This window comes from Artibeus jamaicensis, unplaced genomic scaffold (genome assembly GCF_021234435.1).
Source record: "Artibeus jamaicensis isolate MK-2021 breed Jamaican fruit bat unplaced genomic scaffold, CSHL_Jam_final scaffold_614, whole genome shotgun sequence".
NCBI classification, from domain to species: Eukaryota; Metazoa; Chordata; class Mammalia; order Chiroptera; family Phyllostomidae; genus Artibeus; species Artibeus jamaicensis.
The window spans coordinates 7336759-7480937 of record NW_026522050.1 but is presented as its reverse complement, the minus strand read 5'-3'; the positions used below and the strand labels follow the sequence as shown (position 1 = coordinate 7480937).

Genomic DNA, 144179 nt, shown 5'->3' with positions numbered 1-144179 from the left:
AAGCAGCAAGAGCTAAGGGGACAGTCACCTACAAAGGAGTCCCCATCAGACTGTCAGCGGATTTCTCAAAAGACACCTTACAGGCAAGAAGGGGCTGGAAAGAGGTATTCCAAGTCATGAAATCCAAAGACCTACAACCAAGATTGCTCTATCCAGCAAAACTTTCATTTAAAATGGAAGGACAGATAAGGTGCTTCTCAGATAAGATCAAATTCAAGGAGTTCATCATCACCAAGCCCTTATTATATGAAATGTTAAAGGGACTTATCTAAGAAAAAGAAATTAAAGAAACATGAACAGTGAAAGGACAACAAACTCACAGTTATTAACAACCACACCTAAAACGAAAGCAAACTAAAAGGACAGTTAGATCATGAGTGGAAACATAGAAATGAAGATCTCAAGGAGGGTTAGCAACAGGGGAGTGGGAGGAGGAGAAGGGGGGAGAAGATACAGAAAATAAGTAGCATAGACAGTAGATAGAAAATAGATGGGGGGGCAAGAATAGCATGGGAAATATAGAATCTAAAGGACTTGAGACACATGGTCATAAACTAAAGGGGGGTAATGGTGGGGATGAGGGGTAGGGTGGAAGTGAATAAAGGGGGAATAGAACAACTGTAATAGCATAATCAATAAAAAAATAAAAAATCTTAAAATAAAAGAAATATATTGACAGCAACACAATTATAGTAGGGGATTTGAACACCCCACTATCAAAAATGGACAGATCTTCCAAACAAAATATCAACAAATATATTGTGGCATTAAACAACACCCTAGATGAAATGGACTTACCTGATATATATATAGAGAGAGCCCTTCACCCCAAAGAAGCTGAATGCACATTCTTTTCAAATGCACATGGAACATTCTCAAAGATAGACCACATGATAGGACACAAAACGAGCCTCAAAAAATTCAAGAAAATTGAAATCATACCAAGCATTTTCTCTGACCACAAGGGACTGAAATTGAAAACCAACCCCAAAGGAAAAAACCCAAAGCACCCAAAATCATGGAGACTGAATGGCATGCTATTAAACAACTAATGGGTGAAGAATGAAATTAGGGAAGAAACCAAAACGTTTCTGGAAACAAATGAAAATGAACTCACAACAACCCAAAACTTATGGGACACAGTGAAGGCAGTCCTGAGAGGGAAGTTTATAGCAATACAGGCCCACCTAAAGAAAATAGAAACATTTCAAACAAACAAACTAGCCCTACGCCTGCAAGAACTCAAGGAGCAACAATAAAGACATCTCAGAGCAAGTAGAAGGAAAGAAATAACCAAGATTAGAGCAGAATTAAATGACATAGAAACTAAAAGCACAATTCTAAGGTTAAATGAATCCAGGAGTTGGTTCTTTGAGGAGATAAACAAAAGAGACAAGCCTTTAAGTAGGCTCATCAAGAAAAGAAGAGAGAGGACACAAATAAACACAATCAGAAATGAAAGAGGAGAGATTACAACTGATACCACAGAAATAGAAGGGATTGTAAGAAATTACTATGAAGAACTGTATGCCAAGAAATTTGAAAACCTAGGGGAAATGGACACATTTCTAGAAAAATACAATCTTCCAAAACCCAATGAAAAAGAAGCAGAAAATCTAAACACACTAATAACAGCAAAAACAATAATTGAAGCAGTAATAAAAAACTCCCTTCACATGAAAGCCCAGGTCCAGATGGTTTCACAGGAGAATTCTACAAAGCATTTAAGGAAGAGCTAACCCCTATTCTCCACAGACTATTCCAAAAAATCCAGAAGGATGAAAAACTCCCAAATTCTTTTATGAAGCCAGCATCATTCTAATTCCAAAACCAGACAGAGACACAACAAAGAAAGAAAACTTCAGGCCAATATCGCTGATGAACATAGATGCTAAAATCCTCAACAAAATATTGGTAAATTGCATACAGCAATATGTCAAAAAGATCATACACCATGACCAAGTGGGATTCATCCCAGGGATGCATGGATGGTTCAATATTTGCAAATCAGTAAATGTAATACATCACATAAAAAAAGCAAAGACAAAAACCACATGATCATATCAATAGATGTAGAAAAAGCTTTGGATAAGGTACAAATCCCATTTATGATAAAAATGCTCAGCAAAGTGGGAATACAAGGAGCATTCCTCAATATAATAAAGGCCACATATGAGAGACCTACAGCCAACATCATACTCAATGGGCAAAAACTAAAAGCTTTTCCACTAAAATCAGGAACAAGACAAGAGTGTCCAGTTTCACCACTTCTATTCAATATAGTATTGGAAGTTTTAGCCACAGCAATGAGGCAAGAAAAGGAAATAAAAGGCATCCAAATAGGAAAGGAGGAGGCAAAACTGTCACTGTTTGCAGATGACATGATAGTGTACATGGAAAATCCTATAGACTCTACCCAAAAACTGCTCAAACTAATTAATGAGTTTGGCAAAACAGCTGGTTACAAAGTCAATATCCAAAAATCAAAGGCATTTTTGTATACCAACAGTGAATCAGCAGAAGCAGAAATAAAGAAAAAAAATCCCATTTGATATAGCAAAAACAATAATAAAATATCTGGGAATAAACCTAACTAAGGAGGTAAAAAACCTGTATGCAGAAAACTACACAGCCCTGAAGAACGAAATCAAGGAAGACACAAACAAATGGAAACGTATACCTTGTTCATGGATTGGAAGAATTAACATCATCAAAATATCCATACTACCCAAAGCAATATACAGATTCAATGCAATACCTATTAAAGTACCAATGGCATATTTCACAGACATAGAACAAACACTTCGAAAATTTATATGGAACCATAAACGACTACGAATAGAAGCTGCACTTTTGAGAAAGAAGAAAAAAGTAGGAGAGATCATAATATCTGATACCAAACTGTATTACAAGGCCACTGTAATCAAAACAGCCTGGTACTGGCATAAAAACAGGCACATAGACCAATGAAACAGAACAGAGAGCCCAGAAATCAACCCAACTCTCAACAGTCAATTAATATTCAACAAAGTGAGCAGTAACATAAAATGGAGTGAAGATAGCCTCTTCAACAAATGGTGCTGGGAGAACTGGACAGCAACGTGCAAAAAAATGAAACTTGAGCACCAACTCACACCATATACCCAAATAAATTCAAGATGGATAAAAGACTTAAATATAAGCCGTGACACCATTAAAGTTCTAGAAAAGAACATTGGCAAGAAAATCTCAGATATTTCACACAGCAACTTTTTTACTGATATGTCCCCTAGAGCAAGGAATATAAAGGAAAAAATAAACAAATGGGATCTCATCAAAATAAAAAGCTTCTGCATGGCTAAAGAAAACAGTATTAAATTAGAAAGACAACCAACTGTATGAGAAAATATATTTGAAAATGATACCTCAGCCAAAGGTTTAATCTCCAAAATATACAAAGAACTTACACGACTCCACTCTAAGAAGACACCCAACCCAATTAAAAAATGGGAAAAGGACTTGAAAAGACACTTCTCCAAGGAGGACATACAGAACATTCAGAGACACATGAAGAGATGCTCAATATCGTTAGCTATCAGAGAGATGCAAATTAAAACCACAATGAGATACTACTTTACACCAGTCAGAATGGCTATCATAAACAAAGCTGCAAACAACAAATGTTGGAGAGGTTGTGGGAAAAAGGGGTCCTTAGTTCACTGTTGGTGGGAGTGCAGACTGGTACAACCATTATGAAAAACAGTATGGAATTTTCTCAGAAAAATAAAAATCGACCTGCCTTTTGACCCAGCAATTCCACTGCTAGGATTATATCCTAAGAATCCTAAAACATCAATTTCAAAGAACCTATGTACCACAATGTTCATAGCAGCACAATTTACAATAGCCAAGAGTTGGAAGCAACCTAGGTGCCCATCAGTAAATGAGTGGATCAAAAAAATTGTGGTACATATATCCAATGAAATTCTATGCAGGAGAGAGAAAGAAGGAGCTACTACTCTTTGCAACAACATGGATGGAACTGGAAAGCATTATGCTGAGTGAAATAGGCTAGGTGTTGAAAGACAAGTACCATATGATCTCACCTCTAACGGAAAGCTAAACCACAAAACAAACAAGCAAGCAGAATAAAAACAAAGACACTGAAATAGAGAACAAGGGGACAGTGACCAGAGGGGAGAAGGAAGGGAATTTAAGGGGAAAAAGAGGATGGGATTTGGAGGAACAAATAGGAAGGACACAGGGACAAGAACTAAGGGGGGTGGAAATGGGAGGGAGGTGGGGAGCAAGGGGCGGGGGAGGCTGGGGTGGGAGAAATAGACAAAAAACTGTACTTGAAAAATAACTAAATAAAATTTTAAAAAACAAGTTTTTATTTTGTTACTTATTTATATTTGTCTCTTTTTAAATTAGCTAATAAAATTTTAGAGCAGAAACTTTTATAATTATTGACCAAGTTCATAGAACAGTGGCTGCCATATTGTAAATGCTGAATAAATAGTTGTGAATAAATAAGTAAATAAATATATTTTATTTTTGTTTTAAATTTTATTTCAAACTTAAATTATATTTTAATATTATGGAGGAAAGTGGGGAGCACAGGGGGTGGGTTGAGATGGGAATAAAAGACAGAAAACTGTACTTGAACAATAATTAAATAAAATAAAAATAAATAAAGTAAAGATCTATGTCAGTTTTAGAAATTATATGTTTTCTGGTTCATCGCTCCTTAGATTGTAAATATTTTTACATATATCATTTATTTAGAGATTGACCTTAGGATATCTGTATATTATTCTAAAAATGTTATTTCAGTTAATAAAGCAAATGCATGTAAGAAATTGTAAATAAGAATGTAGAATAAATAAGTTCTTTATAAATTATTTTGCTGAAATACACAAATGTGTTGCTTTTTTTACTGAAGAATGAAAAATATGTTGATTAATTAAATATCTATAGTGCCTATTGATTTCCCTTGAGATTCAATAAGAAATAACATTATTAAGAAATATTGATGCTAAGCCCTGTATTTTACCCAACATAAAAGTAAGAATTTACCATTTTCATGGGGATTTGTTACAGTAAAACAGCTATTTTCCATCTTTTTTATCTCATGGTGATACAGGGTGAAGCCAGGTTCCCCCCCCCAAGAAAAAAATTTGGAATGGTGTCCAGAATTCAAAGTGTATAGGAGTATTGGAGAGACATATAAGATGTCGTCACCCCTTCTCCCCTACAGGTGTGAGCTGGGGAAAGGAACAAATGGAGCAGGGCCATTGAGAACTGTGTTACATAGCAACAGTTTTGCAGCTAACCTCTAGAATGGTCATTTAACATATCTGTAACCTTTAATTGGTTTCATACATATGTTAAATATCTGTGGCCAAGTTTTGAGCCAGGGAGAAGGGAGTGGCTTCTACCTAGGATGTAACTAGGGGCAGGTCCCCTGAGTTACAACACCTGTGTGGGAGGTTGGAGAAGATCGGCTCTAGGACATGAGGCAATAACTGCCCAAACTAATGATGGCAGCCCAGTAAACTTGTAATAATACTTGTAATAATACAGAAATACTGTCAGGTGTAACTGATCATGGGAGGAGTCGGAAATAAGGGTACAGAGGAAGATTGGTGCGAGGGTTTAAAAGACGACTTGGCAGCCATTAGAGGGAGAACCATGCGGTTTTGGGCAAAGTAAGGGTCCCCTCTTGGTGAGGTGAAAGAGGGAGCCATGGGGTTTTGGCAGAGTGTAGACCCCCTCTTTCTCAGGTGAAAGGGAAAACCATGCAGCTTTTCCAGAATGGAGATCCCTGCAGCCAGGCGAAGAAGAAAGCCACATGCTTTTGGTGGAGTGCAAACCCCTGCATCTTTGGTAGAAGAGGCCCACGTGGCTTTGGGATGCTTCCTTTGGCTGCGAGGCCTGGAAAGCAGGAGAGACTTTGACTGGAACTGGGTACAAAGAACTCTTGCCAGTGGACCATGAGAGGGTACCACAGTACTTTGGATTAACTAGAGATCCTGCCTGACACAACTGACGATACCAGCGGCCTGAAACACAGACGTGTGCTCTTTTCCTGATTTACGGTACCCGGAGTTGGGACAATGGGAGAAGGGAGCTGTGTGGGTGTAGGTGTATACCCTAAAGGACTTTGATATTTTAGTGGAGGCGTTAAGCCTAAATAGCATTAAATAAACATTTACTTTCCTTTTCACAAATCTCTGGCATTGAGAGATGTCTTTCCAATTGGCGGCAGACAAAAGAGCCCAGTAGATATTAGTATTCTGTCCTTGGGAGGAGGCCCTGTTCTGTAGCAGTTTTTGGCATCCCTAAGCGGGCCAAATATTGCCCCCCCTGGACCTCTTGTTCGGTAACAATGGCATACATAAACTGATTACTAAACTTCTGTGGCACACCAAAAAATATACTTGTCACTGATCTGACAAAAAATAGATATAATTTCCATTCATTCGCACTGGATGGGAGTTTTGTATTGGCTGTCGTCATGTTTTTTTAGCAAACCTTTTTAAAAATGATTTTAAATTTATTCTTATCTAGAGGGGAAACGAGGGAGAAAAAGAGGGAGAGAAACATCAGTGTGTGGTTTCTACTTGCCTGCCCCCTGCTGGAGATGTGGTCAGCAATCCACACATGTGCCCTGATTGAGAAGAACCTGCAACCCTTTGCTTCGCAGTGGGACTCTCAATACACTCAGCTGTGTCACCCAGGGCTGTTGTCATGTTTTTTTTTATTTGACAATATAAAGGAAAATAAGCCAGTGCCCCTGACTAAATAGTCAGGTACTGCATGTTTTAAAATTCTTGTGGCACACTGGTTGAAAATTGCTGCACAAACATGAGGCGGAATCCTCATGTCTTTATCACATTTCACCAATTTTCCTTCTTTCAAGGTTATTATTATTTATGGTACTTATCCCTTCTTAATTATTGCTCTATATTCTCTTAATTTAAGCTAAATAATTCAAAATTCTTTTATTAAAGTTGTTTATTGGGTATTCACTTTCAAAGGAGTTTCTGTCTCATAAAATGGCATCATTAGCATTACAAATTTGTTTATTAGCAAGTAAATCAAAAATAGTGAACAATCACCTTTAATTTTTGGTCTTTTGCTATTAAAGGTTGAAGTTTATCACCTAGTTACTTGAATTTGTGTTCCAAAAATTTATCGTTGCAAATGCTTTTTTTCCCCTATTTTTCTCTATGTCAATATTGGTACAAGTAAACCAGATAAATTTCATTCTGAGTCTCAAAGGTAATTTCAATTACATTTAAGATTGATAAATATTAGTGATATTTACTTTGAGATATGCAAAAGGCAATGATGTCTCGTGTTGCCATTTTAGGTAAAAATTCATTGGAAGATGCAGCTAGAAGAAACAAAATAAAGTTTAAAGGCATAAGGAATAAACTCATGTAAAGAAGTTGCCCTAGCTGGTGTAGCTCAGTGGATTCAGCGCGGGCCTGAGAACCAGAGTATAACGGTTTCATTCCCACTCAGGGCACATGCCTGGGTTGCAGGCCAGTTCCCAGCAGGGGACGCATGAGAGGCAACCATACACTGATATTTCTCTCCCTGTCTCCTTCACTTCCCCTCTAAAGATAAATAAAATCTTTTTAAAAAGTGATGTGAAAAATATGAGAATTAATAAAATAGCTTGTCTGGGCTGCTAAATATAGGAACAATGTTAAATCTAAAAATTAGTTGCATTTTCTTATCATTGCAGAATATATTTAGAATTCAAGTTTTAAAGGTAACATAAATAATATACTAAGTCATCAGGAAAATCAGTCTAGCAATAGATACTCATAACATATAGAGATGGCAAAACATCATTAAAATACTTTAAATAAATAATACGAGTAGTGACACCATGTTTATGAAAATGACTCAGTATTTTTTCTTTCTCTTTTGCTGTTGTTCAGTTACAGCTGTCACACCTTTTCCCCCATTGCTCTCTCCTGCACCCTAACTATCTCAGCCAGTCACAGTCCTTCTCTCTGTGCCCAAGAAACCTGTATTTGTGTTCCTTGACTTGCCCCTTCCCCTTCTTTCCTCTGTTATCCCCTCCCCCATCACTCTAGTCGCTATCAATTTGTTCTTTTTTTCAATGTCTCTGATTTTATTTTGCTTATTTGTGTGTCTCTTGATTAGGTTCCACTTATAAGTGAGATCATATGGTATTTGTCTTTCACCACCTGGCTTATTTCATTTAGCATAATTCTCTCCTGTTTAATCCATGCTACCAGGACCAGTAGGAGTTCTTTCTTTTCTTCTCCTATGTAGTATTCCATGTGTAAATGTACCACAGTTTTTGTTTTCTTATTTTTTAATTTTTAAAAATATTTTTATTGTTGTTTAAGTATGGTTGTCTCCTTTTCCCCTCCTACCACTCCACCCAACCCCAGTAGTGCCCACTTCCCACCCTTGATCCTATCCCTTTTTGGTTTTGTCCACCTGTCCTTTATAGATGTTCCTAAAAACCCTTCCCCACAGATTATTGATCTATTAATTTACTCCTGGGAAAGACTGTTTCCAGCACTTCACTATTGTAAATTGTGCTGCTATGAACATTGGGGTGCATAGGTTCTTTTGAATTGGTGACTCAGGATTCTTAGGGAATAATCTCAGCACTGGGATAGTGGGATCAAAAGACAGTTGCATCTTTAGTTTTTTGAGGAAATTCCACAGTTTTCCATAGTGGCAACACCAGTCTGCATTCCCACCAACAGTGCACTACAGCTCCTTTTTCTCTAGAACCTCTCCAGCACTTGCTGTTTGTTGATTTGTTTATGATAGCCATTCTGACAGGTGTGCAGTGGTATCTCATTGTGGTTTTAATTTGCATCTCCCTAATGGCTAGTTATATTAAACATTTTTATGTCAGTATTTTAAAGACATGTTTTAAAAATTGATCTACAAATTAAAAATGATTATAAGTAATGCTTTATTAAGGTTCCAAGAATAAAAAATAACTGTAACAGTTTTGTGGAAGTGTTGCTATGTGCCTTTGGGTCACCTCTGACACCTGGTGACCCTATGAGTGATATGAGTGATATCCACACTGCCCTGTCCTCAACAGCCCTGCTCAGCAAAAGGAGACTCATGCCTAGGGCTCCCTTGCTGGGCTCCAGCCATGTCACTTTGGTCTTCTTCTTTTCCAGCTGCCTTCTACATCTTCCAGCACTATTTTCTTCTTCTAAGAACCCTGCTTTCCCATGATGTGCCTACACCAGGATGGCCTCACGTTTGTTTATTTTGTCTCCAGGACATTTCAAGTTTCATTGTTCTAGGACCCACAACTTTTTCTGTGGGCCCAGGCTAGCCATAGAGCTCTCCTACAGTGTCATATTGCAAATGAACCTACTTTTTCTCACCAGCCTTTTTCAATGTACAACTTTCATATCTGTGTGTACCAGTTGGGAATTAAGAGGCTTAACACAGAAGAAATTTACCAAGCCCTCTCTGAAGAAATATGTACAAGTTACTAATGCCCTTCTGTGAAGGCAAGGTCAGTAATAAAGGAAGTCTGACACTGACTGATGAATTCAGTCTAGAGAGGTCTACACATTCATGAAAATTTAATATATTTATTAAGTGTCATTCAAGAAAAACACATATGGGCCTATGTTCAAATTTAAACAGTGAGGAAAAATTGGCTATATTCATTCAGTAAAGAAAATGTAATACAATGGAAATCATAGTCTTAAATGTATGCTGAAGGGTTATTTATCTGTCACACTTACTGTATGGGAAAAGAAAGATAAATGTCTGACTCTAGCAAGTGTTGGTAAGGGTATGGAAACTGAGGTCTTATGTGCTATTGTTGACAGTATAAATATATATAAGAAATTTAGAAAATGGTTTGTTATATTTAAAAAATGAAAATTTACATATACCTTATATGTAAGTGGTGCCACATCCAGAGTTATACCTGTATGAATCCTCTACCTGTGCAGTGAGTAACATGTAACTCAACATTCCTATCGTCACTGGTCACAAGAGAAGGGAAAGGACAATTTAACCAGGATGTACTGAAGAGAAAGAATACCACACAAGTGTGAAATTAAATGGTGCAGGAATGCACATCAACACGGTAGAATGTTTGAAACAACACTGAAGGAAAACAAGCAACAAAGAAGAAATACTGTATGATATTACATTGGTAATATAAAACAGATTTTCTAATAGTACAGTTATAGGAATAGAGATGAATTTATTTTTACAAGTAAAAGCTAGGGAATCATGAGAAACACAGAATGTGGTTGTCACTTTGAAGGAAGCAGGGTGATGGGAGGGGTCCCAGAGACTTCCATTATGGCAATGCAAGGCTTTGAGTGTTTTCTCTACTGGGGGAGGAGAGTTTACAAGTGCTCATTTAAATTATTTCCTAATTTACAAATTCATTTTATTTTAGAATGAACTGAAATTGTATATTTTACATAATACAATAATAAAGATTTTAAAAAACAAAGAGAGAACTTGAGAAAAGTTTTTGAACTTACTGCTTGATTCTGAGGTTCCCAAGACCACCATCAAGTTCAATGATCCATAGGACTCATAAAAGTCAGAAGAACGTTTACATTGTACTTATGCTTATGGTTTATTACACTAAAGAGCCAGATTAAAGTAGCCCAGGAAAAAGGTATGCAGGGCCACGTCCAGGAGAAACCAAGCCAGAGCTTCCACGTGTCACCTCACAGCAGAATCACACAGGTAGCACCTTAAGCTCCAGCTATGCTGTCTGACAGCTCACATGAAGTGCCACCAACCAGAAATGCTTCACCAAGTTCTGGTGTCCAGTGTCTCACTGAGGGTCAGTACATAGAAATGGAGGGCTCACATCAATGTCCATGATTACTTAGTCTCCAGCTGCCCCAGCCTGATTTCAAACTGAGGCAGCCCAGCCCAAAGCTGAAGGTGTACAAACACTGGCATTCACTATGACTCTCACCGTTAGCATTTACTGTTCAGTGTGGGCTCAGAATACAAAGATGCTCTTATCAGGTGGGACAAGCCAAGGTTTCAGTGATTTCCTCTTGGATGCCAGTCAAGGTCCAGTCCTGAAAACCATAGGAATAGGCAGATTTGCTTATCTCAAAAATTTTGAGATAAGGAAAATCTTGATTGCAAATCTGTATATTTATATAATGCAATAAGATTAATCTTTGCAGTGGAATACAATACTGGAAGAATTTGAGAAACAGAAAGTAAAAGAGATAGTGTAACAAATAGGCAAAACAATTCACATTCACAAAACATGGTTAAAAAATATTCTAAGGATATAAAGGAAAGCATGGTAAAACCTCCATTGACATAATTAGAATAATTAAAAACTAAAATGATTTCTCAATTTAAGTTTGATATATGTGTGTATAACAATTTTTACAAATCGTAAATGTTGAATAATGGTTAATAGGGGAAAACTACACTTGCAAGTATTTTCTATAGCTAATTTCAAGTGAAATCACATTTTTTTTGTTGCTAAACAGTCTATACCTCTTTTTCTGAGGCAAGATATTAGAACAAACAAACCTGATTTGGGAAAGATGGACTGCAGATAAAAGATGATTAGGGGAGGTTCCATGGTCCTATATATGTTTGGTAATTGACCTTATGCTTAGAGGAATTTAAGGTACCTTTCTTTATACTTTACTATTACAGAATGTGATTTCTTAAGGATATTCTTTTTTTTCTGTTCTTGATGTTATTTTTTTATTGATTATGCCATTACATTTGCTCTATTCCCCCCTCCCTTCCCCTCCACCCTGCATACCCCTCCCCCACCATTTCCCCCTTTAGTTCATGAACATGTGTCTCAAATTCTTTAGATTCTGTATTTCCTCTACTATTCTTACCCTCTCCCCTATCTATTTTCTATCTACTGTCTATACTACTTATTTTCTGTACCTTCTCCCCCCTTCCCCTCCTCCCACTCCCCTGTTGCTAACCCTCCATGAGATCTTCATTTCTATGGTTCTGCTCCTGATCTAGCTATCCTCTTAGTTTGCTTTTGTTTTAGGTGTGGTTCTTAATAACTGTGAGTTTGCTGTCCTTTCACTGTTCATCTTTTTTATCTTCTTTTTCTTAGGTAAGTCCCTTTAACATTTCATATAGTAAGGGCTTGGTGATGATGAACTCCTTGAATTTGGTCTTATCTGAGAAGCACTTTATCTGTCCTTCCATTCTAAATGAAAGTTTTGCTGGGTAGAGCAATCTTGGTTGTAGATCTTTGGTTTTCATGACTTGGAATACCTCTGTCCAGCCCCTTCTTGCCTGTAAGGTCTCTGAAGTACTGTAGCTATGAATCAGCCTTAAACAATCTCAAGAAAGAAGGTATCCTTTTCCTTGTAATTACGTTCCATAAAGCTTTTTTTACATCCTTATTCCTGAAGCTGTAGATCAGAGGGTTTAACATGGGGATCACCATTGTGTAGAAGACAGAAGCCACTTCGTCCTGACCCAGGGAGTAGCTGGAAGTAGGTCTCAGATAAGTATAGATGGCAGTGGAGTAGAATAGAGTTACAGCTGCCAGGTGAGAGGCACAGGTTGAGAAAGCTTTGTGCCGACCCTCCCCAGAATGCATACGAAAGATGGAGAGGAGAATGTAGGAGTAGGATCCGAGGATGATCAGCAGATTCCCGACCATATTCACTCCAGCAAATGTGGAAATGATGCTTTCATTCAGGTGTGTGTCAGAGCATGAGAGCTTAAACAGTGGAGGGCTGTCACAGAAGAAGTGGTGGATGACATTGGAACCACAGAATGGCAGCCTGCTCACATAGCTTGTGTTCACCATGGAGTTCAGCAGTCCTGCTGTGAAAGCTCCTGCTGCCATTTTCAGGCAGGTTGTCCTGGACATGACCACGGGGTAAAGCAGAGGGTTGCATATGGCCACATAACGGTCGTAGGCCATCAGCCCAAAGAGGAGGCATTCAGTTGTGCCCAAGGCAATGAAGAAGTACATCTGCAGAAAGCAGCCAGCAAAGGAGATGGTTTTCTTCTCTGACAATAAATCCACCAGCATCTTTGGGGTGATGGTGGAGGAATAACACATGTCCACAAAGGACAGGTTAGCCAGGAAGAAATACATGGGTGTGTGAAGTCGGGAATCACTCCTGATTAAGAGGATCATCCCCAAATTCCCCCAAACTGTCAGTGTGTAAATCACAGAAAAGAGCAAGAAGAGGAAAACCTGTAGCTCCAGAGTGTCTGCCAATCCCAACAGGACAAACTCAGTGACCAAAGTGTAATTTGTTCTGGTCATGTATTACAAATACAGTTTAGTCTAATTCATATAGGTGTGTGGATATTTTCCTCTCTAAAAGTTACAAAAAATAATAGGAATGTTAATGAGCTCATTCACATGTAGAAAAAAACAACTTCGTCTTTTAGTATATAATGGTATATAGAATGATTGAGGAGAGACGAGAATTAATGGATGCTTGGAGAATCTTTGAATTTATGATGTAATTGACCTTATACAACCTGGTTGCAGGCCCCTCAAATTGCTGGTGTGAATACCCACACTCCACTTACTTCTCTGCATATGCAATATATGTTCTTCTCTACCAGCCTACAACCAAGATGCAAACAAAGGATGCACATATTCCTGCTGTAGTCTTTCCCCGACTCTGAAAGGTATGAAATTTAACACAGATCCATTGTATATTTTTCAAGATCATGCTGTTTATTGTTCAACTTCATATTTCTTGCACTGTCTCCCAGAAGTTCCTCCTGTGCTCCAGAAAAGTAAAAATAGTGACCATTTCAAATAATCATATTACGACATATGTCATATCTTAGAGAGTTATTTTATATTGTTGAAACATGAACCAAATAAACATTCCTGTTACATAGGACACTATGAAATTAACATTATGTACCTGTCCAGTGCAGGAAAGCACAGCATCAAAACTTTGTGTACCTTTTTCCCGGTTTCTCATTCATGTAGACTAGTTTTTCTTTTTATAAGTGGTTCCCAGTGGGAGATTAAAATTAATAAGATTTCAATTTATAAATGAAATAAAATGAATGAATATTTGAAGTATCTATTGGTAAAAATGTGAGACTCTTTCTGAATAAATACCTGTTGCTGCCTTTTTATTATGTTTTCCTGGAAGAAAATTGAGTAACTGCAGAGACCAGATTATAGGGTTTAATTGTGCAGCCAATCCTCTGAGGGCAGAAACTCCCAGTCTCAAAATAAAATTAAATATAGTCACATGCAGTTGCATGGAATCAAACATTGCATCATAAAATTGTTCCTGATCTCTGTATACCTTAAAGTCACTTGCTGATGTAAAAGAAAATTAATTGGCTACATGCATTGCCTCTCTCTTTGTATTTTTGGCCTATTTCCAATGAGTCATAGCTCACTACTGGATTAATACTTTTTCCTTTCCCCAGGTATGTGTGGTTTGGGGGCAGCAATGCGGGATTAGTTTCTTCCTTTTACTCACTTTAAATTTCATTGCAACGTTGTTCTCGAGTGAAATTCATAAGAAGGATGAACTTACTAAAAGCATTGTACACTCTTTTAATTAATGGTATCCTGATCAAATAGAACAAGGAATACGGAAATTGAATGTCTTTTTTGGCTTAAAGAATTGTGTTGGCTTGTTGAAAGTATTGCCTATGATTCTTATGCTGGAAAGGAATGATACCATGACTTTGTGAGCCTAACTACACAATAAAACAGGGTTGAATACAACATACTTGGTGTCCATATGCTCAGAGTCTATTTGCAGAGTTAGCTCATAATGCACTGAGTTCTGTGATATACTTCTCCACTTAAATTTTCAATTAATTTTGTACATCAGTGTTTGAGGGAGGCATTACTAGTTTACACACTTTGCAGATGAAGAAAGCAAGTATTTCAAGCTATAAATGACTTCCCAGTGGACAAAGTCTTGAGAAGAAGAATGGACTTGAGCACATACTTTCACAGGAAGCTTTGCCATGGCTGGTGTGGCTCATTGGATTGAATGCTGGCCTGGGAACCCAGTGGTGACTGGATTGATTCCCTGTTGGGACACATGCTGAATTGTGGGCCAGTTGCCCTGTGGGTGATTCCCAAGAAGCTACCACATGTTGATGTTTCTCTCCCTCTCTTTGTTCCTCCTTATCCTTACTCTTCTCTCTAAAAACTAGTAAATAAAATCTTTGAAAAAAACAAACATCCCCCCAAGAAATTATGAATTCCCAGCTACCAACTTTTCCTGTCTAGTTTCATTTGATCAGTGTCTTAGATCGTATATATAGAATATGTGTAATATGTTTATACACACACGCGTAGGCCCAAACATATATGCATATATTCTGTATCTTTTCATAAATCCAATCTTCCAAGCATCAGAGCAGGTGGAGATTTTGTGCTTCTTAAGAAAGATCTGTAACATCATGAATGGTATTGGTTGGGAATGGTAAGGGCTTGGTAGGGGGTCGTTGTAGAGGGTGAAGGGATCAACAGTGATGGAATAAGACTTGACTTGGAATGATGAACACACTACAATAGACAGGTGATATGTTGTAGTACTGCACCTGAAACCTATATAATTTTATTAAACAATGCTACTCCAATTAATTCAATACAAATATTTGACATAAAGATTCCATCAGAATGCCATTAGAAATATCTCCTGAGTACATCTGTGCAAATTTCTTCTATTTATTTACTTATACTTTATTTACTTATTGTACTTTTCTTCTGATTATCCTATACATAATCAATGTATACTGATATTGGCATTCACAGAAAGTGCATAAGAAATAAACTCTAGTGTTCTGACGATTACAGTCTCCTGAGTGGGTATAAATATGCTATTGGATCAAAGGGAAATTACAGTTTATGATATATAAAGTATGTTCTGTATTTTCACATGTCCCTTACTGTTGTAGACAGCTCTGCCTGATTTTAGGAATTATATCTTTACCCCTCCTGGCTAAGGGCGAGAGAGGACCTTTGGAATGCCAGCCACAGGAGACAAATCTTGTCTCAGGTAGCAAAGGCTGCCTCAATTCCTCTCCCTGCCCCCAAAGCTTGGTGGGAAGTCAATGGCAGGTAAGACCCTTCACAGCAGGGGGCAACCTAAGCCAGACTGGATCACTTGGGAGGCCTTCACGGAAGGACTCGGGGGGAGGGCTGCAACAAAGAGCAATGGACTCCCCCCCCCCGCCGGCTTTGACAAAGCCTGAGTCCCCATGTTCTCCGGGAGAAGCTCTTCCTGGCTCTAATACCCTTAAACCTATGTACCTCATGGGGAGAGGTGCCTTGCCTTGCTAGAGCATGTCCTGGAGAAAAATCTGGCATCACAAAGACTTGCTGATAAATCTGTGAAATCTGCTCTGCTAAGAGTGCTTTCATTCATATGATAAGGGTCCGAGAGGAAATGAGTATGTCTCCCATATTTTCTGCAGCTCTCTTTGTAATGTTATCTACTGTTTGATCCTTGTTGCCCTGTATTTCTGTGTATTACAACCCAAGAAAAGGCTATGGAAGAGGCGGCCCGAGGCCTTTTTCTCCTGGAAGAAACTGGTCTCTGCTGGCCTTTGTCTCCCCTGAGAAACTGGACACAGCCCACTCCTCCATCCCCAAACAGATCCAGCATCTCTCAACCATATTTACTCACTCATGCATGTCCGTGGAACCTGGGAGACTCGCAAAAGAAGTCGCCCCCACACCTTATTCCACTATTACTGAAAGAATCTCTATGTACAATGGAGTCAGAGACCATAGTTTTTAATGAATTAAACATATTTGTTAATCAACTTACCTGATATAGATACTCATTCTCTTGTTCATTCAGATGTCCACATGTCTTGATCTTATTAGGCTTTAAGTTTGGTTTATAGGTTGTAATTAAAAAAAAATTAAAGTCCACAATGAGAAGTGTAGAATGAAACATGTAATTATATAATCAACTCAGTCCTATTAGTAGGACGTATTAATAATGACTTGTCATTTTCTTATTTATTTTTTTCACTTTTCAAATTATCTAATAAAATTTTAGAGCAGAAATGTTTGCAATTATTGACCAAGTTAATAAAATAGGGCCTGGCATATTACAAGCATTTAATAAATATTTGTGGGTAAGTAAATGAACAAATATATTTTATTTTTAAGTTTTATTTCAAAATATAAATTATATTTAAATGATATTTTAAATTTAAAAGCAAAAATCTTTCTCATTTAAAAAATTATATGGTTTATTATTCATCACTTCTTAGACTGCTAATATTTGCATGCATATTGCTTATTTAAAGATTGACATCAGGATGTTTATATTTTACTCTAATAATTTTATTCCAGTTAATAAAGCAAGCGCATGTAAGATATTGTAAATAAGAGTGTAGAGTAAATTTTTCTTTATTTTAAACACCAAATGAACAGTGACCAGAGGGTGGGATGATGGATTGTAGGGGAGAAAAGAGGAAGGGGCAAGCAACAGAACAGTAATAGTGTTCTCATGGGCACAGACAATGGTGGGGGGATTGACTGTGGGAGTGGGAAGGTAATTTAGGGGTGACAATGGAGGAAAACTGTAACTGAAAAACAATAAATGAATGAATAAAAAAGTAAGTAAATAAAATTCTTTATTTTATCACTTATTTTGCTAAAATAGACATATGGGTTTTTCACACTGAAGAAGAAAACATGTTCAGTAATCAATACCTATAATGTCTATTGCTTTCTCTTGAGATTCGATAAGAAATAACATACTTAAGGAGTATTCTGAGGCTGACTTATATATTTTCTCCAACAGAAAAAGTAAGAATTTGCCATTTTCAAAGGTCTTTGTTACACTCAAACAGCCATTTTCAAGCTTTTCCACCACGTGGCACACATGAGGTAATTACTAAGTTTCTGTGTCACACCAAAAATCTTACTGCTGTTCACAGAACATTCAGAGACACATGAAGAGATGCTCAATATAGTTAGCTATCAGAGAGATGCAAATTAAAACCACAATGAGATACCACTTTACACCAGTCAGGATGGCTATCATAAACAAAGCAACAAACAACAAATGTTGGAGAGGTTGTGGGGAAAAGGGGTCCTTAGTTCACTGTTGGTGGGAGTGAAGACTGGTACAACCATTATGGAAAACAGTATGGAATTTTCTCAGAAAAATAAAAATCGACCTGCCTTTTGACCCAGCAATTCCACTGCTAGGATTATATCCTAAGAATCCTAAAACATCAATATCAAAGAACCTATGCACCACAATGTTCATAGCAGCACAATTTACAATAGCCAAGAGTTGGAAGCAACCTAGGTGCCCGTCAGTAAATGAATGGATCAAAAAATTGTGGTACATATACACAATGGAATTCTATGCTGCAGAGAGAAAGAAGGAGCTACTACTCTTTGCAACAACATGGATGGAACTGGAAAGCATTATGCTGAGTGAAATAGGCCAGGTGCTGAAAGACAAATACCATATGATCTCACCTTTAACAGGAAGCTAAACAACAAAAGAAACAAGCAAGCAGAAAAAAAAAAACCAAAAAACAAAGACACTGAAATAGAGAACAAGGGGATAGTGACCAGAGGGGAGAGAGAAGGGAAGTTAAGGGGAAAAAGGGGGAGGAATTTGGAGGAACAAATAGGAAGGACACAGGGACGAGAACTAAGGGGGGTGGAAATGGGAGGGAGGTGGGGAGCAAGGGGCGGGGGAGGCTGGGATGGGAAAAATAGACAAAAAACTGTACTTGAAAAATAACTAAATAAAATTTAAATAAATAAATAAAAGGAATAGAATAATAAAAGCTAACCCATACTAGGTCCTTACTAAAAATATATATATATATATATATATATATATATATATATATATATATATTATTGCTGTTCTGAGAGAAAAATAAATATAATTTTGATTCATTTTTACTAGACAGCTAGTGTTGTGTTGGCTGTTGCCATTTTCCTTTCTTTATTTGATAATATAAAGGAAAATAGGCCAGTGTCCCTGACTCAATAGTCAGATACCACATGCTTTGAAATTCTTGTGGCCCACTGGTTGAAAATCACTGCACTAATATGGGGAGGAATCCTCATATCGTCATTACATAATCATCAAGTTTCTCTTTCAAGATAATCATTATTTATGGTACTTATCACTTTATTAATTATTTCTCCATATTCTCTTTCCATTTAGGTTAAAAAATTGCTGATAATTTTTGATAACCAGAATTATTGGGTATTCACTTTCAATGGAGTTTCTGTCTAATAAAATGGTAGACTTAGCATTACAATTTGTCAATTATCAAGTAAAATAAAGAATAGTGAATATTCATTTTTTATGTTTGGTCTTCTTCAGTTTAATGATTTAAGTTTATGATGAAGTTGCTTGAATGCCTTCCAAAAATTTATTATTGCAAATTATATATTTTCCCTATCTTCCTCTATGTCCGTAATGGAGCCAGGTAAAAGACACATTTCATTTGGAGGCTTAAAAGTAATTTCACTCACAATTTAACACTGAAAAAGTTTAGTGCTATTTAGTTTAAAACATGTAAAGGACAATGATGTCTAATTCACCCATTTTAGGTAACAATTCATTGGAGACTGTAGCCAGCAGAGCAAAGAAAAAACAAAAAAGCCAAAGAAAACTTTCAAAGTAGAAGGAATAAACTATGGAAAGAAGTGAAATGAAAAATTATAAGAATTAGTAATATAGTTTGCTTGGGCTGTGAAATGGAGGACTGATATTTAGTCCAAAAGTCAGTTGTATTTCTTTACATCACTGTAGAAAATGTTTATAATTCAAGTTTCTGATGTACCAGGTCTTCAGGAAAATCAATCTAGCAATAGATACTCATAACATATGGAGATTACAAAATATAATTAAAATATTTAAAATAAATAATTTTAATAGTGATAACATGCTTGTAAAGATGACTCAATATTTTAAAGATATTGTTTTATAAAATTGATCTACAAATAAAACACAATTGTAAACAAACTTTTATTAATGAACAAAACAAACAAATGAGTAAAATACAACCAGACACTTGGAAATAAGGAACAAACTGACAGGGGCCAGAGGGTTGGGGGAGAAGAACAACAGGGGAAAGAGGGGAAGGTCTACTCAAGCAACATGTATAAAGGACACACAGACGAGGACAAAGGATGGGGACTACTGAGGGAGGCCAGGGCAGGGCAGCAGAAAGCAAGAGGGGGAAAATTGGGATAACTATAACTGAAGAATTTTAAAAATAAATAAAAATTACAGAGTAACTGTAACACTTTTGTGGAATTGTTGGGCTATATGCCCTTGGGTCAGCTCTGACTCCTGTTGACCCTATGGATGAGTGGTGTCCATACTGTTCTGTCCTCAACAGCCCTGCTCAGTAAAAGGAGACTCATGCCTAGGTCTCCCTTGCTGGGCTCCAACCATGTCACTTTGGTCTTGTTTTTTTTCCCAGCTGCCTTCTATACCTTCCAGCACTCTTTTCTTCTTCTAAGAACCCTGCCTTCTCATGATGTGCCTGAACCAGGACAGCCTCAGTTGTGTCTATTTTGTCTTCGGGATATTTTAGGCATCATTGATCTAGGACCCACACCTCTTCTGTGGACCCAGGGTAAACATAGAGCTCTCCTCCAATGTCGTATTGCAAATGAATCCACTTTTTCTCACCAGCCTTTTTCAACGTACAACTTTCACATCCTATGTACCAATTGGGAGTTAAGAGGCTTACCAGAGAACAAAATTACCTAGCCCTTTCTGAAGAAATAGGTAAGAGTTACTAATGCCCTTCTGTGAAGGAAAGCTTAGTAATGAAGCAAGTCTGACACTGACTCATGAATAGAGTCTAGAGAGGTCTATACATTCATAAAAATTTAACATATTTATTAAGTGTCATTCAAGAAAACACATATGGGCATATGTTCAAAATTAAACAGTGGGTGAAAATAGGCTATCTTCATTCAGAAAAGGAAATGTGTCTACCTAATACAAGGAAAATAATAGTCTCATATGTGTCCTAAAAGGTTATTTATCTGTCACACTTACTGTATTGAAAAAAGAAGATAAATGTCTGACTCTAGCAAGTGTTGAAAGGGTATGAAACTGAGGACTTACGTGCTATTGTTGTTGACAGTATAATATAAACAAAAAATTGTGAAAACGGTTTGTTATATTTTAAAAATGAACATGTACATACACCTTATATGTAAGTGGCGCCACATCCAGAGTTATACTTGTATGAATCCTCTACCTGTTCAGTGAGTGACATGTAAGTTAACATTCCTATCGCCACTGGTCACAAGAGAAGGGAAAGGACAATTTAACCAGGATGTACTGAAGAGAAAGAATACCATACAAGTGTGAAATTAAATGGTGCAGGAATACACACGAACATGGTAGAATGTCCGAAACAATACTGAAGGAAAACAAGCAACAGAGAAGACACACTGTATGATATTACATTGATAATATAAAAACAGGTTTTCTAAAAGTACACTTATAGGAATAGAGCTGAATTCATTTTTAAAAGTAAAAGCTAGGGAATCACGAGAAACACAGAATATGGTTGTCACTTTGAAGGGAGAAGGGTGATGGGAGGGGTCCCTGAGGCTTTCATTATGGCAATGCCAGGCTTTGAGTGTTTTCTCTACAGGGGGAGGAGAGTTTACAAGTGCTCATTTGCTTTGTTCTCTAATTTACAAATTCATTTTATTTTAGAATAAACTGAAATTGTATATTTTCCATAATATAATAATGAAGATGTAAAGAGACAAAAAGACAGAACTTGAAAAAAGTTTTTGAACTTAGTGCTTGATTCTGAGTTACCCAAGACCACCATCAGGTTCAATGATCGATTGGACACACAAAAGTTGTATGTTTACATTGTATTTATGCTTATGGCTTATTACAGCTAAAGAACCAGATTAAAGTAACCCAGGAAAAAGTATGCAGGGCTGTGACCAGGAGAAACCAGGCCTGAGATTCCACCTGTCACCTCACAGCAGAATCACACAGGCAACACCTTAAGCTCCAGCTATGCTGTTTGGCAGCTCAGAGGAAGTGTCACCAACCAGAAATGCTTCACCAAGTTCTGGTGTTCAGTGTTTCACTGTGGGTAGGTATATAGATATGGAGGGCTCACATCAATGTCCATGGTTACCTAGTCTCCAGCTGCCCCAGCCTGATTTTCAACTGAGGCGGCTTAGTCCAAAGCTGCAGGGGTACAAAAACAGGCATTCACTATGACTCTCATTGTTAGCATATACTGTTCAGTGTGGGCCTAGGATACAAAGATGCCCTTATCAGGCAGGACATACCAAGCTGTCAGAGGTTTTCTCTTTGGTGCCAGTCAAGGATCAGTCCTGAAGACCTAAAAATATTCAAATTTGGGCCGACCAGGCTGAGTGACATGACCCTTTCCTGCACAGTGCCCGCTCAGGCAGATGTTTGAAGCAGGTCTCCAGCTACTAATAACATCATACTTTATTAGATATTTACTAGTTTCAATGCAGTTCTTGAATAGAGAGCTTTACACTTCTTTCATATGTTGCCTGACAGTTCCAACTTTGTGACATTCACAGGCTTTTAGTTAGTCTCTCTTTGTTCATGTTTAATTACTAAAGAAAATATGGACCAGAATGCATTTTAAAGGCTTACATTTCAAATTTTTCACTAATTTTAATAAGTAAATTTCTCAAAAATTGAATAAAACAGAACATTGATTGATATTTGCTTATTTAAGGAATGTGTTAATGTTAATCATTCAAGTAAAATAAAACACTAGAAGAATTAGAAAAACAAAAAGCTATTGAGACAGTGTAACACAAGGCAAAAATTTGACATTCCCAGGGGAGGGTTTAATAAATATTCTAAGGATCTAACTAGAGAAAAGTATTATAAAATGTCAACCAATATAATCATTAAGTCTCAATAGTTTTCAAATTAAGTCTGATATATGTGACATATAACAATATTGGCAAATCATAAATGGTGAATAATAATGCATTGGGGAAAAACATATCAATAACCATAAGTATTGCCAATGGCTAGTTTTGTATCAGATTTTGACTTTTGTTGCTAAATGTCTATAGTTTTCTTTTCCAAGGCAAGATATTACTACAAACAGACCTCATCTGGGGGGAAGCACTGAAGATACAGACTGGTTTGGGTAAGGGGCATGGTCGTATATAAGTTTGGTAATTTATAGTTGGGTAAATTTAAGGTAGTTTTTCTATACATATACATATAACTATTATACAATGTGATTACTTAAAAATCCTCTAATAAAGTACTGTAGCTTTGAATCAGCTTAGGAAATGCATTAAATAGTCTGAAAGGTTTAGAAAATTAACAGAACAATCACAGGAATGAAGAGGTCCTTTTCCTTGTAATTACATCCCATAAAGCTTTCTTTACATCCTTATTCCGGAGGCTGTAGATCAGAGGATTTAACATGGGGATCACCACTGTGTAGAAGACAGAAGCCACTTCGTCCTGACCCAGGGAGTAGCTGGAAGTAGGTCTCAGATAAGTATAGATGGCAGTGGAGTAGAACAGAGTTACAGCTGCCAGGTGAGAGGCACAGGTTGAGAAAGCTTTGTGCCGCCCCTCCCCAGAATGCATACGAAAGATGGAGAAGAGAATGTAGGAGTAGGAACCAAGGATAATTAGCAGACTCCCGACTATACTCACTCCAGCAAAAGTGGAAAAGATGCTTTCATTCAGGTGTGTGTCAGAGCATGAGAGCTTAAAGAGTGGAGGGCTGTCACAGAAGAAGTGGTGGATGACATTGGAAGCACAGAATGGCAGCCTGCTCACATAGCTTGTGTTCACCATGGAGTTCAGCAGTCCCGCTGTGAAAGCTCCTGCTGCCATTTTCAGGCAGACTGTCCTGGACATGACCACGGGGTAAAGCAGAGGGTTGCATATGGCCACATAACGGTCATAGGCCATCAGCCCAAAGAGGAGGCATTCAGTTGTGCCCAAGGCAATAAAGAAGTACATCTGCAGAAAGCAGCCAGCAAAGGAGATGGTTTTCTTCTCTGACAATAAATCCACCAGCATCTTTGGGGTGATGGTGGAGGAATAACACATGTCCACAAAGGACAGGTTAGCCAGGAAGAAATACATGGGTGTGTGAAGTCGGGAATCACTCCTGATTAAGAGGATCATCCCCAAATTCCCCCCAAACTGTCAGTGTGTAAATCACAGAAAAGAGCAAGAAGAGGAAAACCTGTAGCTCCAGTGTGTCTGCCAATCCCAGCAGGATGAACTCAGTCACCAAAGTGTAATTTGTTCTGGTCATGTATTACAAATAGAGTTTACTTCAATTCATAGAGTTGTGTAGATATTTTCCTCTCTAAAAGTTACAAAAATAATGGAATGTCAATGAGGTTATTAACACATGGGAAAAACAACTGCCTCCATTAATGTATCATAGGATATAGAATGATTGAAGATAGAGGAGAATTGGGGTATGCATGGAGAAGCCTTTGAATTTATGATGCACTTGACCTTATACAACCTGGTTGAAGGCCCCTCAAAGTACTGGTGTCAGTCCCCACACTCCACTTACTTCTATGAAAATGCAATATTGCTGTTCTCCACCAGCCTACATCCAAGATGCAAATGCTGCACATATTCCAGCTGTAGTCTTTCCCAGACTCTGAAAGGTATGAAATTTAACACAGATCCATTGTATATGTCTCAAGACCATGGTGTTTATTGTTCAACTTCATATTTCTTGCACTGTCTCCCAGACGTTCCTCATGTACCCCAAGAAGCAAAAATAGTGACCATTTCAAATAACCATATTATGACATATATCATATTTTAGAGAGTTATTTTATAGTATTTAAACATCAACCAAATAAACATTCCTGATACATAGGACACTATGAAATTAACATCATGTACCTGTCCAGTGCAGGAAAGCACAGCATCAAAACTTTGTGTACTTTTTTCCCAGTTTCTTGTTCATGTAGACTAGTTTTTCTTTTTATAAGTGGTTCCCAGTTGGAGATTAAAATTAATAAAATTTCACTTTATAAATAAAATAAAATGCATGAATATTTGAAGTACCTATTGGTAAAAATCTGAGACTTCTTCTGCATAAATACAGGTTACTGTCCTTTCATTATGTTTTCCTGGAAGAAAATTGAGTAACCAGGGAAACCAGATTATAGGGTTTATTAGTGCAGTCAATCCTCAGAGGGCAGAAACTCCCAGTCTCGAAATAAAATAAAATATAGTCACATGCAGTTGCATGGAATCAAACATTGCATCATGAAATTGTCCCTGATCTCTGCATAACTTAAAGTCATTTGCTGATGTAAAAGAAAATTAATTGGCTATATGCATTGCCTCTCTCTTTGTATTTTTGGCCTGTTTCCAATGGGTCATAGCTCACTACTGGATTATTATTTTTCTCTTTCCAAGTATGTGTTTTTTGGGGGCAGCCACAGGAGGATAGCTCCTTTCTTTGATTCACTTTAAATTTCATTGCAAAGTTGTTCTCCAGTGAAATTAATAAGAAGGATGAACTTACCAAAAGCATTGTACACTCTTTTAATTAATGGTACCCTGATCAAATAGAACAAGGAATACAGAAATTGAATGTCTTTTTTGATTAAATAGTTGTGTTGGCTTGTTGAAAGTATTGTCTGTGATTCTTATGCTAGAAGGGGATGATAGCAGGACTCTGTGGGCCTAACTACACAGTAAAACAGGGTTGAGTACAACACACTTGGTGTCCATATGCTCAGAGTCTATTTGCAGAGGTAGCTCATAATGCACTGAGTTCTGTGATATACTTCTCCACTTAAATTTTCAATTAATTTTGTATATCAGTCTTTGAGGGAGGCATTATTAGTTTACACACTTTGCAGATGAAGAAAGCAAGTATTTTAAGGTATAAATGACTTTTCAGTGGACAAAGTCTTAAGAAGGAGAAAAATGGACTTGACCACATACTTTAACAAGAAACTTTGTCCCGGCTGGTGTGGTTCATTGGATTGAAACCTGGCCTGGGAACCCAAGGGTTGCAGGATCTATTCTGAGTTGGGACACATGCTGAACTGTGGGCCAGTTACCCTGTGGGTGATTTGCAAGAGGCTACTACATGTTAATTTTTCTCTCCCTCTGGTGGTTCCTCCTTAACCCTACCCTTCTTTCTAAAAACTAGTAAATAAAATCTTTGATAAAAACAAGCAAAAAAAAACTTCCAGAAATTATGAATTCCCAGCTACCGACTTTTCCTGTCTAGTTTCATTTGATCAGTGTCTTAGATTGTATGTATAGAATATGTGTAACATATTTATACACACATGCATATGCCCAAACATATATGTATATATTCTGTATTTGTTCGTAAATCCAATCTTCCAAGCATCAGAGCAGGTGGATATTTTATGCTTCCTAAGAAAGATCTATAACATCATGAATATTATACGTTAGGGATGTTAGAGGGTTGGTAGCATGTGGTTGTAGAGGGTGAAGGAATAAACAGTGATGAAAGAAGACTTGACTTGGGATGATGAACATACTCAATATACAGGTGATATATTGTAGTACTGCACCTGAAACCTATAAAATTTTATTAAATAATGCTACTCCAATTAATTCAATACAAATATTTGACATAAAGATTCCATCAGAATGCCATTAGAAATGTCTCCTGAGTACATCTGTGCAAATTTCTTCTATTTATTTACTTATACTTTATTTACTTATAGTACTTTTCTCTGATTATCCTATACATCATCAAGGTATACAGATATTGACGTTCACAGAAAATGCATAAGAAATAAACTCTAGTATTCTGACAATTATGGTCTCTTGAGTGGGTATAAATATGCTATTGGATCAAAGGGAAATTACAGTTTATGATACATAAAGTGTGTTCTGTATTTTCACATGTCCCTTACTCCACTATTACCAAAAGAATCTCTATGTAAAGTGCAGTCAGAGAGCCTAGTTTTAAATGAATTAGACATATTTGTTAATCAGCTTACCTGACATAGATACTCATTCTCTTGTTCATTCAGATTTTCACATGTCTTGATCTTATTTGGCTTTAAGTTTGGTTTATAGTCTGTAATTTTTAAAAAATTTAAATGCCACAATGAGAAGTGTAGAATGAAACATGTAATTATAAAATCAACTCAATCGTATTAGTAGGACACATTAATAATGACTTGTCATTTTCTTACTTATTTCTTTTTTTCACTTTTCAAATTATCTAATAAAATTTTAGAGCAGAAATGTTTGCAATTATTGACCAAGTTAATAAAATAGGGCCTGGCATATCACAAGCATTTAATAAATATTTGTGGGTAAGTAAATGAACAAATATATTTTATTTTTATTTTAAATTTTATTTCAAAATGTAAATTGTATTTTAAATGATATTTTAAAATTTAAAAGCAAAAATCTTTCTCATTTAAAAAATTGTATGGTTTATGATTCATCACTTCTTAGACCGCGAATATTTGTATGTATATCACTTATTTAAGGATTGACATTACGATGTTTATATTTTACTCTAATAATTTTATTCCAGTTAATAAAGCAAGCGCATGTAAGATATTGTAAATAAGAGTGTAGAGTAAATTTTTTCTTTATTTTAAACACCAAATGCACAGTGTGACCAGAGGGTGGGATGATGGATAGTAGGGGAGAAAAGAGGAAGAGGCAAGCAAAAGAACAGTAATAGTGTTCTCATGGGCACAGACAATGGTGGGGTGATTGACTGTGGGAGTGGGAAGGTAATTTAGGGGTGACAATGGAGGAAAACTGTAACTGAAAAACAATAAATGAATGAATAAAAAAGTAAGTAAAGAAAATTCTTTATTTTATCACTTATTTTGCTAAAATAGACATATGGGTTTTTCACACTGAAGAAGAAAACATATGTTCAGTAATCAATACCTATAATGTCTATTGATTTCTCTTGAGATTCAATAAGAAATAACATACTTAAGGAGTATTCTGAGGCTGAGCTCTATATTTTCTCCAACAGAAAAAGTAAGAATTTGCCATTTTCAAAGGTCTTTGTTACACTCAAACAGCCATTTTCAAGCTTTTCCACCACGTGGCACACATGAGGTAATTACTAAGCTTCTGTGGCACACCAAAAAAGAGATTTATTGCTGATCTGAGAGAAAAATAAATATAATTTTGATTTATTTGTACTAGACAGCTAGTGTTGTGTTGGCTGTTGCTATTTTCCTTTTTTTATTTAACATATGAAGGAAATTAAGCCAGTGTCCCTGACTCAATAGTCAGATGCCACATGTTTTAAAATTCTTGTGGCCCACTGGTTGAAAATCATGGCAGTATAATGGGGAGGAATTCTCATATCTTCATCAGACAATCACCAAGTCTCTCTTTCAAGATAATCATTATTTAATGTACTTATCACTTCATTAATTATTTCTCCATGTTCTTTTTTCATTTAGGCTAAAAATTTGCCAATGATTTTTGATAACCAGAATTATTGGGTATTCACTATCAGTGGAGTTTCTGTCTAAGAAAATGGTAGACTTACTTGCATTACAATTTGTCGATTATCAAGTAAAATAAAGAATAGTGAATATTCATTTTTTATGTTTGGTCTTCTTCAGTTTAATGATTTAAGTTTATGATGAAGTTGCTTGAATGCCTTCTAAAACTTTATTATTGCAAATTATATATTTTCCCTATCTTCCTCTATGTCAGTAATGGAGCCAGGTAAAAGACACATTTCATTTGGAGGCTTAAAAGTAATTTCACTCACAATTTAACACTGAAAAAGTTTAGTGCTATTTAGTTTAAAACATGTAAAGGACAATGATGTCTAATTCACCCATTTTAGGTAACAATTCATTGGAGACTGTAGCCAGCAGAGCAAAGAAAAAACAAAAAGCAAAGAAAACTTTCAAAGTAGAAGGAATAAACTATGGAAAGAAGTGAAATGAAAAATTATAAGAATTAGTAACATAGTTTGCTTGGGCTGTGAAATGGAGGACTGATATTTAGTCCAAAAGTCAGTTGTAGTTGTTTACATCACTGTAGAAAATGTTTATAATTCAAGTTTCTGATGTACCAGGCCTTCAGGAAAATCAATCTAGCAATAGATACTCATAACATATGGAGATTACAAAATATAATTAAAATATTTAAAATAAATAATTCTAATAGTGATAACATGCTTGTAAAGATGACTCAATATTTTAAAAATACTGTTCTTCAAACCTGATCTACAAATAAAACACAATTATAAACAAACTTTTATTAATGAACAAAACAAACAAATGAGTAAAATACAACCAGACACTTGGAAATAAGGAACAAACTGACAGGGGCCAGGGGGTTGGGGGGGAATAGAACAACAGGGGAAAGAGAGGAAAGGTCTACTCAAGCAACATGTATAAAGGACACACAGACGAGGACAAAAGGATGGGGACTACTGAGGGAGGCCAGGGCAGGGCAGCAGAAAGTAAGAGGGGGAAAATTGGGATAACTATAACTGAAGAACTTTAAAAATAAATAAAAATGACAGAGTAACTGTAACACTTTTGTGGAATTGTTGGGCTATATGCCCATGGGTCAGCTCTGACTCCTGGTTACCCTATGGATGAGTGGTGTCCACACTGTTCTGTCTTCAACAGCCCTGCTCAGTAAAAGAAGACGCATGCCTAGGGCTCCCTTGGTGGGCTCCAACCATGTAACTCTGGTCTTCTTCTTTTCCAACTGCCTTCTACATCTTCCAGCACTATTTTCTTCTTCTAAGAACCCTGCCCTCCCATGATGTGCCTACACCAGGAGGGACTCAGTTGTGTCTATTTTGTCTCCTGGATATTTCAGGCTTTATTGATCCAGGACCCACACCTCTTCTGTGGACCCAGGGTAAACATAGAGCTTTCCTCCAATGTCATATTGCAAATGAACCCACTTTTTCTCACCAGCCTTTTTCAACGTACAACTTTCACATCCTGTGTACCAATTGGGAGTTAAGAGGCTTACCAGAGAGCAAAATTACCAAGCCCTTTCTGAAGAAATAGGCAAGAGTTACTAATGCCCTTCTGTGAAGGAAAGCTTAGTAATGAAGCAAGTCTGACACTGACTCATGAATAGAGTTTAGAGAGGTCTACACATTCATGAAAATTTAACATATTTTTAGTATCATTCCAGAACCACAGGGCATATGTTCAAAATTAAAGAGTGGGGGAAAATGAGCTATCTTCATTCAGAAAAGGAAATGTGTCTACCTAATACAAGGGAAATAATGGTCTCATATGTGTCCTAAAAGGTTATTTATCTGTCACACTTACAGTATTGCAAAAAGAAGATAAATGTCTGAGTCTAGAAAGTGTTGGAAAGGGTATGAAACTGAGGTCTCATTTGCTATTGTTGTTGACAGCATAAATATAAACAAGAAATTGAGAAAACGGTTTGTTATATTTTAAAAATGAACATGTACATACACCTTATATGTAAGTGGTGCCACATCCAGAGTTATACCTGTATGAATCCTCTACCTGTGCAGTGAGTAACATGTAAGTCAACATTCCTACCGCCACTGGTCACAAGAGAAGGGAAAGGACAATTTAACCAGATGTACTGAAGAGAAAGAATACCATGCAAGTGTGAAATTAAATGGTGCAGGAATACACACGAACACGGTAGAATGTCAGAAACAATACTGAAGGAAGAAAACAAGCAAGAGAGAAGCACACTGTATGATATTACATGGATAATATAAAAACAGGTTTTCTAAAAGTACAGTTATAGGAATAGAGCTGAATTCATTTTTACAAGTAAAACTAGGGAATCATGAGAACCACTGAATGTGGTTGTCACTGTGAAGGGAGAAGGGTAATGGGAGGGGTCTCTGAGGCTTCCATTATGGCAATGCCAGGCTTTGAGTGTTTTCTCTACAGGGGGAGGAGAGTTTACAAGTTCTCATTTGCTTTGTTCTCTAATTTACAAATTCATTTTATTTTAGAATAAACTGAAATTGTATATTTTACATAATATAATAATGAAGACGTAAAGAGACAAAAAGACAGAACTTGAGAAAAGTTTTTGAATTTAGTGCTTGATTCTGAGTTTCCCAAGACCACCATCAGGTTCGATGATCGATTGGACACACAAAAGTCAGAAGTATGTTTACATTGTATTTATGCTTATGGTTTATTACAGCTAAAGAGCCAGATTAAAGTAGCCCAGGAAAAAGTATGCACGGCTGTGTCCAGGAGAAACCAGGCCTGAGCTTCCACATGTCACCTCACAGCAGAATCACACAGGCAGCACTTTAAACTCCAGCCATGCTGTGTGACAGCTCAGATGAAGTGTCACCAACCAGAAATGTTTCACCAAGTTCTAGTGTCCAGTGTTTCACTGAGGGTCAGTACATAGACATGGGGGGCTCACATCAATGTCCATGGTTACCTAGTCTCCAGCTGCCCCAGCCTGATTTCCAATTGAGGCAGCATAGCCCAAAGCTGCAGATGTACAAAAACAGGCATTCACTATGACTCTCACTGTTAGCATATACTGTTCAGTGTGGGCCCAGGATACAAAGATGCTCTTATCAGACAGGACTAGCCAAGGTTTCAGAGGTTTCCTCTTGGATGCCAGTCAAGGTCCAGTCCTGAAGACCTAAGAATATTCAAAGTTGGGCCAACCAGGCTGAGTGACATGACCCTTTCCTGCACAGTGCCGGCTCACCCAGATGTTTGATGCAGGACTCCTGCTACTAACAACATCATAGTTTATGAGGTATTTACTTGTGTCAATGCAATTCTTGAATAGAGAGCTTTACACTTCTTTCATATGTTGCCTGACTGTTCAAACTTTGTGACATTCACAGGCTTTAACTTACTCTCTCTTTGGTCATGTTTAGTCACTGAAGAAAATATTGACCAGAATGTACTTCAAAGGCATACATTTCAAATTTTCACTAATTTTAATAAGTAAATTTCTCAAAAATTGAATAAAACAGAACATTGATTGATATTTGCTTTTTTAAGGAATGTGTTAATCTTAATCATTCAAGTAAAATGAAACACTAAAAGAATTAGAAAAAGAAACAACTATTGAGATAGTGTACCAAAAAGGCAAAAAACTTTGACATTCCCAGTAGAGGGCTTAACAAATATTCTAAGACTCTAACTAAAGAAAAGCACTATAAAATTTCAATCAATACAATCATTAAGTCTCAATAGTTTTCAAATTAAGTCTGATATATGTGACATATAACAATATTGGCAAATCATAAATGGTGAATAATAATGCATTGGAGAAAAATATATCAATAACTACAAGTACTGCCAATGGCTAGTTTTGTATCAGATTTTGACTTTTGTTGCTATATGTCTAGAGTTTTCTTTTCCAAGGCAAGATATTACTACAAACAGATCACATTTGGGGGAAGCACTGAAGATACAGACTGGTTTGGGTAAGGGGCATGGTCATATATAAGTTTGGTAATTATATAATCTTACAGTTGGGTAAATTTAAGGTAATTTTTCTTTTATACATATACATATACTTACTATTATACAATGTGATTACTTAAAAATCCTCTAGTAAAGTACTGTAGCTTTGAATCAGCTTAGGAAATGCATTAAATAGTCTGAAAGGTTTAGAAAATTAACAGAACAATCACAGGAATGAAGAGGTCCTTTTCCTTGTAATTACATCCCATAAAGCTTTCTTTACATCCTTATTCCGGAAGCTGTAGATCAGAGGATTTATCATGGGTATCACCACTGTGTAGAAGACAGAAGCCACTTCGTCCTGACCCAGGGAGTAGCTGGAAGTAGGTCTCAGATAAGTATAGATGGTGGTGGAGTAGAATAGAGTTACAGCTGCCAGGTGAGAGGCACAGGTTGAGAAAGCTTTGTGTCGCCCCTCCCCAGAATGCATACGAAAGATGGAGAAGAGAATGTAGGAGTAGGATCCAAGGATGATCAGCAGATTCCCAACTATATTCACTCCAGCAAAAGTGGAAACAATGCTTTCATTCAAGTGTGTGTCAGAGCATGAGAGCTTAAAGAGTGGAGGGCTGTCACAGAAGAAGTGGTGGATGACATTGGAACCACAGAATGGCAGCCTGCTCACATAGCTTGTGTTCACCATGGAGTTCAGCAGTCCCGCTGTGAAAGCCCCTGCTGACATTTTCAGGCAAACTGTCCTGGACATGACCATGGGGTAAAGCAGAGGGTTGCATATGGCCACATAACGGTCATAGGCCATCAGCCCAAAGAGGAGGCATTCAGTTGTGCCCAAGGCAATGAAGAAGTACATCTGCAGAAAGCAGCCAGCAAAGGAGATGGTTTTCTTCTCTGACAATAAATCCACCAGCATCTTTGGGGTGATGGTGGAGGAATAACACATGTCCACAAAGGACAGGTTAGCCAGGAAGAAATACATGGGTGTGTGAAGTCGGGAATCACTCCTGATTAAGAGGATCATCCCCAAATTCCCCCAAACTGTCAGTGTGTAAATCACAGAAAAGAGCAAGAAGAGGAAAACCTGTAGCTCCAGTGTGTCTGCCAATCCCAGCAGGATGAACTCAGTCACCAAAGTGTAATTTGTTCTGGTCATGTATTACAAATAGAGTTTACTTCAATTCATAGAGTTGTGTAGATATTTTCCTCTCTAAAAGTTACAAAAATAATGGAATGTCAATGAGGTTATTAACACATGGGAAAAACAACTGCCTCCGTTAATGTATCATAGGATATAGAATGATTGAAGATAGAGGAGAATTGGGGTATGCATGGAGAAGCCTTTGAATTTATGATGCACTTGACCTTATACAACCTGGTTGAAGGCCCCTCAAAGTACTGGTGTCAGTCCCCACACTCCACTTACTTTTCTGCAAATGCAATATTTTTGTTCTCCACCAGCTTACATCCAAGATGCAAATGATGCACGTATTCCTGCTGTAGTCTTTCCCCGACTCTGAAAGGTATGAAATTTAACACAGATCCATTGTATATTTCTCAAGACCATGGTGTTTATTGTTCAACTTCATATTCCTTGCACTGTCTCCCAGACGTTCCTCATGTACCCCAAGAAGCAAAAATAGTGACCATTTCAAATAATCATATTGTGCCATATATCATATCTTAGAGAGTTATTTTATGTTGTTGAAACATGAACCAAATAAACATTCCTGATACATAGGACACTATGAAATTAACATCATGTACCTGTACAGCACAGGAAAGCACAGCATCAAAACTTTGCATACCTTTTTTCCCATTTTCTTATTTATGTAGACTAGTTTTTCTTTTTATAAGTGGTTCCCAGTTGGAGATTAAAATTAATAAAATTTCACTTTATAAGTGAAATAAAATTCATGAACATTTGAAGTGCCTATTGGTAAAAATCTGAGACTCCTTCTGCATAAATACCTGTTGCTGCCTTTTTATTGTGTTTTCCTGGAAGAAAATTGAGTAACCAGGGAAACCAGATTGTAGGGTTTATTGGTGCAGCCAATCCTCTGAGGGCAGAAACTCCCAGTCTCAAAATAAAATAAAATATAGTCATATGCAGGTGCATGGAATCAAGCATTGCATCATGAAATTGTTCCTGATCTCTGTATACCTTAAAGTCATTTGCTGATGTAAAAGAAAATTAATTGGCTATGTGCATTGCCTCTCTCTTTGTATTTTTGGCCTGTTTCCAATGGGTCATAACTCACTACTGGATTATTATTTTTCCCTTTCTCCAGGTATGTGTGGTTTGGGGGTAGCAATGGGAGGTTAGTTTCTTCCTTTGACTCACTTTAAATTTCATTGCAACGTTGTTCTCGAGTGAAATTAATAAGAAGGATGAACTTACTAAATTCATTGTACAGTGTTTTCGTTAATGGTATACTGATCAAATAGAGCAATGTATAAGGAAATTGAATGTCTTTTTTGGCTTAAAGAATTGTGTTGGCTTGTTGAAAGTATTGTCTGTGATTCTTATGCTAGAAAGGAATGATACCATGACTTTGTGAGCCTAACTACACAATAAAAGAGGGTTGAATACAACGTACTTGGTGTCCAAATGCTCAGAGTCTATTTGCAGAGTTAGCTCATAATGCACTGAGTTCTGTGTTATACTTCTCCACTTAAATTTTCAATTAATTTTGTACATCAGTCTTTGAGGGAAGCATTACTAGTTTACACACTTTGCAGATGAAGAAAGCAAGTATTTCAAGCTATAAATGACTTTCCATTGGACAAAGTCTTAATTAGGAGAATGGACTTGAGCACATACTTTTACAGGGAGCTTTGCCATGGCTGGTGTGGCTCATTGGATTGAATGCTGGCCTGGGAACCCAGTGGTGACTGGATTGATTCCCTGTTGGGACACATGCTGAATTGTGGGCCAGCTGCCCTATGGGTGATTCCCAAGAGGCTACCACATGTTGATGTTTCTCTCCCTCTCTTTGTTCCTCCTTATCCTTACTCTTCTCTCTAAAAACTAGTAAATAAAATCTTTGAGAAAAACAAGCAAAAAAAACTTCCAGAAATTAGGAATTCCCAGCTACCGACTTTTCCTGTCTAGTTTCATTTATCAGTGTCTTAGATTGTATGTATAGAATATGTGTAATATATGTATACACACATGCATATGCCCAAACATATATGCATATGTTCTGTATCTTTTCATAAGTCCAATCTTCCAAGCATCAAAGCAGGTGGAGATTTTGTGCTTCTTAAGAAAGATCTGTAACATCATGAATGGTATTGGTTGGGGATGGTAAGGGCTTGGTAGGGGGTAGTTGTAGAGGGTGAAGGGATCAACAGTGATGGAAGAAGACTTGACTTGGGATGATGAACACACTACAATAGACAGGTGATATGTTGTAGTACTGCACCTGAAACCTACATAATTTTATTAAACAATGCTACTCCAATTAATTCAATACAAATATTTGACATAAAGATTCCATCAGAATGCCATTAGAAATATCTCCTGAGTACATCTGTGCAAATTTCTTCTATTTATTTACTTATACTTAATTTACTTATTGTACTTTTCTTCTGATTATCCTATACATAATCAAGGTATACTGATATTGGCATTCACAGAAAGTGCATAAGAAATAAACTCTAGTGTTCTGATGATTATAGTCTCTTGAATGGGTATACATATGCTATTGGATCAAAGGGAAATTACAGTTTATGATATATAAAGTATGTTCTGTATTTTCACATGTCCCTTACTCCACTATTACTGAAAGAATCTCTATGTAAAATGGAATCAGAGACCATAGTTTTGAATGAATTAAACATATTTGTTAATCAGCTTACCTGACATAGATACTCATTCTCTTGTTCATTCAGATTTCCACATGTCTTGAGCTTATTAGGCTTTAAGTTTGTTTTCCAGCCTGTAATTTTTAAAAAATTTAAAGGCCACAATGAGAAATGTAGAATGAAACGTAATTATAAAATCAACTCAATTGTATTAGTAGGACACATTAGTAATGACTTGTCATTTTCTTACTTATTTCTTTTTTTCACTTTTCAAATTATCTAATAAAATTTTAGAGCAGAAATTTTTGCAATTATTGACCAAGTTAATGAAATAGGGCCTGGCATATCACAAGCAATTAATAAGTATCTCTGGGTAAGTAAATGAACAGATTTATTTTATTTTTATTTTAAGTTTTATTTCAAAATGTAAATTATATTTTAAATGATATTTTAAAATTTAAAGGCAAAGATTTTGTCATTTGAAAAATTATTTGGTTTATGATTCATCACTTCTTACACTGTGGATATTTGTATGTAAATCGCTTATTTAAAGATTGACATCAGGATGTTTATATTTTACTCTAATAAATGTTTTTAAATTATTTATTCATTTATTTATTTTTAGAGAGAGAGGAAGGTAGGGAGAAAGAGAGAGAGGAACATCAATGTGTGGTTGCCTCTCACGTGGCCCCCACTGGAGACCTGGCTGGCGACCCAGGCTTGTGCCCTGAATGGGAATCAAACTGGTGACCCTCTGCACTCAATCCACTGAGCTACACCAACCAGGGCTACTCTAGTAATTTTATTCCAGTTAATAAAGCAAGTGCATGTAACATATCATAAATAAGAGTCTCGAGTAATTTATTTCTTTATTTTAAAGAATAAATGAACAGTGACCAGAGGGTGGGATGAAGAAGATAATGGGGGGAAAAAGAGGAAGGGGCAAGCAACAGAACATTAATAGTGTTCTCATGGGCACAGACAATTGCAGGGGGGTTGACTGTGGGAGTGGGAAGGTAGTTTGGGGTGACAATGGGGAGATAGGCAGGAAAACTGTAACTAAAAAACAATAAATAAATAAATAGACCAATAGATAAATAAAGTTCTTTATTTTATCACTTATTTACCTAAAGTAGACATATGGGTTTTTTTACACTGGAGAAAGAAAAATATGTTCGGTAATCAATAGCTATAATGTCTATTGAGTTCTCTTGAGATTCAATAAGAAATAACATACTTAAGGAGTATTCTGAGGCTGAGCTCTATATTTTCTCCAATAGAAAAAGTAAGAATTTGCCATTTTCAAAGGTCTTTGTTACACTCAAACAGCCATTTTCAAGCTTTTCCACCACGTGGCACACATGAGGTAATTACTAAGCTTCTGTGGCACACCAAAAAATAGATTTATTGCTGATCTGAGAGGAAAATAAATATAATTTTGATTCATTTTTACTAGGACAGCTAGTGTTGTATTGGCTGTTGTCATTTTCCTTTTTTTATTTGACAATATAAAGGAAAATAAGCCAGTAATTCTTGTGGCCTACTGGTTGAAAATCACTGCACTAATATGGGGAGGAATCCTCATATCTTCATTATACAATCATCAAGTCTCTCTTTCTTTCAAGATAATCTTTTTTATGGTACTTATCCCTTCATTAATTATTGCTTCATATTCTCTTTTAATTTAGGCTAAAAAATACTCACCAAAGATTTCTGAGAACCAGGCTTATTAGTTATTCACTTTTAATGGACTTCCTGTCTAATAAAATGGTAGAATGAGCATTACAATTTGTCAATTATCAAGTAATATAAAATAGTGAACATTCACTTTTCTTTCTTTTTTTAAAATTTAGTTATTGTTCAAGTACAGTTATTTGTCTTTAACATTCATTTTTATTGTTTGGTCTTTTGCAGTTTAGTGGTTAAAGTTTATGACCTAGTTGCTTGAATGTCTTCCAAAAATTTATTATTGCAAATATTATACTTTGCCTATCTTTTTCTATGTCAGTAATGGTGCCATGTAAAAGATGTATTTCTGTAAACATTGGGGTGCATTTTGGATTGGTGCTTCAGGGTTCTTAGGATATAATCCTAGGAGTGGAATTGCTGGGTCATAATTCAGATCCATTTTTAGTTTTTTTAGAAAATGTCATACTATTTTCTTTTTATTTATTTATTTTATTTAGTTATTTTTCAAGTACAGTTGTTTGTCTATTTCTCCCTCTCCACACCCCTGCCCCATGCTCCCCACCTCCCTCACATTTCCACCCCCCTTAGTTCTCATCCCTGTGTCCTTCATACTTGTTCCTCCAACTCCCTCCCCTTTTATCCCTTACTATTTTCCATAGTGGTTGTACCAGTTTGCAATCCCACCATCAGTGGATTAGGGTCTCCTTTTCTCCACAACCTCTCCACTGTTTGTTCCTTTGATTATGATGGTCAAAGGACCTGTGCACCCCAGTGTTCATAGCAGCACAATTTACAATAGCCAAGGGATGGAAGCAACCTAGGTGCCCATCAGTAAATGAATGGATCCAAAAAATATGGTACATATACACACTGGAATTCTATGCAGCAGAAAGAAAGAAGGAGCTCCTACCCTTTGCAACAGCCTGGATGGAACTGGAAAGTATTATGCTGAGTGAAATAAGCCAGGTGGTGAAAGACAAATACCATATGATCTCACCTTTAACAAAAAGCTAGACAACAAAACAAACAAGCAAGTAAGATATAACCAAAGACACTGAAATAAAGAACAGGGGGATAGTAACCAGACAGGAGAGGGGAGGGAATTTCAGAGGAAAAGGGGAAGAAGGGTTTAGAGGAACTAGTATAAAGGACACATGGACAACAACTAAGGGGGGGGAATAAAAGTGAGGTGGGGGCTGGGATGGGAGTAAAAAACAGAAAACTGTACTTGAACAACAATTAAATAAATTTTAAAAATAGCCCTGATTGGTGTACCTCAATGGATTGAGCGTGGGCTGTGAATCAAAGGGTCGTGGTTTGATTCCCAGTCAGGACACAAGCCTGGGTTGTGGGCCAGGTCCTAAGTGGGGACCATGTGAGAGGCAACAACACATTGCTGTTTCTCTCCCTCTCTTTCTCCTTCCCTACCCCTCTCTCTAAAAATAAAATAAAATAAGAAATAAATTTAAAAATTTAAATATAAAAGACAAATTTTATTGGAGGCTTATAAGTAATTTCACTCACAATTTAAGATTGAAAAAGATTAGTGGTGTTTATTTTAAAACATGTAAAGGACAATGATGTCCAATGTCACCCATTTTAGGTAAAAATTCATTGGAGGCTATACCCAGCAGAGCAAAGAAAAAAAAACACAAAGAAAACTTAAAAAGTGAAGGAATAAACTATGTAAAGAAGTGAAATGAAAAATTATAAGAATTAGTATTACATTTTCTCTGGGCTGATATTTAATCCAAAAATTATTAGTATGTCCTTACATCGCTGTAGAAAATGTTTAAAATTCAAGTTTCTCATGTACCAAGCCTTCAAGATTATCGATCTAGCAATAGATACTCATAACACATGGAGATTACAAAATATAATTAAAATACTTAAAATAAATAATTCCAATAGTGATAACATGCTTGTAAAAATGACTCAATATTTTAAAGATATTGTTTTATAAAATTGATCTACAAATAAAACACAATTGTAAACAAACTTTTATTAATGAACAAAACAAACAAATGAGTAAAATACAACCAGACACTTGGAAATAAGGAACAAACTGACAGGGGCCAGAGGGTTGGGGGAATAGAATAACAGGGGAAAGAGAGGAAAGGTCTACTCAAGAAACAAGTATAAAGGACACACAGACAAGGACAAAAGGGTGGGGACTGACTGAGGGAGGCCAGGGCAGGGCAGCAGAAAGCAAGAGGGGGAAAATTGGGATAACTATAACTGAACAATTATAAAAAATTAATAAACATGACAGACTAACTGTAACACTTTGGTGGCATTGTTGGGCTATATGCCCTTGGGTCAGCTCTGGCTCCTGGTGACCCTATGGATGAGTGATGTCCACACTGTTCTGTCCTCAACAGCCCTGCTCAGGCAAAGGAGACTCATGCCTAGGTCTCTCTTGGTGGGGTCAAGCCATGTCACTTTGGTCTTCTTCTTCTTCCAGCTGCCTTCTATACCTTCCAGCACTATTTTCTTCTTCTAAGAACCCTGCCTTCTCATGATGTGCCTGAACCAGGACAGCCTCAGTTGTGTCTATTTTGTCTCCCGGATATTTCAAGCTTCATTGATCTAGGACCCACACCTCTTCTGTGGACCCCGGGTAAACATAGAGCTCATCCAACGTCATATTGCAAATGAACCCACTGTTTCTCACCAGCCATTTTCAATGTACAACTTTCACATCTGTGTGTACCAATTGGGAATTAAGAGGCTTACCAGAGAACAAAATTACCAAGCCCTTTCTGAAGAAATAGGTAAGAACTACTAATGCCCTTCTGTGAAGGAAAGCTTAGTAATGAAGTCTGACACTGACTGATGAATAGAGTCTAGAGAGGTCTACACATTCATGAAAATTTAACATATTTATTAAGTGTCATTCAAGAAGAAAATATATGGGCATATGTTCAAAATTAAACAGTGGGTGAAAATAGGCTATCTTCATTCAGAAAAGGAAATGTGTCTACCTAATACAAGGGAAATAATGGTCTCATATGTGTCCTAAAAGGTTATTTGTCTGTCACACTTACAGTATTGAAAAAAGAAGATAAATGTCTGATTCTAGCAAGTGTTGGTAAGGGTATGAAACTGAGGTCTTATGTGCTATTGTTGTTGACAGTATAAATATAAACAAGAAATTGAGAAAACGGTTTGTTATATTTAAAAAATGAACATGTACATACACCTTATATGTAAGTGGTGCCACATCCAGAGTTATACCTGTATGAATCCTCTACCTGTGCAGTGAGTGACATGTAAGTTAACATTCCTACAAACACTGGTCAGAAGAGAAGGTAAATAACAATTTAACCAGGACATACTGAAGAGAAAGAATACCCCACGAGTGTGAAATTAAATGGTGCAGGAATACACACGAACATGGTAGAATGTCCGAAACAATACTGAAGGAAAACAAGCAACAGAGAAGACACACTTTGTAATATTACACTGCTAATGTAAAACCAGGTTTTCTAAAAATATAGTATTAGAAATAGAGCTGAATATATTTTTACAAGTAAAAGCTAGGGAATCATGAGAAACACCGAATGTGGTTGTCACTGTGAAGGGAGAAGGGTGATGGGAGGGGTCTCTGAGGCTTCCATTATGGCAATGCAAGGCTCTGAGTGTTTTCTCTACAGGGGGAGGAGAGTTTACAAGTGCTCATTTACTTTGTTCTCTAATTTACAAATTCACTTTATTTTAGAATAAACTGAAATTGTATATTTTACATAATATAATAATGAAGACGTAAAGAGACAAAAAGACAGAACTTGAGAAAAGTTTTTGAATTTAGTGCTTGATTCTGAGTTTCCCAAGACCACCATCAGGTTTGATGATTGATATGACACACAAAAGTGGTATGTTTACATTGTACTTGTGCTTATGTTTTATTACAGCTAAAGAACCAGATTAAAGTAACCCAGGAAAAAGTATGCACGGCTGTGTCCAGGAGAAACCAGGCCTGAGATTCCACATGTCACCTCGTAGCACAATCGTTCAAGCAGCACTTAAAGCTCCAGCTGTGCTGTCTGACAGCTCAGATGGAGTGTCACCAACCAGAAATGCTTCACCAAGTTCTGGTGTCCAGTGTTTCACTGAGGGTCAGTACATGGACATGGGGGGCTCACATCAATGTCCATGGTTACCTAGTCTCCACTTGCCCCAGCCTGATTTTCAACTGAGGCAGCTTAGCCCAAAGCTGCAAAAATAGGCATTCACTATGACTCTCACTGTTAGTATATACTGTTCAGTGTGGGCCCAGGATACAAAGATGCCCTTATCAGGCAGGACTAGCCAAGGTTTCAGAGGTTTCCTGTTGGATGCCAGTCGAGGTCCAGTCCTGTAGACCTAAGAATATTCAAAGTCGGGCCAACCAGGCTGAGTGACATGACCCTTTCCTGCACAGTGCCGGCTCACGCAGATGTTTGAAGCAGGACTCCAGCTACTAACAACATCATATTAATAACATCATACTTTATGAGATATTTACTTGTGTCAATGCAATTCTTGAATAGAGAGCTTTACACTTCTTTCATATGTTGCCTGACAGTTCCAACTTTGTGACATTCACAGGCTTTCACTTACTCTCTTTTTGGTCATGTTTAGTCACTGAAGAAAATATTGACCAGAATATATTTCAAAGGCTTACATTTCAAATTTTCACTAATTTTAATATGTAAATTACTCAAAAATTGAATAAAACAGAACATTGATTGATATTTGCTTATTTAAGGAATGTGTTAATCTTAATCATTCAAGTAAAATAAAACACTAGAAGAATTAGAAAAACAAAAAGCTATTGAGACAGTGTAACACAAGGCAAAAATTTGACATTCCCAGGGGAGGGTTTAATAAATATTCTAAGACTTTAACTAAAGAAAAGCATTATAAAATGTCAACCAATATAATCATTAAGTCTCAATAGTTTTCAAATTAAGTCTGATATATGTGACACATAACAATATTGGCAAATCATAAATGGTGAATAATAATGCATTGGGGAAAAACATATCAATAACTACAAGTATTGCCAATGGCTAGTTTTGTATCAGATTTTGACTTTTGTTGCTAAATGTCTATAGTTTTCTTTTCCAAGGCAAGATATTACTACAAACAGACCTCATTTGGGGGGAAGCACTGAAGATACAGACTGGTTTGTGTAAGGGGCATCATCGTACATAAGTTTGGTAATTTATAGTTGGGTAAATTTAAGGTAGTTTTTCTCTCTCTGTGTATATATAACTATTATACAATGTGATTACTTAAAAATCCTCTAATAAAGTACTTAGCTTTGAATCAGCTTAGGAAATGCATTAAATAGTCTGAAAGGTTTAGAAAATTAACAGAACAATCACAGGAATGAAGAGGTCCTTTTCCTTGTAATTACATCCCATAAAGCTTTCTTTACATCCTTATTCCGGAGGCTGTAGATCAGAGGATTTAACATGGGGATCACCACTGTGTAGAAGACAGAAGCCACTTCGTCCTGACCCAGGGAGTAGCTGGAAGTAGGTCTCAGATAAGTGTAGATGGCAGTGGAGTAGAATAGAGTTACAGCTGCCAGGTGAGAGGCACAGGTTGAGAAAGCTTTGTACCGTCCCTCCCCGGAATGCATACGAAAGATGGAGAGGAGAATGTAGGAGTAGGATCCGAGGATGATCAGCAGATTCCCGACCATATTCACTCCAGCAAATGTGGAAATGATGCTTTCATTCAGGTGTGTGTCAGAGCATGAGAGCTTAAAGAGTGGAGGGCTGTCACAGAAGAAGTGGTGGATGACATTGGAACCACAGAATGGCAGCCTGCTCACATAGCTTGTGTTCACCATGGAGTTCAGCAGTCCCGCTGTGAAAGCCCCTGCTGCCATTTTCAGGCAGGTTGTCTTGGACATGACCACGGGGTAAAGCAGAGGGTTGCATATGGCCACATAACGGTCATAGGCCATCAGCCCAAAGAGGAGGCATTCAGTTGTGGCCAAGGCAATGAAGAAGTACATCTGCAGAAAGCAGCCAGCAAAGGAGATGGTTTTCTTCTCTGACAGTAAATCCACCAGCATCTTTGGGGTGATGGTGGAGGAATAACACATGTCCACAAAGGACAGGTTAGCCAGGAAGAAATACATGGGTGTGTGAAGTCGGGAATCACTCCTGATTAAGAGGATCATCCCCAAATTCCCCCAAACTGTCAGTGTGTAAATCACAGAAAAGAGCAAGAAGAGGAAAATCTGTAGCTCCAGTGTGTCTGCCAATCCCAGCAGGATGAACTCAGTCACCAAAGTATAATTTGTTCTCCTCATGTATTACAAAGACAATTTTGTTGTACTTACATTAGGTTAACTGTTGTGTCTTGCAAAAGTTAAAAGGAAAAATGGAAATCTTAATGGAGACACTTGCACATGGAAATAGAAACCTAGGATAATATAGCATAATAAATAAAGCTACTGATGGTAGGGGATAATTACTGGACAAATGGACCAGAATTTGAATTCACTCAGCAATTGTGTGAAATGAACCTGGTTTCACGCCTCTCACATTCCTGGTCAAGTGCACACTCTGCCCCTCAGTTTCTGCAGCAACCAACACATATTGTTCTCTTTTTATCTCCCAGCCTACATCCAAAGTGTAAAGGATAAAAACATGCTTGTTCAGGTACCACCTATTTTCCAAAGAGTATGTAGTTTTAACTCAAGTACAGGTTTTTCCTCAAGACCATTCTGTTTATTCTTCAACTCCCAAGTTCATTCATTGCCTTCTGAAAATAACATTCATGTACCCACATAGTAAAAATTGTGACCATTTCTAATAACTAATATTTATACACCCATCATATGCTGAAGAAGCTCTAGTTACAGTATTAAAATACTGCCTTGTGGCTGACAATACCTGTCCACTTTGGTGAATGATAGCTTCGAATCCTCACAGCTTTCTCCCTGGTGTCTTACCTGTACAGTCTATTTCTTTCTTTGTTTGTCAGCAGTTCTCAGTTGTAGCTAAAAGGTTTTAAAGTATTTTTATTTTAAAATGATATGAAATGCAGTGAACATTTGAATTACCTGTTTGTAAAAATTTGAGACATCTTGTGAGTAAATACACGTTGCTCCACTTTTATTTTGTTTTCCTAAAAGCAAATTGAGTAACCATAGGGACTGTATTATAGTGCTTCATTGTGGAACCAGACCTCCGGGGGCAGAAACTTCGTCTCAAGAGAAAATAAAATATAATCCCTTGCCTATTTGTGGAGTCAAACATTGCTTTATGAGTGGTTACTGATGACTATTTTACCTAAAGTCTTTGCCGAAGTAGAAAATAATTCAGTTGCCCATTATATGCCTCTCTTTTTGTATTTTAGCTTATTCCAAGTGAGCATAGCTCATTATCAAATTATTCTTCTTTTCCATATATGTGGTGTGTGTGCGTGTGTCTATGTGTGCCCCATCAATTTTCTTGGTAATTTTACCTCTAATCCAACTTGCTCCTGGAGTGAAATTAATGAGAGAAGAAAATTAATATCAATTGTACAATATTTAAGGCAAAACTATTCCATGGGCAAATAGGACATTGAATGAAAAATGAATTTCTTATTTATGATTTTAAAATTGAGGGCTTTTTGCAATTATCTATAGTTTGCCATGTATAATGCAAAGTTTTTGCCCAATTTTTTAGGGCAAAATAAGGATGCACATTATACATGGGTAGTATTAATTTTGTGTCTATATAAATGTTTTTAAATCTTTAACTTATGCTTATGCATTAAAAGTGTAACTCTAGAAAGTAATAATCATATCTGTACATTCAAAAACAAGTTTACGATACACAAAAACAAGTATCTAAGTATAAATAAATAATTGAATTAAAAATTAAAATGAAAGATTTTTTTCATGAAATTTTAGACTACAAATGTCAGTGAATGTTATACATGGGAGTGCAATATAGACAGCAGAATATGATATTACCTATAATTCTTATCCTACAAGATAGTGAAATTACAGATTTTTTAGATTCCACATCATAAAGTAAAACAAAATAAAATAAAGCCCAGAGAGTTTATTTGCCCAGAGAACTCATTATGCAGTTATGAAGTACTATTTCACAATTTTCCATTTGAATTTGCAATTAACCTCTACAGCAGTCTTTTAGATTGGTATTATTGTTTTACATATTTTGCAGATGTGGAAAGCAAGACTTAAAGGTATCATAGAATTCTACAATGAGCAAGGTGTAAGAAAGTGGGAGAGTTTACCTAAACCGAATTTCGTGCGAAAGAATGGATACCTAGCTATTTTCTTCCCCATTGTAGTTTCCTATAACATTTTATCTTACTCACTTAGGTTGTATATTTATATGTGTATCTTCTGGAAAATTCAGTCTGCCAAACTTCAATGCAGTTAAGGTATCTCCACATCTAAGGAAAAAGTCTGTAACATCATGTTGGATGCTGTTTAGAAATTTGATTTGCGTAAAACTATAGAACACTGAAGAAAGAAATTAAGGAAGACACAAATAAATGGAAACATACCATGTTCATGATATTGGGAGAATTAGCATTGTTCAAATGTCCATATTACCCAAAGACATTTATAGATTCAACACAATCTTTATCAAAATACCAATGACATATTTCACAGATACAGAAAAAAATATTTCAAAAATGTATATGGTACCATAACCTCAAAATTTTGGTACCATATACCTCAACAATTTTGAGAAAGAACAAAGCAGGAGGGATCACAATACCTGATATCCAACTATATTATAAGGCCACTGCAATCAAAACAGTCTGATACTGTCATAAGAACAGACACATAGATCAATGGAATAGAATGCAGAGACCAGAAATAAACCCATGTCAGTATGGTCCATTAATATTTGACAATGGGGAAAGGAAAATAAAATGGAGTAAAGATAACCTCTTCAATTAATAGTGTTGGGAGATTTGGACAACTACATGCAAAAAAAAATGGAACTAGACCACTGACTTACACCATCAACCAAAATAAACTTAAGATGGATAAAATACTTAAATAGAAGTCTTGAGCCATAAATGTCCTAGATGAAAACATAAACAGGAAAATTTCAGATATTCCATGTAGCAATATTTTTGCTGATACATCCCCTATGGTAAGGCTATAAAAGAAAGAATAAAGAAATGGGACCTCATCAAGCTAAAATCTTCATGACTAAAGAAAAAATCAACAAATTGGAAAGGGAACCAATTGTATGAGAAAACATACTTGCCAATGATATCTTGGACAAGGATTTGATCTCCAAATTATATAAAGAATTCACATGACTCCACACCAGGAAGACAATCAATCCAACTTAAAAAATGGACAAAGGACCTGAACAGACACTTCTCCCAGGAGAACACACAGAGGGCCCATAGACACATGAAAGAATGCTCAACATCACTAGCCATTAGAGACATTCATGTTAAAACCACAATGAGCTACCACTTCACCCTGTCAGAGTGGCCATCATAAGCCAATCAACAAACAACAAGTGCTGGCAAGATTGTAGCAAAAAGGGAACCCTAGTGCACTGTTGGTGGGGTTGTAGACTGGTACAGCCACTTTGGAAAACTGTAGGGAATTTCCTCAGAAAACTAAAAATGGAATTGCCATTTGATCCAACAATCCCATTGCTGGGATTATCCCCTAAGAATCTTGAATCACCAATTCAAATTGATCTATGAATCCTAATATTCATAGCGGCATTATTTACAATAACCAAGTGCTGGCAACAGTGTAAGTGCTCATCAGTAACTGAGTGGATCAGAAAACTATGGTACATTTACACAATGGAATACTGCACAGCAGAAAGAAAGAAGGAGCTCCTACCTTGCTTGATAGTATGTGTGGATCTGGAGGGCATTATGCTAAATGAAATAAGCCAGGCAGTGAAGGACAAATACCATAAAACTCACCTATAGGTGGAATCTAATCAACAAAACAAACAAATGAGCAAAATAGAACCAAAGACATGGAAATAAAGAGCAAACTGACAGTGACCAGAGTGAAGGGATGAGGGGGATAATCGGGGAAAGAAGAGGAAGAAGCACATCAAGAAAGATGAATGGAAGGCTCATGGGGATGGACAGTGGAAGGGGATTGACTGTGGGAGTGGTTTGGGGACAGGACAGGGGAGAGCAACATGGAAAAAGGTGTGATAACTGTAACTGAAAAACAACAAAAATTAGTTCAAAGAACCCCAAAATTGATTTGTAACATTCCCAACTTCAAGCCTTAAAAACTGCCCCAATTGACATCTATCAAATGCATATTTATTTACAGATGTATGGAACTTAACAATTTAAAATATAAAAATACTTTTAAATTATTTATAACTGAACTATCAGAAATGTGAGTTAAGAGAGATGGAAAGAGAATCAGTATAGTGAGTTATCATAAGAGGGAAAGGGAGAATGTTTTTAAAAAAGAAGAGATTATTATTACTAAACCATAAATCAAATAAACACTGAAAAAGAAGATTGAATTTACTGAACAAGATATTATAATTAAAAACCTTGAAAAAGAGTTTTTATCAGGAAGAAGCAAAAAGAATAATAAATAAAAAATATTTCAACTTAAAAATGATCACACAATGAGTTGCATACTCAGTGTTTTAGTCAGGTTTATTGTGCCATTAGTGCTTTACAGTAAATTATCACTCTTTTTACGTACCTATTTTGGTGACTTTTGACAAACCCCGACTGTCTTATAACCACCTCCCCCATCAAGATAGTATATTTCATCCAGCCTAACAAATTCCATGATGCCCTAACAGATAGCTCCCTTCCATCTACCAGCCTCTGACAACCACTGAGATGACATCGGTGTGATTTATGTCATACTTTTACCCTTCCCAGAATGTGATCATCTTGGGTAGAAGCAAACAGTTTGTAACCTTTTGAGTCTGGCTTCTGATCCTCATTGCAATGTTTTGAAATCCAATAACATGGTTTACCTTTACCAGTTTTTTCCTTTATTTTTTGAGTAGTAGGCCATTCTATAGATGATTCCATCAGTTGATGGCCATTCAGTGTTTTGCAGTTGAAAGCAATGATGCATGTGTATATCACATTGCTGTAATTTAACAAGAAAGCTAAAAGTCATCAAATGAGTAAAATCTGCTGAACAGGGGCTAAGTATTTACATGTGTTATCTCAACCATCACCAGAGGTGGTCAATTGTCCACCTCCATCTGGTGAGGTGGACAATTATTCACAACTTACTAATTAGTAAAAGTAGAAAGAAATAAGTAGCTCAACATCTCACAGTTGTGAAATGGCAAAAAGTGACATTAAAAAAAAGTGATATTCAAACCCAGTTGCCTGAGTCATGAGCTCTTACTTTTATGTCCATTCATTCAAGACATGGTTTATTTCAGTCATTCAGATAATTGAGCAACAAAGACAAATGGAGACAACTGTACTTCAACAACAATGAAAATAAAAATAAAATTAAATTAAAAAGAGGAACGATGTATTTAAGAAAGATTTTCAATAATATGAATTAAAATTTTAAAAAAGAAAATTATAGTGCCTAAGGATTTTTCTTAATAGTGTTGAGATTCTACTTAAGAATTTTCTTATACAACTAAATGCTTTAAAGTATCTTTAAGTATCTGACAGGCATCAAAATAAATAATTTTTGACTGGTATAATTTAAGGATGTGTTGTTTTTGCTGTTGTTATTCTTTTAATCAAAATCTCCTGGTGAAGGAAACATGTGTTATTTTGTAATGGCCACATTATAGTCAATTATGTTACTTCTTCATCTTTCTCATTTAAAATAAAGCATTCAAGCCACATCTCTGGAACAAAAGTAATTGTTTATCCAAAGTCCTCCTGGGGTTGGTAATTACCTTGAGGTAATGCACCACTTGTCACAGACTACATGATAAATACCCATTCCTTCTAAGATCTATTTGTAAAAACTGGGGAGAAAATGTTGTCAGTGTCTTGTATAAAATAAATTCCATAATTCAAAATTCTAGATGGTGCTGAGGTAAGTAGCTAATTTTCTTAAACATCAACAACATGTCTTGTGTGAATATCACAATGATAATGTTGCTTTTTATATCTTGTATCTTCACTGACTCCCTGTGGGCTGGAAGAGTGGGTAGGAGATGGTGAGGGCATCGTTCTAACCTTAGCTTAACCATGCCAGTTTCCAAAATTCACTGTCTGATTCACCATGTTCTTCATTGCTATGAGGTGGAAGCTGACTGTGCCTATTTTGGAATTTGGGAAAGCCCAATGGTCTATTTAAAATGAGCAAGCTCAATTAAGTAAGCTAAGCCTCATCCATAAGACAGACCTCAGTTTCTATGGATGAGTACACATAGTTACATACAGGATGTCTATTTTGCATCTGTTCCATGTTTTGTCTGAGGCAAATCTATATTCAGAGACAAATTGTCTTTACCAATAATTAGCACAGGTTCATTTCAGAAACTGTAATTTATAATAAAGAAAGTTCACAAGCCAATAACATGCAGGATAACATCTCTTAATGGGTCTACAAAGTAATAATGTAGCCCAAATTGATGATAGATTCACTACACTATTGTTACAGGCACAGAGGAGATAAAAGACATAAGGTCCAAATTTAGTTGAGGTGTACTTTTCTATGAGTTGGCCCTCAGAAGAATCAGCTTAGCCAAACAAGAGCTGATATCCAGTTGCCAGGGTTAATTGAAAGACCATTAGTGCTGGAGGATGATAAGAGAGGCTGATGTTGGCAGTCAAGATGACCTTCTTCCAGAGGCTAATGCACAGTTTTCACCACTGGCAGCAAACTAGGCTTCAAACAATAGGAGCTAATGTCCCAAGGTGTGTGGAGAGCTATTTAGATCATCAAAAAGCAGGCTTTGCCAGACTAAACCCTCTCAATACATCTATATAAATCTTTGGTATTTGAAGCTTTAAAGTTTAAAAGTGTTGATGATATCATCCTGACATGGCCTCCCCAAAGTAAACAAATTCACCTTACGATCAGAACAACTTCACTTAAGCCATAAACAAGTCAGCAGGTCCTCTAAAAACACCATTTTATTCAGTGCCATTTCATCCTAATTTTGATGTGATGCTGGAGGAACTTACCCTTGTTTATATCAATTAGTGTAGGGTAGAACTGGTTTTGTTATACCTCATTTTCAAAGATTCAAGAACTTATCTTAGATGTCAAGTGAGGACTCACTGGAGATCAAAACAGTGTTTCTTAAGCCATAAACAAGTAGGTCAAAATTACTTTGCTTAAGTTATAAACAAGTGTATTTGAAATCATAACAAACCAATATACAACATTTCTATAATTGTCAACTCTGAGAACTTATGAGTTTAAAATCAGATGTTAACATATCAATAATCATAAAGGTATTAATAGTAATAATAGATAATAATGGATACATTTTTATGCATCTATAATGTAATGAACTCCGTAGATAGTGCTATGTTATCTAGTATTACCCTGTTTTCAACCTTGTAGTATACTGTTAGGCAGATTAAACAAAACAGAGAAATTTAGGCATATAGAAGTTCAATGATTCACAGAACATTTGGATGTGGCATCTGGGATTAAACTCAATTTTGCCTGTTTTAAGTCCAATGTGTTTAGCTGCTATAGCACAATGCCATCGGTAAAGGAGAAAGAGAGCATATTCTACATTCATACTCCAAAAAGAGCAGCAAATAAAATCCCACTCATGGGCACCAACAACCACTTTGTTAGATGATGTTTCCTTGGAAATCAGTGGGCTCAACTTATTTTAGGAGATTATTCTGATCTCAGCTCAAAGTACTGTGACAGGAATCCTTCAAGAGAAGTGAAATTGTTCTGGGATTTTATTCTCTCATTCAACAAACCCTCTAAACAGGTTTCAGTCTTCTTGGGGACTCAAGGAAGGAAAGGCAGACTCTGATGCTATAACCTGCTTATGGATATAAAATACTGATTAACATCACTAGTGGATAGACATGTTATTTGTTGGATAGTCCTGTGAATGTGACTTAGTCACCCAATCTAAAACATAAAATGTAGATTAGATTGTTTATGTTCTTTCTAGCATTAACATCTGATATATAGGTAAGATATGATAACATTCTTTTTTATATATGATAACATTCTTACAGCAGTAGAAAATATTTCAAAATCACTATATGGCCATATTTCAATACCATAGTATTTTGGTTATGAAGTGATACCTGGATTTTGTCTATTTATAGCTAGGCAATTTAATTACATCTCTATACTTCAGTTTCAACATCTGTGAGGGCAGAAATAATAATATTCATCTCATGGTACACTTTAAGGATTAAACAAAATGATGCACTTCAAATGCTTAGAAAATATTGTGACCCACTCACAAAAAATGTTAGCTGTTACTGATTGCTTTCATCATGATCAGCAACAACAACAATGCAGATACCTGGGTATTATAACAGAATAGAAAAGGGCCTTAGTTCATAGAAACCTCAAGTGAAAACTACTCAAAGAATAAAATTATGGTTTGCCTTTGTTTTGGTAGTGCTGATGGTTATAATTCATTTCTCTTTGGTGAGAATTTGTCTAGTTTTTAATTTCTAGATCTATTCATTAGTTTGTTGTTTCCAGTGAGGAAATAAAACATGTTTTAATGAACTTGCTTGATTTTAAACATTTCTCTTAATAATATCTAAGCAAATATAAAAGTTTACTAAATGATTACAAAGCTCTAGAATATGCGTGGTCTCATTTTCCCACAATAAATGATGATTCCAAATGATAAACAGGGTAGGTCTGATTGTAGAAATCAGGATGTGATGACATAAAGATGACATGATTTTTAGTAGTAGAAGCCTTTTGGAGCCCAGGTCTCCAGACATTTACTTGCTCTGTTCATATTCCTTGTTATATTCACTTCTGTACCTATGATACCAAATCGAGCTTCATAGGCAGACAAACCAGGTGACCTGGAGGTCTCAGTGTAGATGTTGTTACTCTTGTAATAAAAGCCAAGGGTGATAGCAATACCTTCCTAGATAAAATCTTTGGGGACCAATGACATAGAATCTCCTAAATTTGGTATGCTTTTATTATTGATTGATTCTTAGAGAAAACATTTTTAATAATTATTGAATTATTAACCATTAAACATGTGAGAATTCCTTATATAAGTTTAATATGGAATGTATTACAGCAAATTAATTACATGTTTTTTAACCACTGAATTAATTTTTAAACACTATTTTAGAAATAAATCTTAAATGGCATTTGCATGGGAGGGACACATGAACTTTTTTTCTCTTTTATTTTAAGTGTGGATTCCTTCACTATAGTTTCAAACATCCACTTTTCATCTTTTTTCAGTCAAGTTCACTCTTTTTAAGATCTGGTTTCCAAAGTTGCACCTAGGTGCACCTTCTCAGTGCACCTAGAAGACTGCAGGTTATTTTGGGGGAGTAGGGGAAATTCTGACATTTACAGGCATGGCAGATAAAATAGAGATTCATTATTTATTGCCTTATTATTCACTAAAGTTTTGCTCACTGAAATCACTTCCAACTCTTGGAATATTTGCTGAATATTCCATCCTTCTATAATTTATTTCTTATTTGCACCTATTCTGTTTCTTTCTTGTTTATTTCTCCTGGCTATATAATATACATTTTCTCACACTGCACCAGTTTAGAAGTCTATTAGTAACTACAGATATAGTTGTTCTCAAAAATATTTCATGTTTCTGGGACCTCACACCAGACATTGTCATGCCGTGGAGATAGGAGAGAGACATAAACTACAGAGAGGAAGAAATATAAGCACATGTTAAAATATATTAATGCTAAGCACCGCATTTGCACACAACACATGAACAAAACCTCAAAGGCTTTTCTTTATAGGGGAGTCACATGTTGTATCTTCGATGCCAGAGAGTAGATAAAGTTTGAGAAAACAATCTTACTATGTTAAGCTACTGGATAAGTAATTAAAAAGAAATACCAAGGTCAATGTATTTGTTTAGATAAGTTTTATTTAACAAATGTCACATTAGCATTTATTATGTACCAGTTACATAAATGCTCTATAACTGTTTACTAATTTTTTCCTCTAACCATTACAGAGTTGTTAAATAACTTTATGGTCACATGATCAGTCAGTATCAAAGCTAAGATTTGAATCCAGTGAACTCTTCCATAACTACTGAGCTCTTAACTGGTATGCTAAACTATCTTCCAAGATCACAGATATTCTTCTGTAGAATTATCTAGTGTACAGGTGAGCTCTTTTTTTTCTAGGATTTTTCTCAACTCTACATTATTTTACATGGAAGAATATGACTAACTTGAGGTTTGCCTCTAAGGATTTTGCCAGTTCTCTTAATTCCAGCAGGTATTTTCAACAGAGCCACATTCATTTCCTTTCGAGTTGTTAAGGAAAAAAATCCACCTCTTGATGTGCACAGCTTCTGAAGTGTTACCACATCTCAAAATGCCACCTCTGAAAATTATCCTCAGGTATCAACAATAACCTCTGTAAAGAAAATGACAAAAAATGAAAACAAACCACGTAGGTCATGAAAAATGTCACTATGATTTTATTATCTTTATATTTGTTTCTTTAGAAGGGAGAATAAAGATATTCTTGGTTTATTGGTCACTCAAGTGAGCTCATGAATTCTGACACCATCTATTTTGGATGAGGAAAAGAAAGATGTTGGAAAGTAATTATACCATGCCAACTGAGTTCCTACTTGTTGGATTCACAGACTATCCACCTCTCAGAGTCACTTTATTTTTGATATTTCTCATAATATACACACTAACTTTGGTGGGAAATATGGGCTTAATAATCCTAGTTAACATCACTTCAAGCCTACAAACCCCCATGTATTATTTCCTCAGCAACTTGTCTTTCTTAGACATCAGCTATTCTACAGCCATTACTCCTAAAATGCTGGTGAATTTCTTAACACCCAGGAGAACCATCTCTCCGTCTGGCTGTGCACTACAGATGTTTTTCTTTGCTTGTTTTGCTGATGCTGAGTGCCTTATCCTGGCAGCCATGGCATACGACCGCTACGCAGCCATCTGTAAGCCACTGAGCTATCCCACACTTATGTCCAGGAGAGTCTGCACCTGCTTCATTGTGCTGGCGTACTTCAGTGGAAGTGTGACTTCAATGGTGCACGTCTGCCTCACCTTCACGCTGCCATTTTGTGGCTCTAATGTTGTCAACCATTTTTTCTGTGATATCCCACCTCTCCTGGCACTATCATGTGCAGACACCCATATCAATGAGCTTCTGCTCTTTGTCTTGTGTGGCTTCATCCAGACTAGCACTTTTGTGGTTATATTCATCTCTTACGTTTGTATCCTCATCACTGTATTGAGCATCAGGTCCTCGGGCGGTAGAAGTAGAACATTCTCCACCTGTGCTTCCCATCTCATGGCAGTCACCTTATTCTACGGATCACTTCTGTTTACCTACTTACGCCCCGCCACCAGCTACTCCCTAAACAGCGACAAGATAGTGGCAGTGTTTTATACGGTTGTTTTTCCCATGCTCAACCCAATAATCTACAGCTTCAGAAACAAGGATGTAAAAAACGCCCTCAAAAAGATGATTAGGACGAAACTGGATTTTCAGATGAATGAGAGTTTAAGTCACTGAACAAACTTTAAGCCACGGACTGCTCCTCCAGTTTCATTTTCAGTACTATGCCGATGTGTCAACTATTTTGAATTTATTTCCAACAATAAAGATAACTTTCCAACCTCACTCTTTTAAAATGCTTTTGTCCTCTCTTATGTTCCCTTTGAAGTTATTCTATCTGAAACATTCCTGAGCTAAAACAAATAATAATCTTTACTCTCCAGTTAGCTTTGCACCTAGTTTTTTATACTATTCTTTACCATGTTGTATTGAATGTATACGGTGACATGTCTGTCAACGCACTCATATTAAAAGTTCCTTGGTAGCAAGGGATGTATATGCAAGGGATGTATATTGGTTTATTTTTCAATACCTATATAACTGGTATATGGATTATTTTGAATTATTCTTTTATTTTATTGTACTCTATGTTTTATTTTTTATTTTTATTTTTTAAATTTTTATTTATTTATCTTTAGAAGGGAAGGAGAGAAATATCAATGTATGGTTGCTTTTGGTGCATCCCCTTCTGGGAACTGGCCTGCAACCCAGGCATGTGCCCTGACTGAGAATCGAACCGCGATTGTTTGGTTCACAGGCCCATGCTCAATGCACTGAGCTACACCAGCCAGGGCTATGTACTCTATGTTTTAAAAAAGTGAAGAGAATATTGTCAACTGAGCTGGATTTTAATAATTCTTTCATTGATTTAGGGGACATGAGTTTGCATGAAGAAGCACATCAGCTTTTTTAATAGGGACCTATTTAATCTGAGAGTTATTTTTCATTTTCCAAGATAAGTTAGTTTAAAATAAGTAAACCACGATGTATTTGTAAACTATAAGTTGTTATGAGTTTATCTACCTTTGGGTCTGTAAAAGCAGCAAAATTGACACTTTGAGCCAATACTTCTTTCTTTGGGGGTGAAGGGTCAGTGAAGAGAATCCCACCCTGTACATTTTAGGGTGTTTAGCATTATATCTCTTATCTCTACTCAGTAGCTGCTAGTAGCAGTCCACCTATTTATTACAACCAAAATGTATCCAAATGTTGCCAAAAGTCTCTTCAGAGGCAAGATTTTTCTTCTGATGGAATCACTAATCTTGCTCAACACTGTTTCTGTGACCATTAGGCAAATGCAGCCATTACAGTGAAGTTACTGCCTGAACATAAACTAGAATAATAATTTGGTAAGGACATCTCAGATGTGATTTTATTAATTTTGTTCTGTATTACACCCTAATTCCTATTTCAAAGATCTACTCTGATAATATCCACATACAGAGACAATTAACACATAATTTTAATAAAATAAATATAGAATTAAAGTTTAATATGTTTTATAAAATAAACAACACCTGAGAAGTTAGAATAAAGTAGGATATTTATAACAATTACATGTAATTAGATTTACTTCTATGCTTCTATGAGGAGACAGGTTGCTGAGAAGCTGTATTATGTTTCAATCATAAAAATAATACACACAAAAAAAATAATAAAAAATAATAATACACAAAGTTAAAATACTAAAACTGGTGTTTCCTTGCCCTAGCTGGTGTAGCTCAGTGGATGAGCGTGAGCTAAAAACCAAAGAGTTGCTGGTTCGATTCCCAGTCAGGGCATATACGTGGGTTGTGGGCCAGGTCCCCAGTGGGGGCCACATGAGAGGCAACCACACATTGATGTTTCTCTCCTTTTCTTTCTCCTTCCCTTCCCCCTCTTTGAAAATAAATAAATAAAATTTTTTAAATAAAATAAAACTAGTGTTTCCTTTATAAAATTATGTGCATTTAATTGAGGTCATGAATAAAGTCTATGGGAAAACTCTGCACATTTATTTCATTGACATTGAGAATTGGGGAAGGGGAAAGGAGTGAATGGAACGAGTTGAATAATACCAATTTTTCTAGTGAGAGCAGACAAATAATTTGCAGATCATATTTAAAGAATATTTATCTTCCAAGGAATACATTTATAAATTTTTCTCAGAAATAAAAATGTTTTCTTGACACAGATGAGATAATGTTCACCGCATTGATGCATAAAGGGAAAGATAGGAAGGAAGCATTCACTGAGAACCCAACTTTCTTTTGGCTGCAAACACTGTTAAGCGTGCTGGAGAAGTCACTCCATAACTTATAAGTGACACTTTGCTATTAGTTCTAATTAAGTTTTTTTATGATATGGTAATATCTCTCATTTTGTATCTAAAGACATGTTAATGTTTTATCAGTATCTTCACAACCATATAATAATATCATAATTCTTAAAGTTTTGTACAATATTTGGATTGACCCAAGGTTTCACACTTTATTTATCTGCTTATATTAATTATAACATATTCTCTATTATGCTAAAATACCTAAGACATGCTAATGAATTAGGAGCAGAACTGTACAAAGCCATCTACAACCCTTTCCAAACACACAATGTTTATATTATTTGCATGATTTAAAAGAGGTAAATATAAAATTACATAAAAACTAATACATCTATGTGAAATAGATGCAAAAATTCCACACTGTGCACAGATCTATGATGCCTGTGGAATTATTAGACAAGAGGAAAACATACATTTTATATGAATTCTCCAAAAGGAGAGTATACAATTTAATTAATTCTATGTGTGTGCATAATCATAGCACTTTAATGTAAATGATTGTTAAAATATTTGGGGTGTGATGTCACGCACAATTTACATGAATTTTGTAATGGATCAGTGAGGTAGCTAGAGTGTGCATGCATGCTCCCACTTTACAGCAAAGAACACAGCTTCACTTATTTCATCATCAGAACATCTAAACACTTGTCTGAGCAGCATGCATAGGATTGGAACACATTTCTTTAGTTTTTGCAATGGCATTTAGTCTCTCTATATCGTGCTTTACCTAAGGTGTTTGACTTTTAGAGAACATATTCATTTTTAAAATTGCTTGATTTATGAAAGGGGTACATTTTATTAAAGTGAAAGCAGAGCCATCTACTGAATAACTATTGAGAGAACCTGCTACTCTGATTAGCCCCAGTCCCAAGATAGCAGAGAAGATGCTAATGATCCAACCTGTGGACATCTGAGATTCCATCTACACCAAGAGACACAGGTTGTGTCACCAAAATAAAAGAAAGCAGACATAAAAATGTCTACCCTCAGTGATCAGCCCTTTAAAGAATCATGATAACGTGGTCTTCTCTAGATACTCTGCTTACTCTTGCCTTTTCTGAATTGTGAGTATGTTTAGGAAGTGATAATATGGGTCTATTTTGGCTTTTGATATTTCCTATTATCTCCACACTGCAAAAACCTATTACCAGCTATTATGATTTCACTACTGTTCCCAAAAAGCCAGAAAATTTCCTAACCTGAGGTTTATTTTTTCAAATGTTCTTATTTTGTGAAAAGAGCAAAATTTTCCATAATATCTCTATTTAATCTTTGTGTATGTGTGAATGTCTGCATTTTATGCATTTAATACTTGGTTTATATAGAGTCTAAAGCTACTCATATATTTATGGCAAATTTCAGATGGAAAATGGGATAGCTGAGAACTGTAATTCACTTTAGCATTTTACAAGGAAATTTTTTTCATTCCAATCTTACATAATAATAGCTCTTGGAAATCTTTTACATCTAGTTTTATTTTATGATTCCACTAGTTATATTTTAAGAATTATTTTCAATCCCCCCAACTGTCACTATGCCCTATTGCTAACAAACCTGTGTGTGCACATGGACACTCATTCTCTGAGCACAAGACTGTTTTTGCCACAACCAGCTGCCATTTCTTCCCACTACAACTCCGGTGTGCCTGAATAAAACAGCCTTCAAATCAGCATGCTTTGTTTTTAAGTCAAACTATCTAAGCTATGTAGTTTTGGATTTTTTGGTATGTCAAAGTTGTTGTTGATGGTGGGTTTTTAAATATTTTATCTGTGATTACTGTTTGCTCAATTTTCTGTTTGTCATTTGTTTTTCATTATGTAGACAATTTTAATAAAACTGTTCAGTATACATTATTTTAAAGTATAAGTTTATGTACTTATAAATTTACATACATGTAACATAGTTCATATAACAATCAGTTATATATTTATTTGTATATAATACTCTAAAATAACATGAGCAATACTATGAACATTAAAGGATATATGAATATTTAAAATAAATTCATTTATAAGTATTATGTTAACATAACGATATTTTGTGGGCCAAGCTGCATGACAGCATATAGCAAATTCAAGTCAGGTTAATGACTGTGCACCTACAGTATGGCAAGATCATTATATTGAAAATCATTAACTCTGTTGATAGGCATTAGGTTGTGTTCACTTTTCACTACAATGATAAATGCTATACACTTTATGATCTCTCCAACCAACATCCTTATCAGTAACTATGTCCTTGATCACTCATTATTCTGTATTTTCAAATGTCTCTTTGGAGTCATAAATCAAAAAAATTACTATAAATGAATTTTATATGTTTTAAACAAATACCTTTTTTCCATCCTGGCATTTTGAGATATTAAAGTGAAAGTTGGAAAAATTGCATTTGAGCATACTATTACACTACTAAAATGTGATTTAGGTATTTGTTTCCCTAAGAGAATTCTCATGCTTACTAGTCTTCTAAAGCAGCCTCTTAGTTTATCAGGAAGGTGACATTGAGGGGTATCAAAGCCCAGCATTTAGTAATAAAATGAATCTGTGTTCTAGCTGTAATTCTAACATTATAAGAGGAAATTATACCTTGATCCTTGGTAACACTTTTTCTATTTATAGTTTTCTATTATGAGCTTGATAAAGCTATTACTAGAAATTGTATTGCCAACTTTTTGAAGTCATATTTGTTTCTGATGCATCCTGCTGTTGCTGAGTCTTGTACATCAATATCATGTCAGTTCACATATATTATGTGAAATCTATGGTAGTTAAATTGAAGTTTAATTTTTTCCTTTTCTCTTTAAATGATCAATGGGAAAATTATATGAACTCTGTTGTGTTCATTTTTTAAATGATTTGTTGTAGATAAGCAAATATACAGCAGATCAAGAGCAGAATTATATTGGAACTCAATCCTGCCTAGTTCTACTATCCTCCCATGATGTGGTGTTCCCACTACATTAAGGAGCCTTGCAGAAGAAAAAGTGTGTCATTAAGAAACACACAAATTTCCCTTTACCTCCATTTTTTAAAATTGAGCATATTTCTGGGCTATGAAACTATGAATTTATATTTTTACACTCTGGTTTTATTAACAGGTTTCTTTACGGCATTAAAAATGTTTCCTTAAAAAAAAGTTCTTGCCACTTTCAATAAGTTTTTCCCTCTTTTCCTAGAATACAGTTAAATTTGGATTGTTGTGCTTCTCAAATCCACTGATCTAAAAAATAAACAGGATTATACATAAACTATATATATATGAATATATATATATAAATCTCAGTTTGTGAGGGGTAAGCTTATATACTTACAGAATAAAGATTTTGGTTTTGATTTAAAAGTACCCTGAAGACAACACCCCAAACTCACCCAAATGAAACCCCAATGAGGTCAGTCCACTGACCTCAGTGGACTTCTGTTTCCATGAGAGCACAACTCACATATCCTTTCTTGAGGTGTCTAATGTCTAACACAGTGCCTTGCATAAAAAGCATGGTTGCTATTTTAAGCCACTAATTTTTGATGATTTGTTATAATAGCAATAGTAAAGTAATACACTACATGGTGGAGTACCTACCATTTCTTACTATTTACCACCCTATTCTTTACTCTTCTTCACAGCACTTATCATCATTGTTGGCAGTACATCAATAAGGGTCTATTTTCTTGATAAAATATAAGCTCTTATATTTGCTTGAAAGCATGACATTCTTCTTATTCACTGCTTCATCTCTAGCAAACATAACATTTTTTTTGGCACGGAGTACTAAGCAATATATTTTGACTGAATGTATGAAATTATACATGAATGGATTTATTACTATTTAACCATAAATATTGTTGCATTAGTATTATGTCATATTAAAAAACAAGTGAAACTAACTTGAATCCTACCTTTTTGAAAGCAGAAAATATTTAATATAGTTATGTCATGATAGAGATAGTTCTGTTACCTCATAGTAACACGTTGCCTCTCTTCATTTGGTTTCAGGGTTTGTTGTTTTGATATTGATGAAAACCGAAGATGTGAGAGTGAAGTTACACAAGTAGAAAAAGGAATAATTTTCAAGTAAAATTACACTGCTATGTTTTGATTGGCCTTAATAGTAAATTGCAAATAAAAAAAATGTTCTGCCCCTTTTCCCTTCCTGTCTCAACTCTTTAGAGAGCAGAGTCATTGATCTTCTAAGCAGAAGGTGAAGCAAAAAAGTTTTGATGCTTGAGATTTAGAAAGGAGGGGGTTGGGTACTGTGAAAGTTGGTTTCATAAGTAAACTGGGTGTAAAAAATAGGAAGAATTTGAGCACAGAAAAACAAAAAATAAATGCTATCACAGAATGTCATTCAGTTTGTAGTTCATTTCATCAGAGGACTTGTAAATACCATAGAATGAGCCAGAGGCCTGGCACAAGGCATATCTGAGTAGGAATATCAGTTTCAACAATTAATACTTTTGTAATCTAAAAATTTCTTTATCCCAATTTTATGTTGTAGAAATGGAGAAACGAGGAATAAAATAACTGTAGTTCCAGTGGGGTTAATCATTATAGATGAGTTATCTAATACATATAAAGTCCACTGCTTGAAGTTAATTTATTTTCTTTATCTAACTACAGGGTAAACCCAAATGCTCCTTGCTATTATGGATACTGGATCATGGAGGAAGATGTCATTTATTTTTCATCTTAGTGATATTATTTTATTCTGCAACTAAAGAGCTGAATAAACCTGCAAGCATGGCAGGCTGGAATCACACAGGTGTCAAGGAATTCCTTCTGGTGGGTTTAACTGAAAATCCTAATTTGCAGATTCCTCTCTTTCTGCTTTTCACCCTTATTTATTTCATGACCCTGATGGGTAATTGGGGGATGATTGCCTTGATCAGGTTAAATGCCCAGCTTCATACTCCAATGTACTTCTTTCTTAGCAACCTCTCTTTTTGTGATATTTGCTACTCTACCATCTTTACCCCTAAGATGCTGGTCAATTTCTTATCAAAACGCAAGTCCAGCACATTTTCTGGCTGTGTTCTACAGAGTTTCTTTTTTGCCGTCTATGTAACCACAGAAGCCATCCTCCTGTCTATGATGGCTTATGACCGCTATGTAGCAATAGCTAATCCCTTGCTGTACACAGTCATTATGACCCAAAAAGTTTGTATTCAGATGGTCCTGGCATCTTACTTGGGTGGGTTGATTAATGCACTGACACAAACAATAGAGCTGCTCCAACTGGACTTCTGTGGTCCGAACATTGTGAATCATTATTTCTGTGACATCCCCCCTCTTCTGAAGCTCTCTTGCTCTGATGCACGTAACAATGAGATGCTGCTTTTGATCTTTTCTGGGGTCACTGCAGTGTTCACTTTCATCATCATCATGGTCTCCTATACCCGCATCATCATTGCCATCCAGAGAATTCGCTCAGCTGAGGGGAGGTGCAAAGCCTTCTCCACTTGTGCCTCCCACCTGACTGCTGTGACCTTATTCTATGGATCTGGAACATTTAGTTACATCCAGCCAAGCTCTCAGTATTCTCTGGAACAGGAGAAAGTCTCTGCTGTGTTTTATACTTTCGTGATCCCCTTGCTAAACCCACTGATTTATAGCCTAAGGAATAAGGATGTGAAAGATGCAGCAAGAAGGTCAATATGTGGAAAACAGCTTCAACTTCACTTGTTTTTGTCTATGACCTTTTCAGACATAATGTTAACCTGCAAATAGACACTTTCTTTAAATTTGTGTCAGAGACATAGGATCAAAACTGAACTATAATCAAGCTATCTACCTACCTAAAATGTGAGACATGAATGATAGTTATCTATTTTGAAATTTGTATTGTTCTTAAATCTCTTCTGTAAGTTTAAAATGTTTTTGCAAAAGCATACATGGAACTAGAAACTATTATGCTAAGTGAAATAAGCCAGTCAGTGAAAGACAAATACCATGTGATCTTATTTATAACCAGAGTCCAATGAACAAAATAAACTAGTGAGCAAAACAGAACCAGAGACACAGAAACGTGGTACAGACTGACCACTATGAGAGAGAAGAGGGGGATGGCAGAATAAAGAGGAAAGGATTAGTCAAAGAACATGTATTAATGATCCATGGGCATGGACAACAGAGTGGACACTGACTGAAGGAGTAAGTGGTAGGCTGAGTGGAGCAGAGCAAAGGGAAAAAATTAAGGCAACTGTAAAAACTAAACAATAAAAATATTTCAGACAAAAAGTTAGGAAAACATAGGGGAAGGGCTTATAAAATGATAAAATATTTTTACTTTTGGATAGATGGGGTAGCTTGTAATTAAAATCACATTTGTGCAAAATTACCAAGGAAAACAAGATATGAGACAGATTTTATCTGTTGATAAAATAAAGTAGCTATTACAAAAATGGGTGGTTTAGGACTCAGGGAGGTCTGAACATGGAGAAGTGAGCTGACTTTTATCTCACTGATTCCAGGCACTCTCAAAAAGTCAGGTCTGTGGTGCATGGAGATTTCTGCAAGCTCTCAGAAACCAGTAGAGCTTTTGGAAGATACTTTGTAGGTTTCTTCATATGTTATGATATTTCCTTTTAGAGCATTAGCCATATTCTGGGCCAGAGAGACCTGGAATAAACATATAAATAGAGACAGACAGACCATGGATGGTAGGTAGGTAGGTAGGTAGGTAGATGGTAGGTAGTCCATCTACAGGTGATAGGTAGATGGATGGATAGCTAGTTGATAGGTAGGTAGGTCAGTAGGTAGGTAGATAGATGGATAGATACACAGATATTAGATTAGATAGATAAATAGATAGATGATAGATAGATAGATAGATAGATAGACAGACAATAGATAATTGATGGACAGACTTAAAAGGAGAACTTCTTTTGAAATCAGGGAGGGACTTTGGGTGGTGTCCCAACCAATACAAATATTAAATCATTTGATCTACTAAAAAAAGGACCTACTGATTCTGAATTTGTGCCCTGTGACTGCTCTTGGGAAAAAAGAAAACAGCAGAGCTGTGTGTAAGCAGTTATGTAGGCTCAAAGGTAGACTGGATTACATATAGAACCTTAAACACACAGTTATTTTGTTCCACAAGAAATTGGAGGGAAGCAAGTGAGTGGAGAGTGCATGAACCTGGTTTGGGCCACAGAGGTAGGCTGAAATCTCCTTGCACTTTTGCTGTGCTTCGAAGACACACAGTCCTGCTAGTGGTGAGTCAGCAACAAACGTAATGTAGGTATCCTGAAAACATCTGCAGGACTTTGATCCTGCTCTAAGTTCGGCAGAGAAAGAAGCACTAGAACTCTCTTTAGCAAGCATAAGAAGGTTCAGACTCTAGATATTCAGACTGAGCTGGAAAGACAGAGTGAAATCTTCCAACTGTATGGACTTGGTTGGTGATGTCCTACCACAGGGAAAGGCTTGGATGATGCACAAGGCCAGCCCTTCAAGGCATTTGCTGCAGTTTGGAGATCTACAAAGCAAGAGGCTAAGTTCACACCTCTGAAGAGTTAAAACCAAACTTTCTGAAGTTTTTAAGGGAAGGCGAAAAGGGAAAGTGAGAGCTAGAGAGAGAGAGAGAGAGAGAGACCCACCTCTTAGCACCTTGGGAAATCTGCACAACTGAAACAGGGACAAGCCAGAAGAAAAATGAACTCTGACTGCAAAGTGCAGTGTCAGTTCAGTTAGTAACTGATTATTTACCTACCATCTCTTCCTCAGTGCCTTTTTAGAGAAAATGAAACACTCCCCCTTGGAAACTAACATCATCTCCAGGTTCTGTGAAACTTGTGTTCATATGCAAGAGTCAAAAAGTATAAAAAACTACAAAAAACCCACAAAGCATAGAAGAGCTATATGGAGAGCTAGAAAAAAAACTTAAAAAATACTATGATTAACATATTAAAGAATTTAAAGAACAAAGAGAAAACATTCTAAGATGAAATACTTCAAGAGAGAATTAAGTAAATTTAAACAGAAGCACTCTATAATCTGCTTCCATGAATTTGCTGTTTTAGAAACCTCTGCTAAGTGGAAGCATGCTGTGACTGGCTTATTTCACTTAGCATAATGTCCTCTAAGTTAATCCATGTTATTACAAATGGCAGAATTTCCTTCCTTTTTAAGGTTGACTAATACTTCATTGTATGAATATACCACATTTTCACCTGATGATGATCATTTGGGCTGTTTCCATATTTTGACTATTGTTAAGAGTGCTGCAGAGGCCAATAAAGTGTAAGTAACTCTGCGTGGTGGGGGAGGGAGCTCTTGTTCCATGAGTATAAAGTTTCAGTTATGCAAGATGGGCAATTTCTAGAGATCTGCAGTATAATGCACTATCCATCATTAAAAATACTATAATGTGTACTTAAAATGTTACACATTATAGAAAAGGTTAGATCTCATAGGAAGTATTCCTACACCAAGAAAACAAAACAAAGAAACATGAGGAAACTTCTAGAGGTGATGTCTGTGTTTACCACCTTGACTTTGGTGACGGTTTCCCAGGTGTGTGCATATGTCCAAATGCACAAAATTCTATGTATCAAATATGTGTGGTTTTTTTGAACATCAACTGTATCTATTAAAGCTGTTAAAAACAGATACAAATGGTGTTATGAAAAAATCCCACAAAAGCTGAAAATAAGAACTCAAAAGAAAAATTTAGAGTATATCAGACAAAGCATAAGACAGGATTAACAGTTTCAAACAGATGCCAATATAAATTAATCTAAACTAAAGCACAGAGAAGAGAAACATTAAGAACATAAAGCAGAGTATGAGACATACATGTGTGATATAGTCAAATGGTATGAAATACATGTAGTTTGTGTCACAGAATAAGAAGAGAGAATAGATACAATGAATATTTTAAGACAAAAAGACTAACTTTTTTTCAAAACTGATAAATCTTCAACAGATATATAAAAGAAGGGCAAAATATCCAAAGTCAACAAATGCAGAAAAACCCACATACAGATGCTTCATTGTAAAAACAAAACAAAACAAAACAAAAAAACAGTAAGACGTAGGGTCAGTTTTTCAAAGACATCATAAAATGTGAGACAAATGAATTGACATTTTTAAAGCATGAAAGGAAAAGAAAGTAAATGTTGAAAATTCTATTTTCAGGAGGAAAATCTTTTAAAATAGGTAGGAAATAGAAAGATATTATCAAAAGGCAAAAGCTGAAAGAATCTTTCTGACTATATAGTAAGAAGTAGCAAAAAAAGTTTTACCCATAAATAAACTATTCCAATGTAAATGCAGAATATAATGAAGAAAAATATCCACAAAGGTAAATATGCAAAAATATTAAAAATATTGACTGAATAAGAAGTACAAACTTCAAGTTATAAAGTAAGGCATGGGATATGAAGTACAGCATAAAGAATAAAGTCAGTAATACAATGACTATGTGTGTTGATAAATGGGTGCTACGCTTACTACAGTATATGACTATCTAATCACTATGTTATGAATGTAACACTAATGTAATATTGTATGTCAAATATAATAGAAAATAAATTTAAAACTATTTATTGATTAAAGCCACACCAAAATTAATTTTCCAAGGGAATTTTAACTTCGTGAAGCAAAATATAGGATGAAAATGACAAAAATAATAGAAAAAAATAAATAAACTATTGAAAGCTTTTTCTAATGTTAGGTGTGGTAAATTACTATTTTTAGAAAGATACCATTCACCTAGATTTCAGTTGGTTTTTCAGGTTGACTTTTCTATATTTTAGTTTTAATTCCAGGTTAGTTCTGGAAAGAGGTGAGTATAACTTTCACCTACTCTGCTGCTATCTTGGATCCTCTTTAAAAAAACTCTAACAAGAAAAAGATATACTAAAATTTATCTTGCAAGCAATAAAAGATTTAACCAAATACCTAGATAAAAGGCTGAGATCAAATTTAATAGTGACATGTTGATTAATTTAATAGTGCACTGTAAGGAAGGAATAAAGGTCAGAAGGAAAAACATAAACCTAACAGAGAGATGTTCCATGAACAATCAGGTCTGCCAATTATTACATATAAAAACAAAGATTAACAAACTCAGTCAAGGTTTATTAATCTTGTCATTATTGCCATTTTAGACTAGATAATTTTTGTGATATGGGCATCCTGTTCCTTGTAGGTTAACACGAGATGTCAACAACATCTCTCCTCCCCACTGAGGACAATTAAAAATGTCTGTAGAGCCCTGTCTGGTGTAGCTGAGTGGATTGAGCACAGGCCTGTGAAGCAAAGGGCCACCGGTTCGATTCCCATTCAGGGCATATGCCTGGGATGCAGGCCAGATCCCCAGTAGGGGACACGTGAGAGGCAACCACACATTGATGTTTCTCTCCCACTCTTTCTCCTTCCCTTCCCCTTTCTCTAAAAAATAAATAAATAAAATATTTTTAAAAAAAATGTCTGTAGACTTTGTCAAATATGCCCTGCAGCAGGGTGGGAGCAAATGGCCTAAACTGACAGCCAATATCTACTGTTTATAAGAGATACAAGGACACAGGCAGATAGAAAGTGAAAAGAAAGAAACAGTTACGTAGGGAAAGCTGGTGTCACTGGTTCACATTTGAAAAATCAAACATGATGGGGATTATTTTGTTTTGTTGATTAGACATTAAAATAAAGAACAAACCGATAATAACCAGAGGGGCTGGGGGAGGGGGATAATGGAAGAAAGAAGGAAAGGGTCCTCAAGGAACATGTATAAAAGACTCAAGGACAAAGACAAAGGGGGGTAGGATTGAGGGTGGAGGGAAAGTGGAGACAATTGTGTTTGAACAACAGTAAAAATAATCAGAGATACACTATGCGAAAATAAAAAAATAGAAAATCTCTATGCAGTATTTAAAAAAGAAGGAAAAAACATAAAGGGACAATTATTATTATTTTAAAAAAGGATAATTCTTAGTGTTAAAATATAAACAATTCTAAATTTATATTTACCTATTAATTTGCTTTAAAATACTTTTAGAAAGCTGATGAAAGTGAGATAATAAATTTCATAGATCTAACTGGAGGTTTTAAAAAGGCTCTCTGAGTAACTGAAATATCAAGCCAATAAAAATAAAATCACAGCACGAGCACTTTAATTGACCCATTTGAAGTACATGGACCACCATGCCACACTACAGAACACTCATTCTCTAAATGCATATGAAACATTAAAACTTGACTATTGTAGTGTTATAAATTTCTTTCTCTGATCACAGTATATTTGTTTATTTATTTATTTTGATCACAGTAAATTTAAATAAGAAAAGCCAAGTAATCAATCTTCGTAAGTTTGGAAATAAATAAACATATTCACAAATAAACTGTTCTTCAAAAAATCAATATGGAAAGTTTTTGAAATAAATCAAATTGAATAAAGTAAGAAGAAAAAGTAAATTAAAATAGAACATAATTTCGAAATTACATAATAAGAGAAAATCAATAAAGTCATTCTTTTAAAAGAATTATAAGTGATAAAACTGTAGCAAAATGGATCAGAAAAAAATGAGTAAAAACAAATTACTAATACCATTATGAAAAGGAAAATACCATTAGAGTTTCTATCACTATTAAAAAGTTTAGCCTGTCTGGTTCAGTGGATTGAGCGCAGGCCTGTGAACCAAAGGGTTGCAGGTTCAATTCCCATTCAGGGCACATGCCTGAGTTGCAGGCCAGGTCCCCAATGGAGGCCATGTGACAGGCAACCACACATTGGTGTTTCTCACCCTCTCTTTCTCCCTCCCTTACCCTCTCTGAAAATAAAAGAAAAAAAATTTTAAAACATTTCAAAAAGTTTCTAACATGAGATCTTAGCTGACACAAAAAGCTACTTGAGAAACAAGAGTTGCCAAAACAAGTACAAATCTAAATATTCCTAAGCATGTCTGAGATACTGAATTTATAATGATAAAACATATCCTAAAAGAAAACACCAGGTTTTTATGTTTCTCTGGTGATGTATTCGTGCTCTATAGGCAATAAGAAACATCATTTGAAGATTCTTTCAGAGAGAAAAGAAAGGAAAAGAAAAACTGATTTTATGGAACTGCTGAAACACTAATCTCAAAACCTGAAAAGGACATTACAAAGAGAGATAATTACGGGTTAGTGTATCTTATACCAGAAAAATCAAAAATTCTAGAGAAAATATTTGTAAGTATAAAGAGGGACTTATTCCAGGAACAGATGGTAGTTTTAACTGACTTAATAAAGGAAAAAGAATATAATTATCGTAAGAGATGCAGAAAATATTTATAATTTTAATATAAGTTTTAATAGTGATAAAAACTGAGCAAAATATTTGTAGAATATAAATATAAGCTAAAGTTATAGCCAGTGTTAATAAGACATCCAGCATTACCACACCCATGATTGATTTTGGGAGCAAGACAGAAATATTCACAGCAACCACCTCTATTGGAAATTATAACGCAGATCCTAGGCAGCACATACAGTCTAAAAAAATTAGCCTCAACAGAGAGCATTTTTGTTTCTGTATGTTTGTGGACAGACACACTCATCTCTAAGTAGAAGTCCGGGGACATAAGCCAGGCATCAATTCACCTTAATGCCGAACAGTTCTCCAAAGTGCCTGCACCATTTTCATCCACCTTTAGAGATGTGTGAGTAAATTATTTTGTTCATTAGATTCTACATGTAGGTGAGGTCAAGTTGGAACATTTTAGTTTAAGGTAAATAGTATATAAGTGTAGTAGGTAATGCATATGTTAAAATTTTTGTTTCATAAACTGCAGATAAGGCCCATTCTGGTTCCTGGGAGGGACAGCCAAGCTCCTGGGGCACCATTAAAGACCATTGTCTGGGGGCAAGTGGAGGCGTAGGGCCATTGTGTTCCAGGGAGGGACAGACAACCACCTGCCCCTGGGAACAGCTAACTGCCCAGGAAGAAAATATTGCAGTTTCTTCCACCTATTCTCCCTGAATTTCAAAACCCCTCACCGCACTTTGTTTACTCCCTATTATAAAACAATGTTGGCCTGGAAAGAAAATGTAAGACAATTTGTTTTAGGGTGTGAACACACTGTCTTCTCAGATCCTCAGCCATCTGAATGAAGTGCTGGTAAAGATTCAATTCCTGTGTCTGCTTATTGGGTTTAAGAGGCAGCAGAAACGCCCGTGTCTTTTGCAGTTTCAGTCAGATGGTATTTGTCTTTCTCAGACTAAATTATTTTGTTTAGCATAATGCTCTCCAGGTCCATCCAGACTATGGCAAAAAGTAAGGTTCCCTTCTTTCTTGTACCTGAGTAGTAGTAGTCCATTGTGTAAATGTATTATGGCTTTTCTGCTGCTCATCTGCTGATGGGCACTTGGGCTGTTTCTGGATCTTGGCTATTGTAAATGACCCTGCAATGTGAGGGATGCATATTAACAAATATATGCCAATTCCTTTTAAATAATACTAATAAAATTTTTATATGTAAAATTCAATTACAGAACTATAAGTAATCTAAATATAATATTTTTATTTTTATTTTTTTAGTTTATGTGAAGAATTTATTAAAGTTCATTAGAAAGTAACAGTTAAAGTTTCCCAGTGCTTTGCACAAATAAATATTTTGTAATTATTTGCTTATTGTTTTACATTACATAATAATTAGTTTTTTTTAATTTTTATTTAGTTATTTTTCAAGTACAGTTTTCTGTCTATTTCTCCCATCCCAGCCTCCTGATTTTTTTATTCAATATCAGTTTTATTTAACATCAGTTTTGTTGCTAGTAAAGTCATTAGGTTTTAGTTTGGGGACATATTTGGGTATCTAATGAGTGATATGAAGACATTTTCTAAAAATATTCTTTTAAACATGGTATTGCATGTACTTCAAAGAAATCATAGACCTACAGAGGATAAAGAACCTGATATGTACTTTTTAAATGTAATTATTTGATGTTTTCTTTTCAACTGAATTTCTACATACTTTGTTTTTATGTAATTTTTTGTACTTAATTTATAATTTTCTAGGAGAAAATAAATATTGGTCTGAGCATTTAATCTCTTTATATTAATTATGTATATTTCTTATGTAATTCTTTATATATAGACTGGGAGTGAATTATATGCTTTAAAAGAAACACTATGCACCAGGTACTTGAAATGCAGCAGGCCTTTTAAAATAATATCACAATTTGACCTAACATATGCTTAGAAAATAAACTAATTCTTACTTCTATCACCTGTCCCATTTGCTTATAATTTAGGGATTTAGGAAATTTGGATTTAAGGGGAAATTTCATTTTTTTATAATAAAAAATAAAAAATGTAAGAGAACAGTGAGAAATATTGCTACCTGAATCCCTTAACTAATTTTAGGGTAAAGGCAAAAATCCCCAAATGCTCTGTCAGCAAACATGTGCTAGAGTGAAGAAGTAAACATTGAAGAGATAGACTCCCAGATTCAGTCAAGTCAGTCTTATGGAAGCAATAGGTTTAATTTTCTTTTCTGCCATTCTCAAAATCCAAGGAAATACTGGAATAGCATTGCTTTGATCAGGTCTTACTCCACTACCTGAAATGCTATGCATGTTTGGGTTTTGATTTTGCTTGCGTGTGTGCGTGTTTGTGTGCTTTTGACAATGTAGCCCAGATCATGTGTTCTGAAAAGCTTCCCCTTCTAAAGCACAAAGCAGGCATCACTACTAGTTCTATTGCATTTTTCAGAGACTTTATAGGCTGTTTTTTACTTATCCTTGCCCCATATTTTCTTCTATGTATCATTATATTCAAGAAATTAAATGTCTTAAGGGAGTCATTAAATTCTTGAGATTTTCTTAAATCCCTCAAGAAGCACAGAACACATTCAACATATCCTTTTAATCAGAAGGTTAACCCCAGGGACCCTACTCCCCTTAGACTAAGGTAAATACAGAACTGAATGTGTTATCCAAATCTATCTTCTGAGATGATTGTATTTTGATTACCTCATGCTTGCTTTCTCACCCTGGAGGTTTACGCCTTTGGTTCTCATATATTAAAGAAGGTGGAATTTCAATGCTGCTACTTACAACTCCTATCATTCACTTAATTTCTGAATGACCATAAACATCAGATACATTGAATTGTTGTTTTTGTGTTTTGTTTTTGTCTTTGTTTAGGAGGTAATGTGTTAGAAATAAAACATGGGGATGAGAGATCATGAGGTTTTTACATGAGCTAAGGTGCTGGATACTTGTTCTTCCACTGGTAAGTTCTATTAACTTATTTGAATATCCCATGCACATACATCTTGCAAATCAGTTAAAAACACACAAAAAAAATAAAGATGGGAAAGAAAAATGATGCTCAGCTTTTAATCTGATAAACACTTAAAATGACGAGGAGTGGGATCCACTTGTAATTTGGCCACTTATTCCTACTCCTCATCCTACACTATTTCAACTTTCCACATTAACATCAAAATTGTTCTGCAAATTCTAATGGAACAATGGAAATGCAATGTTTTAATTTAATTTTAAATATTCTTTCCTAAAGTGTGGCAGACTCCAGCCAGCATAGTCTGCCTGTTGTGGCTGATGATGAGAATAAATGCATAGGCCATGAAAATTCTGTGGAGAAAAAGGGAACGGCAGGGCTACTCTCCAGAGTGCCTATGGGTGCCTCGGCCACTCCCTCAAGAGGGGAGCACCTGGACCCTTGCCTAGACAGGCTTTTATTGTTTTCCTCAGGTCTTACATCAGAGAAAGATTTATTATCTATTACACGGAATATTGTTATCTATATTTTAGGTACAATCAAGATGAAAATAGCATGCAGAGGGGAATGGCAAGGAGCTGATTAGCTCTCTCCTTGGGAAAACTCATACATGCTTTGGACATTACCTTGAAGATAGACAGTACACATTTGTTGTTTTAGCAAGAGCAAGCCATAACAATCCGTATGTACCTTCTAGGCCTGATTCTCACAAGAAAATTCAGTTTGAAGGTCTGGCTCCTGCCCACCACTTCGCTTCTGTAGGTTTTCCATACAGAGATGAGTCACATTTGCCAGACCAAAACAAATTGGTCCCCTACACTAAAGGATTAATTGAAATCCAACATAACTACTTATTTCCTTGGGGATTACTCACCTGTCAGCAATGAAGTCTAACATAGTCATCTGTTCATTTATTATTATTGTGGTAATCTGGCAATGGGCTCTTTTATGAGTTTTACTTACTGTCCTCAAAAGTAGTGTCTATGTCTCATAAGTGAAAGAATGAAGCCACCAAAATCATCATCTTTTATTTAATGGAGGTAAAGCTACCATAAAGTATTTATTTCTATTTTGATATAAATGTGAAAATATAGTTAAGTTATTCAGATAAAATGAAATAAAAATCAACAAATTTACATTGACTTAGTAGGAAAGACATTGCATATTTAAAGAAATGATTGCAACATAAAAATTATGAGGAAGTACCTACGTTTTAAAGATTTACTTTATTTTATGGGAACTCCTTTGTAGGTGACTGTCCCCTTATCTCTTGCTACTTCTAGGATTCTCTCTTTCACTTTAATCTCGACTAATATAATTATGATGTGCCTTGCTGTGTTCCTTCTTGGGTCCAACTTCTTTGGGACTCTCTGAGCTTCCTGGATTTCCTGGAAGTCTATTTTCTTTGCCAGAATGGGGAAGTTCTCTTTTATTATTTGTTCAAATAAGGTTTCCACTTGTTACTGGTTCCTCTTTCCCTATGGTACTCCTATAATTCAGATGTTGGAGCGTTTAAAGATGTCCTAGAGGTTCCTAAGCCTCTCCTCATTTTTTTGAATTCTTGTTTCTTCATATTTTTCTGTTTGGTCATTTTCATTTAGAAGGGAAGGACAGATAAAGTGCTTCTCAGATAAGATCAAATTCAAGGAGTTCATCATCACCAAGCCCTTATTATATGAAATGTTAAAGGGACTTACCTAAGAAAAAGAAGATAAAAAAGATGAACAGTGAAAGGACAGCAAACTCACAGTTATTGACAACCACACCTAAAACAAAAGCAAATTAAGAGGACAGCTAGATCAGGAGTGAACCATAGAAATGAAGATCACGTGAAGGGTTAGCAGCAGGGGAGTGGGAGAAGGAGAAGGGGGGAGAAGGTACAGAAAATAAATAGCATAGACAGTAGATAGAAAATAGGGGGAGGGTAAGAATAGTAGGGGAAATATAGAATCTAAAGAACTTGAGACACATGTTCATGAACTAAAAGGCGGAATGGTGGGGGAGGGGTGTGAAGGGGGGAGGGGAATAAAGGGGGGAAATAGAACAAATGTAATGGCATAATCAATAAAATAAAAAATATATATTATAAAAAAAGATTTATTTGATTTTATGGGTTTGCTCTGCTTTTTCTCAGAAAAAGCTTAGACTCCGTTTCCTGAGTTTCAGAGTGGTATTTCCAATGGATATGAAAGACCAATTATAGACTCTTGTTATCCACTGTGCTCCATATCCCATCTCAGAGTGCCCTCTCCCTTTTCCCAGCTAGCAGTCTTCTCCAAAGCCAGTGCCTCTGGCCAATTTCTAAGGGTGGCTCAGAGGTGGTGGAAGTCAGGACTCTGCCTTTCGTTACATCAAGTTTAAACAATGTGGAGTATCAACAAAACAGAAAGGCATAGGTAGAATATCTTGCTTCAAATTCCACAGTACAGTTTATTTTTCCATCTTGATATATTTGACATCAAGTACTTTTACATCCGAAATAGGGAGTTCAAAAGAGTTTCATGGTAACATAGATTAAAATATCAATTTTGAATAGTGTGCTTTCTAAACTGGATTTCTTTATATATTTTAGAATGAAATTTACTCATTCCCCCCCTTCACATTAAAACCAGCATTTTAAATGCACCCTGAAGCTGGAACATTAATGTTTTTATTTTTCACCATGGAATTAATTTCCTTACAGAACAGGAAAATAAACACTGCTTGAAAAGACTAGAGACTTTCCAGTTAAAAATTTCTAATTTTACAGATAAAACAACCAGAGCCGAGAAGTCAAGAACTCAAGCCACACAACCTGGTTAGGAACTGCAAGTAGTCTCAATGGTGTAGAATGGTTATTCTCCATTTACTCCCATCTTCTTATCATTAACAGGTTCCAAGAAAAACAGCACATGGCTGATGTTAATTTTACAGTGGTCACTGAGTTTATCCTTTTGGGGCTGACAGATCGTGCTGAACTGAAAGTGTTCCTCTTTGTGTTGTTTCTGCTCATCTACATGGTTTCTTTGGTGGGGAATCTAGGAATGCTCCTTCTAATCCACATAACTCCCAAACTTCAAACACCCATGTATCATTTCCTAAGCTGCCTGTCATTTGTTGATGCCTGCTATTCCTCAGTCTTTGCACCCCAAATGCTGCTGAACTTCTGTGTTGAATGGGATACAATTTCTTTTTCTGCATGCATTGTGCAATATTTTTTTTTCGTGTCACTCCTTACCACTGAGGGCTTCTTGCTGGCAGCAATGGCATACGACCGCTACATGGCCATTGTGAACCCTTTACTTTACACAGTGGCTATGACGAAAATAGTTTGTGTTGCCCTGGTCGTTGGATCATGTGTAGGAGGTTTAATCAACTCGCTGACACACACAATCGGCTTGGTGAAATTGTCTTTCTGTGGTCCCAATGTCATCCATCACTTCTTCTGCGACCTTCCCCCGCTGTTGACGCTCTCATGTTCTGACACATCCATGAATGAATTGTTGCTGTTAATCTTCTCTGGCGTTATTGCCATGATCACTTTCTTGACTGTGATGGTCTCCTACATCTTCATTGTCGCTGCTATCCTAAGGATCCGCTCAGCAGCGGGTAGACACAGAGCCTTCTCTACATGTGCATCCCACCTCACAGCTGTGACTTTATTCTACGGCTCTATAAGCTTCAGTTACATTCAACCAAGCTCCCAATATTCCTTAGAACAAGAAAAGGTGGTATCTGTTTTTTATACCCTTGTAATTCCTATGTTAAACCCATTGATTTATAGCCTGAGAAACAAAGAGGTGAAGGATGCTGTGAAAAGGGCTCTAGAAATGAAATGTTTTCCTTAACTTTATACCTTATGTGCCCTAAAGTAATCTATAAGCAAGTGCTTTTGATAATGATATCTATATGAATTTATTAAAACTTGGGTCCCCAAAATTGGATTCCTTTGGGTTTAGTCAATTGGAACCCTCTGTTTTACAATAGAAGAAAAAGGCTGAGAAGAATGACATGTTATAGTACATATACCTGGTTATTGTGTAAACTAACCTAAAAGCCATGTGAACATCTAAGTTAGTTATGTCTGGACAATTGTTGACATTATAATTCTTGCATATGAGTAGAAATAAACATATATTTAAAGATATCTAGACACAAAACACAAAAATAGAGAGATACAAATAAAATTTATAAATGATAAAATATATTTTAACTTGGTCTCTTTGTTGCACAGAAAACAAATAAAATACATTTCAAACAAAACATATCACATTGAGTTGTTCAACAAAACTGACAGATGCATGATCTTGAAATTAGCCTGTACTCTTTCAGTCTGATATTGTTCAGAAGAAAACTAAACACTGGATGACACCACAGAGAAAGAACTTAGTACTAGATCACCTCCACTCTCACAGTAGTTAGTCTAAGTCAGTGGTCCCCAATCTCCCCCCTTCTGGTCCCTGGATGCCTCTGCTATCACCATATGAATTTTGCCTCCTGTCTCCCTCCCACCACAACCTTGGTCTGTGGAAAAATTTTCTTCCATGAAACTTGTCCCTGGTGCCAAAAAAGTTGGAGATTGCTGGTGTGAACCATTTCCCTATTCCTGGACCCATTTCACATTACCACACATGAAACTGAACAGGATGGAATGCCATCATGTCACCATTTCACACAAATAGGCCACTAATTCTCAGGTAGATCTTACCCTGAAAAATTTTAGAAAGGATGCCTTCATGATAATGAGGGAATCATTAATAATCAGACTAATTTCCTCCTTTGCTTGAAGGATTTTCCAATATCTTAAAAAATATCTTTAAGGATATTCTTTAGACATTAAACAGAAAATTTCCTGAAGGTATTCTAGAGAAGGGAAATATGTGAAACCAGCTGTTTTCCATTTTATTCAAACTGTACATGCAGGTACATAATGGTAAAGTCAGACCATAATTACTGATCACTCATGGTGATCTTTTTTCCCTAACTTGCTGTAAAATGTCCTATCTGGAAAACAAATACGGTATACTATAGGACATCTTCATTTACAAATAAAATTGTTTAATTTGGGGGGGTTGCTTTATACACTGAGATAACTACAGGCTAGTAAGCTAAGCACCACAATGGGACAGCTGAATGCTCTATGAATATTAACTCATGTACTTACATAGCAGCTAGCTTAAAATCCTTTTCTCTCAGTGACGGCCAAAATCAAATAAATGAATGGTTCCAATATCTGTGAAGGGAGCAAACAAAAACATGTATTATATAATAGAAAATTATGAAAAGAAATTCATATAATGGTTTGCCTTTTAGAATGAAAAAATAACATCACCACCACCAATGCTGAGAACCTCATAAAACATTCATATAGCCCTTCATGGTTTTCTAGGATCATTTAATATGTTATTTGAAGTTGGGGGTCCATAAAGCTATATATGTGACATTTATGTATAAGGCATTCATGCAAATGCATTTGTATGAAAGTTTTTATTTTAAAAATAAAATACAAATACCATATGATCTCACCTTTAACAGGAAGCTAAACAATGAGACAAATAAGCAAGCAAAATAAGAACAAAGACACTGAAATAGAAAACAGGGGAAAGTGACCAGAGGGGAGAGGGGAGGGAATTTCAGGGGGAAAAGGAGAAGTATTTACAGGAACTAGTATTAAGGACACATGGACAACAACTAAGGGGGGTGGAAATGGGAGGGAGGTGGGGAGCACTGCGGGGAGGGCTGGGATGGGAGTAAAAAACAGAAAACTGTACTTGAACAATAATTAAATAAATTTTTAAAAAGAATAAAATACAAATATAATAATAATGATAATTAGTAAACATGGTTTTATATAGTTCTTCACACTTTTCAAAAGCATTCAATATCTTATACCCTTGAAATATTACCCTTATAACTCAGAAAAATAAATCAAACTATAAATTTAAAAAATTGTCTTACAATATACACTCTATAGAAGAGGGGACTGGCCCCCAGGATGCAGATAAAATTATCGTTTATTAAGTGTGCATGTGTAGGAGAGGGGATTATTTTATGGAAAAAGTGTTTAGATTTTTTCAAATACTGATCTTAAGCTTGTACATTATTGTATTATATAGGAACTGGATGCTATGATGAGAAATAAATTCTCTCTTCTAGAATTTTGAGGAAAAGAAAGGTTGTGGGGAAGCTGTGGGCTAGAAATGGAAAAAAAAGTAATATACCCTGCATTCATATTCTGAAAGCAAATGAAGCTTGGTCAAGAAGATTCAAAATGTCCTTAACTGATAAGTAGTAAATAGGAAACAAATGAAGATTTTTCCTATGAAATATCAGATGCTATGCCATCAATTGTCATGTGCACAAGTAAGAATTGAGAATGGTACTTGTAGCTCCAAGTCCTTCAGTTCTTGCATAAAATTGGTTACTGTTCAACCTCAACACTGGAGAAATCATGACTCAGTAGAGGTCTGCTTCACAAAACTTTCTTCTGAACTCTTAGAAAAATCTTTATCAAATAGGTATCAATTTTCTATTTCATGTGTGTGGCCTTGGGGCTTGTGATTTGGAAATTGGCCCAACTCATCAGGAAAATGAGTTGCTAGTACCACCTGGGTCGGGCATGGCTCCATCTGCATGGTGCTGGTATTTGACACTTACTAAGAAGAAACCCACACACCAATACAACAAATTGGCATTCCTAAGATTTGAGATTTGGTGTTGTGCTGTGAGCACACTATGATTATATAAATTGAAGCTTCAGTGACAGTTTTCAGTTGTCTTCAGTCAAATTGGCCTCTGGACAAATTCAAACTCCCAGAATCATGGGCATCTATTGATCATACTGCCATCTCATCTAAACACTAATCTAATTTTTTAAAATACCCCCTAAAATATTCCCATAGTTGTATACCTTCCATTAAATAAATCAGCCTTTATTAAATTTTATCAATTATATGATGACTTTTAAAAATTTAAGCAAGATGTAAATCACTCCTTAAAGTTTATATCAATTGGTCTTATATGTCTTATGAAATCTCAGAATTCATATATTCTCATTCTTCATTCTTAGGCTCCTGACATGTTAAGTTTTTGCTAGAATATGATCCTGAGTCTAATTTTTGTCACCATGGATATTTCCTAATATTTCTACTATTCTTTATGCAATATGGTTTCAAATCCTATCACTATTATGTTTACTCCTTACTGTGTCAATGTCAAAAGGCTGAATGGAATAAATAGTAAAAGACCACAGATTTTTAAATCACAGAAGCATTGTATCAAAATTATTGTTCTACCCCTTCCTAAAGTGCAAATTTAGAGAATTCGTAAAATTCTTCTGAGCCACCTATAATATCAGTCATATGAATTGGAATATTTAATTAAATAAGAACACATAATGATTGGAAATAACAATTGTGAAATGCCTGGAAAATACTAGGTGTTTAGGCATTTAATAAATAGAAACCATTCCAGCTAAGATCCTTCTTAACATTTGATTGCCAAAGAAAAAAGGAGTACTCTTGTTAACAAAATTAATTCTAATATTCCCTAATTTTTAGTCTGTTTTCATGATTGCTTCATTTTTAAATGATTGTACATTTTTAGCATCTTTTATATCTGTGTGTTTGTTTGAATGCACTTGACTTAGCTTAGTGATCTATGTATTGCGATTTGCCTCTCCACCATTTTTAAATGCAGTCTATTATTTCATCTTGTATTTATTCCCTTTTATATTTTTTATTCTTTTCTCCAAGTAACCAATATAGTATTTTGGTAACTATAACCAAAAGTAATTTCTAAAAATTACTTTTATGTTCAGCCAACACAATGACAAAGATGTTGAAACTGATATTTATCTGTGTCATAATTGGCGGAATTACCTCTGATATTAAAAGGCAATCTAATTTGTGAAAACAACACACAAATCCTATTTAATAATTGCTTCTGCCTCTTTGGGGTTGTCTCAACTTAAAATATTATATATTTCCCATAATTACTACCAATAATAATGTATTTTGAAGCAGATAGTCATTAATAAATAAAGTGAAATAACACTTTAAAATTAAGAATAATATGCATATATATGCATATATAATGAATAATATGCATATGTAATTATGCATATATAATTGTGGATAATATGCATATATAATTCTAAATACTGGAAGAGTTAATTTTAATAAACCAACTTTTCCTTGCAGAGCTTTATACAAGACAAGAACATCAACAATTTTCTCTAAAACAGAGAAAAGACCAAATACATGAATTGGTACAATTTGGAAAGTTAGCACAGGGCCTTACTCTCCCTAGGCTTCCCTTGAGCTGTTTTAGCAAAGTTTAGTGTTCACAGAATCACTGGGGAAACCATCCTCCAAAGGCCATAAGTCTAATATAAACATAAGTCAGAAGAGTATGAGAAAAATTCAGGTTCCTCTCACTCCAGGTAGGTGTTGTATTTAGTGTTCTAACAAAGAAGTTACAAATTCGTTTCCTGAAAGCTTTTTAAAAACAACAGTTCTCAATACTTGCTGTGAATGGAATGTGAAGTAAAATAATCTGCCTCAAATACATTCCAATTATCGAGATGATTACTAGGTTTATTCTGTATTTCCTCAGTTCTCTATATTTAAAGCTTCATACATCTATGTACATATAATTATACCAATGGCAAAAGGAATTATACCAATTTATTTAAAGGAATTCTTTAACATCTAAGATTGATTACTGCGAATCATTGAATTTTCCTAAACCTGAAGAAAGATTAATAATTTATCTGGCGCTATTATCAGAACTAATTATTAGACTTGAAAATTTATTGTATATAACAGACTTTATAGCAAAAGAAACACACCATATGGAATGCAGTCCAGATGAAAATTATTATTTATTAAATTATGACTAAAGAAACAAATTTGGAATCAGTGAATAAAAAAAGTCATCATCAAAGTAAAAAAAAGTTTTTGTGCCCACCAGTAAATGAGGGGATCAAAAAACTGTGGTACAATCACACAATGGAATACCATGCACGGAAAGAAAGAAGGAACTCCTACCCTTCGTGATAGCATGGATAGAACTGGAGAGCCTTATGCTAAGGGAAATAAGCCAGGTGGTGAAAGACAAATACCTTGTGATCTCACTTATAAGTGGAACCTAATCAACAAAACAAACAAGTAAGCAAAATAGAACCAGGGACACTGAAATAAAGAACAAATATTATTCAAAGAATAATAGCATATTATATTTTCCTGTTAGTCTCACAATTAAAAAAAGCTTTCTTTAAGCATCATTTTACCAAGTATTCCCCAAATGCATTAGACATCAGAACCTTACTTTTCATGTATTTTGAGTAATGTATAAAGACTGACTAAAATTAATCTAACTATCTGTATTTTTCTGGATAAAAAGCTAGGTCAATAATGTGATTTAACATGCCAAAAGCATATGCATTGCCCTGAAAATTAGGTTCAAGATTTTTTGATGGAAATAATTAAAATATATTGAAAAGTTTTCTGATTAAATCTTAATTTAAAAAAAGATCTCATGTGAACTAATATAAGCCATTTGATAAAAATGCTATAGGAAATCAAATGATGAAGTGAAAAATATCTGTTGGAGGGGCAAAGAATGAGTTCCTGGAGCAAGCAATTTTAACATTTTTATGAGAGAGAATATTTTATTTTTTTACTCTCTTCTCTGGACACCCTTGAATTTCACCTTTCATTCTTATACGTAATATATTATGTTTTATTAAATGTTATATATATATCTGTGTACACACAATGGACACATATTTATGTATGTATATATTGTTTTTATCATTTAATGCATTTGTCATGTGTATTTGTTTTGTCAAAGTTAAAAAGATGTCACAGAGAAAATTTTTCTAGATGTCTCAGAAATTTACCTACTAAATATTGAGTGCTTGTGCTTGTTGTTAATGAATGCTGTTCCTTGAAATCTGAAGCTCTTGCCTTGTGTTCTGGGATCTGGACTATACTGTTACGAAGGCTCTAGCTCTTGAAATCTGTCTGTTAAACAAACATTCCTATTAGGGCTCTCCAAGGGTATTTTAATTTCTTGAGGGGCTCTTATGTGGTGCATAATGCCAACTTGTATCTCTTGGTGCAACTTTGAGATGAGTAAACTTTTGAATCAGGCTAAATTTTTATACTTGTGATAAATGGATTTACTGTGGATTATTGTTGGCTTAAAACTATACTGTTTTCTAAAAATACTAGTGAATTGAATTCACATATTTAAGCTGTACCTTTGGTTATTTTTCCTTTTTCTCTTATCTCTTGCAGAGCCTTTGCAGAGGAGTAAAATAAATGGCTGACAGAAACTCCAGCGTGGTCACGGAATTCATCCTCCTGGGCTTGACCAACAGCCCCCAACTGAATACCGTCCTTTTCGTGCTGTTCATCGTGATCTATCTCATTACTGTGGTGGGCAATGTCTGGGTTATGGTACTCATTCTGGCTAGTGCCCAGCTCCATTCTCCAAAGTACTTTTTTCTTTGCCAGTTGGCTTTCTTAGATTTCTGCTATTCCTCAGTCTTTATTCCTAAAATGTTAGTGAACTATGTAACAGGGCAGAGGGTCATCTCCTATCTCGGCTGCCTCCTTCAGTATTCCTTTGTCAGCATGCTCCTGACCACTGAATGCTTCCTTCTGGCTGCAATGGCCTATGACCGGTATGTTGCCATTTGCCACCCACTTCACTACAGAGGTCTCATGACCCCCACATTGTGCATCTACCTGGTGACTGCTTCCTACCTACTAGGTTGTGCTAACTCACTCACTCAACTGAGTAGCTTGCTCAGTCTGTCTTTTTGTGGGCCCAATGTCATTAACCATTATTTTTGTGATATTCCATTGCTGTTTCAACTTTCCTGTTCTGACACCCAGTACAGTGAGGTCTTATTTTCAGTCCTCTCTGGAGTGACATCAGTGACTACCTTTCTGATGGTGGTTAGTTCCTATTTGGGAATCCTCCGGACTGTACTGAAGGCACACTGGACAAGGAATATATATAAAGCTTTCTCCACATGTGCTTCCCACTTAACGGTAGTGACTCTCTTCTACGGAACAGTAGTATTTACTTACCTGGGAACCACCTCCTGCTACCAACAGGATAGAGCCAAAATCCTGTCCATGTTTTACACCCTTTTGCTGCCCATACTAAATCTTCTGATATATAGCGTGAGGAACACAGAAGCCAAAGAAGAAATGACGAGAATGATTATTAGAAAAATATTTGCTCGGTATCCATAAATTTTCAAATGAAAACATTTAAGAAATATTTACTGATGCTACAAGCAGGTACATTGTTAACTCCCTGTGGAGCTTGGAGAGAGGAAGGATGGTATTTTCAAGGATTTTAGAACATGGTCATTAGACCAAAATCAACAAAACAGAAGCATATTAAATTAAATATAAAGGTGAAATAAAAGGAGATGAGTATCCTAAAATATAAAATTACAAATGAGGGCATTATTTAGGGATATCATGGTAAAACTAGGAGGAATCCAGACATCTTCAGAGATTTCTTACTCATGCAGTAAATTGTTAAGCTGAACTTTCTCAATAGTTTTAGGTTTTAATATAACAGGACAACAAAAAGGAACTTTTCAAGTCTGGTAAGTCCTTATTTATATACAAAGATACTTTCTCCAACAGTTACTAAAGGACCATATAAACAAGCAAGTATTTACCTGGAATTTGCTTCATTTGTTTCTGCACTTTGTGCTGATGTTGTTTCTGACAAGGCTTTTTACTTTTTTGGAGTTAAACCAGTCACTTAATGGAATTTAATAGCATGTGAGTGAATATGGTCTCTTTGCTTAGATCTATAAGCAGCCTAATGATATGTGTTTGAATTTGTTGCTATTAAAAACCACTGTTAGAAGTACAAGGCTTTTAACAATATACAGTAATGATGTGTTAATATACAGCTATATCTATATGTCAATGTCTCTATAGCTATCCACCTGTACGGTTTGTATGATAAGATTAAGGCATTAAGGTGTGGATTCAACTTTAATTCATAGTGGCCAAGCAGCATAATATATGTGTGAATATTACATATTTAAATATTCAAAAATTTTGCAGGGTTAAGCAACACAATGATAAAAACATATTAGGTAGAGAAATATGGAATTGAAAAGGTCAGGGCACATGTTATATTTGACTTTTATTATTGAACTAAAGTCATAAAGAGAAGAGAGAGATTAGATTTGTTTTATAGAGTTTGAAGGAATACAGTTATAAGAATTTTAGAAGTTTTACACTAAATGCACTTGAAAATCAAAGAAATATATCTTTAACAGTATCTTAACTATTTAGAAGCTATATGAAGGCACATTTTGACTCAATGTAATAAGATTTTATAATACATAACATACCAAGATCATGAAATGTGAAAAAAATTATTTGGAAGATTCAACCCAAAGATGGAGGAGAATTTGGTGAGACTTTGTAGGGAGCAGTTTCAGCATCAGAGGAATGGTTATATGGTTAGCCTCTAAGAGTTTTTTTTTGTTTGTTTGTTTGTTTGTTTCCTTAAAATTAGGCATTCTGCTAATGACTGTTAAATAGACTATAACTGATGAATTTTAAAGAGCTGATAAGGCCTGTTTTGGGTACCATGTTCTTTTTTCAGAATCATAGAAATTCATAATTGAATGGAACCTTAGAATCTGTTCAGAAAACCAAGTACTGAAGGGGAGAAATAAAACAAAAAGCTATATGTATATGTATAAACGGACCTTATTACTCATTGGGTAATTAGTGGCATTCTGAATTTCAGCTCAGTTCTCTTTTCCTGCATATGGTGTTAAAAAGCCACTTTTCCACTGTAAGATATCTAAGAAAGTCTGAGTGAGAAATAAATTTATACTTTTATCAGACATCTGACCATTTTATATTTCACCCTAGAAAAATAGTATTTTTAAGTGTCATTCAAATTTCTCAAATCCAGCATTTTAAATTAATCTGTTACTCCTGTATTAAATTTCTATTTTATATTATCTTCCTCTAGATAAAAGTGTCTAGATACACTCAGGCAAACAAGACAATTCCTGGCAAGTGAGCCAAATAACCTTAAAGTAAGTTTCCTCTTTTTTTTTGTATCATTGCTGCTATCTCAGTTCATGTCTGTATGTTCTCTAACCTTAACTCTTGATAAGTTTTCTGACTTCTTCCATTGCTTAGTTTCCCCTTAATACATCCCAATCTTTCCTGTCATGGTTCTTTCCTTAGTGACAAATATTTTTTTCTCCTTTTAATAAGAAATCCAAATTCTTTGAGCTGCTTATACTAATCATTTGATTTTTGCATCCACTCCTATTGCCTCTTCATTCTCCAACCACATATTGTAGATTCTGTGTAGTAAGTGGCTTACTGTTTTCAATTTACCAGGGTGTGAGTTTTTTACTCTCTACCCTTGCTTATGTCTTTATCAGGAATTCTTCCTCTTACAATACAATAATTGTACTCAAAGACCAATAAGAAGAATCTCCAGCTCTCTAAAAGTTTTCCTCAAAATTCCTTGAGAATATTGGGTTCCATTCTCCATTGCTCTACCACTGAACATTGTAGTGTAAAGTGGATTGTAGATTTTTGTTTTCACTTCCAACTCCTCTTCTGGGCTGTTTATTCCTGTGAGGAAAAGACTGCATCTTATTCATTTTCAGAGCTTCAGGATTACTGGAAAAGTTATGTGATACTGATCACATAAGAGGGGCTCATAGTAGATCATTAATTACTTCAATGGATTATTTTCTTGCCTATAATGTATTAGCATATTTAATGTTGAAATGTAAATAAATTAATTAAAACACTTTTAAAAGTTCAAAGTTTTTTCATCTAGTACAGTTAAAAAACTCAGCCACTAGTTGGAAGCAGGTTTTCAATATTTAAAGTGATGAGTATACACATAGTAAACAAGCAGGAGGAGGCACCCCTCATGTATAGTAATGAAATAAGTAGTAATAAGGTAACTTGTGATTTATTAAAACTCTATTAAATACAGATCTTGGGAGGATGTAAGTGGTCAATGTAAGAAAAATTATGATGAAACAGTCATCGGGGGAAATGTTCAGAGAAATAAAATTTTGTCCTGACCACTCTAGAATGCCTTACACAGATATGTAAAGGAAAGTTGCAGTTTTGGCCCCAAAATACTACCTGTGGTTATTCATCTAAAGGAAACAAATCAATGTGTATTCTGCATTACATTTAAAAAATAAATGGAGAAAATTTATGATTAATGGAATTGCCCAACAGTGGAGAAAAATAATAAATGTGGATTAATGGCTGTAATAGATTACTATAAAGTTATTCATACTAAGAAAACAAAATAAATAATGATTGGCTATCTATTATATTGTCAATAAAATGTGCAAGGCGTTTTAAATATATATAATTTAATATTATCTTCACGAACATATGAGGCATGTATTATTATTTTAACTTTGCAGACATGGGCACAGGATCGAAGAGATTAAGACATTTTCACCTGGCCATAATTCTAGTTAATATTTTTGGACAGAAACTCAGAATTATGGTTCCCAAATCTAAACATTTTTAACTATAGTGTTGAGTCTTCATTTGAAAAGTTGTAATTACATATATTTGGAAATTTAAAAGCACTAACAATATGTGTGGAGTCTTTTTAGATTAAAATAATTGTGGTGATATTGATTAATAAGATTATATAAGTTTCAACTGTTTTCTTAACAGAGAAATGTCAGTATGCACATGAAAGTAGAATATACTGTCAGAACCTGATTCTCAAATGCCATCCTCCCTGGGGAAGTGGTTGTTTCTGCAGTTAAATCCAGAAAAATATAAGATGTGCCTAGAACACATTGTGCAAACAGAATTTAAGAGGTGGAAAACAGCAAACACAAATGACAAGAATATATCTGAAAAGCAAAGTACACAGGAACTATTTGATGATGGTTTAATTAGCAAAGTTAGAACAATTTGAGCAAGAAAAATGATGGTAGTATTGGATAATAATGCCAAAGAACAAAATAAGCATCAGCTAGCACACATTGGTAAAACCAGCTTACTCAATAAACACAAACATAGAAAAGAATGAAAAATTCTTCTTTACAGAATCATTTCAGTGAAAATACCTGGAGCTCAGTCTAGGTAGCTCAGTTGGTTAGAATATCATCCTGATAGGCCAAAATTGCAGGTTCGATGCTTGGTCAGGGCACATACTGGAATCCACAAATGAATGCATAAATAAGTGGAAGAACAAGCCAATGATTATGTGTGTCTCTCCCTTCCTCTCTCTAAAATCAATATTTAAAAAAATTAAAAATAAATACAGGAAAATGCATTGAAAAAATAAGGGAAATGGAAATTTACTAGCAAAACACCACAGTAATAATTGGTGCAAACAACATATTGATGAATGCCATTAAATATAAATAAAATAGCACATACTCAATGTTTTTCATATAAGGTGAGACATTTATTTATAGAGAGGTAGATATAGTTATGTATCTCTATATAAGTTAATTACAATGTGAGAAATTTAAGTCTACATAAAGAAGTCTGGCATTTAATGACTTTTCCATTTGCCTGAATCTCACTTGCTCCAGATATTTTTATGGCTCTCTACTTCATTTTTTTAAGTGTGACCCTATCACTGCAGTTGTTCCTGAAAAAAAATAACTGTTTTTAAGAGACAAAGTTCAGCTGTCTTCAGGCACCTTCTCCATTTTGCTTTTCTCTGCAGCTCTTATCACCATTGACATTACAGTTACCCTTCTCCTCGTTAGAACACTTTTCCTGCTCAGTCAGCATAGCCCCCTTCACCGACGTGCCCTCTGCCTGGACAGTTCCTCCCATGTACTGTACCTAAATGATTCACTCTTCTCTCCTGGAAATATTTGTCTAAACCAACATTTAGTTATCCTTGCCCAAGGACATTTTAAAAATCATTTTTATTGTTATTCTGTTACAGTTGCCCCAACTTTTTCCCCTTTGCCCTCTTCTGCCTATGCCAGCTCCTGCTCCCACAGTCAATCTCCACGATGTTGCCCATGTCCATGGGTCATTCATACATGTTCTTTGTCTTGTCCCTGCCTCTTCTTTTCACCATTATCTCCCTCCTCCCTCCCCTCAGATCACTTTCAGTCTGTCCCATGTTCCCATGCCTGTGGTTCTATTTTGTTCATTACTTTATTATCCATTAGATTCCTCTTATAGGTGAGATCATATGGTATTTGTCTTTCACTGACTGGCTTATTTCACTTAGCATAATGCTCTCCAGTCCCATCCATGCTGTTCATTGCAGAAGGTAGGAATTCCTTCTTTCTTTCTCCTAGGTAGTATTCTTTTATATAAATGTACCACAGTTCTTGATCTACTCATTTACTGATGAGCACTTAGGCTGTTTCCAGCACTTGGCTATTGTATATTGTGCTGCTACGAACATAGGGTGCTAAGTTCTTTTGAATCAGTGTTTCAGGATTCTTAGGATATATTCCAGCAGCATAATTGCTGGGTCAAAAGGAAGTTTTATTTTTAGTTTTTTCAGGAAACTCCATACTGTTTTCCACAGTGGCTGCACCAGTCTACATTTCTACCAACAGTGCACTAGGTTTCCGTTTTCTCCATATCTTGCCAGTACATGTTTGTTGATTTAATTATGGCCGTTTTGACTGGTGTGAGGTAGTATCTCACTGTGGTTTTAATTTGCTTCTCCCTGATGACTAGTGATGTTGAGGATCTTTTCTTATGTCTATGGGACACTTCTTCCTTGGAGAAGTTTTCTATTCAGATCCTTTGCCCATTTTTCGATCAGGGAGGAAGAGACAGAGTACATCATTGTGAAAGGGAAACTTCCATTGATTGCCTCTTTTCTTAAAAAAAATTTTATTTTGTTATTTTTCAAGTACAGTTTTTTGTCCATTTCTCCCATCCCAGCCCCCCTGCCCCGTCTCCCCACCTCCCTCCCACTTCCTCCCCGCCCAGTCCTCATCCCTGTGTCTTTCACACTTGCTCCTCAAAATCCCTCCCCCTTTTCCCCCTTAAATTTCCTTCCCTCTCCTCTCTGGTCACTGCCCACTTGTTTTCTATTTCAGTGTCTTTGTTTTTATTCTGTTTGCATGTTTGTTTTGTTGTTTAGCTTCCTGTTAAAGGTGAGATTACGTCTTTATACCAATTTCGATGGTGGATCAAACCCACGATTTGGGTACATGCTCTGACCAGGAATCAAACCCTTGATGCTTCAACCAACTGAGCACACTGAGCAGGGGGAAATGTCAACTCTTTACCGAAACCTACCTTGATAATAATTTCTGATTGTTCTCTTATGCCCCTATTTCAGAACCCGTAAATTAATTTACATTTTATTTATTTTTTTACATTACTTTCACCTTCTTAACATGTTGTATCACTAATTTTGTAATTCTTTTTGCTTTCCATGCTTCAAATTTACAATCTATAAATATTATAATTGATAAAACCAAATTTTCATATCAACATTTGAATCTTTCCTAGAATTTATTACTCCTTTATAGCAGTTGATGACAATTAATCTACAGATTTCAATAAATTGATGAAATTTACTTTAAAGGAGTCACCATTTCTGATGGCAATGCAATACAATTTGAAATTATCGTGTTGAAGAAAAATAACTTTTAACTTGAAAATTGAACACATATAATTAAAAAATAAATTTAAGTAGTTTTAAGTTATATAAAAATGTAAAAAATTAACTTTCCTGTGTACATAACGTACCACAATAGGAATAATTAACATTATTACATGTGAGTTAATAATAAAATGACACACAGATGAATAATGCAAGTATTAAACTCCCGTATTAGTAAACAGGTAACAAAAACTAAATAAAACAAACATTTGTTACTAAGTGCTCAAGTAAAAAACACTAAATTGAACTTAAAGTAAGGAAAATAAAATAATAAAACTAAGAAAACAACTATCAATTAGAAAGAAAAATAATAATTGAGCACTTAAAGCAAATAGACCTGTTGTTTTATGAATAACAAGAAAGAAAATATAAAAATGATAGAATAATCCAGGAGAGGAAGAAAAAGAAGATGCAAAAAGGATAGTTACAAATGTGCTAAGCTGCCCTGGCCACTGTGGCTCAGTGGTATGGAGCATTGTCCTGTACACCCAAAGGTTGGGGTTTCAATTCCCAGTCTGAGCGCATACTTAGGTTGCAGGTTCAGTCTCTGATCTGGGTGCATATGGTAGGCAACCAATGGATGTTTCTCTCTCATGTCAGTGCTTCTCTTTCTCTCTTTTTTCAATGCTTTCTAAAATCAATAAACATCTATAAAAGAATTTTTGAAATGTTATTGGCTAAGAAATAAAATTATATTATCATTAACTCAAAAGAGATTTAAAATCTCTGATCAGACTTTGATTTATGCCATAACAATGAAAAATTCAAGAATATCCTTGCAGTCATGAGTAACTGTAATGGGTTTCAACACTGTGAAAAACATTAAGCAAGAAAAACTTGCTCTTATTAATTTTGCAGTCACCATGCCTACTGAGGTGGAAATCACCCCTAGTCTCTATTTGCCTTAGCTCCCAAGGTTACTACTATCAAGTAGGTTAGTGCTGGATTTTTTAATTCTAAAAAAGCCTGGCTTAACAGCCATATTTCATGAATAGAATCGCCATTCTGTAATTTATGTCCATACCAACAAATCATCCTCAGAAATTCTGCAGTACAAACAGACTTCCTATAAGAGTTCATTATAAATCTGAATGGAAATTGATTTTATTATCGTGAAATAAAAATTCACAAGATTATTTCAATCATTCTCAGTGTACAACTTCTCACATCATTCCTTTGCTTCTTCATTTTAGACAAATAATTCCCAATAAAATATTTCTACTTTCTTCCACATTTTAATTTTTTTACATATTAGGAAAAATAATTACAATATATTTAGTGTGCACTAACAGTAAAACCAGTGGGAGAAATATTGCTGTAAATATGAACTAGGTGATTGACAAACCAAAATGGGGAGTCGACATCGTATTTTCCTTGTCATGCTCTAGGACACTTGTCAGCCGATGGCCCATTTAGAGAGAAGTTAGCGATGGGGTACAAGTCCATACATACGACAACACATTGTGGGTTTATCAAAGGCTGATGTAACATTGGTCATGGGGTGTCATGGAATCTTTGTCACAAAATGAGGGCCAGAGTTTAAACATACAGTGTAATCGTAATTATGCAAAACTGTAGATACACACATATGCATTAATAAACATAAAAAAATAATTGGGGGAAATACATCAAAATCCTCCAAAAATTCAGACCTGTTCTCATTTTGTTCTTTGAATTTTATTGCATTCTAATTATTTTCTAATGAACAGTGATAGTATGATAGCATCACACATGTAAACATGAGGATGCTTCATTGTGAAAATTTAATTATCCCATCCTTGATGGTTTCAGTTACAGAGCAATTGCAGATGTCTCTATAAATGGCTTCTCCACCAACCTACTTAGAAACTTTAAAGGATCACAAAAGAGGATGAAACCAGGTTCTTCACTGCGTGCCATCTAAGGAAAAAGGCAACTATTTCCTCAAAATATGACATTTACTCCCCGAGCTTTTGTCCTTGGAAATGCGCCAGAAAACTCCCTTGGAGACTGGTCCCCAGGGAAGAGCAATGTTGCATTATCTCAATCCTCAGTATATTATGAGGTGCCCTGGAAGATGGACGAGACATACTCTGCTCCACTTGTGTTCACAGTAGCTGCCTGAATTCCCTTTCAGACACAATTTCCGGGCAGATTTTCCGTGTGACCAGTGCCTTCACAAAATTCTAAGTTCATTTTTTCTCTTTTTAAACTCAGAATAAAGCAAGATGAATGCACAAAAGTTTGCACAGAATTTAACTCAAAGGAAAAACTACATCGCAGAAATTTTTGACTTGAATAGTTTTCATGTTTTATTTGTGAGAAAAGGCTGAGGTTGACAAATTTCTTGCCTGATAATATTGGAAGAAGGTTTGTTTTTCCTCAACCATCTTTGGCTCTTGGTAAGTATTAGTTTCAAAATTTAAGAGTTTTAGTTAGGGTCAGATAAAGCAGGGGTATTACCTAAAAAGTATACATTTACATATCACTTAGACCTTACCCTAAGTAATGCCACATTCTGTGAAACCAGAAGTGTAGTGTTGATGCAATTATGTTCTATAAGTAAGATACATGTTTTAAAAATATCTTTTGAAGAAATCAGATTTTAAATGCTCTACCTCAGGAAACATATCTTCTGAATATTAATACTAATATGTGGTCTGTAATTTTGATCTCCTGCATTTGAAATTTATTTGTGATTACCATTAAATAATTTTCTAAACAAAAGAAGACTACATGATGCATTAAAATTCTTTTTCTATTATTATTATACACCAACCATTTTCTTTACACTTTCTAAAATTATAAACAGAGATACAGTATAATGAGCCTGTTCTCTTAAGTCACTCTGTCTTGGTAAAGTGACAGCACCAACATTTAATAGCTCTGACTCTCAATAAGTTACTTAAATTGTCTGTGCCATTTAACTCATCTTTAAAAATGAGCCTATAACACCCATGGTATAATCTTCTCATGTGGAGTAAATATGTTAATGAAGAAAATATTTACAGCAGCGCCAGGCTTATCATAATTATAAAAAATGATAGTTTTTACTATATCATGTGTAAGGGTCAATATATGCCCACTTCTATACTTTGCAATCAAATGTAATTTCTCATCATATTCTGTAGCCCGCTAATTATTCTTAATTTGTAGAAATATTAAACTAATTGAAATAAACCTTTATGAACTCATTCCTGCCAGGTATCACCTTTATTTCTCAACAGTTTGAAGTGGTTGAACAGAATGGATAGAAGGAATAACACACACGTGTCTGACTTCATCCTTATGGGGCTGACAGAATCTCAAGAGATCCAGCTGGTCCTCTTTATCATATTTCTCATGATTTACCTGATCAGTGTGCTTGGAAACACAGGGATGATATTGATCATCCACCTGGATCTCCAGCTTCACACCCCCATGTATTTTTTTCTCAGTCACTTGTCATTTCTTGATCTTAGTTACTCAACAGCCATCACACCTAAAACCTTACAGAACTTACTGACCTCCACGAAGCACATTTCATACATAAGCTGTTTCACTCAAATGTACTTTTTTATCTTCTTGGGTACCACTGAGTGCCTCCTTCTCTCCTCAATGGCCTATGATCGCTATGTAGCTATCTGCAGTCCTCTGCACTACCCTGTTGTTATGTCCAAAAGACTCTGCTGCTGCCTCATCTTTGGGGTCTATTTCATTGGCTTTACAGAATCCATTACCAATGTTCTTTGCATGAGCAGACTGGATTTCTGTGACTCCAATGTAATCCATCACTTTTTCTGTGACACGTCCCCAATCCTAGAGCTGTCCTGCACTGACACACGTGACGTGGAAATCATAATATTCATTTTTGCTGGCTCTACTCTAATGGTATCTCTTATCACAATATCTGTGTCTTACCTGTCCATTCTGGCTACTGTACTGAAAATTACTTCTACTTCAGGAAAGCGAAAAGCCTTCTCTACATGTGCCTCCCATCTCCTGGGAGTCACCATCTTTTATGCCACTACAATTTTTACATATTTAAAACCACGGAAGTCCTATACCTTGGGCAAAGATCAGGTGGCTTCTGTTTTTTATACTATTGTGATTCCCATGCTGAATCCACTCATTTACAGTCTTAGGAATAAAGAAGTGAAAAATGCTCTCATTAGACTCATGCAGAAGAGAGAGGACTCCAGGCAATTAAAGTAACATCCTTTCTGAACAGTTAACTTTTCTCTCCTTTCCTGTGGGGTATTTTCTTCTTCTCTCTAAAAAACAATGAAGTCCTTGTACTTGTTTGTATTTCTGTTGAACCATCTTTTACTTAATCAAATATGATATTAGACATCTCCAAAAATATGTCCTTTGGAATTCATATTATAATTGCAATGCATAAAATATGTGTTATAAACAGGTCCATTGTTTTTAAGGGCAACTTACCCACAAAATGCAAAAATATGAATGTTATATATTAAAATACAGCACGGAAATTACTATACATTCTCCAATGACAGATAATTTTGTTGCGAGCTAGAGAGATCAGTTTTGATATGCTGATCATAGTTTCAGAAACCACATCATGTATTATATAGAGAAGAAATATAGCAGAGTAATTAGGAGCACTGCCTTTGGAGCCAAACATTTGAAGATTTATATTCTATATCTCCTCCTCTTTTAGCTGTGTAAGCCTTAAAAAATCACTGAAACGTTGACATTTCCATTTCCACAACTGCACAAGACAATTAATATATCCAGGTCCATACAGTTATAATAAACATTAAATCATTTAAGGCACTAGTGATAAATGCTGAAAATTATCATTAGAATATTTCTATTCCTCCAATATTTTTAATGCACAATGGCTTTCTCTTAGGGATTATTCACCTGTGTTTTATAAATTAGTTTTGGTTAATTTAATTGACAAACACACGAACAACTAAGGGAAAACTCAGAACAACTACAAGGACACATGGACAAAACCAAGTTGAAATAGGATCAGGGGAGGGAGGTGGGGATGGCTGGGCTGGCAGGGGAGTAATGGGGGGAAAATGGAGACAATTGTACTAGAACAAGAATAAGAAAAGCATTTACAATTTTTGAATCAGAACTGTATATGTTAACATCGAAAAAGATTTGGATAACTTTGAAGAATTAAGGAAATGGAAATATTTTAGCAACTGTTAACAGTTTTCTTTGTGGTCTTCTAGATCACTGGTTATGAAAGTAGGTATATGCATCTATTACATATATAAGCAAGATTTCTGTCATTTTGTATTTATCTTTTGCAGTTTTCTGTACATATTTACATGCTTAATATTTGTCATTGAATTCAGAGATGAATGAGTTTTTGGTATATGGGCAAAAGGTCAAGACTTTTATGATAGAATGCTTTGGAACTGAAATTTTGTAAATTCACCAATTGAAAAATCTTTGTGCAGTGATATATCTTTAGTGGCCACTTTCTAAAAATTTTAAATCTTTACCTTTCTATGATGTGGCAATAAAGCTCAATAAACTTTCTTTTGATATTCCATGTATGTTAAAATTTATTGCCTTTTTCTCAATATTTATAGGCTACTTGTGGGCATTAAAAATAAATTATTTAAATTCTTAACTTGTTTGTTTTATATTCTACAAGACATGTTGTAAACCTAAAAATTGATACATTTTGTGGCAAACTAGAACTTAGGTAGAATGCAAAAATTTTCTCTTTTTTTAAATATTTTTTATTGATTATGCCATTACAGTTGTTCTATTCCCCCCCTTCATTCCCCTACACCCTACCTCCCCATCCTCATTACCCCCCTTTAGTTTATGACCATGTGTCTCAAGTCCTTCAGATTCTATATTTCCCATACTATTCTTGCCCCCCCCATCTATTTTCTATCAACTATCTATGCTACTTATTTTCTGTACCTTCTCCCCGCTTCTCCTCCTCCCACTCCCCTGTTGCTAACCCTCCTTGAGATCTTCATTTCTATGTTTCCACTCCTGATCTAGCTGTCCTTTTAGTTTGCTTTTGTTTTAGGTATGGTTGTTAATAACTGAGTTTGCTGTCCTTTCACTGTTCATGTTTTTTTAACTTCTTTTTCTTAGGTAAGTCCCTTTAACATTTCATATAATAAGGGCTTGGTGATGATGAACTCCTTGAATTTGATCTTATCTGAGAAGCACTTTATCTGTCCTTCCATTCTAAATGAAAGTTTTGCTGGATAGAGCAATCTTGGTTGTAGGTCTTTGGTTTTCATGACTTGGAATACCTCTTTCCAGCCCCTTCTTGCCTGTAAGGTCTCTTTTGAGAAATCTGCTGACAGTCTGATGGGGACTCCTTTGTAGGTGACCGTCCCCTTAGCTCTTGCTGCTTCTAGGATTCTCTCCTTCATTTTAATCTTGGCTAATATAATGATGATGTGCCTTGGTGTGTTTCTTCTTGGGTCCAACTTCTTTGGGACTCTCTGAGCTTCCTGGATTTCCTGGAAGTCTATTTCCTTTGCCAGATTGGGGAAATTCTCCTTTATTATTTGTTCAAATAAGTTTTCCACTGGTGGCTGTGCCTTTCCCCCTTCTCGTACCCCTATAATTCGGATGTTGGAGCGTTTAAAGATGTCTTGGAGGTTCCTAAGACTCTCCTCATTTTTTTGAATTCTTGCTTCTTCGCTCTTTTCTGTTTGGCCATTATTTGCTTTCTTCTGGTCCACTCCATTGATTTGAGACCCAGTTTCCTTTTCATCACTATTGGTTTCCTGTGCAATTCCATTCATTTCAATTAGTTTCGCCTTCATATGTTTGTCTAATTTGTGGCTATAATCAACCAGTTCTGTGAGGATCCTGGTCACCAGTGTTTTAAACTGTGCGTCTGAGAGTTTTGCTATTTCTTCATTGCTTAGATTTATAGGCTCTGGGGCTTTGAGATCTTCTTGAGCCATTTTTTGGTCTGTTCTCACCCGTTAAGTATGAGAAGCTGAGGAGCGGAGCCTTGGACTCTCAGGTCGCTGGGTTGTGAGGCTGCATGTGGGGGCGTGGTCCAAACGGGGAAATGGCGACCTCCTCTGCTGTTTTGCGCCGCTGGGTGAGAGCAGAGCCTTAGTTGGTTCACTGGGGCCGGGCCACTCAGAGTCGCTGGGTTATGACGCTGTATGTGGAGGTGGGGTCAGAGCAGGGAAATGGCGGCGCCTTCCGCTGCTGCTAGCCACTGGGACCCGCTGGGTCCCAGTCCAATCGCGCACTCCCTGGCTTGTCTATCCATGCACAGATGTGCGACCACAGTCAACCCACAGCCCTGCTCCCTCACTGTTTCCCCGTGGTCACTTGCTCAGTCGCTCACTAGGTCCAACCCTGCGCCTGGATTCCGTGCGCCTGAGTCCTTCTGACCAAGTTTTCCTGTGCAACCCCGCTCCACCAGCTGCTGGTTTCGCCCCTTACTGGTCAAGCTGAAGAATTTGTTGTTAACAAATTCCGAAAAGTTCAATTTTCTGTGTTCTGGTTATGTTTTCTGTTGCTAATATTTAGTTGTCTCTAAACTTGGTTGTGTGAGAAGGCACAGCATCTCCACCTATGTCTCCATCTTGGCGGAAGTCCTAAAATTTTCTTTATATTTAAATTGTTTTCCTGCACATAATATGGAATTTCTTTTATCTTTCTTTTATTTAAGGGTTATTTAAAAACACACTTTTTCATTTTCCATGTATGTGTTTTTTTGAAAACCACTTTATTGAAGTATACTTGACAAGTAAAATCTGTACATATTTGATGTATGCAATTTGTGGAATTTCTCCAAAAGTATGCACCAATATATATTAGATTGTCAAATTGTTACCCAAAAGGCTATAGTGTGGTCTTATCAACAGGGCCCTTATCTTTGCATCTTGATGAGCAAAAACTGGGATCACTGGGTCAAAAGACAATTTGATTTTAAAATTTTTGAGGAAACTCCATACTCTTTTCCATAGTACTGGCTAGTCTGCATTCCAGTAACATTCCTTGTTCCAACAGTGAACGAGGGTTCTCCTTCTTTTATATTGTCACCAGCACTTGTTGTTTGTTATTGATGATGGCCATTCTGACAGGTGTGAGATGACATCTAATCATTGTGCTTTGAATTTGTATCTCTATGATGATTAGTGACACTGAATATTTCTGTTATACCCAGCTAGGAAAATTACAGCTAGGGCATTACCCAACCCTAAATCTGCAGTTCCTGGAACAGGGTAATGAACAAACATCCGGGAACAATTGGGTTTAAAATTCTAGCCAAATAAGGTAACTAACCTGCCCGCCAGAAAGTGCCTGCCAGCAGCAGCACCCACCAATCAGGGACCCTCACCGTTTTTAAATAAGCCAATAGCTAACCGCCACCTCTGCTTCTGTATGCCTTTGCTTGCTTGCTAGAAAATATAAATACCCAGTAGTCTGTAAGCCAGGCGCGACTTCCATTTTGTAGCTCTGAGTAGCTACGTGACTCCGGTCACAGTTGGGGAAGTTCGCCCCTGCGCAGGAAAAATCTTTGGCTATTAAAATTTTTATCAATTCGGTTCCGGACTCCGAGAGTGTGTATTTACCCGCCAATCGTCTACAACATTTCTTTGTTGGGAACCGCTCTGCCTGGTTTCAGGGATTGTAACTGCCTCCCATGGCTAAGACTAAGTGAGTGACCTCTGAAATGTGAGCCACAGGAGACAAAGCTTGTCTCTGGTAGCAAACACTGCCTCAACTTACTCCCCTGCCCCCAAAGCATGGTCAATGTCCACGATAGATAAGCCTCCTCGCACAGAGAGGGGCAACCTAAGCCAAACACAATCACTTGGAAGGCTATCAGGGAAGGACTTGAGGGGCTGCGACAATGAGAGAGCAATGAACCCTCATATCCTTGTTATTGTGACAGAGTCAGAGTCCACATTTCCGTCTGGGAGGAGCACTTCCTGGCTCTGATCCACTTAAGCCTAAAAACCTATGATGGGGAAGGTGGTGCAGCCCTGTGCTGGAAAGGGCAGGTTCCCCGGGTGATCAGGCCTAAGAAAGAATATGTTAAAATCTTGTGAAACCTGCTTTGTTTAGAATGCTCTCATTTACATAATAAGGGTCCAAGCAAGAAATTTGTGCTTCAAAAGTTTTATGGCTCCTTACCTATCTGACCCTGACTGAGAATGAGCCCTCATAGTTCTTTGAATGCTATCTATTGTTTGATCCTTCCCTGTATTCTTGTGCAAAAGAACCTAATAAAAGCCTCTTGAGCAGGGGGCTCTTGGCCCCTGCTCCTTGAGGGATCAGTCACCTTTCCTCCTCAAGCAGATCATGTCTTGGTAGTGTTTACTTTCATCTGTGGTGGATGGGGAGACTTTGTGGGTAAAGTTGTCCCCCCATGTCTTCTGACCATCCGTATGTCCTCTTTTGGAGAAGTGTCTATTCAGATCCTTTGACTATTTCTTAATTGGGTTGTTTGATTTTCTGGTGTCGAGTTGTGTAAGTTTTCCACATTCTTTGGAGATTAAACCCCCTAGTCAGATGTATCATTGGTAAATATGTTACTCCATTCAATAGGTGCCCTTTTCATTTTGTTGATGGTTTCTTTTGTTGTACAGAACAAATTATTAAAATAAAGTGCATCATTGTTTTTTAAAGTGAACTTTAATTTTTTTTTATTTTACTAATTAAAAAAAGTCAGCCAAGTGTCCATGAGTAGATGAATAGATAAAATAACTATGGTAATTTACATGATGGAATACTACTTGGCCATAAAAAAAGAAAATTTTACCTTTGCTACAGCCTGGATGGACCTGGGGAACATTATGCTAAGTTAAATAAGCCAGTCAGAGAAAGATGAATACCATATGGTTTCACTAACTGAACTAGTAAGCAAAATAGAAACAGATTCGTAGATAGAGAGGAAGCTGACCACTCTTTTGGATTTGGGGGTTGGAGCCATTGAGCCCAAAAGAAAAAGGACCCATGGACAGGAACAGTAGTGTGGTGACTGCTGGGGAGGGGGTGAGTAGAATGGAAGAGGATGAGGGCATAAGAAGAATAAATGGTAATGGAAATAAAAACAATAAATAATAACATTTAAAAAGTGGATCTTTATCCATACCAAAAAATTATCTTCTGAATTTCTGGAGTATTATAGACTTTCCTATAAAAGTTCCTTTTAATAGATGTTTTAAAAATCCTCACCAAAGTGTATGTTTATTGATTTTAGAAAGAGAGGAAGGGAAAGACAGAACAAAAGAGAGAAACATCAATGTGACATAGAAACATTGATTGGTTGCTTCTTATATGTACCCCTACTGGGGATCAAATATGCAATCAACTTTTCTACCCTGACAGGGAACTGAGGCCAAAACTTTTTGTTGTATGGAATGACACTCCAACCAGCTAAGTCCTTCTCTCCAGGGCAGTCAAGGTCACTTTTATATCTGCAAGAAGAATGGTTTCATTTTCATGAAATGACCCAATATTCACAAGAATATTTTAAACTTATTTTCAGTGTATAACTTTTTATCTATCTATCTATCATCATCTATAGAGGGGAAGAGAGGGAGAAAGAGAAGGAGAGAAACATCAAAGTGTGATTGCCTCTTGCACACCTCTAACTGGGAACCTGGCCTGCAAATCATGTGCCCTAAACTGGAAATTGAACCAACAACTGTTTGATTTGTAGGCCAGTACTCAATACCCTGAGCCATACCAGCTAGGGCTCAGTGTATATCTTTTCAAATTATTCCTTTGCTTCTACATCTTGGAAAAATAATTCTCCACATAATATTTTAGCTTTATTTCTATATTTTTAATTCATATATAAGAAGAAACTCTGGATTATATATGAAAACTTTATAACCCCTCTCTGGAGCCCTGGTAGTGTGAAAAGGAGGCACAAATGACCCCTGGATCCACCAAAGCCCACCCGCTGCTGCATCCCCACCTCCAGCCCCAACGTCTCCCTACCGTCACCATCATGCCCAAGAGAGTCTGAGGCGCATTTTAAAGGAGATAAAGCCAAGGTGAAGGATGAACCACAGAGAAGATCCACCAGGTTATTGGCCAAACCTGCTTCTCCAAAGCCAGAGCCCAAGCCTAAAAAGGCCCCTGCAAAAGAGGGAGAGAAAGTACCCTAAGAGAAAAAGGGGGAAACTAATGCTGGCAAGGATGGGAATAACCCTGCAGAAAATGGAGATGCCAAAACAGATCAGGCACAGAAAGCTGAAGGTGGTGGAGAGGCCAGGTGAAGTGTGTGCATTTTTGATAACTGTATTTCTGGTGATGGTACAGTTTGAAATACAACTTTTTATCAAGCTTTATTAAAATGCAGGATTTTGTCTTACTTTTTTACGCTATATTGTTAGCACACAGAACACTGCATTGTTGTTTCTGGGGGAAGAACATATAATATTAATAGAATGTCTGCAAAGCTGGACTGACATAGGGAAAAAAAATACCTTTCCCTTCTAGTTTTGAGAGACTTCCTCTTGGTTCCAGGGAGGAGGGATCCCTTGATGTTGACGCACATTAGCCACCTTGGCACAGACACCTTGTGATGTGGGAAAACTAAAATTCACTTTTATGTCCTTTCCCCCCTCTCCACTTTAAGCACAGATTTGACTCCCTAAAGCCCAGAGACCTGTTGGGACCCCCCAAAAATTGGTTACCAGTATGTTGGGCAATCTGGACTTTCCACAGTCACCATTGAGATGGCATCCCTCAAAAGAGCAGCAGTTCCCTTTTTGCATCAAGGACCTACAGACTGACAATTCTGCCACTTTCATTGCATTTCCTGAAAGTCAGGGTCAGGAGGTAAAAAGCTTTTAAACAACATGCATAATGTGAAATGTCAACCCTCACACTAAACTCTCCCCATTTGAAGCAGTAGGTGAAGACTCCTTTGGGTTTTATAGTGGCTTTCTGATTTGGGTAGTCCACTGAAGAAGGGAGTTTGAAAGTTGTTGTATACTGTCTGCATTGCAGATGACTCTATAAATAAAGAACAGGCTGACAGTGACCAGAGGGGAGAGGAGATGGAATTTCAGGGGGAAAGGAGAACGATTTACAGGAACAAGTATGAAGGACACATGGAAAACAACTAAGGGGGGTGGAAATGGGAGGGAGGTGGGGAGCACTGTGGGGGTGGGCTGGGATGGTGGTAAAAGACAGAAAACTGTACTTGAACAGCAATTAAATAAATTTAAAAATAAATAAATAAATGGCTTCTCCACCAACCCACTTAGAAACTTTAAAGGATCACAAAAGAGGATGAAACCAGGTTCTTCATTGTGTGCCATTTAAGGAAAAAGGCAACTGTTCCCTCAAAACATGACATTTACTCCCCGAGCTTTTGTCTTTGGAAATGTGCCAGAAAAGCTCCCTTGAAGACTGGTCCCCAGGGAAGAGCAATGTTGCATTATTTATCCTCAATCCTCAGTATATTATGAGGTGCCCTGGAAGATGGATGAGACATACTCTGCTCCACTTGTGTTCACAGTAGCTGCCTGAATTCCCTTTCAGACACAATTTCCGGGCAGATTTTCCGTGTGACCAGTGCCTTCACAAAATTCTAAGTTGATTTTTTCTCTTTTTAAACTCAGAATAAAGCAAGATGAATGCACAAAAGTTTGCACAGAATTTAACTCAAAGGAAAAACTACATCGCAGAAATTTTTGACTTGAGTAGTTTTCATGTTTTATTTGTGAGAAAAGGCTGAGATTGACAAATTTCTTGCCTGATAATATTGGAAGAAGGTGTTTTTCTTTCTCCGCTGACTTTGGCTCTTGGTAAGTGTTACTCTGAAAATTTAAGAATTTTAGTTAGAATGATATAGAAAGAAGGCATTTTACAAAATATGTACCTGAAAATATCACTTAGGCCTTACCCTAAGAAATGCCAGATTTTGTGAAACCAGAACTATGGAGTTGATAGAATTATGGTCTACAAGCAATGTACATGTTTTTGAAACATAATTTTTGGAACAAATCAGATTTTGAATGCTCAACTTAGGAAAACATATCTTCTTCAAATTAAAACTAATGTGTGGTCTATAATTTTGGTTCCCTAAGGTGAAAATTATCTTAAATTACTATTAAATCTTTTTTGAAACAAAAGAATAGTAAATCATGCATTAAAACTATTTTATAATTGTTCATTATATAATATATCAAGTTTTTTCCTTAGGTTTTTTCAATTATAATCACAAATACAGTATAATGAGCCTGTTCTCTGATGCCACTCTATCTTGGTAGAATGACAGCACCAACATTTAATAGCTCTGAATCTCAATAAGTTACTTAAATTGTCTGTGCCATTTAACTCATCTTTAAAAATGAGCCTATAACACCCATGGTATAATCTTCTCATGTGGAGTAAATATGTTAATGAAGAAAAACATTTAGAACAGTGCCAGGCTTATCATACTTATAAAAAATGATAGTTTTTACTATATCATGTGTAAGGGTCAATATATGCCCACTTCTATACTTTGCAATCAAATGTAATTTCCCATCATATTCTGTAGTCCGCTAATTATTCTTAATTTGCAGAAATATTAAACTAATTAAAATAAACCTTTATGAACTCATTCCTGCCAGGTATCACCTTTATTTCTCAAACTTCAACAGTTTGAAGTGGTTGAACAGGATGGATAGAAGGAATAACACACACATGTCTGACTTCATCCTTATGGGGTTGACAGAATCTCAAGAGATCCAGCTGGTCCTCTTTATCATATTTCTCATGATTTACCTGATCAGTGTGCTGGGAAACACAGGGATGACATTGATCATCCACCTGGATCTCCAGCTTCATACCCCCATGTATTTTTTTCTCAGTCACTTGTCATTTCTTGACCTTAGTTACTCAACAGCCATCACACCTAAAACCTTACAGAACTTACTGACCTCCACGAAGCACATTTCATACATAAACTGCTTCACCCAAATGTACTTTTTTGTCTTCTTGGGTGTTACTGAATGTTTTCTTCTTTCCTCAATGGCGTATGATCGCTATGTAGCTATCTGCAATCCTCTGCACTACCCTGTTGTTATGTCCAAAAGACTCTGCTGCTGCCTCATTTTTGGGTCCTATTTCGTCGGCTTTACAAACTCTATGATCAATGTGTTTTTCATGAGCAGACTGGATTTCTGTGACTCCAATGTAATCCATCACTTTTTCTGTGACACGTCCCCAATCCTAGAGCTGTCCTGCACTGACACACGTGATGTGGAAATCATGATATTCATTTGTGCTGGCTTTGCTCTAATGGTATCTCTTATCACAATATCTGTGTCTTACCTGTCCATTCTGGCTACTGTACTGAAAATTACTTCTACTTCAGGAAAGCGAAAAGCCTTCTCTACATGTGCCTCCCATCTCCTGGGAGTCACCATCTTTTATGCCACTACAATTTTTACATATTTAAAACCACGGAAGTCCTATACCTTGGGCAAAGATCAGGTGGCTTCTGTTTTTTATACTATTGTGATTCCCATACTGAATCCACTCATTTACAGTGTTAGGAATAAAGAAGTGAAAAATGCTCTCATTAGACTCATGCAGAAGAGAGAGGACTCCAGGCAATTAAAGTAACATCCTTTCTAAACAGTTAACTTTTCTCTCCTTTCCTGTGGGGTATTTTCTTGTTCTCTCCATAAAGCAATGAAGTCCTTTTATTTGTTTGTATTTCTGTTGAAACCTCTTTACTTAAAAAATATCATCTTGGACATTTGCAGAAGTGCATGTTTTAAAATCCATATTGTTATGAATTTCAATGTGAAAAAATCATTGTCCATCTTCTGATATTTACAGGCTTGTTGAGGTCATTAAAATAAATTATTAAATTAAATTCTTAGCTCATTTGTTTCATATTCTATGAGACACATGGTAAAGCTAAGAATTGATAAATTTTGTGACAACTAAGAAACTTTAGTTAGGTAGAATGCTAGAATTTCCTTTATTTTTAAACCTTTTCCTGCACGTATTCTAGAATATCTGTTTTAATTTTTCTTGTGAGTTAAATGTTATTTAAAAAACATTTTAAATAGTTTTATTTAGTTATTTTTCAAGTTTTTTTTAATTTTCAAAGTATTTGTTTTTAAACCACTTGAATTAATTTGCTTGACATGTAAAATCTGTACCTATCTGATATACACAGTTGTTTTTCATTTCCCTGCAAGCACACATCAAATACATATTAGACATCTTCAAATTGTTTCCCCAAGAGGCTACAGCAGGGCTCAAGAGGACCCCTATCCCTGCAGAAGCATACAGAGTTATCCCTTTTAAATTTTTGCCAATAAAATGGATATGAATTTTCAAGAAGTGTGTGGGACTTTGGGCAATTTAAAAACTAGCCAGGTTATATGGACATTTTAACTATGTTCATTTTTCCAGTTCATGATCACAGAAGGTCTTTCCATTTCATTGTGTCTTTTTCTATCTTTTTTACTGGTGCTTTGTTGTTTTCAGTATGGATGAGTCCACATCTTTAATTAAGTTTTAACTACGTATTTACTCTTTTTGTTGCAGTTGCAGAAGGAATTGCTTTTAAAACTGAAAGCAACACATGAACAAACATGATATGCAAAAAAATGAAACTCATAGGCACAGACAGTCATATGGTGATTATCAAAGTGAAGGGGGTTGGGAGGTAGTGAAGGGTAAATGGGGTAAAACATGGTGATGAAAGATTTGACTTTGGTTGGTGGGCACACAATGCAATATGTTGATGATGTATCATTGAATTATACATTTGAAACATATAATCTTACTAGCATTGTTACCCTAACTCATTTAATTTTAAAAATAATAAAAAATACTTTCAGGGAGAAAAAAGGTAGCCTGGTAACCTGTTGCTCTTTGAGGGGTTAGGACATAAAACACAAGATTTTTAGATCAATAGCAGAGGACATTATTACTCAGACCAAAAGTAATAGCCACAGTTCATATTCACACTAGTTCCCCATACCATCTGATGCAGGTGGGTCTAGAAGGATAAAGGCACACCGGTGGGATGCATTGTAGGAGAGGACCACTGAGTCTTGGGGACCACTTTAATGGTAAGCAGATTCATGTCTCTTCTTTGTTTACAGGAACATTACCTCATCAATAGTGGCAGCTCACTGCAAAAGCAACCTTGATGTGTAGCCTGGGTACACAGCAGTTAGGGCTTTGCATTTCTGGTATGCCCAGCAGTAAGATCTAGGGGCAGCCGAGCCTCACAGCACATTGCCAGACCCAGTAGAACAGTGTGTGTTAGCTGATAAACCCCTTCTGTTTTGTGTGGTGTGTCCTCCACTTACTTTCTATTAGCTCTCGTCTCCACACTGGTGAATTTTTAAAAAATTAAATTTGGGAGGTGGGCCGGGATGGGGGTAAAGGGCATAAAACTGTATTTGAACAACTAAAATAAAAAATAAAAGTAAATAACAAAGAAAAAATTAAATTTATTGTGTTCACATTGGTGAATAAAATTAAACGGATTCAATTGTACAATTAATTCTATGATACATCATCTATATTGTATGGTGTGTTTGCCACCCCCAAGTCAAATCTTTTTTATCACTAAATTTGACTTTCTGATAAGCTTTTGTAATTGGCTACATATTTTTATTCAATTATAGAATTTTTATTTCTTTGAAGTTTGTATTGTTTTCTTCATAAAATGATATTTGATTATTCTTTCTGAATACTTTTTAAATGTTTAAAGTGCAGCTTCCTTTTTAGAAATTAAATGTTAATTTTTTTCTAATAAAAAACAGCTAAGTTATTTAATCTTTTTATTATGCATTATTTTTCTCTGTTTAATTTTTTAAATTCCCTTATATGGCAGTACCATTTAAAAATATGACTTACTTTTGCCTTGGCTGGTGTGGCTCAATTGTTTGAGCACCAGACTGCAAACCAAAGGGTGGCCAGTTCAATTATCAGCCAGGGCATAGGCCTGGGTTGCAGGCCATGTATCCAGTAGGAGGCACTCATTTCATATATTTATGGGCTCTTTTTATTTTTCATGGTTTTTTTTGTAAAATATGTTTTCACCTATGTCCATTTCTATGATTAGGAAATGTGTCTTCATGGATTATATTGGCAAAGATCCTGACCTAATTCTATGAGTTGTAGATAACATGAAAGGTGAAGGAAAGCTAGTTAAATTCAAATTATAATTAAATTAAAGTATTTTAGCTTGTTTACATTACAGTTTAGAAATAATGTATATAATGTTATTACACATTTGTACTATAATCTACAGGTAACATAATTTAGACTATTCACATTTGCCTTGAAATTTCCTTGTTATATTAGTTCACATTGTATTTTATGTAAAATGCAGTCTTAAATAAGTTAAGACATAATCTTCTTTATTACTATGTCATGCCAAAATGCTATTTAATATAAATATGATAAAAATGAGGCAAGAGTAAAGCATGCCAAAAATATGAACAGCTGTATATTTCAAAATAATTGATAGACATAATGGTAATATATTTTGATGAGCATTTACCACATTCCAGATAATATTCAAAAGGCTTTAGATATAAAGGTAACAGAGTTTATGTTCAGCAGATAACTTTCAGTTGTTAGGCACTAGCAATATTTGAATGTTTATCTCATATAAGGAAAGCCACCTTTGTACTTGCTCAGGCAAAGACTTAAGAATTTAAACAATAAAAATAAATAAATAATTCAATAAAAAATTTTGAAAAAAAGAATGTTCCTGGAATATTTCATTTATCTCATACACCTTATATCCAATTCATCAGCACATTACTTTGATTCTAATTACAGAATATATTTGGAGTCTGAGTACTTCTCAACACTTTCTCTGCTGTGTACCTCCACACCCCCAACAATGAAACATCTCCTCAGTTTTAGGATTATTGCTGCATCCTCCTATCTTGTCCCTATATTTTGGCTTTATCCCATTTGAATTCATTCTAGAGCCAGAGTGGTACTTTTAAATGGTAAGTTGGTTCATATCACTTCCTTCTACAAGCAATACATAAACTAATGGCTGTCAGAGGGGAAGGGGTTGAAGGCTAAATGAGAAGAGGGAAGGGATTTAGAAGTACAAATGGGTAGTTATAGAGTAGTAACACAGATACCAATTACACAACAGGGAATATAGTCAGTAATGCTGTGAGAAATGTGTTTGGTTTGGGTGGGTATGTGAAGCAGCAAGACACTTTGCTGTACAACTGAAACTATGGCAGGATAATATGCAATGTAAACTGCAATAGAAGAATAAAAAATAAAAAGGAAACAATGGGAAAATCATAATTAGCATATCAGACCTCAATAAGAAGAAACATTTAAAAGAGGGTATTGCATGAATAGCATGTTTAGGTAATTCTAAACATGAGGAAAATTGCAAAAACAATGTTTAAAGTAATATATTGTGAAAAGAAATGCTCTGTGTTTATACTGCTAAGGGGCTATTTAAACATAATAATCCTGCTTTAAAGAAATAACCTAAGAACCTGAAACACTAATCCTAAAGATTATCTATGCACCCCAATAGCAGCACAATTTTAAAAAGCCAAGTGCTGGAAGCAACCTAGGTGCCCATCAGTAAATGAGTGGATCAAAAAACTACGGTACATTTATGTAATGGAATTCTAAGCAGCAGAGAGAAAGAAGGAACTTTGACCCTTTTTGACAGCATGGATGGAACTGAAGAGCATTATACTAAGTGAAATAAGCCAGGCAGTGAAAGACAAATGCCATATGATCTCACCTAAAAGTAGAACCTAATCAACAACACAAACAACCAAGCAAAATAGAACCAGAAACATTGAAATAAAGAACAAACTGACAGCAACCAGAGGGGAGCAGAGAAGGAGATAACAGGGGAAAGAAAGGGAAAGGTTGTCAAGGAAAATGTATGATGACACATGGAAAAAGCAACAGGGGGGTAGTATGGAGGGTGGGAGGGGAGAATGTGTTGAGTGGGGAGGACTAGTGAGAAGACAATGAATACAAGTGTACTTCAGCAACAATAAAAAGGGGGAAATACTCTGAGTACTCTATGCTCTAAAGAGTTTTTTTTTGGTTGGATATAAAAATGTTTTCAAACAATGAAAACAAATTAATAATAATAGTAATTTTTTTATTACTATTATTATTAATTTGTTTTCATTGTTTGAAAACATTTTTATATCCAACCAAAAAAACTAATAATAGTAAAAATGATAATAGTAATAATAATAGTAAAAATAATAGTAATAAATAGTAAAAATAATAATAGTGATTACTATTAATAATAATAGTAATCATTACTATTGCTATTATTAATTTGCTTTCATAATAATAGTAATGATTACTATGAATAATAATAGTAATAATTAGTATTACTATTATTATTAATTTGTTTTCATTGCTTGAAAACATTTTTATAACCAACCAAAAAAAACTCTTTAGAGCATAGAGTACTCAGAGTATTTCTCCCTTTTTATTGTTGCTGAAGTACACTTGGGGAGCACAGGGCGGGGAAGGCTGGGATGGGAGAAACAGACAAAAAACTGTACTTGAAAAATAACTAAATAAAATTTAAAAAAAGAAAAAGAAATAAATAATTATACTTGATTCTATAGTTATATTTTAACCTTTAAAATTATTCCAAAGTAAATCAGAGTAAAAATGTGATTGAAAGACTAAAAAAAATAATAATAGCAATAATTAAAGTAGAAGGAAGGAAAAAGGAAGAAGGAAGGACAACTACCACTTAAAATTGTTCTTAAAGGACACATGCACTTGCAATGAAAGTCAGGTCTGTGGGAAGCAGTGTCAAAGATGAACACAGCAGGCACACTTTTCTGTATCTTGGTTCCTTGGCACAGGGACTGAAGAGGGAGAGCATCTGCACAGGCATCACAGGCTGGGAGGGGTCAGAGTAAAGCAAACCCAGAGCTGGACCAGCACCAGGCCTCTAGGGAAAAGCATCAAGATCAGCAGGGACTCAGTTGTGGGAAGAGTTTCATCTGCAAGCTGGGTGTGCCTTGCTCTCCAAAGTGTGCTTGTCTTTTATCATGCTTGACTTTAAGTATGATCTTTATAAATGTTCATGACTACTCTCTGTATATTGTCAAAAATGCAAGAATGTATTTTGTTTGTGCTTTTGATGAATTAAAAAAAGGCAGTGAAATGCACCATCACAGAAAGCATGATAATGACATCAAGAATTCACAAACATTACCTATGGTCTCCCAATTACAGGCTGTACTTAGAATTGCTACTAATGCATAGACCTAAGGGAGGAGCAGAGTGCTTTGATCCACAGTCAGATACCAATGATTCTTTGGTAAGTGGTCTGTGAGCTATAGTTTTGGTGTCAAGCAATTTATAAGTTCAACACAATCCCTATTAAAATACCAATGACATATTTCACAGATACTGAACAAACATTTCAAAAATGTATATGCAACCACAAATAATCCTGCATATCTTCAGCAATTTTGAGAAAGAAGAACAAAGTAGCAGGGATCACAATATCTGATATCAACCTATATTATACAGCCACTGTAATCAAAACATTCTGGCACTTGTGTAAGAACAGATACATAGACCAATGGAACAGAATAGAGGGTCCAGAAATAAATCCATGTTTCTATGGTAAACTAATATTTGACCAAAGGACAGAAGCATAAAATGGAGTAAAAATAATCTCTCCAAAAATGGTGCTTTGATATCTGGACAGGCACATGCAACAAAATGAAACTCAATTACCAACTTACACAATACATACAAATAAACTCAAGGTGAATAAAAGACTTAAATATAAGGCACAACACTGTAAAAGTCCTAGAGGAGAACATAGGCAGGAAAATCTCAGATATTCCACGCAGCAACATTTTCACTGATATGTCCACTAGAGCAAAGAACATAAAGGAAAGAATAAACAAATGGGACTTCATCAAACTAAAATATTCTGTATGGCTCAAGAAAACACCAGCAAAATGAAAAGAGAACCAACCACACGGAAAAATATATTTGCCAATTATACCTTAGACAAGGGTTTGATCTCCAAAATATATAAAGAGCTCAAATGACATATCTCCTGGAAGACAAAAATTTAATTAAAAATGGACAAAAGACCTGAACAGCCACTTCTCCAAGGAGGACATACAGAGGGCCCAGAGGCATATGAAAGGATTCTCATCAACACCAGCCATCAGAAAGATGCAAATTGAAACCACAATAATAGCACCTCACACCAGTCAGAGTGGCCATCATAAACAAATAAGCAAAAAGTACTGGCAAGGTTGTGCAGAAAAGGAAACCCTAATGCACTGTTGGTGGAAATGCAGACTGGTGCAGCCACTATGGAAAAGAGTATGGAATTTCCTCAAAATACTAAAAATGAAACTGCCTTTTGACCCAGCAATTTCACTTCTGCTGTTACACCCTAGGAATGCTGTAACACCAATCCAAAACAATGTGTGCACCCCAATGCTCATAACAGCACAATTTATAATAGTCAAGAGTTGGGAGCAACTTAAGTGCCCATCAGTTAATGAGTGGATCAAAAAACTGGCAAACACCCCTGCCTGGGGTAGCTCAGTGAATTGAGCTGGGCCTGCGAAGCAGAGGCTTGAAGTTTGATTCCCAGTTGGGGCACATGCCTGGGCTGCAGGTCTGTTCCCAGCTGGGGATGCAAGAAAGGCAACCATACATCGATATTTCTTCCCCTCTCTCCTTCCCTCCCCCTCTAAAGATGAATAAATACATTTTTTTTAAAAACTGTGGTACATTTACAGAATGGAATAATATGCAGCGGAAAGAAAGAAGGAGCTCCTACCATTTGCAACAGCATAGATGGAACTGGAAAGCATTATGCTAAGTGAAATAAGCCAGGCAGTGAAAGACAAATATCATATTATCTCACCTATAAATGTAACCTAATTAATAAAACAAACAAGCAAGCAAAATATAGCCAGGGATATTGAAATAAAGAACAAACTGACAGTGACCAGAGGAGAGGGGAAGAAAGGTAATGGGGGAAAGAAAGGGTAGGGCCGTCAAGGAACATGTATAGAGAATCCAAAGACAATGCCAAAGGAGGGTTAGGATTGAGGGTGGGGCAGGGGGGAGTGGTTGCTGGGAAATAGAGACAGCTATATTTGAACAACAATAAAAAATAATATTTTTGCCAGTGATGAATAAATTAGGTAGCGTTTGCTCAAGCTTGACAGATATAATCATAAAGGTACTTGTGCTTGCAGCTGGAATCCTATGAAGGTAAAAGTGAACACTATACATTTAAAGAAAAGAACACATATGTATCTGGTATCTGACCATGTATGAGTCAATATGCAAACATGTACCAGTATTTATGTTGAAATTCTGACACCTATACTGCAGGATGTGACTTTATTAGAAAATGAAGGCTTGTAAAGATTATTAAGTTCCAATGTGGTATTCAGGTGGTCCCTAATTTAATATGACTAGTATTTTATAAGAAGAGAATATTAGGACAGACACTCAGAGAGAAAACAACAGGTGAAGACACAGGGGGAAGATGGCTATGGACAATCCAAGGAGAAAAACCTCAGATGAAATCAACTTGCTTTAACTTCATCTCAGACTTCTAGATTACAGAACACTGAGGAATACATTTATGTGGCATAAACCACTACTAACTACTCTATTGTCCTTTGTGACAGCAGACCTGACAAACTAATGCAGTCACTATCAGCATATATGTAGATATATGTGTGTGTGGTGTTTTTCTGAGAATGGATTAAGTATGAAAGAAATGGATGATACAGTTTCCCTGCTTCTGTAGAAACTGAACAGGCAGAAGTTTCACTATGATCTTAAAAAAAGGTGTAAGATGAATAACAAGACACTAATATGCTACAACAAAAATTTTATTATAACTTTTTGATATGAGGAGAACAAAAACCATTCTTATGTTATTTATATTTAATGGTTAGGGAGAAATGTACTTTATTCATACACCATTTTCCCAAATATTCTTTTCATTGCCTCTTTTACATCTTTGTTCCTAAAACTATAGATAATGGGATTCAGCATGGGAATCACGATGGTGTAAAATGTTGACACTATGATGTCATGGTCCACAGCATAGCTGGAACTTGGTCTCAAATACATGAAGAGACTTGTCCCAAGAAATATTGACACTCCTGTTAGGTGAGAGCCACATGTAGAGAAGACTTTTCTCCGCCCTTCAGCAGAATGCATCCTCAGAATAGCCAAAAGAATGAAGCCATAGGAGATCAGGACAATCAGAATAGTGAAGATCTCGATTGAGCCCGCAAAGTAGAAGAGAAGAAGCTGGTTTATGTGAGTGTCAGAACAGGAAATAGCAAGGAGAGCAGGGACGTCACAAAAGACATGTCTGATTTCATTGGAGGCACAGAAGGATAGGCTAAATGTGGCTGGTGTGTGTATACAAGCGTGCAAAATGCCACCAGCATAGGAAGCAATGATGAGTGGCACATAGACTCTGGGTGACATGCTAACTGAATACAGGAGAGGGTTGTAGATTGCCACATAGCGATCATATGCCATTGCAGCCAAGAGGAAGCATTCCGTGGTCCCAAAAATAACTGCGAAAAACATCTGTGTTGCACATCCAAGCAATGAAATGACTTTATTCTTGGAGAGAAAATCTACTAACATATTTGGTGTAATTACTGAGGAAAATCCAGCATCCACTGATGATAACACACACAGAAAGTAGTACATGGGGTTGTGGAGTCTGGAATCCCCAATGACCAATACAACCAGCCCTAAATTTCCCATCAGAGTGAACAGGTAAATCGTTAGAAACAGAAAGAATAAGACAACTTCCACTTCTGGATTGTCTGTGAAGCCCTTCAGTACAAATGTAGTAACTTCAGTGGCATTCTTCATGTTGAAACCTCATGAATAAAACTTGAAATTATTTATAACATTTTCATTCAGTGTTCTGACCAAATGAGCTCATTTGTGACTCAGTTAAAGTGACCTATATTTTCATATTTATTTCTTCTCAGTGAATAATTTCTTAGCTGCAAAACAAGAACCAGGATCATGGCCAACGGTCAAAGTGTGATGCCACTCACTACAGAATCAAATGAAAAATTTGGGTTTTAACTCCCAGGCTCAACTCATATTATTTTAAAACCGTGAAGTCAGGTTGGTAATTCACCAATGAATTCCATTAGTTGTTTTCCTGCAAAATGACATTAAAACACAAATAAACAACTAAAAACATTTTATTATATAACTATGACATTAATTTTCATCTCAAAACAAAAGAATTATGAAGGTGAACTTATATTACAAAAACTGAATCTTTAAAATAAGTTTCAATAGAGAGTGTGTTAAATTAGCTTTGTTTGACACACTAATAGCCTAATAAATTTTAACATTTTATGAGTTACACTCTAAAATCTTCCAACTCCCATATCTTATTGAATAAAAAGTAACTCATATGTGGAACCTAATGAAAAAACTGAAGTAACAAGGAAGATGGAGACAGACTCATAGATGGAGAGCAGATGAGAAGTGGTGGAGATGGGATATCAGGGGGTGGAGGGACTGAGGGAAAAGGCCAAAGGACTCATGGACATGGGCAACAGTGTGATGATTTCTGGGAGAAGGGAGGTATAAGGGGACTAAATGGTAATGGAAATAATATAATAAACATTAAATTAAAAATAATCAGTATTACCTTAAGAACATGGATTATGATTCAATATAAAATTGTATGTTTATGGTTTGTTTATCATTCAATTTGGTTTTAAACTGCTCAGCATTACATTGTCCTTTGGGGCAAGTATTTGTTCATTTGTATTCTTTGTGGAAATCTAAATTCTTAATATATGTTCATCTTATTTCTCAAAATTCTGTGGTGAAACTGAACAAATGATAAGAAATGACAAGGAATACAATTTTCCTTTTAGAGTATTACACTTGCATAATGTTGATTTGGATTCAGTGAAATAACAACCAGGTAAATTTGCAACTAAGTTAAGAAAAATCAGTAACTAGAAATATAACAAAAGTAAGAAACAATCATTACACCTAGACAGAAAACTTTATGTAAAAGTTAATAAACCCAAGAAATCAGCTAGAAGCTATAGAAATAAATCTTTCCTTCATAGTCCAATGGTTGTTTAAATAAGAATCAAAGTGATAGGGGAACCTGAATTGATGGTGTCGTTATTAGCCCATAATATAATACCAGTTGGTGGAGGCATTTTATTCAAGTGTGTTTTCACATTCATTTACTAAATTTTTTACATCCACCCCTAGAAAATCTGAGCCAGCCTTCAGGGCACATAATCTGCTGCTAATTATGCTTTGTATATTATTTTAATTCAAGCTCCAGTTTCAATATGTTAGCATGATCCTATTGATGAGAGAGGAAGCCATTTGGAATCAAAGACTGAGAAGCCCTAGCACCTTTCTCCTAGAAGACCCTGATTGTTAAAACACTACACACATTTGTGTAAGACTGTTTTCACTGTTCATATTGGTCATGTACTTATTTGTCAATGAACAATTAAAAATTGCTTATAAAACAATTCCCCAAGGGCAGAAATACAGACAGCAAAATGTGATGCTCTCCTTCCAGTTCCTCCTTCCACCCAATTCAGTGCATTCTCCAGAGATGACTGTTGCTATGGTGGTCCTTCCACTCTGTGCCTTTGCATATACACTTATGTGTGTTTGTCTATGTATACTTAAGAATTAATAAAATCATCCTTTGCAAAAAAACAACAACCCAGAATTAGAGAACAAAGCACATACCAACAATCTTCTGGGAAAAATGAAGTAGAAGAATTGTCAATGGCAGGAGAATACATTATCATATAATTATTGGGAAGATTAAAGGCAAAGAAAACAGAAACTACTCATACTAAATATTAGAGAAGGCAGAATTTAGGTTGAATCCCATGTACTGAAACAAAAAAACTTGCAGCATAAATTGGAGCACTTTAACCACTTATTTTGATGAACTGAACGTTTTTGAGCTGCTCTGACACAATACAATCCTTTTCAATATTTCCTTTCATTTAAAAAATATTTTTTTCAAATCTCAGCTTTGCTGCTTTATTTAAAAATTGCAATTCTGAAAGTTTTTGTTGTACATGAAGCTGTCTGTCACTGTTTGGAAAGCATTTGACATTTTCTGTGACTTGAGGTGCATCAACATTTAAAAAATATTGCTCCCCAAAGAGATTGCATGTATGATTCCTCAAAATACTATAGTCATAATAATAGCTTTGGGGATGACCTAAATGGATTACTATATAAACTTGTTTTTTTCCTTTTGTAATTATTTTATTTTATTTTTATTGTTGTTCAAGTATGGTTGTCTCCATTCCCCCCTCCCATTCTTAAAAAATAGAGGGGAAAAACACAGTTCTTTTGAATTTAAGGAATGCCGTGATGAAGGATGACATGACAATTGATCAAAGAAAGGGTCTGATGGAAGAATTTATGTAGGTGAGGTTCGAACAAAAGTGACAGAAGTAACAAAACAAACTTTGATAAATGGGATGCAGTCAGTCCATCTTGTAATGCAAGTAGAAATCACAAGAAAAACCTCCACCCCTATACAGCTCTTTTCAACAGTTCAGTGAAACACTTGGTACAAGGAAAATGACATAATATCTAGAATCTGAAAGTGTGGGCTCACCTCCATCATTCAAAGTCATGTGTGATGTTAGGCTTCCCTCCAAAATTTATTCTTCTTTAAAGAGCAGTAAATTTAAATGGCAGAGCAGAAATAATAATGCACAGACACAGATAAATTAGATATGTAAAACAGTAAATATTTAAAACAAGTTTTAAAACTATGTCAATTTTTGTTATAAATTTAACATGTACATGTAAGTGAAGTTTGTCACTACAGCATTCACTTTTAAAAATTAGCTAATATTGGTCCACAACACTAATGGTATAACTATGTCATTGAAAAACATGGTTGACCAGAGCCTTGAACTAGATATCTTGTTTTTATCTACATGTAATATTTTCATTTTGTGATAATTATTCTGCACTGCAACATTTCTCTATTGGATTAAATCTAATGAATTTTACTATAATTCTACTTTTTACTCTGTGTACTCTTCTGTGTCTGGACTAGAACATGAAGAGGATTGTGAGTTGTATCATTTATTAAAACAACAACAAAAATACACACAGCCCACCATCACACCTTCTTCTACATTGCAGTGGGCTTAATTCTGCACTGAGTAAATAAGATCATGAAAAGTACCATTGTAAATACTTTCATTAAATTTCTCTTACAACCATCACTTCTAATAGATGGGTATGAATGGTATTCATTAGGACATAAGGATAGGGCTCAGAGTTATAATGAGAAAATTACCATGTAACTTATAAAGAGTTTAGGAATATAATATCAACCTTTATTAATTAAGCTAAACCCACTGCCAAAAATTAGAACATTAATAGTGGGTGGAATACCATAAAATCCTGGGCTCAGTGCTGAGACACCAAGCTTGCACAGGAGGAGAGGAATGACAGTAGCCACTAGCTGAGCTGTGGGAGAGGACTTCTGCACATGCTCCTATATCTCACCTATGTAGAAACTCTCACATGAGAAAGTGCCAGAGGCAGAGTCAATCCTAGTCACACCCAGGGTGCAGGCACCTTTCACTGCCCCCCATATGCCATGGTTTTATTCTGCAACTGACCTCCCAATCCCACCCCCAACAGAAATACTCAACACATGGCCTTGATGTATTTAGATTTTTTAAACTATTAAGACTAGTGAAACCTTAGGAGACAAGTAGCGATCTGAGGTGGCTTCAACATTATATAGCTACTAAAATAAACCTAACAGAATTATTATTTTACTCATTATAGGAAAATAAACCCCAGCTAGTGAATGTGTCAAATGTTTTCTTGCTTACTATTGAGATATTTACTGTTTTGGTACTTCATGGTGGTCTGACATGCTTTCACCAGAAAAATGAAAATATGCACTCTACTGGGAGCATTCTCAATTTCCTTAAGACAGAGATTCAATGTCTTTTTCATTCTAGAAAGGGTTGTCATTCAATTCTTAGGCTCTGCAATAATTAGATTGGGATGATTTCACCTATGCAATAGGCAACAACTAAAGGGCTTAACACTGGGGATTTCATAACATATATTTGACCCATTACTTGAGATCTTACCTATTAAAATATTCTGCATACTTTCTGAAACTGCCTCTTACCTGTAGAACAGCAAATACATGTTCAGGTACATTAGAAATATGGTTCATTTAGATTGCTTATATCAACCCATTCAACTCTGATAAAACCCATAGGAGATGCCCTAGGGGGAATATACCCCAATTACCTTCTGGCTTAAAATAGCAACATGATAATTTCTTCAATAACAAAAAGTAAGCACCTCTGAAGTAATGTACTACATGTTGATGTTCAGAAAATGAATAAAGATATTTTGGGGTTTTGATCAATTAATGTATATGCACACAAACAATAAACATGCATGGGCAAACCTAGGACCAAAATAGAAAATTTTAACATAGGTTGAGAGGAAGTCCTAGTAAAGACTTTATTTTTTCTTCAGTTTTCCAGAAGCACCCCACTTTTACCCAGGCTCAATCAGAGTGATTGTCACAAAAGGACAGTGACAGACTGAGGTAGGGTGAGAGGTCCCTGAGGATCTCTGAAGCAGGGGGTTCATGCTCCTGTTAAAAAGGACATGGTTCACTTGGAGGGAAAAAGTGCTAAGAAGAATGTCAGTTAGTTGGGCAGGTGCAGCAAGAAGGTGAGGTTTCAGCAGAGAGGGAGCTTCTGGAAGATGTAGAATGGAGAAAGTTTTCACATGTCTTCTTGGAGAAATGTCTGTTCAGGTCTTCTGCCCATTTTTAAATTGGATTGCTTGTTTGGGTTTGGGTTAAGTAAGTTCTTTATGTATTTTGGATTTAACCTTTTATCACTGCTGTTGTTTGCCAGTATCTTCTCCCATTTACATGGTCACTTTTGTGCGTTGTTGGAAATTTTTTTTATTGCTGTGCAGAATCTTTTTAGTTCAATACAGTCTCTTTCACTTACTTGTGTCTTTTCTTCCCTTACCTTTGGGGTCAACTTCATAAAATACTCCATAAGACCAAGGTCCATAAGTTTAGTACCTATGTTTTCTTCTATGCAATTTATTGTTTCAAGTTTTATATTAAGGTCTTTGATGCTTTTCAATGTAAAACAGCACATTCACAAAATAAAGGATATAAATCACATGATCATATTAAGAGATGGGTTAAAAAGTATTTGACAAGATACAACATCCATTTATGATTAAACACTTAATAAAATGGGTATGAAATGAAAGTACCTCAACATCACAAAGGCCTTATAAGACAAACCCTTGGCTCATATCCTACTCAATGGTGAGAAACTGAGAGCTCTTCTGCTAAGATCAGGAACAAGACAAGGATGTCCACTCTCAGCACTCTTATTCCAGGTAGGACTGGGTGTCCTCACCACAGCAATCAGGTGAGAGAAAGAAATAAAAAGCATCCAAATTGGGAATGAGGAAGTAAAATCGTCACTCTTTGCACATAATCACATGATTCTTTATATAGCAATCCTGAAAGACTCCACCAAAAAAAGCATAGACACAATAAACTAAGAATAAAGTAGCAGGATACAAAAATGTAAAAAATTCATTGCATTCCTATATACTAACAATGAAATTTCAGAAAAAGACATGGAAAAAGCAGATCCATTTGCAATTGCAAAAAATGAAAAACTACTTTGGAATCAACTTAACAAAGAATATGAGGTACATATACACTATAACTTACAAAGCACTATTAAGAGAGATGGAAAAAGACACAAAGAAATGGAAAGATACTGAATTAACATAGTTAAAATATCCATGTTACCCAAAGTAATATACAGCTTTAATGCAATTCCCATAAAAATATCAATTACACTTTTTAAAAGACATAGAATAAAAAAGAAGTCATAAGACTTTTATGAAGCAACAAAGTACCCCAAACAGGCAGAGCAACCCTTACTTAAAGGAACAAAGTAGGAGGTAGCACGTGGTGAAGTATTAACTAAAGAACATTTATGCACAACCCAAGGGCACAAACAACAATATGGGCATTAACTCAGGAAGAGGAAAGGGTGGGGTTGGGTGGAGAAGGGAAAAGGAGAAAAAGTGGGAACTACTGTAACATAAAGTATAAAATACAAATAAACTTTTTTTAAAGCATGGAATTGTCAGAAAAACTGACACACAGACTAATGGAACAGATGGAGAGCTCAGAACTCAACCCAAATGTGTGCAGGCTAATAATTTTTGACAAAGGAGCCAAAAACATATAATAGAGAAAGGAAAGCCTCCCCAATAAATGTTGCTGGAAAAATTAAAAAGCCACATGCAAAAGAATGAAAATAGATTACCATTTGCCTCCATACACAAAATAGATTAAATGCCTAAATAAGACTTGAAATAATAAATTTCAAAGAAGAATTTATAGGTACTGAACTTAGAGACATTGGTCTTACAGAATATTTCATGAATATGACCCCAAAGTCAAGGGAAGACATATGAAAAGCCAACAGATGTATGAAGAGATGCTCCACTTCCCTAGCTATTAGGGAAATGCAAATCACAACTACAATGAGCCACCACCTTGCACCTGTTACAATGGCCATTATCAACAAGACAAATAATAACAAGTGTTGGAGAGGTTGTGGTGAAAAATGAAAGCTTTTATTCCCTCCTGTGGAAATCGAAAGTGGTACAGCCATTATGGAATACAGTATGAAGGTTACTCAAAAATTAAGACTAGAGTTACCATATGACCCAGCAATCCCTCTTCTGCCTATACCTACATGAACATTTGAAAACACTTATTTCCAATGATATATATGTCCCCTATGTTCATTGAAGCATTATGCAGAGTGGCCAAATCACTGTAAGAACCCAAGTGTCCTTTGACAGGTGATTGGACAAGAAGATGTGGTGCACAGGCACAATGGGATACTACTCAGGCAGCAGAAAAGACATGACACAGCCATTTGTGCCAACATGGAAGGATCTTGAGGATATCATGCTAAGCAAAATAAGTCAAAGAGAAAAAGCCAATAACCATATGATTTCACTCATGTAAACTATAACACTGAAAACAATAAATAAACAAACCAGAAAAAAACAAAACTCACAGGTACAGCAATACTACGGTGGTTACCAGCTTAAAGGGACATGGAGTATTGAAGAAAAACAGGGTCAAATATATGGTCACAGAAGAATATTTGACATTGGGTGGTGAGCACACAATTTAATATACACATGATGTATCTTAGATTTGTATACACACAACTTACCTAATTTCATTAAGCAATGTCAACCCAATAAATTTAATTTTTAAAAGTATATATAGCCTACTGCTAGTCTGTGGATTGCTGTATTGGGTCCTTAAGACAAGTCCTCATGCAACTCAAAGTTTGATCTTGATCTCTGCCTGATTTCTCATATTCTAATGCTCTATTACACAGAGTGTTACCATTGCCTGTGCACTGTCCCACCTCTGCTTTCAACAATTCTGGTTCAGGTATTCATATCTTATCTCCCCTATTAAATACCAATCATCTTCACTGTATCTTTCATATCACTTAGAAGTGTGGTCCATTAATTTAAATAAGTACAGTAATTTTTTTAAATCACTGTGGTTCATTTATAGCTTAGGCTTTCAGATTATTTTATTATGTACTTACTTAGAGGGCTTTGAAACAAGTAAACAGGTTATATTCTCAGAGAAAACTGAATTTCAGACAACTTAAGTTCTCAGCACATGGCACATAGCTATTGAATATCAGAGCTAGAACTATGTTCTAGTTCTAACTTATTATCTATTTCTAAATTATTCAATTTCTTTTCCAGTCTTGCTCAAACCTTTTTTGCCAGTGAAATGTCATTTTATACTTAAGTCTGAAGTGCTTGTATGTAATCATTTTGACCATATTGTTTTTTGCTCTACAGTTATCCTCTCATTTACTATGCAAAACAACAAAGTCATCTTGACACATTTTCTGTCCCAGAAGAGAATTCGTCTCTTTTCTCCATGGAGTGCCCCTGTGGACTTCAAGAAGAGCTGGAGAAACTGGTATAAGAAGAGTCCAAATGCTTCATGCTCCTAGCACAGCCTCACTGAGTGAGCAGTTCATGTCCACAGGTAAGAAGAGAGGTGTTCCATCACCTAAAAATATCTGCTGTTACAATCCTGAATCTCAAACTAGATTATATGCTTTAATATGTAAGTCTGAGGTAGAAATTTCTACTTAACTTAGAGCCGAATTTAAAATTGAAGGAGAAAATTTAGGGAAGTATCAGAGAGACTAAGAAAGGTGCAACATACTATGTCAATAAATTTGTAAATTGGAAATCAGGTTTAATTTTTTTAATGGAAGATAACAGAATTCAGGTAATAGAAATAAGGGACTGCATTTTAAATTTATGAAAATTATGAAATGAAGAAAATTAACTATCAACCAACCATCGGGTATATATCATTATGAAATCATATTTGTTGTCATGAAAGGACATAAATGAACTTAAAACTCATTTTGCTAGGTTGCTAATTGATGTAGAAGCCACTTTAATTTGTCTTTTTAAGGAAATATACAATGGTTTACTTGAGCTTGTGGTTATGTAAGTGAAATCAGATGCAAGAGGATGTTATGTTGCACTATTTCCAGGGGATAACACTTCCAAATTTGCAGCATTTCACAATGAGACCGTTTCATGGTCAACTGAAGAGAGCTTGGTTTGAAGAGAGAAACCCCTGGACCCGAATCCTGGCTGTACTAGTAACTGTGAGCATGATCAAGTTATAGGTCTAGCTGGTTCCCTGTTTTCTCATCTACAAAAGGGGTTTGAACTAGTTGCAGGCTGCTGTGTACAAAACATAAGATAACATACATGAAAATTCTAACGCCCAGCAGCCACTTCATAGTGTGTTGTAGCTGCTCTGATAGCTTTGCTCTGTTTCAGGCTTAGTGTTTGTACTGCGGTTCTCAGAGCTGGATGGTGATGCTTGCTTTCTGACGGTGTGAGGGGTGAGGAGCTCGTTTAATTTTCGTTTTCCAGAATGATCATGTTTTTGTTAAAGTTTGAAATCTAATATACGTCCCTCCAATGTCTATCTCTTTGAGTGAAATTAGTTAGATGTAAACACAATCAGTTCTAACGTCCTTAAATATTAGTGGACCAAAATGCCTGTTTGAAGAGTATCCTCAATGAAGTAGATGAGCCCCATACATCTTGTCCATCGTCCCCCCAGTTCCCTACAGTGAGGAAGCTCATGGCTCTAATGGAACATAATTTGGATTAAAATATACCTTCACTCATAAACCACTATCTTGCACTACAGATAAACTCAGAGAAATCAAGAGTTATGAGAATATTATTATGTTCAAAATTATCAGAAGAATGTAAGCAAATATGTCATTTTACTGTCTTGCTTAGAGTCAAAATACAATGACAGAAATGTATTTTAAAGTTCTTTCTTTTTAAGGTTCTTGATGCCATAGAATGTAAGGACTCATTGGATATAGTCTCATGGGAAAGGTATTTAAATATATCTTAAGTACCATGTTCAAAAAAACATATGTATAACTAAAAGAAGAATACTTAGCTTCCATTTTGGTGTTCAGCCATTGCTCAACACTTTGAAGAAAAACTCATTCCATATCTCCCTGTTCACATGTTGTGCTTAAATGAAATTTGGAAGCCATGTTTCATATGAATGTATCCTTCACATAAAGTAAAAACACTTTAATGTTCATTGTAATACATCTCATAAATATGCCCTCTGGAATCATACCATGTTCATGTTGTAGAACAAGTTATGCCTGCAAATTTAATTGATCTTAGTTATTCTCTGGTTTGGGGAAATAAACTTACTATTTTGAGTTTCTACTGTCACTAGATGTTAATCTGAGATTTTCAATACGAGGTTTTAGAACACAAATATAATATTCTTAATCTTACACAATTGTATTATCTCAGACACATCAGTAAGTAAAGGTTAGAGCTGGGCTGTTGCTGAAACTTCTCCTGTGGGACAGTCAATGTGTAGTTTGTAACAGATTCCTTTAGTAGACTACACATTAATACATTTTGTAAAGTTGCTTGCATACTTTTTGTTGTTTTCACTGTGCCCCTTCTGATTGCCTAATTCCTGCTTTGCCCCTGAATCTCTTGGGGCAAAGATGGGTGAAAGAGAGAGAGGGAATAAGACATTTTGTTAAACAGAAATAAATTTGCTGTTATGGCCCTGGCTGGTGTAGCTAGGGCCAGTGGATTGAGCACGGGCCTGTGAACCGAAGTATTATGGTTAGATTCCCAGTCAGAGCACATGCCTGGGTTGCAGGCCAGTTCCCAGCAGGGACTACATGAGAGGCAACCATACATTGATATTTCTCTCCCTCTCTCCTTCCCTTCCCCTCTAAAGATAAATAAATAAAATATTTTAAAAAACAAAAAAAGAAATAAATTTGTTGTAATGCCCAAATAATACACTAATACATAATCATAGTATTAATTGATTTTATCTTATTTTATGAATGTAACTATTCAAAGTCAAATGAAAATTACTCTAAGATATTTGTGTGTTTGTATTCTCAAGAGTATAGTTAGTTGCCTGTACTTACACAGAAGTTGAAATTTAGTTTAGTTGTATTTTCTTTACTGTAGAACCTGTAAGGATTAAATGAGCATTTTGTGTGTGTGGGGTGGTGGTATCCCCACATTTGAAAAACTATTTATTCTTTTTTTAATTTTATTTAGTTACTTTTCAAGTACAGTTTTCTGTCTATTTCTCCCATCCCAGTGCACCCTGCCCCATGCTCTCCACCTCCCTCCCATTTCCACCTCCCTTAGTTATTGTCCCTGTGTCCTTTATACTTGTTTCTCTAAATCCCTCCCATTTTCCCCTTAAATTCCCTCCCCTCTCCCCTCTGTTCACTGTCCTCTTGTTCTCTATTTCAGTGTCTTCGTTTTTATTTTGCTTGTTTGTTTGTTTTGTTGTTTAGCTTCCTGTTAAAGGTGAGATCATATGGTATTTGTCTTTCACCACTTCGCTTATTTCACTCAGCATAATGCTTTCCAGTTCCATCCATGTTATTGCAAAGGGTAGTAGCTCCTTCTTCTCTCTGCTGCATAGAATTCTATTGTGTACATGTACCACAATTTTTTGATCCATTTATTTACTGATGGACACCTTGGTTGCTTCCAACTCTTGGCTATGGTAAATTGTGCTGCTATGAACATTGTGGTGCATAGGTTCTTTGAAATTGATGTTTCAGGGTTCTTAGGATATAATCCCAGCAGTGGAATTGCTGGGTCAAAATATGCAAAGAACTTAAATGACTCCACTCTAAGAAGACAACTGACCCAATGAAAAAATGGGAAAAGGACTTGAACAGACACTTCCCCAGGGTGGACATACAGAAGATCCAGAGACATATGAAGAGATGCTCAATAATGCTAGCTATCAGAGAGATGCAAATTAAAACCACAATGAGATACCACTTTACACCAGTCAGGATGGCTATCATAAACAAAGCAACAGACAACAAATGTTGGAGAGTTTGTGGGGAAAAAGGGACAGCTCACTGTTGGTGGGATTGCAGACTTGTACAACCATTAGGGAAAACAGTATGGAATTTTCTCAGAAAAAGAAAAGCTATTTATTCTGTGATTTGAAGTATTACACAAGCATCTGGGAAGACCTTTCTGAAAAATCAATTATGTAGATGTCCTCATTTTTTTCTTGATGGGTGAGCATTGACAAAAAATGTGTGTTTTTTCTCACAAATAGAAGTCTGTGGTACATCCCTGGGCCCATACACTGTGGTTTTTCTTTCACTCCTTCAGTCAGTAACACACTGAAGAGGAAACAGAGCCAGACTCCCAAAAACTTGCTCCTCAATATGGTAGACATTGCCTTTTATTGTGTTCAAACCATGAAGAATTCAGCCCAGGGAGAGGAAATGCTTCCCTTCTTTTATACACTTTCTTCTTTTTCACATTTTGCTGCATGAGAATCCGTCCAGAGGCAAAGGCAAACACACTAGAAATAAAACACTACCTTGTGTCTCTTACTGTAATCTTGCTCTTTTAACAATAGCTTTTATAAATGTTATAAGTATTATTGGGTAATTTTAATAATAATATTAGTGACTCCTTAAGAAACTGTAATATATTGAAACCATCATGACTTATTCTTGACATACATAAGTCTTAAAAGTACACCCAAGGATTTTATAAGGTTAATGAGTATATAAATAAAAAAATCTAACACTGGCATTAACTTCAATGGGACAACTATTAACAATCTAATAAACTGTGCAGGCCTAAATGGACAACGTGCTGAGAGGTGTATCAAGAAAGAAAACTGAACAACCAAAGCAAACCAATGTTCTGTTATGACCTGTGTACAAGGTGCCTCCCCCAGTCTCAGCAAGTGCTGGTGGAAAGGGACTCCAGCCAAAAAGAGCATATACATGGTTTGGTGGGGAAAGGCTGCCCCATATGTTCAAGTGTAAGTCTGGTGCAGCTCATTTTATAGTCATCTGGGAATAATCTAAAATAATTTTATATTTTTCTCATTTAAATACAATTCCAATTTATAAACAATCTTGTGATATAAGTGCAGCTGCTTTCATTTTAAAAATTGTAAATGTTACCAAAACGCATCTCATGTACAATATAGAAAAGCTAGCGTTCCTATTCAAATGCATCTTTTCTATTACAATTTTGGATTAAAACTTCTATATTTGTTCATCTTTGTGAATGTTAAAATGGTGGGTTATGAAACTAGGTGGAAGTAAATTTGACAAAAGATTGGAAATTAAAGCACATATATTGAGATCTTTAAAAATATGACAAATTTAGCCAGTCATTTAACTAAAATTTCTTTAATTTAACAGGATAATGCATTCATTGGCCTCAACTTCTTCATCACTGCTTATTCCCTCAACACCAAGGATTTTGTAGGCCCTTTAAGAAAAACAAATCAAGGGGATAAAATATGGTAGATGCTATTTTTAACAATACTGCTTTATAATCTATAAATAAAAATAAAATGTCACAGTTGACTTCAAATTTTGATTTATACAAGATTCAGATTAAAAATGTGACTGAAGTCACTATGTTTATATTGACAGGATTCACAGGTGATTTTGAGGTGCAAGTCTTTCTGTTTTTACTATTTCTAGCTATCTATCTTTTTACTCTCATAGGAAATTTGGGAATGGTCATATTGATCACTATGGATTCTCGGCTACACAACCCTATGTACTATTTTCTGAGTGTGCTGTCCATCTTAGATGCTTGTTATTCTTCAGTTGTCACACCCAAAATGTTGGTCAATTTCCTGAAAGAGAGCAAAGCTATTTCTTATGTTGGCTGTGTAGCACAAATGTTTCTCTTTGTTACATTTGGGACCACAGAATGCTTCCTCCTGGCTGCAATGGCATATGATCGCTATGTGGCGATCTACAACCCTCTCCTGTATTCAGTTAGCATGTCACCCAGAGTCTATGTGACACTCATCATTGCTTCCTACATAGGTGGCATTGTGAATGCCTCTATACAAACAGTAGCCACATTTAGCCTATCCTTCTGTGCCTCCAATGAAATCAGACATGTCTTTTGTGATGTCCCTCCTCTCCTTGCTATTTCCTGTTCTGACACCTACATAAACCAGCTTCTACTCTTCTACCTTGTGGGCTCCATTGAGATCGTCACTATCCTGATTGTCCTGATCTCCTATGGCTTCATTCTTTTGGCCATTCTGAGGACACGTTCTGCTGAGGGGAGGAAAAAAGTCTTCTCTACATGTGGCTCTCACTTAACAGGAGTGTCAGTTTATCATGGAACCATCCTCTTCATGTATGTGAGACCGAGTTCCAGCTATGCCTTGGACCATGACATGATAGTGTCAACATTTTACACCATTGTGATTCCCATGCTGAATCCCATCATCTACAGTCTGAGGAACAGAGATGTGAAAGAGGCAATGAAAAGAGTATTATTTGGTAAATTGGTGTTTACCAATGAAGTATCTTTTTACAGTTAAGAATAAATTGGAAAATTGAGAGGTATGTTCTATGCCTCAGTATTAAAAAGATATGATAAACATGTTTGCTTTTCTTGTCAGAACGGCTATCATCAATAATTCAACAAACAATTGTTTGCTAAGATGATGAGAAAAGGAAACCCTAGTGTACTATGGGTGGGAATGCAGGTTGGTGCAGCCACCATGGAAAGTGGTATGGAGTTAATAAAAAGGGTAAATATGGAGCCTTGACCACTGTGCCTCATCTAGTTGGGTATCATCCCATAGACTGAATGATCTCCAGTTACTTTCCTGTCAGGGCACATGACTGAGTAGTGGGTTCCATCCCCCACTGGGGCATGTAAAAGAAGCAACCATCTGATCTATGTTTCTTTTTTGCATCAATGTTCTTTCACTTCCTCTCTCACTCCATTCTCCCTCTCCTAAAAAAAATCAATAAAATATTTTAAAAGTCTAGCTTACAAATATCTAAAAGTAGAACTGCATGGTAAAGTGAGGATAAATGGAGATTGAAGGAGACATAGTTTGGGGTGATGAACACACAATACAATTTACAGATGATGTAGTGTAGAGTTGTGCCCCTGAAACCTATGTAATTTTCTTAAACCGTGTCACCTAATTAATTCAATAAAAAATACATCAAAAATTTGAAAAGTTGAAAAATATTTTATAAATATAAAAGTGGAACTGCCTTAAGACCCAATGATTCCACTTCCGGAATTATATCTGGAAAAAAACTAAAATGCTAATTTGAAAAAATATATGCACCTCTATGTTCATTGCAGAGTTAATTAAACAGCCAAGGTTTGGAAACAGCCAAAGTGTTTATCAGTAGTTAAGTGGATAAAAAAGTTGTGGTCATTTACACAATTGAATACCATTCAACCACAAAACAAAGAAATCTTACCTTTTGCAACAGATGGATGGGTGTGGAGGGTATTATGCTAATTGAAATAAGCCAATCAGAGAAAGACAAGTACCATCTGATTTCACTTTTATCTGGAACCTACAGAACAGAATAAGGAGAATAAGGTAACAAACAAAATAGAAACAGATTCATAGACACAGAGAACAGACTGACAGTTGTCAGAGGAGAGAGAGTTTGGGGGAATGGGTGGAAAAGGTGAAGGGATTAAGCAGTACAAATTGGTAGTTACAGGGTAATCACAGAAATGTGGATTATAGCACAGGAACTATGAGGTCTCTCCAGAAAGTATCCATCTATGTAAAATAAAAAAGAGGCATTTATTGAAGGAAATATAACATACGAGAAACATTGTATGTAGGACAATGACACCTTAGTCCCCTTCAAAGTAGGAACCTTGGGACCTCACACAGTTCTCCTACTCAGCATTAGCTGTCCCTTCCTATATTCCAAATCTCATCAATGGTCTGAAACCTCTTCCCTTTCAAACGTAATTTTTATTTTAATACAGGGTGCCAAATGTGAGTGATAGGTTTGAATCATTTGGGCAATCGATGTTTCGGAAAAAAACTCTGCATGAGACATGATACATGAAGAGGAACATTGTCATGATGAAGCTGCCAATCACCAGTTGCCCATAACCGTAGCCATTTTCATCATATTGCATCTCTCAACCAAGGAAGACCTTTCATGTAGTATTATTTATTAATTGTTTGGTCTTGAGGGCATACTCATGAGAGACAGCATCTTCAAATTAAAAAATCACAGGTAGAATGGTCTTGATATTACTAAAACTCCAGTGCTCCTTTTTCAGCCATGGAGAACCAAGAGACTTCCATTGAGATGATTGGGCCTTTGTGTTTGGATCACAGCCGTAGATTCATGATTCATCTCTGGTTATGCTTTTCTTGAGGAAATCTGGTTCATTAGTAGAGGTGTGAATCAAGTCATCAGCAACTTCAGCACGATGTTCCTTTTGTTTTGGTAGCAGAAGCCATGGAACAACTTTTACCACAACATATTTCATGCCAAGATCTTGTGTGAATATTTCAGACACAGTAGTTTTTGAAATCTCCAGGTCATCTTCTATTTCTTGCACTCTCAGTTGCTGATCTTTGTTGATTGTAGTCCGTAAATATTCAAATTTCAAGTGTTGCGCTTGTTGCAGGCCTCCCAGAACATGGGTCACTTTCAACAGATTCTCAACCATCTTTGAATCATTTGTACCACACTTTCATATGTGCAGCAGTCATTGTGTCCTCCCCCAAACCCTTCTGAATCATGTGAATACATTTGCAGAGGAATGCTCAAGCTTAATGCAAAATTTGATGCAGATTCATTGCTGTACTCAGTCATTTTGAATGAGATGGCCACACAGAACACATGCTCACTCCGTGGTGTCTACAATGCCCACTGACGAGTACAGCAAAGTCATCATTCTTCACACATGCACCTTCCAGTCCAGTCTCCTTGGAAGCCAGGTTACATCAATGTCATAAACCATTCTTGTTACTATTAGTAACAGTGGCTGGAGTTTTTCCTGACAGACCTCAAACAATCAATGACATTGAGAAAAATATTTGCAATCAGGTGGATACATGAAGCAGTGAGGGACCACTCTGAAGTACATGATTGTCTAACCACTTAACTGTCCATCTAAAACTACAGCAGAATAATCTTAGGTATCAATGATAATGGAAAATTAAAGAAAAAGAAACAATTGTGAGAAAAATTATAACGTAACAACAGAAAGAGAACTCACTAAGAAGAGACACTTATAGGAGGGAAATGGGCGAATAGCACTGGGGAAAGAATTCAAACAGGAGAAAAGAAATGTAGGGAAATGATGGGGGGAATGTATTGTGAAAAGAGATGCTTTGTGTTTGTGCTGCTAAGGTGTTTCTTAAATTTAATGATTCTACTTTAGAGAAATATTATGTTCTATTGTGTAGGGAGATTCTTTTTTGCTGAAATTTAAAGGGTTTTCACAAGAAGATTAATAGTAACAATAGTAATATTGGTAACTATAGTAATCACACACAAAAAAGGAAAGGATAAAGGAAACCAGAAGGGAAGAAGGAGGGACAAGTGCCACTTAAAATTGTTCTCGAAGGACACATGCACTTGCAATGAAAGTGAGGTCTGTGGGAAGCAGTGTCGAACATGAACACAGCAGGCACACTTTTCTGTTCCTGGGCCCGGGGACTAAGGAAGGAGAGAATCTGCACAGGTATCACAGGGTGGGAGGGGTCAGAGTAACACAGAACCAGAGCTGGGCCAGCACCAGGCCTCTAGGGAAAGGCATCAAGATCAGCAGGGGCTCACCCTGGCTGGTGTAGCTCAGTGGACTGAGCTAGGGCCTGTGAACCAGACAATCGCTGTTGGATTCCCAGTCAGGGCACATGCCTGGGTTGCAGGCTGGTTCCCTGCAGGCCAGTTCCCAGCAGGGGATGTGCAAAGGACAACCATACATTGATGTTTCTCTCCCTCTCTCCTCCCCTTCCCCTCTGAAGATAAATAAATAAATTAAACAAAAACAAAAAACAAAAAAAACATCAGCAGGGGCTCAGTTGTCCAGAGAGTTCCATCTGCCCATCTGCAAGCCAGGTGTGTCTTACCCTCCAAAGTATGCTTGTCTTTTGTCATGCTTGACTTTAAGTATGATCTTTATAAATGTTCATGACTACTCTTTGTGTATTGTCAAAAATGCAAGAATGGATTTTGTTTGTGCTTTTGATGAAATAATAAAAGGCAGTGAAGTGCAGCATCACAGAAAGCATGGTAATGGCACCAAGAATTCACAAACATTACCTGTGGTCTCCAAACCACAGGCTGTTTTTAGAATTGCTGCTAATGCATAAACCTAAGGGAGGAGCAGAGTGCTTTGATCAAAGTCAGATACCAATGATTCTGTGGTAAGTGGTCTGTGAGCTATAGTTTTGGTGTCAAGCAATTTATAGGTTCAACACAATCCCTATTAAAATACCAATGACATATATCACAGATACAGAATGAACATTTCAAAAATGTATATGCAACCATATATTATCCTGCATAGCTTCAGCAATTTTGAGAAAGAAGAACAAAGTAGAAGGCATCACAATACCTCATACCAAACTATATTACAAGGCCATGGTAATCAAAACATTCTGGTACTCGCATAAGAACAGGCATATAGACCAATGGAACAGAATAGAGGGTCAAGAAATAAACCCATGTCTCTATGGCCAACTAATATTTGACCAAGGGGCAGAAGCATAAAATGGAGTAAAAATAATCTCTTCAAAAATGGTGCTTTGATATATGGACAAGCACATGCAGCAAAATGAAATTCAATCACCAAATTATACAATACACACAAATAAACTCAAGGTGGATAAAAGACTTAAATACAAATCATAACACTGTAAAAGTCCTAGAGGAGAACATAAGCAGGAAAATCTCAGATATTATATGTGGCAACATTTTCACTGATATGTCCACTAGAGCAAGAGACATAAAAGAAAGAATAAACAAATGGGACTTCATCAAACTAAAATCTTCTGTATGTGGAACTTAAGGGGAAAAAGGGGGAGGGATTTTGAGGAACAAGTATGAAAGACACAGAGATGAGGACTGGGAGGGGGAATGGGAGGGAGGGAGGAGACTGGGCGGGGGGGGGTGGGATGGGAGAAATAGATTAAAAAAATGTACTTGAAAAGTAACTAAATAAAATTTAATATTAAAAAAATAATAAAATAAAATAAAATAAAATCTTCTGTATGGCTCAAGAAAACAACAGCAGATTAAAAAGAGAACCAACCATATGGAAAAATATACTTTCCAATGATACCTTAGACAAGGTTTGGATCTCCAAAATATATAAAGAGCTCAAATGACATATCTCCTGGAAGACAAAAAATTCAATTAAAAATGGACAAAAGACCTGAACAGACACTTCTCCAAGAAGGACATACAGAGGGCTCAGAGGCATATGAAAGGATTCTCATCAATACCAGCCACTAGAGAGATGCAAATTGAAACCACAATGATAGTGCTTCATGTCACACAGAGTGGCCATCATAAACAAATAAGCAAAAAGTACTGGCAAGGTTGTGCAGAAAAGGAAACCCTAATACACTGTTGGTGGAAATGCAGACTGGTGCAGCCACTATGGAAAATAGTATGGAATTTCCTCAAAATACTAAAAATGAAACTGCCTTTGACCTGGCAATTCCACTGCTGGTGTTACACCCTAAGAATGCTGAAACACCAATCCAAAACAACATATGCACCCCAATGTTCACAGAAGCACAATTTACAATAGACAAGTGTTGAGAGCAACCTAAGTGCCCATCAGTTAATGAGTGGGTCAGAAAACTGTAGTACATTTACAGACTGGAATACTATGCAGCAGAAGGAAGGAAGGAGCTCCTACTCTTCACAACAGCATACACAGAACTAAAAAGCATTATGCTAAGTGAAATAAGCCAGGCAGTAAAAGACAAATATCATATTATCTCACCTATAAGTGGGACCTAATTAACAAAACAAACAAGCAAGCAAAATATAGCCAGAGATATTGAAATAAAGAACAAACTGACAGTGACCAGAGGAGAGGGGAAGAAAGGTAATGGGGGAAAGAAAGGGTAGGGCCATCAAGGAAAATGTATAGAGAATCCAAAGACAATGCCAAAGGAGGGTTAGGATTGAGGGTGGGGCAGGGGAGAGTGGTTGCTGGGAAATAGAGACAGCTATATTTGAACAATAAAAAATAATATTTTTGCCAGTGATGAATAAATTAGGTAGCGTTTGCTCAAGCTTGACAGATATAATCATAAAGGTACTTGTGCTTGCAGCTGGAATCCTATGAAGGTAAAAGTGAACACTATACATTTAAAGAAAAGAACACATATGTGTCTGGTATCTGACCATGTATGAGTCAATATGCAAACATGTACCAGTATTTATGTTGAAATTCTGGCACCTATACTGCAGGATGTGACTTTATTAGAAAATGAAGGCTTGTAAAGATTATTAAGTTTCAATGTGGTATTCAGGTGGTCCCTAATTTAATATGACTAGTATTTTATAAGAAGAGGATATTAGGACAAACACTCAGAGAGAAAACAACAGGTGAAGACACAGGGGGACGATGGCTATGGACAATCCAAGGAGAAAAACCTCAGATGAAATCAACTTGCTTTAACTTCATCTCAGACTTCTAGATTACAGAACACTGAGGAATACATTTATGTGGCATAAACCACTACTAACTACTCTATTGTCCTTTGTGACAGCAGACCTGACAAACTAATGCAGTCACTATCAGCATATATGTAGATATATGTGTGTGTGGTGTGTTTCTGAGAATGGATTAAGTATGAAACAAATGGATGATACAGTTTTCCTGCTTCTGTAGAAACTGAACAGGCAGAAGTTTCACTATGATCTTAAAAAAAGGTGTAAGATGAATAACAAGACACTAATATGCTACAACAAAAATTTTATTGTAACTTTTTGATATGAGGAGAACAAAAACCATTCTTATGTTATTTATATTTAATGGTTAGGGAGAAATGTACTTTATTCATACACCATTTTCCCAAATATTCTTTTCATTGCCTCTTTTACATCTTTGTTCCTAAAACTATAGATGATGGGATTCAGCATGGGAATCACAATGGTGTAAAATGTTGACACTATCATGTCATGGTCCAAAGCGTAACTGGAACTTGGTCTCACATACATGAAGAGAATGGTTCCATGAAAAATTGACACTCCTGTTAGGTGAGAGCCACATGTAGAGAAGACTTTTCTCCTCCCCTCAGCAGAATGTGTCCTCAGAATGGCCAACAGAATTAAACCATAGGAGATCAAGACAATTATCAGAGTGACTAGCTCAACTGCACCCACAAAGTAGAAGAGAAGAAGCTGGTTTATGTGAGTGTCAGAACAGGAAATAGCAAGGAGAGGAGGGACATCACAAAAGACATGTCTGATTTCATTGGAGGCACAGAAGGATAGGCTAAATGTGGCTATTGTGTGCACACAAGCATGCAAAATGCCACCAGCATAGGAAGCAATGATGAATGGCACATAGACTCTGGGTGACATGCTAACTGAATACAGGAGAGGGTTGTAGATTGCCACATAGCGATCATATGCCATTGCAGCCAAGAGGAAGCATTCCGTGGTCCCAAAAGTAACTCCTAGAAACATCTGTGTTGCACATCCAAGGAGTGAAATGACTTTATTCTTGGAGAGAAAATCTACTAACATATTTGGTGTAATTGCTGAGGAAAAGCCAGCATCCACTGATGATAACACACTCAAAAAGTAGTACATGGGGTTGTGGAGTCTGGAATCCCCAATGACCAATACAATCAGCCCTAAATTTCCCATCAGAGTGAACAGGTAAATCGCTAGAAACAGAAAGAATAAGACAACTTCCACTTCTGGATTGTCTGTGAAGCCCTTCAGTACAAATGTACTAACTTCAGTGGTATTCTTCATGTTGAAACCTCATGGAAAAAAAACCTTGAAGTTATTTATAATATTTTCATTCAGAATGTTCTGACCAAATGAGCTCATTTGTGACTCAGTTGAAGTGACCTATGTTTTCATATTTATTTCTCTTCAATGAATAATTTCTTAGCTATAATTCAAAAACCAGGACCATGGCCAAGGGTCAAATGTTGATGCCGCTCACTACAGAATCAAATGAAAAATTTGGGTTTTAACTCCCAGGCTCAACTCATGTTATTTTCAAACTGTGAAGTCAAGTTGGTAATTCACCAATGAATTCCATTAGTTGTTTTCCTGCAAAATGACATTAAAACACAAATAAACAACTAAAAACATTTTATTATATAATTATAACATTAATTTTCCTCTCAAAACAAAAGAAATATTGAAGGTGAACTTATATTACTAAAATTGAATCTTTAAAATAAGTCTCAATAGAGAATGTGATGTTACCTTTGTTTGACACACTAATAGCCTAATGAATTTTAATATTTTATGAGTTACACTCTAAAATCCTCCAACTCTCATATCTTATCGAATAAAAAGTAACTCATATGTGGAACCTAATGAACAAACTGAAGTAACAAGGAAGATGGAGACAGACTCATAGATGGAGAGCAGATGAGAAGTGGTGGAGATGGGATATCAGGGGGTGGAGGGACTGAGGGAAAAGGCCAAAGGACTCATGGACATGGGCAACAGTGTGATAATTTCTGGGAGAAGGGAGGTATAAGGGGACTAAATGGTAATGGAAATAATATAATAAACATTAAATTAAAAATAATCAGTATTACCTTAAGAACATGGATTATGATTCAATATAAAATTGTATGATGGTTTGTTTATCATTCAATTTGGTTTTAAAGTGCTCAGCATTACATTGTCCTTTGGGGCAAGTATTTGTTCATTTGTATTCTTTGTGGAAATCTAAATTCTTAATATATGTTCATTTTATTTCTCAAAATGCTGTGGTGAAACTGAACAAATGATAAGAAATGACAAGGAATACAATTTTCCTTTTAGAGTATTACACTTGCATAATGTTGATTTGGATTCAGTGAAATAACAACCAGGTAAATTTGCAATTAAGAAAAATCAGTAATTAGAAATATAACAAGAGTAAGAAACAATCATTGCACCTAGACAGAAAACTTTATGTAAAAGTTAATAAACTCAAGAAATCAGTTAGAAGTTATAGAAATAAATCTTTCCTTCATAGTCCAATGGTTGTTTAAATAAGAATCAAAGTGATAGGGGAACCTGAATTGATGGTGTCATTATTAGCCCATAATATAACACCAGTTGGTGGAGGCATTTTATTCAAGTGTGTTATTACATTCATTTACTAATTTTTTTACATCCACCCCTAGAAAATCTGAGTCAATCTTCAAGGCACATAATCTGCTGCTAATTATGTTTTGTATATTATTTTAATTCAAGCTCCAGTTTCAATATGTTAGCATGATCTATTGATGAGAGAGGAAGCCATTTGGAATCAAAGACTGAGAAGCCCTAGCACCTTTCTCCTAGAAGACCCTGATTGTTAAAACACTACACACATTTGTGTAAGACTGTTTTCACTGTTCATATTGTTCATGTACTTATTTGTCAATGAACAATTAAAAATTGCTTATAAAACAATTCCCCATGGGCAGAAATACAGACAGCAAAATGTGATGCTCTCCTTCCAGTTCCTCCTTCCACCCAATTCAGTGCATTCTCCAGAGATGACTGTTGCTATGGTGGTCCTTCCACTCTGTGCCTTTTCATATACACTTATGTGTGTTTGTCTATGTATACTTAAGAATTAATAAAATCATCCTTTGCAAAAAAAAAAACAGAATTAGAGAACAAAGCACATACCAACAATCTTCTGGGAAAAATGAAGTAGGACTACCTAGAAGAATTGTCAATGGCAGGAGAATACATTATCATATAATTATTGGGAAGATTAAAGGCAAAGAAAACAGAAACTACTCATACTAAGTATTAGAGAAGGCAGAATTTAGGTTGAATCCCATGTACTGAAACAAAAAACTTGCAGCATAAATTGGAGCACTTTAACCACTTATTTTGATGAACTGAACGTTTTTGAGCTGCTCTGACACAATACAATCCTTTTCAATATTTCATTTCATTTAAAAAATCTCTTTTTCAAATCTCAGCTTTGCTGCTTTATTTAAAAATTGCAATTCTGAAAGTTTTTGTTGTACATGAAGCTGTCTGTCACTGTTTGGAAAGCATTTGACATTTTCTGTGACTTGAAGTGCATCAACATTTAAAAAATATTGCTCCCCAAAGAGATTACATGTATGATTCCTCAAAATACTATAGTCATAATAATAGCTTTGGGGATGACCTAAATGTATTACTACATAAACTTGTTTTTTTCCTTTTGTAATTATTTTATTTTATTTTTATTGTTGTTCAAGTATGGTTGTCTTCATTCCCCCCTCCCATTCTTAAAAAATAGATTGGAAAACACAGTTCTTTTGAATTTAAGGAATGCCATGATGAAGGATGACATGACAATTGATCAAAGAAAGGGTCTGATGGAAGAATTTATGTAGGTGAGGTTCGGACAAAAGTGACAGAAGTAACAAAACAAACTTTGATAAATGGGATGCAATCAGTCCGTCTTGTAATGCAGGTAGAAATCACAAGAAAAACCTCCACCCCTATACAGCTCTTTTCATCAGTTCAGTGAAATACTTGGTACAAGGAAAATGACATAATATCTAGAATCTGAAAGTGTGGGCTCACCTCCATCATTCAAAGTCATGTGTGATGTTAGGCTTCCCTCCAATATTTACTCTTCTTTTATTTTATTTTTTTTTAAGATTTTATTTATTTATCTTTAGATGTGAAGGAGAGAGGGAGAGAAACATCAATGTATGGTTGCTTCTAGTAGTTCCCCTGCTGGGAAATGTTCTCACTACTCGGGAATGAACTTTGTTAACACTACACCAGCCAGGGCTTTACTCTTCTTTTAAAGAGCAGTAAATTTAAATGGCAGAGCAGAAATAATAATGCACAGACACAGATAAATTAGATATGTAAAACAGTAAATTTTTAAAGCAAGTGTTTAATGTCAATTTTTATTATAAATTTAACATGTACATGTAAGTGAAGTTTGTCACTACATGCATTCATTTTAAAATTTAGCTAATATTAGTCCACAACACTAATGGTATAACTATGTCATTGAAAAACATAGTTGACCAGAGCCTTGAACTAGATATCTTGTTTTTATCTACATGTAATATTTTCATTTTGTGATAATTACTCTGCACTGCAACATTGCTCTATTGGATTAAATCTAGTGAATTTTACTATAATTCTACTTTTTACTCTGTGTACTCTTCTGTGTCTGGATTAGAACACAAGAGGATTGTGAGTTTTATCATTTATTAAAACAACAACAAAAATACACACAGCTCACCATCACACCTTCTTCTACATTGCAGTGGGCTTAATTTTGCACTGAGTAAATAAGATCATGAAAAGTACCATTGTAAATACTTTCATTAAATTTCTCTTACAACCATCGCTTCTAATAGATGGGTATGAATGGTATTCATTAGGATATAAGAATAGGGCTCAGAGTTATAATGAGAAAATTACCATGTAACTTATAAAGAGTTTAGGAATATAACATTAACCTTTATTAATTAAGCTAAACCCACTGCCAAAAATTAGAACATTAATAGTGGGTGGAATACCATAAAATCCTGGGCTCAGTACTGAGACACCAAGATTGCACAGGAGGAGAGGAATGACAGTAGCCACTGGCTGAGCTGTGGGAGAGGACTTCTGCACATGCTCCTATATCTCACCTGTGTAGAAACTCTCACATGAGAAAGTGCCAGAGGCAGAGTCAAGCCTAGTCATGCTCAGGGTGCAGGCACCTTTCACTCCCCCCCATATGCCATGGTTTTATTCTGCAACTGACCTCCCAATCCCACCCCCAACAGAAATACTCAACACATGCCCTTGATGTGTTTGGATTTTTTAAGCTATTAAGACTAATGAAACCTTAAGAGATAAGTGGTGATCTGAGGTCACTTCAACATTACATAGCTACTAAAATAAACCTAACAGAATTATTATTTTCCTCATTATACGAAAATAACCCCCAGCTAGTGAATGTGTCAAATGGTTTCTTGCTTACTATTGAGATATTTACTGTTTTGGTACTTCATGGTGGTCTGACATGCTTTCACCAGAAAAATGAAAATATGCACTCTACTGGGAGCATTCTCAATTTCCTTAAGACGTAGATTCAATGTCTTTTTCATTCTAGTAAGTGTTGTTGTTCAATTCTTAGTCTCTGCAATAATTAGACTGGGATGATTTCATCTATGCAATAGGCAACAACTAAAGGGCTTAACACTGGGGATTTCATAACATATATTTGACCCATTACTTGAGATCTTACCTATTAAAATATTCTGCATTCTTTCTGAAACTGCCTCTTACCTGTAGAACAGCAAATACATGTTCAGGTACATTAGGAATATGATTCATTTAGATTGCTTATATCAACCCATTCAACTCTGATAAAACCCATAGGAGATGCCCTAGGGGGAATATGCCCCAATTACCTTCTGGCTTAAAATAGCAACATGATAATTTCTTCAATAACAAAAAGTAAGCACCTCTGAAGTAATGTACTACATGTTGATGTTCAGAAAATGAATAAAGATATTTTGGGTTTTTGATCAATTAATAGATGTGCACACAAATAATAAATGTGCATAGGCAAACCTAGGACAAAAATAGAAATTTTAACATAGGTTGAGAGGGAGGCCCAGTAAAGTTTTTATTTTTCTTCAGTTTTCCAGAAGCACCCCACTTTTACCCAGGCTCAGTCAGAGTGATTGTCACAAAAGGACAGTGACAGACTGAGGTAGGGTGAGAGGTCCCTGAGGATCTCTGAAGCAGGGGGTTCATGCTCCTGTTAAAAAGGACACGGTTCACCTAGAGGGAAAAAGTGCTAAGAAGAATGTCAGTTAGTAGGGCAGGTGCAGCAAGAAGGTGAGGTTTCAGCAGAGAGGGAGCTTCTGGAAGATGTAGAATGGAGAAAGTTTTCACATGTCTTCTTGGAGAAATGTCTGTTCAGGTCTTCTGCCCATTTTTAAATTGGATTGCTTGTTTGGGTTTGGGTTAAGTAAGTTCTTTATGTATTTTGGATTTAACCTTTTATCACTGCTGTTGTTTGCCAGTATCTTCTCCCATTTACATGGTCACTTTTGTGCATTGTTGGCAATTTTTTTTATTGCTGTGCAGAATCTTTTTAGTTCAATATAGTCTCTTTCACTTATTTGTGTCTTTTCTTCCCTTACCTTTGGGGTCAACTTCATAAAATACTCCATAAGACCGAGGTCCATAAGTTTAGCACCTATGTTTACTTCTATGCAATTTATTGTTCCAAGTTTTATATTAAGGTCTTTGATGCTTTTCAATGTAAAACAGCGCATTCACAAAATAAAGGATATAAATCACATAATCATATTAAGAGATGCTTTAAAAAGTATTTGACAAGATACAACATCCATTTATGATTAAACGCTTAATAAAATGGGTATAAAATGAAAGTACCTCAACATCACAAAGGCCTTATAGGACAAACCCTCGGCTCATATCCTACTCAATGGTGAGAAACTGAGAGCTCTTCTGCTAAGATCAGGAACAAGGCAAGGATGTCCACTCTCAGCACTCTTATTCCAGGTAGGACTGGGTGTCCTCACCACAACAATCAGGTGAGAGAAAGAAATAAAAAGCATCCAAATTGGGAATGAGGAAGTAAAATCGCCACTCTTTGCACATAATCACATGATTCTTTATATAGAAATCCTCAAAGACTCCACCAAAAAAAGCATAGACACAATAAACTAAGAATAAAGTAGCAGGATACGAAAATGTAAAAAATTCATTGCATTCCTATATACTAACAATGAAATTTCAGAAAAAGACATGGAAAAAGCAGATCCATTTGCAATTGCAAAAAATGAAAAACTACTTTGGAATCAACTTAACAAAGAATATGAGGTACATATACACTATAACTTACAAAGCACTATTAAGAGAGATGGAAAAAGACACAAAGAAATGGAAAGATACTGAATTAACATAGTTAAAATATCCATGTTACCCAAAGTAATATACAGCTTTAATGCAATTCCCATAAAAATATCAATTACACTTTTTAAAAGACATAGAATAAAAAAAGAAGTCATAAGACTTTTATGAAGCAACAAAGTACCCCAAACAGGCAGAGCAACCCTTACTTAAAGGAACAAAGTAGGAGGTAGCACGTGGTGAAGTATTAACTAAAGAACATTTATGCACAACCCAAGGGCACAAACAACAATATGGGCATTAACTCAGGAAGAGGAAAGGGTGGGGTTGGGTGGAGAAGGGAAAAGGAGAAAAAGTGGGAACTACTGTAACATAAAGTATAAAATACAAATAAACTTTTTTTTAAAGCATGGAATTGTCAGAAAAACTGACACACAGACTAATGGAACAGATGGAGAGCTCAGAACTCAACCCAAATGTGTGCAGGCTAATAATTTTTGACAAAGGAGCCAAAAACATATAATAGAGAAAGGAAAGCCTCCCCAATAAATGTTGCTGGAAAAATTAAAAAGTCACATGCAAAAGAATGAAAATAGATTACCATTTGCCTCCATACACAAAATAGATTAAATGCCTAAATAAGACTTGAAATAATAAATTTCAAAGAAGAATTTATAGGTACTGAACTTAGAGACATTGGTCTTACAGAATATTTCATGAATATGACCCCAAAGTCAAGGGAAGACATATGAAAAGCCAACAGATGTATGAAGAGATGCTCCACTTCCCTAGCTATTAGGGAAATGCAAATCACAACTACAATGAGCCACCACCTTGCACCTGTTACAATGGCCATTATCAACAAGACAAATAATAACAAGTGTTGGAGAGGTTGTGGTGAAAAATGAAAGCTTTTTTTCCTTCCTGTGGAAATGGAAAGTGGTACAGCCATTATGGAATACAGTATGAAGGTTACTCAGAAATTAAGACTAGAGTTACCATATGACCCAGCAATCCCTCTTCTGCCTATACCTACATGAACATTTGAAAACACTTATTTCCAATGATATATACGTCCCCTATGTTCATTGAAGCATTATGCACAGTGGCCAAATCACTGTAAGAACCCAAGTGTCCTTTGACAGGTGATTGGACAAGAAGATGTGGTGCACAGGTACAATGGGATACTACTCAGGCAGGAGAAAAGACATGACACAGCCATTTGTGCCAACATGGAAGGATCTTGAGGATATCATGCTAAGCAAAATAAGTCAAAGAGAAAAAGCCAATAACCATATGATTTCACTCATGTAAACTATAACACTGAAAACAATAAATAAACAAACCAGAAAAAAACAAAACTCACAGGTACAGCAATACTACGGTGGTTACCGGCTTAAAGGGACATGGAGTATTGAAGAAAAACAGGGTCAAATATATGGTCACAGAAGAATATTTGACATTGGGTGGTGAGCACACAATTTAATATACACATGATGTATCTTAGAGTTGTATACACACAACTTACCTAATTTCATTAAGCAATGTCAACCCAATAAATTTAATTTTAAAAAGTATATAGCCTACTGCTAGTCTGTGGATTGCTGTATTGGGTCCTTAAGACAAGTCCTCATGCAACTCAAAGTGTGATCTTGATCTCTGCCTGATTTCTCATATTCTAATGTTCTATTACACAGAGTGTTACCATTGCCTGTGCACTGTCCCACCTCTGCTGTCAACAATTCTGGTTCAGGTATTCATATCTTATCTCCCCTATTAAATACCAATCATCTTCACTGTATCTTTCATATCACTTAGAAGTGTGGTCCATTAATTTAAATAAGTACAGTAATTTTTTAAATCACTGTGGTTCATTTATAGCTTAGGCTTTCAGATTATTTTATTATGTACTTACTTAGAGGGCTTTGAAACAAGTAAACAGGTTATATTCTCAGAGAAAACTGAATTTCAGACAACTTAAGTTCTCAGCACATGGCACATAGCTATTGAATATCAGAGCTAGATCTATG

The 144179-nt window shown here is 35.9% G+C and overlaps 11 protein-coding genes and 2 pseudogenes across 12 annotated transcripts; 7 read left to right on the top strand and 6 right to left on the bottom strand.

The window, feature by feature from the left end:
* Window positions 1–12435: 12435 nt before the first annotated feature.
* On the bottom strand, window positions 12436–13279 carry LOC119054073 (olfactory receptor 5F1-like; annotated as a pseudogene).
* A 10063-nt stretch (window positions 13280–23342) lies between these two features.
* Window positions 23343–24288, bottom strand: LOC119047946 (olfactory receptor 5F1-like). Its single transcript, XM_037143428.2, is given in 2 exon segments — window positions 23343–24167; window positions 24169–24288. Coding segments are annotated over 2 exon segments (945 nt in total).
* Window positions 24289–32630: 8342 nt separating this feature from the next.
* Window positions 32631–33575, bottom strand: LOC119054078 (olfactory receptor 5F1-like). Its single transcript, XM_037151908.2, has one exon. It carries the CDS (start codon window positions 33573–33575, stop codon window positions 32631–32633), a length of 945 nt encoding a protein of 314 aa, XP_037007803.2.
* A 9711-nt stretch (window positions 33576–43286) lies between these two features.
* LOC119054074 (olfactory receptor 5F1-like) lies at window positions 43287–45944 on the bottom strand. Of its 2 annotated transcripts, XM_053659212.1 has the most exons (2): window positions 45922–45944; window positions 43287–44226 (listed from the first exon to the last, which is right to left on the bottom strand). In XM_053659212.1, exons 1-2 carry the CDS (start codon window positions 45942–45944, stop codon window positions 43287–43289), a joined length of 963 nt encoding a protein of 320 aa, XP_053515187.1. The 2 variants fall into 2 exon arrangements, with proteins under 2 accessions (XP_053515187.1, XP_037007799.2); XM_037151904.2 differs by lacking the exon at window positions 45922–45944 and having other exon boundaries at window positions 43287–44231.
* An 8615-nt stretch (window positions 45945–54559) lies between these two features.
* LOC119054075 (olfactory receptor 5AS1) lies at window positions 54560–55583 on the top strand. Its single transcript, XM_037151905.2, has one exon. The coding sequence runs from the start codon at window positions 54609–54611 to the stop codon at window positions 55581–55583; it is 975 nt and encodes a 324-aa protein (XP_037007800.2). The 5' UTR covers window positions 54560–54608.
* Window positions 55584–62460: 6877 nt separating this feature from the next.
* Window positions 62461–63447, top strand: LOC119054076 (olfactory receptor 1052). Its single transcript, XM_037151906.2, has one exon. It carries the CDS (start codon window positions 62461–62463, stop codon window positions 63445–63447), a length of 987 nt encoding a protein of 328 aa, XP_037007801.2.
* A 12393-nt stretch (window positions 63448–75840) lies between these two features.
* LOC119054069 (olfactory receptor 1052) lies at window positions 75841–76776 on the top strand. Its single transcript, XM_037151898.2, has one exon. The coding sequence runs from the start codon at window positions 75841–75843 to the stop codon at window positions 76774–76776; it is 936 nt and encodes a 311-aa protein (XP_037007793.2).
* A 17053-nt stretch (window positions 76777–93829) lies between these two features.
* LOC119054070 (olfactory receptor 8H1-like) lies at window positions 93830–94777 on the top strand. Its single transcript, XM_037151899.2, has one exon. The coding sequence runs from the start codon at window positions 93830–93832 to the stop codon at window positions 94775–94777; it is 948 nt and encodes a 315-aa protein (XP_037007794.2).
* A 5618-nt stretch (window positions 94778–100395) lies between these two features.
* Window positions 100396–101787, top strand: LOC119059601 (non-histone chromosomal protein HMG-17-like; annotated as a pseudogene).
* A 2398-nt stretch (window positions 101788–104185) lies between these two features.
* Window positions 104186–105133, top strand: LOC119061705 (olfactory receptor 8H1). The gene has a single exon (XM_037162338.2). It carries the CDS (start codon window positions 104186–104188, stop codon window positions 105131–105133), a length of 948 nt encoding a protein of 315 aa, XP_037018233.2.
* An 8358-nt stretch (window positions 105134–113491) lies between these two features.
* Window positions 113492–114421, bottom strand: LOC119061706 (olfactory receptor 5T2-like). Its single transcript, XM_037162339.2, has one exon. It carries the CDS (start codon window positions 114419–114421, stop codon window positions 113492–113494), a length of 930 nt encoding a protein of 309 aa, XP_037018234.2.
* A 4345-nt stretch (window positions 114422–118766) lies between these two features.
* On the top strand, window positions 118767–128636 carry LOC128626531 (olfactory receptor 1094). The gene is made up of 2 exons (XM_053659211.1): window positions 118767–118790; window positions 127677–128636. The coding sequence occupies exons 1-2, from the start codon at window positions 118767–118769 to the stop codon at window positions 128634–128636; spliced, it is 984 nt and encodes a 327-aa protein (XP_053515186.1).
* Window positions 128637–135126: 6490 nt separating this feature from the next.
* Window positions 135127–136056, bottom strand: LOC119062544 (olfactory receptor 5T2). The gene has a single exon (XM_037163544.2). It carries the CDS (start codon window positions 136054–136056, stop codon window positions 135127–135129), a length of 930 nt encoding a protein of 309 aa, XP_037019439.2.
* Between the last annotated feature and the right edge of the window lie 8123 nt (window positions 136057–144179).

Coding starts and splice junctions, on each gene's coding strand:
- LOC119054076 (XM_037151906.2), top strand. CDS start 62,461: ATGGCAGGCTGGAATCACACAGGTGTCAAGGAATTCCTTCTGGTGGGT.
- LOC119054078 (XM_037151908.2), bottom strand. CDS start 33,575: ATGACCAGAACAAATTACACTTTGGTGACTGAGTTCATCCTGCTGGGA.
- LOC119054074 (XM_053659212.1), bottom strand. CDS start 45,944: ATGATGTGGAATCTAAAAAATCT. Junction 44,227..45,921: donor ATGTGGAATCTAAAAAATCT/GTAATTTCACTA, acceptor GTAATACATGAG/GAGAACAAATTATACTTTGG.
- LOC119054069 (XM_037151898.2), top strand. CDS start 75,841: ATGGCTGATGTTAATTTTACAGTGGTCACTGAGTTTATCCTTTTGGGG.
- LOC119061706 (XM_037162339.2), bottom strand. CDS start 114,421: ATGAAGAATGCCACTGAAGTTACTACATTTGTACTGAAGGGCTTCACA.
- LOC128626531 (XM_053659211.1), top strand. CDS start 118,767: ATGTTCAGGTACATTAGAAATATG. Junction 118,791..127,676: donor TCAGGTACATTAGAAATATG/GTTCATTTAGAT, acceptor GATTTATACAAG/ATTCAGATTAAAAATGTGAC.
- LOC119054070 (XM_037151899.2), top strand. CDS start 93,830: ATGGATAGAAGGAATAACACACACGTGTCTGACTTCATCCTTATGGGG.
- LOC119061705 (XM_037162338.2), top strand. CDS start 104,186: ATGGATAGAAGGAATAACACACACATGTCTGACTTCATCCTTATGGGG.
- LOC119062544 (XM_037163544.2), bottom strand. CDS start 136,056: ATGAAGAATACCACTGAAGTTAGTACATTTGTACTGAAGGGCTTCACA.
- LOC119054075 (XM_037151905.2), top strand. CDS start 54,609: ATGAGGAAAAGAAAGATGTTGGAAAGTAATTATACCATGCCAACTGAG.